The sequence below is a fragment of the Micrasema longulum genome, unplaced genomic scaffold (assembly GCF_059751315.1).
Source record: "Micrasema longulum isolate JH-2025_06_02 unplaced genomic scaffold, ASM5975131v1 h1tg000378l, whole genome shotgun sequence".
Classification (NCBI taxonomy): domain Eukaryota; kingdom Metazoa; phylum Arthropoda; class Insecta; order Trichoptera; family Brachycentridae; genus Micrasema; species Micrasema longulum.
The window spans coordinates 23,068-167,246 of NW_028277579.1; the positions used below are offsets into that span (position 1 = coordinate 23,068).

Consider the following 144,179-nt stretch of genomic DNA (forward strand, 5'->3'; position numbering starts at 1 on the left):
ATAAATTGATAAAAATTTTGTGGTCATTTTTAACTAGTCATAAATAACTGCATTAGAAATTGGGAATCAAGTTTAGGCAGACCTAGGTTTCAAGCTCAGATCTCTGATTCAGTCTGCTAACCAAACCTAACAGTGGTTAGTGCGTTTGGCCACCACGCACATGGTCTCGGGTTCGATTCCCGACAAGATCGGAATGAAACATTCATTGCAATATTTCGAAGTTTCTCTGGATAGAAGTGTAACACAAATTGTTGCAATTAACTGCGATTGGAAGACCAATGCAAAATAAGAAAATAATAATTAGTGTAAATTAGTTTTAAGTAACTTTCAGAGATGACGCCGATGCATATAGGCGACAAAGGGAAGGGGCGGATACCGAGCGGTATCGGCCCTTGTCGAATGGCGTCAGCTCTCTCTTGTTCCAGCCATAGCCCAGATAACATATGGGTTTTGCTATAAATAAGGTGTCTAAATAATGGAAAACTTTTCCCAAACATTAGGTCAAACAACAAAAGCAAAAACATTAGTTTAAAGACAGACACACATAATACAAACTTAAAGTCTATGTATGTATGTACAGAAGAAAGAAATTGATGAAAGTTTGGCAACAACGCAGTGGTCATGGTCGAAACCCTAATATTTCCTACATTCTTGTACGCTGCAGAAACGTGGACCCTGAGAGACAGATAGACGCATTTGAAATGTGGCGCTGGCGCAGAATGCTGCAGATACCATGGACAGCTCATAGGACTATTGTCTCTATAATCCGAGTACTAGGTATTAAACAGCGCCTTTCTTCCACTGTACAAATCTGTGTTCTCAGGTACTTTGGTTACATTACGAGACGAAAAGACAATATGGAAAAATTAGTTGTACAAGGACGAGTAGAGGGAACTCGATCTCACGGGAGAAGTCCTACCAGATGGACAGACTCGGTAACAGAAGCGACTGGTGTCCCTCTTCAGGAGGCCTCCAGAAGCGCTGAAGATAGTAGCGGATGGAGGGGGATCGTAACGGAATGTTCCCTCCTGCCAATGGGACCACGACTGCTCTGCCAAGAGCAAACGACTAAGAAGAAGTAGAATGTATTTACATAGACTTTATATCTTCATATTATTACTATTTAGTATTGTGGAAACTTTTCACCGTTTATTAAATTTTCAATAATTTTAGTCTCAGAGCATGGTGTGTATTGATTTCAATAAAAAATTACCTATGTATGTATTTTCTTTCTGTGTGATACGTTTTCAGGGTAAAAGCTACATATTTAATGGCAATGTCTCATATATTACAATTTATAAACATTCAACTGGAAGAATCACTATTGAGGGTCATTATCGTACAATAATTTTATTGTCTGACCACTGTAGGCAATGAGGAAATATAACATTTGAAAATTAGTGCATCTACTTCCCAGTTAGGCTGGCGCCTAAGGGGCGATCAAAATCCAAAGATACAGAAGTCATTCATTCACCATGGACAGTATAGGTGAAGATAAATTATCCCTAGCGATTACGGAGAACCCTGTATCTTCGAGTTTTGAGTGCAGAGTAAAGTTTGACAGTTAAGACAGCAGTGGTAGTTACAGCGCATGCATCAGATCATTCGACGTTCGAGATGACATAATGAGCAAGCGCCGAAAGGTGCAATGGCAACACGGAAAAAATGTTGCCTCTCTTGAGAGATAGCATCTCTTTTCCGGCCGGTGTTAAAGTCCCGCCTGTCCATTTTTTTCATCGATAGCTATTGATAAATCGGGTTGTGGTCCCGGGACTAGTGTTGCGGACTCACGAATCAGATGTCCGAGGTTCGAACCGTTTCCAATAGTGAGTTATTTACAACTTGTTGAAAATGACGCAACATTGAAATATTTGGGTGAATGAGAAAGTTAAGTGCTACAGGAAATTGGATATGATGAATGATTTCTAACATGTGGTAAAAATTCAAGCATTTTATACAGTACGGCGAAGATTCTTAAAAATGTATGAACAAATTTATAAAAAGGATTTTAATAAAAATGAACTACTTTGAACCACATCACAAGTTTATCAGATAAACCAATGATACAGTGTTGGGATAGATTTCCGGTTTCCATGAAGCTAACTCATCAATCATAATTATAATAATGAATAAAGTAATTTCCTAATTACAAAACTTAAAAACAAAAGCTGATAATAAGATACAATTAAAATAAAATAATATTTTTGATGTTTGAAGCGCTTACTTAATGTACCACTTATATTTTTATAATTTGACAACTGACTAGTTTCGGCAATACTATGCCTTCTTCAGGGTTAATTACAAACTAACATAATATGTATAAAATTTTCACAGTGAGGTGAGAACATATCCTAACAAATAGTCACTCATTCAACTTTGAAGACGGCATTGAAATTTTACATACAAACAAAAAAAGATATGCACTTGATTATTTTGAAATATTGGAGATTAGAAAGGCTGTAAATAAAAAAAATAATATTATTAATAATCAAATAATTCTTACTCTACTCCTGTAGCCACGCCCACTCTACCCTCACTGTGAAAATTTTATATATGTTATGTTAGTTTGTAATTAACCCTGAAGAAAGCATAGTGTTGCCGAAACCAGTTGGTTGTTAAATTATAAAAATATAAGTGGCACATAAAAACAAAGTGATTTTATTTCAATATATTTAGATAAAAATTAGATAGCCTATTAAAAATCTACACTATTTAAAAAAAAACCTCTTAACTTCCTCATTATAAGAACCCAAATATTTATTTAAAAAAAAAAATATATAAATATATATCTTCTTGAATATACAATGTATCAACATTTTGGTAGAGCCGGCTTCAAAACCACTGAGTCCGGATAGCGAGATGAATTTGTTATTTTTTACAACTTAGCGTAGGAACAGTCATGTTCCGAAACCAATCGGCATATGAATTTGAATTTTGTGATTTAATGCAAAATGAATCCGTAGTTAAATTATTTAACAAAATATTATTTTCACTGCGATTATTTATTTTCATTTTTTATATATGATTGTGTTCAATGGCCCTCTTGAAATTAAGTACCGAAACAAACATTAATATGATAATCCCTAACAATGTATTATATTTACACAAACATTTCCTACATAGAAATAATAATAATTACTAAGCCTTTTTATGATGCCATTGATAAATTTCTAGTACAATAAAATAATCTATTTACAATCACATGTAACAATATAAATAAGTCCTTTACAATGTACGTACGCTAGTTTTCAAGTATTATTTACAGATTTATTGTCTAATTTACGAATTTATTATCAGAAAATACAGTATCAACAACAATTAGAGATAATCCTATATTAAAAACATTTTATAATTCATCCGACAATAACGTTTATTTGGAAAATCTCATCACTCAATTTTTCTGATTAAGAGATTAAGGAACGTGTTTTTTAAGATAGTTATGTGTGGATAATTAGTGAAAAGCCCCTTTGAAAGTGAAGCCCGAATCCCACAAGTAAGTTGTGTAATTAAATAGATTTATTTCCAATGAAAAGTAGATCATTTCATCTCTGGTTGGAAACAAAAATACTATGTAATTATATTGCCACTTACATTATAACACTGCGTATTTAAACAAATATGTTTTCTTTTACTAAACTTGTATTACATGCTTGGAAGATTTGACCCAATGAATATTAATACACAAATTTGGTGAAATCTGTGTTCAAATCCAGAAACATTAGAATACGTCCTATTTTTCAATAAATATTTGAACCTAAGTTGATCGCAAATCTTGATCTAAGGTCACGATCCGTGTTATTTTAGAAACCCGATTTAAATTGCCGGTCGCAAATTAAAATATTGCAAGTTTTCAATAGTCGGGTTGTCAAAAGAGCGCGCTTTGTCAACTGTGAAACTGCCCGTTATCTGTCGTGGCCCCGAAACATCTAGTACCGTGCACGCTTACGTGTAATATTTAATCTCAGAAACTGTTCCATACGATGATTATTATACATTTTCTGACCAATGCAAAACGAGCTTTAGTTTATTTAGGTTAAAACCATGTATGCGTGATTTTAACATACAGGTAAAAATATACCCCACGGGTTTATTTCAAAACTGAAAATTTTTACTCAAGTTTTATTGTTCCTTTTGAAAACCTAAATTGAAATACGCTATGTTATAATGTACACAAGTAACAATAGTTAAAAATGATAACAATTGCTATGAGAAATAAATCTTCCCTCATTCGCATCTTTTAGTGATACAAATAGTCTACTTAATATTTGAAGTACAAATTTGTGAGTTTCCATGTTAAATAATTAACATAACATGTATAATGTTTAATCAACAAAAGAAAGACCATCGGTCAAACCTGAGGATGTAAGAGCACTCGCCCCTACCAAATAGCCCGTTACTTTAAGGACTCGGGCACGGGGGAGAAGATTCAGCAATAGTTGTGAGAGTGCTCAGCCTCCACTCGGTAGCCCGGCTCTTCGAAGGCTTAGGCTCGGGGGGCGAGAACTAATTTACGGGGGCCCGTCGCAATAGGTCTACACAGGTCGCAGTGACAGGAGCTTGTTTGGCACAGAGCCCCATTTGAAAATAAAATGATCATTTTATGATGCATAGATTTCCACAACCATTGTTCTATCCATATATCATCATAGTGCCGGCAATATCTGTTATGTAACATTGTCAACTTTTTTAAGGAGATTTATAAAACAATGTACCTTTTGATGATAGATTTTTTTTATCAATCGATATCGGATTTTTTAATCAAAATACTATTGTTATCACAAAAAGGAAAAAATACCTCATTATATCTGTACGACGGATGCAAATCCAGAATTTGATGAAATGACATTTCGATTTTCGTATCCAGTTTATGATGTGCATTGATTTTGAAGGAATGTAAGTCTTACATTAAAAGAACCAATGTATTAAGATATAGAAAATACAAATTAATGCTGTAAATCATTAGTATTAAAAATCACTTAGAGAAAGTAGAATTTTTAGGCTTTTGTCTTAGAATTTTTACAGGACCTCGACTCACATGTTATATACGTGTATGATTCATATCATTACTTGTAGTGCTTTCACACTTATAGATTACGCAGACAGGGTATAGTCTAAGCTTATAACCGAGTTACACAGTTTAAACCCGCGCTGTGCCAACGGGTACCCAACAAGACATCGGACCCTCCCACCGGACCCTCCCTTTTGTTGAACATTTCACGTTTAGATTTGCATCCTTTTACTTTACAAGAGTCAACAGATGGAAGAGTTGAGGAAATGTGTATGTTCAAACATAGGCAGAATGGTGAATGTTACACAGTGTGTGAAGTGGCTACGTAAACCAGCCTTAGACAGGTCATAAGCCCTGTAAATGTAAATGCCTAGACTTCCATGTTCCCCTCTCAAAAATGTTTTCCCTCTCTGTTGCAACAAATTTAAATATGATGAGAAATTAAAAATGCCTTTAAAAAAGAAAAATCACTTAACAGAGATATTGCCGGCAAAAGGACGACATAATATTGGATCCGGTGTGAACTCTGCTTATTGAAAAAAAAAATTATATATAATTATCATTCAGCTACCTACATAAATTGTATTCAATTTGTATTTTGTTCTCTATTTTGAATCACTGGACAGTAAAAACTGGAAAAATACTTAAGATAAAAATCAATAATTGTTTCTCCATAGTTGAATGTTGCTATTTTTTAGTTAGAAAGAAGACGAAAACTGTGTAAAGCCAATTAAAAATATAGAAATGAAATTATGGCTGATAAGCCGAATGCAGTTTTCAAAAGAATCAAATTGTAATTGCGAATGAGAGACAGATCTACAAAAATAAAAGTTATCGAAATATTAACATTATGAATTAGCGCTAACGGTGAAGGATAATATATACATACAAAGATAGGATTTCTATTTGAAAACTCCTCTTTTCTCTATTATAAAAATAGATTTCTATCTTAAAAATCTCACATTAGTTATATGTTTATAATAAATATTATTATAAAAATACCATCGTATCGTTCACTCTGAACACAGCCAGGATAATACTAAATCTAATAGGCTAGTATAATATTACATTATACATATTGTTGCGTGTAATAAATACACTTTATATAATATATTATAAGTATTATTTTAATATAACTAATCCCATTCAATGGTGAAAATACTGTTTTTTTTTTTATATAATTACAATGTATTTCTTATAACGTGATATTTTTCTTCGTTTATAAATACCAGACTTTAAAAATTAACTAATTTTAATAAATTAAAATGTCGCAATTATTAATAATGTTATTAAATATTTGTGTCCTTAGTATCACAGATAACATAAATTAATAATTTTATTAGCTGTGATATTTGCAAAGCACTCTTACAATAATTTAATAGAAAATAAATTGAGACTAGGTTGTAATCGTCGGCTTTAAATCGATAATAACAACATTTGGGTTTTGAAATGAACTGAAATGAAGTGGATATTTTAATTTTGCAGGTTTTTTAAAATGGGTTTCTAAGGAAAGTATATTAGATGCTGATTTTTATTGATTTGAATCTTTAAGAAAATAAAATTAAGTATTCTCCTTTATTCCCTCAATTGAACGCGAACAGAAGGAGGTGTCGAAAATGTTCACATTCGTCTGCTTGATAATCCATTTTGAATAAAATAAAATATTTTATGTAACTTAAAAGTAATCACAATATCTTGTACAGCAGAAATTTTTCTTTCAAATGACATTTTACTTTACCATTTTATTTTTACTTTTGGTGCTAATTTTTAAATTTGGGAAAAAACTGACACTACATATGTTAATTCTCTTTTATAAATGATAAGTGATCCAAAAAAAACGCACACACTAAAGGAATCTTTTTCATGCAAATACTTCCAAATTGGCAGTTCATAAGAAATTTTAAATAATTATGTCAAAACATGGTAGATTCAAATCTAATTAAATAGATATGAATATTTAATGTTTCTTGATAGACGTAATTGAATACAAGTTATTTTTTTACAACAAAGCATTCATTATAATGAGTAATTGATCGATGCTTATCTTTTAGATAAAAAAATTATGTTTTCACATTATTAAATTTTGAAATTAAATATTAAAACGAATATATGGTTTGACGATAGTATCTCTAAATCATTATTCAACAAATGGATTTCAAGAGGCAAGATTTCTAAATTAACACAGTTAATTAAAATTGTAAAAATAATACGATTATAAGTAATATTATCAAAAATTTTAAAGTATCCCATTTATAAAAACTCCACGGAATAAAAATATTTAGATACAATTCAAGTTTGCTGATGAAAGTTCTTGGTGAAAATTTGTTGTAATATATTATGGAAATAAAAGATGAATGATTGACTCCACAAATTCTAAATAACCAGTCACCAGTTTCAGCGCTTTCGCGTCATCTTCGAGATTCTCTAATTCTCAATGCTAACTGTTTATGTGCAAACACATTTTATTTTATAATAAAAATACCAGTCTCAAAGATGTCGCAAAATCAATGAAATCGGTCACCAGTTATACCAAATTTATGGAATTAAGTATTACTCTTTTTGAATTTTTAAAAAAAACTTTAGATACATATGTAACCCAAGAAAAATATTATATTTCTCTTGCATTATTAAATTTGGCCTATTGACACATTCGCCGACAGTATTATCAGACCGTTTAGAAGATGGAAGCGCTAATTGGTCAAATGAATAAGTGGAAGTGACAAAATCATACTTCAAAACTGATTGTAATTTGGTTGTAATCAAATTAAGTAAAAATATTATATTTGCAAAATTAAACAGCGTACTTTCTCTAAATAATGCAAAATTATGTAATCCACTTCATTTGCATATAAATATATGTAAATTCGGCTATGATGTTTGACATAAATTTATATATATTATAACTTACGATAAACTTTAGCCGCCTTGAAAAAAATGCCAGAAAGAATGATGGCTCTCATTTAATTTTCATTTATGAAAATCAACCAAGAAGAATTTTGAATCTAAAAAATCTTCTAATTAAAGATTTCAGAACAACAAATTGATTAAGTGAAATATACAAGATCTAGTCTCAAATTGTTTTCCAACTGGCATGCGCTAATATAGTAACATAACAATCGTCTAGTGCATTAGTAAGACACCTCCAAACCATAGATTCAGAGATAAAGAGAAAATAAAAATTCAAATAACCAATGGTGATTGGGTACACGGGCAAATGTTCGCTTCAATGCAGAACATAAATGTTCTCGTCATAATTAGGCCCAAAATTCTATAAAAGTTTTTCAATATGCGAGATCGAAGATGTCGTTTGGTGAGGGAGGCAACAGAGAAGACATTGGTATGCAAATATGAGGAGAATGGAGCCACCCAGACTCTCTCACATTGCATTGCATGGCCAACAAAAAGGAGAATTCTACTACGGTTTATTAGAATGTATAAAACCTTTTTGAAATATACAAGCGCCTGTCGGTTAATCATGTAACCACGCATCTTTCTTTTGTGTTAGTACAGATATTTTATTTGTAAACCTTCTGTTACCTATTAAATTTATGCGTTAGGTTAGGCCATCAAAGATTTTATTAGACTATACTCAACTCAAATGCCTATTTATCTGACCAATGAACTGGACGATCGATAAATAATACAGTAAAATTAAACTATCCGTTTTGCGACATCCGTTAAAATACATGACTATAATATCAACGTTAGTAGTACTGAGCACACGAGTATGGCGAGGGCGGGTGTCGGGGCTAGTTCTCGCTGCCGTACTCGTTGCCGAGCACGAGCAGGATGAAGAAGGAGAGGCCGAGGAACACGGAGCCGAGCAGGTCTCCCAAAGAGGTCAGGTAGGGAATGGCCGAGTTGTCAGGGTCCATTTTGCTTTTCCACATCTTGTGCACTATCACGTGGGCTATGTATAACAGCACCATAACCTGGGGGAAAAATGCATACATTAATAAGGGCCACAGCTAAGCATCTGTTAAGTCAAATAGTAAATAGGTGAAGCTTTTGGATATTCACATCTTATTTTACTGTTTACATGTTACTAAATTACAATTTTCTGGCAGACTATTAAAGGATTCAGGTCCAAGATATAAATGGAAACCTCGAGCATATGATGTTCTCATTCTAGGTACTGGATGCAGTTCCTTAATGGCTCTCCGGGTTCCTATGTTTCTAGCTATGGTTTAGGCCTTGCGTTTGTACCAATAACATATAAAAACTATTAAAAAATTTGGAGACCATCCAAAACAGCCGCTGTACGGAACACATATACCAAGCTTGTGACTATTGGCATCTATAACATTGTCTTAAGGATTCTTCATTGAGCTACTTTTAGGGGATTTAGTGTGGTTTTAAAACCAAAAATAATTCCATACTCTATTATACTTTGGTATACACCCTTTGCTCATCTTATGGCAAAATGATGCATCCCAAAAAAGCTGAAACTGAGATAATTGCTTTTAAAATGTTTTATGGCATTCAAATCAGAACATTTGGTTGCGAATTATGTGGGTATGCATTGTTAAAATATTGTCACAACTTCAACATCCTTTGTACCCACAACCGCTGTTCACTTCCCACCTTAGTATCCTTTGATCATCCGCCACAATAAGACCTCGTGTTGTGAATCGCGTGTTTATTTTGTTAAACGTGTGCCGCATCGTAGACTTTGTTTCCACTAACCACCAGTGTTCAGCTCCAGATCGGAGACCTGTCCCAGTGTTGGTGCCGCTCCTAATTGACCAGCCGGACCACCCCAATTCCATCAAGAACGAACCGGGTTAGTGGCATCCATTCCTAATCAATCTCATTCGTTGGGGTTGTGACCGATTGACACTGCATACCGCATATCGAGGATATTCACTTGTTTCATTAAAATTAAAATACAGTCTACTCCGCTCAATAATATTGTAGAAGCCCGAGGGCTTCGCCCCCCGCATTTCTCGCCCCGCATCCGCGTGGGAATTCGTTTTCTCACCAACATTTCTATATTTACATCAAGTTGCCGATTGACTAGGAAGCCTCATGAAAAATAATCTTAAATACCACACCATAGATTTCAGAGAGTAGAATATTTTGAGCCGAATTACGGTAAAATGTTGTATCTATAAATGCATCGTTTTGCCATCAGATACGAGAGTGTAGCGCAAAGTAGACTGTTTTTGTATTTGGTCTGCGGTGATATCAATGTGTTCTTTCCATCTAAGAAATGGATCAATGGTAATTCCCAGATATTTTATGGAATTTGTCCTTTCTATTACTGGACATCGGGTATCGGATTGTTCAGCAGCTTTATTTTAAGTTCTTTGGAAGTTTTATTTGGTTTACAATTAATATTTTTTTTTACATTAACAAAATTTCACATAGTAAACAAATGTGTCTAGGGTATACGATGAGATTACCTGTAATGTGGAGCAGGTGAGATAGGCCACTGCGAAGGAAAAGGTAATGGTCACCTTGGACATGAACATGTAGTCGGCTGCGAACATGAAGACCACCTGTCCCACCACTGCTAAGAAGATCAGAAGCCGGGCGGTCTTAGCTGTATATGCTGCAATATTAAAGAATCACATTAAGAGGATCATCGGTCTAACTTTCTTCATGAAATTTTACTCCCGTATTTTCTCCCCGGATTACGGCTCTAGAGTGAAGGTTTATTTTAAATTAGCTTGGAAAAAGACTTTTCATTGATAAGTAGGTATCTAGGTACGTGTTTATGATTGAATTCCAAAACTAAAAATCTTAATATTCAAATATTGAATTTAAGTAGGTACCTAGATACTTGTTTATGGTTGAGTTCCAAAACAAAAAATAATTCATTTTCAAATATAGAATTCTTTTAGCAAATGTCAAACTCGGCTCTTCTCTGGTGAGACAGGGTTGCACTTTATTCATGAATGCGGTATTTAAAAATAAATTCAATGTCAGCTAATATTATTTTAGTATTACGAAAAATCTATTGGAAAGAAACAAATGCGAAGAAATTATAAGTAATGTAAGAAAAGAATCTGTTTGGGATCCATAAAAAATCTACATCCTTCCATTTTTTTTTAAATGCATTCTCGTCAAATGCAACCCTAGTAGGTCAATGAAAAAAATATTTATGCTTCTTACTTTTTTTTTACAGATTCGATTGAAAATTTTAATAACTTCAACACGCGCAGCGCAAAGATCTACATTTCGATGAAAACCGCAGGTAAATCGGTTAAGCCATTTAAGAGGAGTTCAGTGGCTCACACGTACAGAAGAATTATATATATAAAGATGTTTTTTTTCATGCGGTAAAAATTGAATCATTTCATTGTACGGCCAAGTTTTTCGAAAATGTACGAAAAAATTATTAAAATTGAACTATGTACTTTGAACTACGTCACAAGTTCAAATGCTAACTTACTTCCATAGAAGAGCACCTTCCACGGCCACTCGAGGATTTTAGATCCCTCTGGCAACAGGCCAGGCAGAGACCCTCGGTGCAGCATTGTGGAGACTCGGGAAGCCAGTACAGATACCAGGTTACCACCGATCCCATTCACAATGGGCTGGAACACTACAAAACCTTCGAACCTGTCTACAGCCTGGTCCAGCACAAGACCTCCGAGTCTGGAAAGAAATATAACATTCATTGATAGAAAATAAAGTCAAGAATGGTCAATGTTTAAAGTCAAAATAATCACATTGAAGAAGGCCAACGGACATAACTTTGGTAATACTGTAATCATAGAATTAAGAATAGTCTAGAAGGAGCCTAGAATCATATTTACTGTGCTTATATCTTTTTTTTATCTAATGAAGGAGAAATTAAAAAAATACAAATTCTTCAAAATAAGGCGACGAGGATTATACTCAAAAGAAATATCTCTTCTAATGTAGAAAGAATGCACAAAGAAATTGTGTAGCAATTTTTATACATAAAATAATTAAGGGGATGAATAAAATAAAAACAATAATAAAATTTAACCAACAATGTCATACATATGAAACAAGGGGTAAAAAAGAGATAAGATTACCAATGAGGAGAAAAACAGAATCTCAAAACTCATTGTACAAGGGATTAAAGCTGTACAATAAGTTACCTTAAGGAATAAAGGAGATAGAAAAGATCTAAATATTTAAAATTAATTTGAAAAAGTATGTTATGGGAGAAGTTTTGATAAAAAAAATGTAATGTAATGAAAAGTATATATTAGTTCTTAAGATGTTATGAAGTAACTTAATAAAGCATAAATAAATATTTGAATACATCGGACTGTGCCCGAAAATCCCCCCACTATGCCCCACTTTCACCGCGCGCATTCGTGATGTCGCCGCGTAATGTTGCACGATGGGAAAAATATAATCATAACACAAATGTAAGGTAAAAAAAGCAATCTGTTAATTCCTCTAAAATTTTATTGTGCACGCGGAAATATTGATTAACACAACAGAGTAGATAAGTAAAGGGTCATTTAATAAGAGAAATTGAATTAATGAACTTTGAACTTAAAATATAAAACAAATTTTATTTGACATTTAACGGATATTTTAAAATTAAAAAGTAAAGACTTTATTCTTCCTAAAATGCGTCAACCGCAGGTCACAATTTAGTAAAATGTCAAAATTAGACACTTACACAAAATGGTCAATTACACTGCACCTACTTTGTATTTATTTTGAGATAACAATTTACACATTTTTTTATTAACCTTCATTTTATTCAAGATTTTAGGCAAATGCGGCGGCGCACGGCTCGGCGTCTTTTGACAGATCGAATGAGTTTCGAAAAAATTTCAACGTAAAACCGGGGTTATGGAAAACGTCAAAAACGTTAATTGGGGGAATATTTAAATGAGACGGTATGTAAAAAAATGGGACTTGAACATTTCGGCGTAAGAAGCGGGAAAACGTAAAATTGAGAAACGTAAAAACGACGTTTTACTGTATATATCACGATATTGTCAAACCCCTTCTGTAACTAAAAAAAACTGAGACTGGTTTTGTTTTTCAACTCGATAGTTTTGTCGAAGGCTGTAGGATTTCTACAATAAATAAAATTAACGCTTACTTTATTGGATTAATTTTTACAAAATAAATAATTGTTATTTACAACTGTGCCAGTTATCAGTTTTTCCTTCCGCCACATTTACATTTATTGCACTTAATGTTACATCCAAATTTGACGGTTATCATATAATAAGTTAATTTGTGAGATTAGGAAAGGAGAATTATCAAAAGATCCACCAGATACAATTATATTACTCTGTATCAAAGCACGTAAAAATCCAATTAAAGTTATCGGTAAAAATCTTCCTAGCAATATTTATATTATTTGAAACTTTAATGCTTGTGCAAAATGATACAAAAATTTGGAGGTGACCAATGAGAGTGGTTTTAAAAAAATATATCTGTAAATAGACTATTTAACTAAGCCAAAAATAGTATACTTGAATTTTTACGCATCGATTTTTTTTTGCACGCAACAGCCCTTGAGGTCCAATTACAATGGTGACTTACAGCACATTACTCCCGGGCTTGAGAAAAATCACATTTAATTTTTATGTTCTCACCGGGAATCGAACCCAGAACCTTCCGTGTGTAAGTCAAGCATTTTAACCACTACACCACGGAGGCCGCTTTATTATCAGCGGTATGATTTTTTTAAAGTTGTGTATTTTTTTAATTACTTCTAATTTTCCCCCTCTTCTCGATGAGTTTTACTGATTCGTCAGTTGACTTACCGTAAAATAGGAATCTATCACAACTCTCTTATTATTGGTTGATTTGGAAGAACTAGTGACGTTATGCAAAGTATTTAATTTTTATTTAAAAAAATATTTTTTTTTATATATTTTCAAGAAACTTTGCGGTACAATTTAAAGCTCTAATTTTTACAGCGCCTAAAAATATATTTTTGCCAAGGACGTAGCTAAAAAGTTATCCTAATATATAATTGTCTCACGCATTCTTTACGTCTCACTCTCGATAATACAGGAATATTCGGGAGCGATAGGAACAATTTCACGCGTCACGTGCAAACAGCAAAGTTTCTAGTACTTCTCCCAGACGACCCAGACGCCAGTTAGTAACTATCCGACTTTCGTCAGAGGCGGTTCTTTCGCCTGCGCCGGGCGCATAAACCAATGGTTTTTTCATGTTTTTAGCAATTGGATAAAACATATCATCACTTTTTACTTCAACAAATGTATTTGAATATTATATTTTTCCGCTTTCAAATCTCTCATTTCTTGCATGTGTAATAATTACACAGCACCGTAACGCGTGGATGTCTTTGGGACAGCAAGGTAAAGGTTCAAAATTAATTAAACATTTGGATTGTTTAAGAGCACAATATTGTAAAATATACAAATCATGTTTTACAATATTGTGTTCGATGCAATCCAGATGTTTCGTTAATTTTTTTAACACAGAATGTTTTTTGCATTTTGAGAGAGAACCCAAATTGATACAAAATATTTCTATCGTTTCTAAAAATAAAAGTGCTAAAAAAACTCGCACAGCTCTGCTTAGTGAACTTAAGAAACTAAGTCAAAACCAATAGTTTACATTAGAACATTGATGCCAAGTTTGACGTACATGTGCAAGGAATTGTTGAGGTTAAATGGTCGGATAATTCCAGCTCTGATTAATAATTTCTTATAAAATTAAAAGGCTTAAGATAAGTATGGAATGTCAAACATGGCTTTGCTAATGATAATAATAATTAAATCAATCAGGATTAAGCAGATACACTTTTGTTTAAATGCACCCAAATCAGTTTTAGCTATTTTACTGATGAATTAATTAGAAATATGTACACAAAAAACTTTGTCCAGGGGAATGAGGAATATCTGTGTGAAATAGAAATAAAACCCTGGACGGGCGTTTTCCGCTCGATGTATGCTCTCGGGTAAGGAAATCGAGTGGAGATAAATCCTCCACGTTGTGTTGTGCTTGGCGCGTTCGCCTACTATTCGTGAGGTCCTGGGTTCAATTCCCGGCCGAATGAAAGTGGAATATTGGTTTTAAAGGTGTGTCTGCATTGTAATATTTCTACATTTCTAGACTATGGTACCAGGGACCAATGTGAAGTTTACATTTATCTTCAATTTTATCAACAAATTAAAATTAAGTTTTCTGAATGGAAAATAGAATATGTAATAACTGTTTTTTTCTAAACATGTTCAACTGCAGGTTACCAACGACGATACTTTAAATTTTCAAACAAAAATATCGATTTGACTTTATTCCGTCTCAATATGTACCGATGAAGATAACGTTTGTAATCGCAGCGCTGAAGCGTAAGACTCATCACCTTACCACCCGTATAACAAAACAATCTAAATACGCTGCAATTGGAGTGCCAAGTGGTCAAGCCATAAATATGGTTTTGATTTTTTTGTCTGTTTTTATGCATCAATGCTGTCGAAATAATATTTTTAACAATATTTTTCCCAACGCTGATGCAGCAAACTTCCGTCGTCATCCTCAAAGTACTTTCGAAACGACCCAAATTTTTACCGGACACGGAGCTATGAGAAGTTACCTATATAGGTTTAAATTAAGGAATGATGACTATTGTCCATGCGATGATATTTCTTCAGAGTATCGAACATCTGTTATTTCAGTGCCCATCTTTCAGTTTACAACGCCATAATCCTGAATCAGAATGCAGGAAAGATGGAATATCCTTAACAGATATCCACACTGTAGTTAAAAGTAGTTATCACGCGCCATTGTTCTCGAACTTTGCAATAATGGTGATTGGACTCATAAAGGTAATAAACCAAAATCAGTGATCGAACATCCCCTTTCCAAGACAAACAAAAACGATTTTTTCCGAGTATCTTAGCCTTGTACACGACACGTAATACAGGGGTCCAAATATATATTTAAAAAAAAAAGCTCAGGGCACGCTTACCCGCTGATGAAGAGTGCGGAGATGACAGGAGTCCACCCGGTAGTGAGGACGGGCCGGGTGTACTTGTTGTATAACACGATGTACACCCACATGGGAAGGATGAGGAGGTAGATACCGATCACCACACACGGCAGCCAAATGCTCTCCTCTGAAAAAAAAGACCACTTTATTTACTTCACTATTTCATAAGGAATAGAGATTCTTCGTTTCAGGTCCCGACTAGCTGGGAACTTCCTGTGTTTAGGCAGAACCTATTTTGATACATGTTTTTCATTGAATGATGCTTAAATAATTCAAATCAACAATTTATTTATTTACATTCATAAGTTTATTGCATATAATTTGAGACGTTAGTCCCAACTCCGTGGGACTAAAAGTCCTGTGTTGAAACGGGACAAGCAATTAGTTGACACAGGCACATGAGTATATCACCACAAATGTAGGATCAGAAACATGATTTAATAACAATATCAAAACATGAAACACAAATACCTATTTATTATTTTATTACTCTAGAAATGATTGATTGCGTCTGTCCTGTACGGGATTATTTTGCCCACTAGCGAAATTTTTCAAAAAAATATATGTACTGCCGAAGCAAAAAGTTCGTGAGCGAGTTGATTTGAGATAGTAATGGTTCAAATATTAGTTAAAATTAGATTTCAACATTTCACAGGTCGGCCGCTAGATGGCAATAGTGGTGTAGTAAAAAACAATTCTGGCATGCAGGCAACAAAAATAGCTTTCTGAGAAAACAGAAAAAAGTGAGTAATTGGTTTGTGGTGTAGTTAAAAAAAATAATGGCAGAAAAAGTAGCTTTAATTACATTTATTTTTGTGTTCTCACCAGGAATCGAACCCGGAACCCTGCATGCGTAAGTCTAGCGTCTTAACCACTACACCACGGAGGCCACCGGGATATGTAATATATTATAGAAATGTGGTTTTGGAAGCGTTATTCTGAGTGACAGTTTCTTTTTAAACAAATATTTATTAATTTTTATATATATAATTCCTCTGTACGCGCGATGTCACCGTACTCCTCCTAAACGGCTTAACCGATTTAAGAGCGGTTTTCAGAAAAATATAGATCTTTGCGCTGTGCGTGTTTGTAGATATTAAAATCTTCAATCCAATATGTAAAAAAGAAGTTAGGAGCATAAATGTTTTATTTATCGATCTACCAGGGTTGTATTCGAGGAGAATGCATTTGCAAAAAAATGGAAAGATATTGTTTTTTCGTGAATACAAAAAGTTTTTTTTAATGTTTACAAACAGCATTTGTTTTTTGTGGATCTCAATCAGATTCTTTCCTTAAATTCCTTATAATTTCTACCCATTTATTTCGTTTTATTTGATTTTTGGTAGCGCTAAAATAATATTAAATTTAATGCATTTTTAAAAATCGTATTTCCACATAAGTACACCCCTTTGTTGGTGAGACGACCGGAGTTTGACGTTTGCAAAAAGAATGCCATATTTGAAAAAATATTTATTTTATGTTTTGGAATACATAAACAAGTACCTACTTAAATTAAATATTTTTTGAATATTGTCAATTTTTAGTTTTGGAATTTAATCACAAATAAGTATCTAGGTACCTACTTATCAATGAAAATATTTTTGTCAACGTTTGGGTAGGACGTCTGTCGGGTCCGCTAGTTTATTATAAAATCAAAACTAAGTTGTGGTACAGCGAGGTGCGAAGTTTGGACCTCTGATCCCCGGGTCCGCGACACTAGCCACGGGACCACACCCCGGTTTATTATTATATTTAGATTGCTCTAACAGCAAAAAATAAATTGTCAGGCTCAAAAGAAAAATGTCACTTTTACGATTTTATGTAGTACGTAAATTTTTCGTAATAAAAAAAATGCATATGTATAAAAATGTTGAGCAATTTGTACAAAAAAAAAAAATGATGCTGACGAAGAAGTGGTATTTTGTGAGCGTTGAATAATATTAGGACGTTACCAATGTTTCTGTAGAGATACGAAGCAGTTATGGAGAGGACGGTTATGGAGACGACATCTCCAATGGAAGCAGCGAGGGGCGTGGCGAGGTTGTCCGGGTTCATCTTGAACTTGTGGGAAATGATGATGACGGAAACCAGAACAAAATCTAAAAAAATAACAAACATTACATTTAAAAAATACAGTTTGGTGTCTTCATGGAACGATTTGTTTCATTTCATTCCTTTCAGACCTCGCTTTCTCTGGATTCTTTTTTTTTATTTTTATTTATTTACAATTTTAAAAAACCCGTTAGGGTTACATTAGAAATTTAATATTGTCTAGTCATTTTATGTCTCGTCCAGTCTATTTAGTTCAGTCATCATGTGCTTTTTCAGATTGATTTTAAATTTGTCTCCATTAAAAGTTTTCAAGTAGTAAGGTAGGTCGTTGTAGTGTTTAAGTCCATTATGTAGTATTTTTGACTGTCCTGTGTTTGTCTTTGCTTTTTCAATATGATAGTGTTTTTGTTGTCTGGTGTTATATTTATGTATGTCAGCATTTTTGACTAATATTATGTCGTCGTCTTGTATGTTTCCCAGTGTTATTTTGTGCACAATTTTTAAGGTCTCAATTTTAGTCAAGTAGTTTATGTCAAACTGGTGCTTACATCTACTCAAGCGTGCGTGCCAATGAGAAGGTTCAGTGTTTTTTTTATTTTTTTTAAAATTATAGACTATTAAACTAAGTCAATTTTTTTTTATTAAAATTTTTGTACATCGTATTATTAGCGCTACGATTTTTTTAAGTTTTGTATTTTTGAAATAACTCCGCGTGTAACGTCAGAGGTTCGTTTCCGCTTATTCTCATTCAGTTCTTCCCATTGGTCCAGAAGCGACAAGCAGACCGGAAATCTTCCATAACTCTCAGATCATAGGTTGATTCACATGAACCAGTGGCGTCATTCAAAGTAGTGCGTTTTTAACAAAATATTTTTTATTAATTTTTCCGTAAATTCTCAAGAAACTTTGCCGTAAAATTAAATGCTCTAATTTTTACCCCGCGTAAGAAAACATTTTTTGTATCCAATTTCCCGAAAGGCTGAAGTTCCTCATTATTCCGACTTTCGACATGTCCTTCTATAAAAAACACTCTCCACATATCACAAAACTATTTTAAAGACCGAGGGTTTTCCTATCTGTTTCACTCATACTAAAAAAACTTTGTATTTTTCAATAAACGTGTTACTTTTTAAAATTTAAATCATGTAAATCTGTAATATAATTCTACTGCTTCCACCCCTTTTAGTTTGGTAAATTGTATTATTTATTTATTTATGCTTTATTAATTTAGTTCATAACATCTTAAAAACGAATATAAACTTTTAATAACATTACAATTTTTTTATCGAAATTTCTCAATAACATATTTTTTCAAATTCATTTTAAATACTTCAATCTTTTCGATCTCCTTTATTTCTTCAGGTAACTCATTGTACAGCTTCAATCCCTTGTACAATGAGTTTTGAGATTCTGTTTTTCTCCTCATTGGTAATCTTATCTTTTTTTTACCCCTTGTTTCATATGTATGACATTGTTGGTTAAATTTTATTATTGTTTTTATTTTATTCATCCCCTTAATTATTTTATGCATAAAAATTGCTACATTATATTTAATTTGCTGCTTTACTGTGAGCTGTATGAAAGCCTTATGTCTGATATTGTCATTTTTGTCACAGGAACAGGCGGGTTAACACACACTCGTCCGAGAGATTGCATTTTGACATCATTCAAGCTACTTTGATCCTTGGTTTTCAATTTACAATATAAATTTTTAAAAAACACTCAGTGAACAATCAATACAAATAAGTAGTCACATTTTGCAATTATTATTTTTTGAATTAATTCTCTCGAAACTACAAAAAATTAGAAAATACACAATGTTCTCATGTTCTCGTTGCATTTGTACAGAAAATTTCTTCATGGGGTCGATTATTTGGGATAGTTGCTGAATGTACATCTTGAGTGGTTTATGCTATGTATATGTGCCACATGTAATGTATATGTTTGTGTATGTTTTATATGTGCGTTCATGTGTGTGCGTGGATGGCTCGGAGTGTACATTCGGTATTTTTATTTATTTTAATTTATTACCTCCATGGAAAACGCAAATGTCAACAATTATCGTTTTCTCACTTAAAATTCTTATTTATTTTTTATTTTTTGTCATATTTAATGTTTATATCTTTTTAATTTATGAAAACTTAATTGGTCTTTTTATGTTAAAAAATTGTTGTTCTTAGTACTTATTTTGTATGACTGTATGTTTTCTAAATAAAATAAATAAATAAAATAAATAAATAAATAAAAGGCCGTTTACTAATGACAGAAAACTACTCTCAGGTAAAAATTCTGAAAAAAAAATGTAGCGGAGACTAGTCTGCCTCGTAGTTTAGAAGATGGCGCATTCGCTAACCACGATCGAGGTTCAACTCCTGGCAGGGTCAATGTGAAACATTAGTTTGATATTATTATTTACACACTAGCAGCTATTTAGCTGTCTTGTTTTGAACATGGAAAATATAGTAAATTGATGTGTTTGTCCAGGTGTTTTTTGAACTCATTAACCGAGCGTGCACTGATCACCTTCTCGGGAAGGTTATTCCACCGCTCCACAACTCGAATAGTTAGGAAGTTCTTCCTGTAGTCGGATATGAAGGAAGCGGTGTTTAATTTTGTATATTTTTTATTTTATTTCTTAAGTTAGCTTATATTACAATTCTTATTCTAGGCGAGGGTCAGTGCTATGCAAACTCTTGACGTCACTGCCTGCGACCTGTGAAGATCTATTGTGACTTGTCCCCGTGAATAGTTCTCGCCCTCCATGCTCAGGGCCTCGATTATGATGGGAAGATAAAGACGTCATACCTTCACCTTGACGGTATAGTTGAAGATAAATTCCATCTAGCGATTATATAGATACACTACCGACCCCCCCACCTTTAAGTTTTGGGTAGGTACATCGATATGAAACAAGGGGAAGCGTACGTCATAGTTGAAGATAAAAGTCTCCCGACCGATTACAAAGGTACACTACCGATACCCCCACCATCAAAACTTGATGTAAGTACATCGGTTTATACCGACGGGTCTAGAACCCCTCGATACGTTTATCTACGCATTAAAAGTGTCAAAAATTTTGTTCCACCGAGCAATTTTTCCTTTAATTATGATTTATTAAAAAAATTATCGTTTTGAGGTTGGCATTTTTTTTTCTTAAGCCTATTAAAAATGTGAGAAAGAAATAAGTAAATTTTGAAGTCGAATTAAATTCCGGAATAACTGTCCCTCTAATAAAACGAACGCCTAGATGTGAAAATAATGTCGCTAGGTTCTGTCCTATTAGCAAATTAAATTATCTATGCGTTTGAAAGTTCCCACTCAAAAAAAATAATTTAGTTATTATATTTTTTCCATTTGTTTTACTATCTTTCCGAGTGTATGTATCGAGACGATAAAAGAGCCGGATTTGTAGTCGATCGGTAGATACGTACAGATGATCGTTAAGCGTACCGTCTAGGTAATTTCCCAAAGTCATACAAAATTCATGTTCAAGCGAGCATTTTTTGCTTACATTGGGATTTATTGGAATTTATAATCGATTTGAAGTGAGCACTCTTTATTACAGAAGCCTATTTAAACTATAAATGAGAACTATTTTCAATGTTAATGACGTAAGGAACGCGGACTAATTGTTTGCGGTCATTCCATTGGCTTGTTTCGATCATATGATGTCGATATGACAAGTAGGTAGAACATACCGAGGTAAGATACAGATAGTACAGAAGTTAAGTATACCGTCTCGATATATACAGATGAAGATAGCGGTCATAATCGAGGCACAGGTCTATAATGAGCCTGGCTGGCTACTGTGTTGAAGGCGAGAGTTTACATTTTGCTAAATCTCCCCCTCTGATTGTTCTGAGATTGATGGTGTTTTTTATAAAGAAAGGTGTGGTTAGTGTTTTATTTGATGCTATTTCTTATGCAATTCTTTGAATATATCCAAATTCTAATATGTGAGGGTGTTTTATAATGTTATGATGCAACTAAATCTGGGTAATATTTTTACTGGGGTAGTAATGGTCATTCACTGGTGATTCTGCTATTTTTTTTAGAGTAATATTAATTATTGATTGATTTGGTGTTTATTTTGTAGAACTCCATATTTAAACTTATAATTAGAAATCAAACACTGATTTGAGTCTACTGAATACTTTATTTTATTTTTACAAATATAAACATATAAAAATAAAACTTCGTGACAATTGTTTCGCCTTATTAGGGCATTTTCAAACGAATGAAATGTTATCATTCGTTTGAAAATGCCCTAATAAGGCGAAAAAATTGTCACGAAGTTTTATTTTTATATGTTTATATTTGTAAAAATAAAATAAAGTATTCAGTAGACTCAAATCAGTGTTTGATTTCTAATTATAAGTTTAAATATTAATTATGATTGTAATACTCGTATTTCAATAAAAAAGTAAAAGTACTTAGAAAAAATCATGTGTTTTTTATTGTTTTCCGCTTAAATAATGAAATTTATACTTTATATGTAGATTTCACTACAAGCGGAACCTTAAACGGTCATTCATTGGTGCTTTGACCCTATAAACATTCATCATTAGGCTTGATTTTTTATCCTATTTCCATGTATTTAGTTCACGGCAGGAGGTTCACTGCAATATTTCACTGTTCCTGTCACATGACGATTGGAAATATGCCGCTCTCGGCACAGCGGTGCAGTGCCCCATGCACCACTGAGTACAAACAGGGAAATGACGGTGATGAAGTACGATTGCGGATAATAGTCACCTAGAACGAAGCATGTTGTCGTGGCGGTGAAGACAGCCGACGCGGTGAGCAGCAGCGCATTACCAAAGTTCACTTCGTGGTCGACCACCGCGCTGACTGTGATGGCGAACAGCGCCACGACGATAGCGGCCACAATGGCTTGAACCTGGGGACAATAATAAAATATTCATAATAATAGTATTTGGCTGATTTATATAGCGCCATTTTTGTAAAAAATCACCTCAATGGCGCTTTACAATTGTATACCTAAACTTACATTCTAAATAAACTCAAGTGGTCTGTTATATTTCCAGATTTAAAATTGAGAGTATGAAGTGGGATTTTAGTTGGGATCTGAACTGACTAGGACTGTCGATGATTCGTAAATTTGAAGGCAATTGGTTCCAGGCAGAGTGGCCGGCGGCGGCAAAAGCAGTAAAAATAGGTTTGTTGGTAATCCGCATAACAGTGAGAAAGTAATCCGAATGAGTGTATAATTTTGGACACATCGTTAATGAACAGTGTGAAGAGCATTGGACCAAGCACGGAACCTTGTGGGACGCCAGATTTGAGATGAGTAAATGAAGACTTTTTGCCCGCAACTTGATCTGGTTGCGTTCGCTACAAAAGATAAGATTGGATCCGTGCCTTAGTGAGCCCAGAAATTCCAATAGTGACTTCTAATCTTTCAATAAGAAAACTATGGTCAATTGTGTCAAATGCAGCACTCATGTCCAGGAGAGCAAGTATCGTTAATTTTTCAGACTCATTGGCTAGTTATATCCGATAGAATCTTTAACAGTCCCGTTTCAATTCAGTGGAATTTTCTATAAGCTGATTGGAAGTTAGAAAGTAAGTTGTAATCATTTATATGAACTGAAATCTGTTTAGCTATGATTTTTTCTAGAATTTTGGATATTATTGGCAGGTTGGATACTGGCCGAAAATTCGCAAGATCCTCAGACTTCAACTGAGGTTTTTTTAAAAGTGGAGTAACTATCGCTTCTTTAAATAATTTAGGACCCTATCCCGTGCTGATGGATTCATTGAAAATATGAGTTAAATATAAAGAAAGAAGGGTAATACATTTTTTCAATAACCAGGTGGGGATGGGATCTAGGGAGCACTGTTTATTTGGAGAGCTTAAAATTATGTTAGTAACCTCTGTGACATTTGTTTTAGAAAATTGTTCAAGTATTTCTCCAAAATTTAAACTAAAAGAAGGAGGAGTGTTGGTACAAGTAGAGGCTCGAATACTCTCAATTTTATCCCTGAAGTAGCTCGCAAAATCTTCCGGATCATGGTCAACTCCGTTATTTTGTTGCTTTGTATCACCTAGAAGCGATTTTACAGAATTCCATAGTTGGCGTGGGTTTTTCTTCTCCGAGTCGATCAAATTTGTCCAGTATTGTGCCTTTTAATTTTGACGGTTTCTCTGTATTGTCTTTGTCTATAGATCTATAATGTCCGTGAATGGCTTGTTTTTGATTTTTTGTACGCTCTTTCGTATTTCCGCATACAGAAAGTGGCTTGGTGGGATTTTAGTAAAAATATGACAGTTGAAATTTAAAAAATTGTAAAAATGTATAATTATAATAAATTAAATAAATAAAATGTACTGTATTTTTTTTAAATGCAAATATTGAGTACTCTTACTTTCTGAATATGTCTCGTACATCGATTTCATTAAAAAAATTGTTTTAATAATTTAGGATTCCGGGAAAAGACGCATTTTTGTAATATTCGTACGTTCATAGAGACCGCTTTAAGTTGATGCAGGCGTTATCTTGATTGTGAATTATAATTTTTTGATTGATTGCTTAAGCTGTGTTTGATAAGAAACTAATGCGTAGTAATATTGCTATAAAGAATATTACGTGTACATTTATTGTTCACAAAGATAAGATTGAAATGTTTGATACTGATGTCGTGCTTCTTGTTGTCTGAGGGCATAACATTGCTCGTAGAGATAGGCGTTTTGGTTATTTAAAACGAGAAGCGGTAACAGTTACCGTTTCAAAATTAAACTGTTTTGTAAAACCGTTTAAAAAACAACAGTTTAGAGAAGCGAAGGCAAAAAAATAGCAACACCGCGGCCACTCCCCTCCCTCTAGAATAAATAATTCTTTTTTTTTCAAACAAACAAACAAAACAAACGAACTATCACACCGTTTACCCGTAGGGGTAGGCAGAGAGGATAGAACGCCATATCACTCTTATCTTTGCATACGGATACATACATCTTCTCATGCATGCACGCCGATTATTCCTACTTTTGACATGTCCATCTTCAAGTATTTAATGGACTTGATCTTGTCATGTCTTTCTCAGCCTTCCTCGTTTTCTGTATCCATCAACATTCGCATCGTAGATCCTTTTAGCCGTTCATTCGTTGTCCATTCGCTCTACATGTCCAAACCAACGGAGCGCCCCTTTCTTGATTCTGTCGATAGTGCATGTCTCAGCCTTACACAGTTCACGGATCTCGACATTTGTGCACCAATCATACATCGTTTTACCACACATTTGCCTGAGGGATCGCATTTCGACAGCATTTACCCTACTTTCATTACAATTTTTCCAATTCCATACTTCGCTCCCATACATTAGGGTCTTTAACTTTTTCAACATATTTTTTTTTCAAATTTATTTATTCATATATATGTACATTACAAAACGAAATATCTTAATTCATACGAATAGAAATAATTTAAATAATAAGGTAAATTAGGTATATATAAAAATAACACATCAGTAATAATAATATCCAGAGAATAATATGTTAAAAAAGTAAGAGAATCTTGTAACGAAAAACTCCCTCAGAGACGTGAAAAATGACAATGTCCAAAGTAATATCGTTCAACATAGAGATAGCCCTTTCAACAGGCATAACCATTGGCAGGTTGGTCCTGTATATTGGTCTGTATATGCTGACGCTGTCTAAGGTAATCCGGAACATAAAAGCACACTTTTAAATATTTTATTTCAATTAAAATAATAAAAATAGGTAAATAGTTTTATTCCACTTTTATGTATAAATTGTTACCAGTGACTGGGTTTCGTCGTAACCGACATCGTCAGACTGGTGGGAGACTAAAAAAATCTATTTTACATATTTTCATTATTATAATTAAAATGCAGTTCCACCAAGAAATGTCGGTAGAAAAACTCAATCTATTTTATTTCGCTTGAGGAGTCGTGGCTATAAGCAAACAGCCATCCTGGGGAGGGTGGTAGTGCGTAAGCCTTTGGGGGTGGGGGTGGGGGTGGTTGGACCATGGTTTTGCTAGACAGTTTCACGAAGCAGTTTAATTTGTGAATTAATAATATCCTATATTATTGTTATCAAAAACATTTTTCACTTTGTGGTATGACATTTTACACTTATTTGTTTATAAATTTGTATAAACCAGAATGTAGAAATTTTGCATGTCAATAAAAATGGTTTTCGTTTAGATAATTTAGAACGATTAGAAATTAGTAAAGCCATTAATCAAAAACGTCAAATAATAAATAATCAATTAAATTTAACTTCGAGTCCTCTTTTAAAACTATTCCCGTTATGATTTAGTTTATCTTCTTTCTCTCTCTTTCATACAATATTTTGCTGTATAAATAGCAACGCGTGTAATTATAAGTTAGTTAAATTCCTGATGATGAGGTAGTAACCTCGAGACCGGTCGAAGTGTAATAAAAAAAATTAAGTGGTTTATACAAATTTATAAACAAATACGTGTAATAATATCCTGACTAGTTTTTCGTTAACAGTTAATGTAAATGTTTCAGCTAGTATTTTTTTTCCTCTAACCTAACACCTCTACTTTACACACTGTGTTACATTCACCGTTCTACACTGCCTATGTTAATCATCCATATTTCTTCAGCTCTTCAATTTATTTTTCAAATATGAATGTTCTACTTTTTAAAAATATAATTCAATATGATTTTATGGACAAATGAAGATAACTTCCATTGTAATCACGCCGCATTTGATTTGACAATGCAGTGCCCTATGATGATAATAATGCGACAGTAGAACCTTTGCACGTTACATATTATTTTTAAAATCAAATCAGTAAAACATATTATGCTAACTCTGTTAATATTTTTTCCGTGCGACGCGACGCCGGATAAATTTTTAATAAAGGTTAAAAATATGCATATTTTTCATTACCCGAAAACGAGACGTTATGCGCCCTGTGGGACAAACGGCACGTATGACGTTTTGACGCTAAACTTGTACGCAATGTTTTTTGGAAGCGCTGTCGGCAGCATAACGCGTGACGTCAAAATGACGCGAGGTCCACTGCGGGCCGTTTTGGATGTGCTCATTTTTAAACCCGAAAATTATGCTTTTTTTTTTTACATATTTATTACAGCAATTTACAAGTAATTATTTATACAACAAATTAATTAAGTAGTAAAAGTAAACATACAGATTTTTTATTTTTGCTGTTGGTTCATCTAAACTGCCTAACTAGGGATAGCTTCCCCGTTCAAAGGCTAATAATTATGTATTTTATAATAATATTAAAAAGTAATTACAGTTTTATCATAATGTGTGCTTTTTCAGTCTTAAAAGTAAACAATGAATATCCAGAGAAAACATAAATAATACCAAAATTTCTATATCCTAAGTCTTAAGACTTAGTCATTACTAGTAAATCAAGAAACCAGCTTACGTCCTTCTACATCGGACAACAATTTCTCTGACTCCCTCCGACCAATAGGGATTAAAAATGCAGTCAACACCTTCCTCAGCCTGGCAATCTCACCACATTTCCACGAATCTCGGATAAGGTTATATACCCTCGGGCCTAAATAATATTGCTGCCTTTGAGCCAAAAAAGTATTAACTCCTCTCTGTAGAATCAGACCCTTATTGGAGTGTCTGGTATTATGAACATGACAAACCCTTGCGTATTTTTCCCTGTTGAGATGTGTGACCGCTACTGACCTCAATATATACTGTTGACGAATATCCAGCACTTGAAATTCTTTGAAGAGCGAATCACTCGGGTATCGGTATGGTATTTTTGTAACTCTTAACACTGATTTTTGAGCTATAGCTGCTGAAGCCATAGTCGTTTTAGTGCAGCTTCCCCAGCCAATCAGACCATACGTCAGTATTGAATTTACCAATCCATAATACAATTGTTTTAGTTCTTTAATCCTTAGTATATTTCTTAATGGTATGAAAAAATGAATCAAACGTTTTATTTTATTAGAAAAATAAAAACATGTTTTGAATACGTCGATAGTTATAGCATTAGACTCGTAAACATTCGCTTTTAACGTTATTCCCGACTTGCGAGAGTGCCGTATTAAGTACTCTGTAAACATTAACATTTAAAAAGAATAATGGTCGGAGTTACGATTACAGAAAGTATACGAGATAACATTCTCCGACGTCTAAAGTCTGTTCACAAATTTTATTTATTTTCCTTAATCCTTTGATGATGGCGTGCGTCAATACATGAATTAATTACATATGTCTGCCTACGAGATAAACTCGCTGGATCGTAAAATACATTTATTTTATGGTAACTTCCACGCCTAGGATAGAAACGTATAGCGAGGATTGTTTTTTAAATTATTTATCTTTTTTTTCTCTGTCGTTCCTCAGTTCTGAGGGTCGTGAATATTGGTACTCTCTCCAGCCATTCCATTGGCAAAGCGTCTCCACCCTTCACGGCTCTGCGCCCTCTCCACAGCTCCATATAGGGTCGCCCGTGACGTGGTTTTCACCTGGTCGATCCATCGAGCTGCGGCTCTGCCTCTTTGTCTTGCCACACTGCCCGTGATTGTTATTTTCTCCAGATTTTCTGGGTCGCGTCGAGCCATGTGTCCGAAGAACTGCGGAATACGTTGGCAGCAAACAGCCGATAAGCGAACTTTTACGCTGAGTTCCTCCAGTGGGGAGACATTTGTTCTTCTGGCTGTCCATGGTGTTCTCATCATTCGACGCCAACACCACATCTCGAAGACATATATTCTCTCCTGCTCTCGTGTTTTAACTGTCCACGTTTCTGCGCCATATAAGAATATTGGGAACACAAGCGTACGCTCTATGAACATTTTAGTTTCCTTCGAGATGCCTCGATCTTGCCAAATTTTGGTCAATCGATTGTATAAAATTTTAAATAGTTGCAGAGTTCAAAATTAACATGAATCGTGACGTATCAGGGGCGTGGCCGATGCAATGACCGTTCTTGCGGTAGTTAAAAATCGTATTTTTTTACGCTACTAATGAGTAGTAAAAAAAATATTTTTTTTCTCGTCTGTATTTCATAGACCCTTCTTTCTTTAACATTGTAAAAAATCGTGGTATTTCCCTATTCAACCCCAATAGCCCTGAAAAGGACTTTTTGGCCGGTCCAAGTCGTGCAAAGAGGCAAAGGCAGAACGGGGCGAAAAATGGAGAGCGGAAAGACGGAAATAAAAAACGTTCTCCTCTGTTCAGAGACTAGAGCTCAACTGATGTATTGTTTCCAAACTCCGCATTATAAAGGGTCGCGCCAAGACGCCGTGCCGAGCGAACCGGTGGAGGGGGGGTTGTACTGCCCCCACCACTCCAAGTCCCGTGTCGGCCGTAGCGTTCGTAAAAAGTGGAGCGCAACGCCCGCATGGGCCATTCGCCTATGACCGCGACGCACGTAACACATTTAAATATAATGAATATTACACCATACATTGAAATAATTTAATAAATAAGTTTTCCTATACAATCCTACTCTATATCTTCCCCGGTATCGCTAAAGCTAGACGCAAAAGCGAAACTCTGTTTTATAAAGGGCCAGCATTTAGCTTATTGATACCGGGGTCCTGGCTAGGATTTTCTACTCTCGCGTGTCCGGAACTCTGTTTTTTTTTCTGACTGAAGTTGAACGATTGATTGTAGGAACTATTTAAATATTTTTTAATAAAATTCTTTAAAAAAAAAACACATACGAGCTTACATGATGCGCTAGATAAAAAAAACATACTTTATACATGACTTGATCAGGAAGTGGTCACATGGGTTTGATTGGCTTTAATGTAGGTAGCGTAATAATGATTAATGATTTGGATGAAGGAAAATTACATATTTTGATGAATCTTGATAAGATTATTCTAATCTTAAATAAAACATTAATAATGATGTCATAAATAAAAATATTTTAATCATTTGAAAAACAGGTCAATAACGAGAAAACTCAGGGTTACAAGAAATTGGATGCAAAAATGTTTTCACGAAACAAAATTTTAAGATTTTAATTGTACTGTGAAGTTTCTCGAAAACGTATGAAAAATAAATAAAAAATAGTTTTAATCAAAATAAATTACTTTGCGACGCCGAGGGTTTATGTGACCACTTGTTTGCAAAAAGCTAATAAATTATAGCGTTATGTTGTTGTGACAATCAGAAAGTTTCACGGTTTTCAGAGTAGCCATGTTTTTTTAAAGAAGAAGAAAAATTTTGAAAGTTTGTAATCAATGAAATATTATCAGTAAAAAAAGAATAAAAAATTTTTGGGCCTATAAAATATGCATGTCTCCGTGCGAGCCTCGTTTTACAATGTGGTATTTCTAACACACTATTCCTTCTTTGACTTGATCTATTTGAATTACTTGTAGAAAAAAATTGGTTTTTTAATATATATTTTACATGTACGCACCAATAATTATTTATTTTGGAATATCAAAGCAAGGACTTATTTAAATTACTACTTTACAATGAAAACAGTATTTTGCAATTACTGAAAAAATCATAAATACTGCTATCAAATTAGCTCTGTATTTAGCTAAATTAATATTATTTGATGAGCAATGTAGGATCAGGTAATGAGTTTGGAAGGAGACAAGAAGAGGGTTCAGGAAAAAGAAGGGATAAAAAAATGAAGGGTGGTTAGGATTATATGGAAGACAAAGTAAACAATGCATACAGCTGAAAATGTTAGCATACTTCAGAGGCAGGTATGCCAATATAATAAATTTGACAGTCAGATTCTCCGAACCCGCCAAATTAAAAATTCCCGCTATTTTCTGAACACACTCGTATATCGTGTCTTAAGCGGTAAGCGGGCTGGTAAACTATGCAAAAACACGGGACCGGGACACAACGCGTGGTTATTATAATCACGTGTTTTCACAGATCCGGGATACAAAGCACCAAAAAAGGAGGGAGACCTGTATGTGGGCGAATATTGCAATGCGCAATGTGGCTCTCCATCAAGGCCAATGTTGGCAAAACTATCATGCAAAAGTGACTTATTAAATTGTTTTAAATAAATATAAGATGTTTCAATTGATTTGATCCAGTAATTTCATAATTACAACACTTTTAAGAAACCCTTCACAAAGCATGAAACTTCACAAAAATGGGCCGGGCAAAGGGTTAATTCTATGTGTGTTTGGGCGGTGCTCAAAGTGTTTATACCCTCAAATATCCTAAAATGTGCCTAAAAAAAACACGATAGTCTTAAAATTACGAAGTTTTTACCCAGCGTTGTAGCTAGGGGTTGGCCGGGTAAGCGGCTGCCAGGGGCGCGCACTTTGCAGACCCACAGCCTTCGTTTCCCTTCCTCTTCCTAGAAAATAAGTATCGGAGGGCGCAACATTCAAATCTTGCCGGGGGCGTCCGTGACCCTAGCTACGACGCTGATTTTACCGCTTGTGGTGTAAGTTAGCAAATGCGCAAAAAATACTCTGCTATACGTATTTGAGCTTTATAAGTAGAGATTTGTAATCTTACCTGCACTAATGAGATGTTTCCGATGACCATGGTCAACACCTCCTTGGAGCTGTTCATGTTGCCGAGGTTGGCCTGCGTTGACAGTCGAGACGCTAGACACATGTCCAGGTTACCTGCGAACGATTTAAAAATAAAGGATTTTAAATTTTTCAAAATAAGTATAAAATCACAAAATGGTCGGTACATACATAAATTATAATGACGTTTTTATGTCTCTAATAGAGTGAAAACTCGTGTTTCGAGAGGGAGTTCGTTTTACATATTACAACAGAGACGAAGGACATTTGCGAGAAGGTAATATAGAAGTTTAGGCATCTATAGGCCTTATGACCTGACATTGGCTGGTTTCAGTTTCAGTGCTGCAGAGCAGCGTTTATTTAATAATTAAAAAATACATAAAAGAATTTGTTACCCACTAAGTCTTAAGACTTTTCGGTGGGACACATTTTTTTATTTTTTTATTATGACAGGTTTATATTACATTTATTTTATTTATATTTTACAATTTTTTTAATAAACAGGCACTATAAAGTATCTAAAAGATATTTCTTCAGTTCTTTTTTTTTCATTTGAAGATCTTTCATGTTAATGATGGATTATTTTATTTATTTTCTTTTATTTAGGAAACATACAGTACAGTTACAAAGTTTTATATTTTACACAGTTAGACTTAAATCTAATGGACCAGCGAAGTTTTCATATTATAAAGTGGCCACTTTACACACTGTGTAACATTCACCATTTTGCCTATGTTTGAACATCCATATTTCTTCAATTCTTCCATCTGTTGATTTTAGTGAAGTTAAAGAGCTGAAACCTTTATTGTTGTGAAGAGATTCATCTGACTGAATTATTTCACATACTTGGCAACGCCAGAAAACAATTTTTGAATTTTTAAACTTCTTGTTGTTTTTTTGTTTCAGGTAAAAGTAAAGGTAAAGGTAAAAGTATAAAAACATGTCAATGCAGCAGAGAAAAAAGAAAGAATAACAGGTATAGATAATATTTAAAAAAGCAATATAAGGAGAAGATTTTAAAACAAAGGGAGATCATTGAACAACCTTGGAACAACGCAATTTAATGTTCCCTCTCCGAAGTAATTTGTAATTCGGGGAACAAACAGGGAGCCCTTAGTTTTTAATCTAGTGTTGTGAGTGTGGGAAACTCTTTTTTTATATTCCGGATCAACAAAGTGATCTACAATCAATTTGTAGTCACAACGTTATTTTACCGGCAGGACATTACAGAATTTAAAAATATAATATACACCTTCGCCCATATGTTTCGCCTCACGGATTATGCTATCCGGTACAACCCCCCTCAACAGTCTCACCTGAATATCATAAATTTTACCCAGGTGAGACTGGAAGGTGAGACCCCAGGCCCAGACACGCACTCCGTAAGATATAATGGATTCAATGAGCGAGGTATATATGTATCTTAACGTTTTGAAAGGTAGGTTTAAGTGACCACTTGACACACTGTGTAACATTCACCATTCTGCCCATATTTGAACATACATATTCCTCCAGTTCTTTCATCTGTTGATGTTTGTGAAAGATTTTTAAAAGCTCTTCATCTCTGTTGTATTATTTAAAACCAATTGTATGTTTTTTATGGAAAATGTAATGATTTTTAATCTGGAAAAATCAGTAATTACGGAATTCTTTATCAGTCTCTTTTAGAGGATGTTAGATACAATTAATTTGGATCGTCACTATAGATTAATAAAAATAATTAATACGAATTAAAACATATTTTATAAAAGTGATCTATTTATCTCTTGCTGTAAAATCAATCAAACGAATTCAATTAGAAGTGATAAATAATTAAAATAATCTTTTGTTTTTTTTTCAATAAAAATAAATATTAGCGTTCTTATAATTTATCTAGATGCTTCAATTTTGGTAGCCATTTTCAACGAGTTGTAAATAACTCAATATTAGAAAATAGAAATCAAGTTGGGGTAGAGTGGGTTTCAAACTTCGGACCTCTTATCCGTGAGTCCGCAACACTAGCCACAATGCAACATCCGTGAACACCTAATATTAAATGTCAAAATATATACGTTTTGCGACGTATAATCCTGCTGCGCAATCACATATTTGAATTTCGCCGGTTTAAATATGAAAAATATTCCAAGATTGCTATATTTATTATTTATCATGCTTTTTATTAAATTTAGCCGGCGGCGGCGGTTGGCAAGACAAATGTCAAAAAAAACAGTCCCCATAGTAATTGTAATTTAATTTTCACATATTTGTATTAAACACTCCTTACTATTTTGGAAATGCAATATATTGTATTATTTTTTATAGTAAATTCCGAGTTTTCGTCAATGAACTGTATTTATTTACGAGAAAAACAAAAAACCAACCGACACAAGCGTTGACTTAGAGATTACTCACGTGTTGACTTATGACTGCGATAACTTAAGCTTGTTCATTATGATCGCTCAAATGCTTAGCATGTTATAAGCAAGTCGATAGTTATTATTATTGTGATTGAGCTACTGGAACAGAAATTGTACTTTAAACTACCAGATATAACTAAACAAAAGACTCAAGACAACCTTTATAAAACATGTTAAAAATATTATCATTAATAATATGATATGAATTTAAAAAAAAAAAAATATGGTGTTAAATGAATGTAATCCGTAAGGGTTTATAAATAAATTTCTTTTAAAAATAAAATAATTTAATCAATGTTCCATTGGGATTGCTAAAACGGTAAACAATCGCGGTGTCATTTTTTTATCGCATCGGTTATTACCAGCAAGTGCGGCCATTGTGATTAAGCAACTGGACATCGAGAATGCTAGGCGAATGCGTCAACCACTACACGACGAGGCGAACTTATCTCCACTCGATTGCCTTATTCAGGGTTTTTACCTGAGAGCAGGCAGAGTGTTTTAGCCGTATAAACATGTACAAATAATTGTTATCTTGCATAGTTTATTATGATTAGTAAATATTTATATTATTTTGATTAGTAATGCTCTATGATAGGAAATTGATATAGATATGGAGTAAAATAAATTATAAATTAAAAATGTAAAAACGCCAGATTTCCAAAAGTTGGCTGTATCACAACAATTATTAAATATTAAGTTTGAGGACACATATGTTTTGTTTTCTTTTTAACAATATGTGTATTCGTCATAACCAATTTCCTCGAAGTGGAATAATAATGTCAGCTGTTGGCGTATGCAGCGAACTGTCAGTCAATAAATAACTTATTCTGTTCTGATATAATCTGGCACTGAATCATTATGACAACAGTCTGTATAAGTGGGTCCAAAAAAAATGTAGGGGAGCATGGGTAATAATGGATCACGGGTTACAGTGAATCGTTTGCAATAGAGGTAACAAACATAGGTCATTGCGCAACTCTGCAATCTAACTTAAATTGTTTAAATGTTTTTAAAAAAAAATAATTTATTAATTAATTGCAAAAAAATAGTATACGTACTTAATAACAGGGAATCTATTTAAAACTAATTAATGTAAAATAAAAACGGAGTGTTCTCTGTTTATGATAGTCTCCATCTAACATGGCTCAGCCTGTTCTAAGATAGAGATTTTTTATCTTTAGAACATAAGCATTCCTATACTAATAAAACAATAATACAAAAAGAAAAACTAAAACTTTTTAATTATTAATGCCTAGTTAATCAAATGTAAAAAAAATAATATTCGTTTTTATACAAATATAAAGTATATATATATGTGCCAAGAATACATGTTACTTAAACATCAATAATCTTTATATATATAATTCCTCTGTACGTGTGATGTCACCGTACTCCTTCTAAACCGCTCAACCGATTTACGTGCGGTATTCAGAGAAATATAGATCTTTGCGCTGTGCGTGTTTGTAGATATTAAAATCTTCAATCGAACAAAATAAGTTGGGAGCATAAATGTTTTATTCATCGATCTCCCAGGGTTGCATTCGAGGAGAATGCATTTGCAAAAGAATGGAATGATGTTTTTTTGGGTATAAAAAAAGTTTGTTTTTTAATGTTTACAAACAGCATTTGTTTTTTTGGATACTTTTCTTAAATTCCTTATAATTTCCACCCGTTTATTTCTCTTTATTGGATTTTTGGTAGCACTAAAATAATATTAAATTCAATACATTTAAAAAAATCGTATTCCTATATAAGTACACCCCTTTGTTGGCGAGACGACCGGAGTTTGACGTTTGCAAAAAGAATGCCATATTTGAAAAAATACTTGTTTTATGTTTTGGAATTCAACCGTAAACAAGTACCTACTTAAATTCAATAAGTTTTTTAATATTGACAATTTTTAGTTTTGGAATTTAATCACTAACAAGTACCTAGGTATCTACTTATCAATAAAAAGTCTGAAAGCAATGAAATACACAAAAATATAACTAATATGTGTACCAATTATATAAAGTATTAGGTTTTTTGATTAACATATATTTTTCAAAAAAATCTCTCACTACACTATTTATATGTGCAGTAATTTTTATTTTATTTTTTTTTTTACATTTTGGTGTGAAAGGAACTCAATTTTGACAAATGAATGCAAAGTTTTGACTTTTTGCCGAAATAAGAACCCAATTGCTTTCAAATATTAATTCTATAAATTTGGAGCGAGTGACCAAAATGACATCTATTATTTTCGATGAAAAATTAAACCATCAAACGTATACAGAACATAACAAATAAAAGCATGAACACTCTGGGATTTCTGTTACGAACGAACAGAGATTTCGACTCGGTCCATGTAATGAAAATTTTATATGTTGCTGTAGTACGTAGCCAAATTGAATGCAACTCGGTTATATCGAAAGAGTCCAACATAAATTTTAACGTTTCTTTAATTTTAAATTAGGTATTCCAGTTGAACATAGTAATTATTCATACTTAAATAAATATTTTGATGTAAAAACATTATAAAACAGAAGAAAACGAAATGATTTGTTATTTTTATTTAAAATATTAAATTCAATATTTGACTGTGCCCAACTGTTACAGCTAATTAACTTGCGAGTTCCGGGCCAGGTTACCCGATTTGATAAACTCTTCAATGTAAATGTATCTAAAACAAACTACAATGCACACTCGCCAATAGGAGAATTCATGCATTTGCAAATGAATACCCAAATGGTATAGATCCTTTCCAAATATAATCTAGCGCTGAATCATCATGACAACAGTATGTATAACTGGGTCCAAAAAAAATGTAGGGGAGTATGGGTAATAATAGATCACGGGTTACAGTGAATCGTTCGCAATAGCTTCGTGTGTTTCGCGTGCACACACACGCACTTTGGTTTAGTTGACACTTTACCATTTCGCCACACTAGTCGCCTTTGCGACATTAGAGCTGTGGTCTTATTCTGTAACTAATTCGTTTCGTAAACTCATTCGCATTCAGCTTCAATGGGGACTTAGTTCTGCAGTCTACGCTGTTAAAGATTCGACATCTTACTAATGTAGAAACAGCTAGATTGGTATACTTCAGTTACTTTCACAGCGTTATGTCTTACGGTATACTGCTGTGGGGAGGTGCTGCAGATGTTGATTCTGTTTTAGTGCTGCAGAAGAGAGCTGTTGAAGCAATTTGCAATATGAGCCTCCGAGAATCGCTTAGAGATATGTTTAAACAAATCTATGTATTGACAGTCACATGCCAATATATCTATGAAAACTTAATGTACGTACGTACATAAAAAATATTTTAGATTTTAGAAGAAACAGAGATTTCCATAGGTTCAACACTAGAAATTAGGATATACTAGTTGTGCCTACCACTAGAAAGCAAAAAATCAATAATTCTTTTGCCTCAAACTGCATATGATTCTACAATAAGGTACCTCTTGAAATTCTGGCTTGCCTGGCACAGCCTGTTTGGAAAGAGATACTAAACACAGTGAACACTGTGAACATTTTCGACGCTTATTTTACTTATTTAAATTTCAAAGTGCATGCACTTTAGCGGACTCATTACCAAAAACAATATTTTCTGGCCCATTGAAAAATAGACTGGCGAAAAAAATGTCAAAACGCATGCAAAAAACAAATCAATAAATAGATAAATAAAAGAAAAAACACACCGCCTATTTATTAATTAGATTTCGAAGAGAATAATTATTATCGATCGACTGAAAAATGTACAGGTACAATATTGATTCGCAAACCAACAAACATAAATAATAATGTCAATAGTATGTTTTCATTTGAAATATCAAGTAAATTACACATTTCAAAGAATTTATTGACCCAAAATGATTGTAAACATCTATATTATAAAATAGAAATTACGTGTCTGTTTGTTTATCGTGGACTGATCGTGTATCCAAAGAAGCGGTTTATGGCACCATAAATTAAGAAAGAGAGTTGCTGATTGTTGTATGCTGATGATGCAGTTCTGTTAGCAAGCAGCAAGCAGCAAGGATGATTTGCAACATATGGTCTCTAGAATGTATGACGTATGCCTGGAGAGCGAATTGGCGATGAACGAAAGTAAGTCAAAAGTGATGGTATTCGAAAGGGGGAGTGAGGTTACTGACTGCATAATAAATGTAAACAATGAATATCTCGAACAAGTAGAAGGATTTGTGTATTTGGGAAGCATGTTTTCAAGAGATGAAAGAGTAGAAAAATATGTTGAAAGGAGAGTGAATGCGGGCAACAGAATGAACGGAGCACTAAGCACAGTAATTGCCAATAAAAATATGTCGATCGAAGCCAAACTGGCAGTGCACAATGAAGTTTTAGTCCCATAGCTTATGTTTGGGAGTGAAACATGGAACTGGCAGAGGAAGGATGAAAGCTGAGAGAACGCGGTTTAAATGCGATCTCTTAGACGAATATGTGGGAAATCAATGTATGACAGGGTTACGAATGATGAAATAAGGCGAGAGTGTAAATCTGAGTCAAGTATAATTGAAAGGATTAAGAAAGGGTCTCTGAGACGGTTTGGTCATGTGGAGAGAATGGTGAAACAAGTAAATATGGCGAAAATAAACGGTAGCGTGAGACGAGGACGACCAAGAAAGACGTGGCATGATCAGATAAACCAAAATCTTAAGTCTGGTCATGTCAAAAGCAGACAGAACAGAAGGCATATAGGTATGACAAGATATTTGAATGTGAAAAAAGCTAGGAATGTATGCCAGGATATACGTTTGTGGCGGTCCATTCTCTCTGCTTACCCCTACGGGGAAATGGCGTGATGTCAGTAGTAGTAGTGGAGTTACTGATCACTGTCCAAAGAAGAAAAGCCTCATACTTTGGTCACATATTCCGCAATAAGAAGTCCAACTCACTGATCAAGATACGCTGCGATTGGTGTACCAATGCAGTGCCCTATGCACCATTGGGTGTGGAAAGGAGATGATGATGATGAAAATCGTTTAAACCATTTTTACATTTTTTAGAGGTGCTCTGTAAAAATGTGTGAACCCACTTTTTCGGTAAATTTTTATAATAAAATACCTTTTCTTCACCGTCTTCAATTCACCTTTTTGTTGTATTAAATACTTAATTAATTTATATTAAACTTAACAGCCAAGTTAAATAATTGATCGTCTTTTTTTTTAAATGCGCCCGATGTTAAACATGAAATGTCTCAGTTAGACGCTGGTGGGGCTTGACGCCTTTTTGCATAACATCATCCACTTATGTTTATCAATATTGTAATTGACAATATTTTGTTATCGAAGGTACTTCGGTTTGATATTTGTATAGCGGACCTTGTGCCTAAAAGACGGTATCTTCCTATCTTGAGCGGACTCGAATGAGAAATGGATGTAAACACATTGTTATTTTGAACAAATTCAACATTAATTGATTATTATTAAGAATAGTCCAGAAGGAGCGTAGAATCATATTTGAATACATCGGACTGTGTCCAATAATTCCCCCACTATGCCTCACATTCACCGCACGCGTTCGCGAAGTCGCCGCGTTATGTTGCACGATGGGAAAACATATAATCATAACACAAATGTAAGGTAAAATAAAACCAATCTGTAAATTTCTCTAAAATATTATTGTGCGCGCGGAAATATTGATTGATAAGTAAAGGGTCATTTAATAAGAGTAATTGAATTAATGAACTTTAAACTTGACATAAAACTGATATTTTTATATCATGTTAAATAATATTTGACGTTTTAAAGATAATGTCTGTCAAATGTCCACGATGGAGTTGTTTAATCCGAGATCCAATTTTCATTAGTTCTCTCATTAGAGGAGCAAAGTAGGGTACAAAAAATACTACCCTGGCAACACTAACGAAATGTTTATTTTGTTTCTTCGACAATCTGACAGATGGAAAAATAATTAAATATTTAAGTAATGCATTTGTTACATACACATTTATTTGCTAATTACACATGAAATGTGATTGCATCCTGTTTTTTTAAGATCCTAGCAGTATTTCTATACTTTAAAAGGACACAACAGTTATTAGAGACGTCCCTTCTTTATTTATATTAATTTAAATCAGTGCACACTCGCCAATAAGGAGAATTCATGCATTTGCTCAGAGACATCTCTCTTTTATCGCACCGAGACTGTTCAATATTTTGGAAAAGCGTATTGAGCTCTCAAGGACAAAAACTATTTTCAAGAGAGGAGTTAAGGACAGGATTTTCCTTAGTGGGAGGGGTTTGAGTGAGAAACTCCTTGATGATTTCCCGAATGTTTGAGTTTACTGTTTACCATATCGTAATCGAGTTGTGGTCCTGTGGCTAGTGTCTCGGACTCACGGACCAAATGTCTGTGGTTCGAATCCCACTCTACCCCAACTTGATTCCATTTTCTATTAGTGAGTTAGTTACAACTCGTTGAAAATGGCCCTCAAAATTAAATATTTGGGTAAATCACAAGTACGAAAATAAAATATATTGATGTGCCATATATTTGTTTTTTTAAAAAAATATATTGTCATTATTATTGATGTTTCTGATTCTATTAAATATTTGTGATGATATACTCATGTGTCTTTGTCAACTAATTGCTCGTTCCACAGAACACAGAACATTTAGTCCCGTGGAGTTACGACTTATGTTTCAAATTGACATACTTAGTGGACGCCTTGATAGTCCGGCTCTTTTGTCGGAGTTATCATTATATGTCCCCGGCTACCGCACCCGTCACACGTCGAGCTCTCTATTTCATGTGCCAGCAGTTCGTACGAACTATGCCCAGAACTCTCCACTTATACGTTTTGTTAGAGAATATAATTTGAACTTTCCCCTTATTGATCCATTTGATTGTAAAAAAATAACATTTAAAATGCGCGTCTTAAAACATACCTTTTTGTCTTATACTTAGTTTTAATAATAAAGTCTTATTTTATTTTATTTTATCTCTAATTCTTAATATTTTAAATATATTTATATTTTCGACACTTGACACTTGTGCAATATTTACACACATGTCCACCCTCATTCCAATATAACACCCACTCACCCACCCTCTCACTCACTTACACTCACACAAACACACTAGTATGTATTGTACATGTATTTAATGTATTTCTGTGGATATCTGTCATTGGTTTTATTCTCTGTATATTTTATTTGTTGTATTTTTGTTACATGTATTACTGTTGATATCCCCAATAAATAAATAAAAAAAAATGTGTAATAAACTGTCTTCAAATAAGTAAATAAAAATATTTATTTATCTTACGGCACAAGTGCTTTTTGTAATATAAAATACTAGCTGACCCGACAGACGTTGTCCTGCCCGAACGTCGGCTTGCCTTGGAAAAAGACTTTTCATTGATGAGTAGGTACCTAGATAATTGTTTGTGGTTAAATTCCAAAACTAAAAATTGTTGACATTCAAATATTTAATTTAAGTAGGAACCTAGGTACTTGTTTATGGTTGAATTCCAAAACATAAAATCAATATTTATTTTCAAATATGGCATTCCTTTTGCAAACGTCAAATTCCGATCTTCTCACCAACAAAGGGGTGTACTAATGTAAGAATACGATTTTAAAAAATGTATTGAATTTAATATTATTTTACTATTACAAAAATCCAGTAAAAATAAATAAATGGGTAGAAATTAAGGAATTTAAGAAAAGAATCTGATTGAGATCCACAAAAAACAAATGCTGTTTGTAAACATTAAAAAACAAACTTTTTTTACACAAAAAACAACATGTTTCAATTTTTTTGTAAATGCATTCTCCTCGAATGTAGCCCCGGTAGATCGATGAACAAAATATTCATGCTCTTTACTGCTTTTTTACATATTAGATTTAATAATCAATAATATGTTTAATTTATATTTAGAAACTCGCTGGTCTGTCTTTAAACTGTATTTTTTTATGTTAATATATCATTGTCGGCTGTTTGTTTCGTTAAAATAAATAAATTCAGTCAAATGAATCTCTTAACGAAAAATATTTATTTTATGTTTTGGAACTCAACCATAATCAAGTACCTAGGTACCTACTCAAATTCAATATTTGAATATTAACAATTTTTAGTTTTGGAATTTAATCACAAACAAGTACCTAGATACCTACTTATCAATGAAAAGCCTTTTTCCAAGCTAATAGCAGGCAAGCCAACGTTCGGGAAGGACAACGTCTGTCGGGTCGGCTTGTCTTATATAAAGTGTCAAATAAATATATGGATACCCTTGTATAATTATTAATATGAAAGTAACGGGTGTTTCTTACCTTTTAGGCCTGATAATGATGGCACAAGTACAAAAATGGACGCCACCTCTACAAACACTGCCCACGTCTGAAAAATAAATAAATAAATAATGTTAATGATTATATATATTATTGGTAAAGAGACTTATTCTGAAGCTATTCCATATTCGGTACATCTCGTCTACTTGAAATGAAGTCGGTCAAAACAACACAAAATATTTTTTTTATTTAACTTTTTGTACATAATGTTATTTGTACATTGGCGGGCTTATTGCCAAATGGCAATTTCTTCCAACCAACCAATAAAATAAAAGTTTTTTTTTTAATAATTCAAGTTACAGAACATATTCAATAGAAAAAAATATTAAAAAGCTAAAGATATATAAAAATATAAATAAACGTATTTGTTTTTAAATTACCATAAATCAAAACTCAAAACTCACTCAATGGGAAAAAGGAAAAAAGAGGAAAAAGGAAAGGAGGGGAGATTAAGGAAGAGAATAATGTAATTACTGAAGTGGGACTTACTTGAACATGACCAAGCACAAGGCCAGCCCCTATTGTTCCGATTCCGGCTACGAAGAAAGGAACAGCAACTTGCATCAGGGTGCTCCACCATTGTTCTTCTCTTCCCTGGGTATCACAAAGGACATACATTAGGATCTCAACTATTTCAAAATTCATTCAAGTCATTATCAAGACATAAATTTACATCATTGTCATTTATATATTAAAATCGAGTTGTGGTCCTGTGGCTCGTGTCTTGGAATCACGGACCAAAGGTCTGTGGTTCGAACCCCACTCAATCCCAACTTGATTCCATTTTCTAATAGTGAGTTATTTACAACTCGTTGAAAATAGCCCTCAAAATTCAATATTTGGGTAAATCATTAGTAAATATTTATTTTAATTTTTTTTAAAATATCCGCACCCATTTTTGCATAGGGCACTGCAAAAGTACCATATCAACACATACTGTAAAGAAGTAGTGTTTCCTGATAATTTATGTTTCATGAAAGGAAAGTTTCAGTCCAGGAAAAATAAAATATTGAAGTTACCAACCACATTTAAATGCAATATTTCACGTCCACCTGCTAGGAATCGAACCTAGGACCTTAAGCGTGGTGGGTGAACGCGTCAATTACTATACTGCGAGGAATACTTATCACCATTCGATTTTCTGTTTCAGGGGTGGTATTCTGAATCATCTCTATCTCCTAGAGAGTGATTAATTTGGGGATTTTCATTTATTGCATGCACCTAAATTTTGCTTAATTTATGGCCACACTGATTATGAAACGTCAAATAAATACGAACACGTGAAATCAAACATGACGATTAAGACATTATTACAACCTTAAACATTACCCAATACACTTAATGAGGTTGAATTGACCAAACTGCATTCGTTTTTTTCCGGTTTTTTAACAATTTTTTTATCATTTTACGTTTAATCACCTGTTTGGCATTATATGAAGCAAAGTGTCGTCAAATTTAAAAAAAAATCACCAAATTAACCACTCGCTAGGGGGTAGAGAAGATTCAGAATACCACGACTGGATGTTTAACTGAGAAAAAGCATCGAGTTGAAAATGCGCGTCAAGGGTTCTAGTATCCGATATTTTAGACTCACAATGAGGAAATTCAGTGCTACAGATAATTGGACGTGAAAAAATGTTTTCTAACACGCGGTAAAAATAAGAGCATTTAATTGCACGGCGAAGTTTCTCAAAAATGTATTAAAAAATAATAAGAGTGAAAAAATGATGTTGACAATTTGGCTACCACTAAAATATCCCTTAAAATATACTATTTGTGTTTATGAATTTTGAGCACAAACTGTCAAAACTTTTATCCATGGTGCAAGGATGGGGTTACATTATACCCGGAAACATTTGTTAAAGAAATTATATACAAGTAAACACAATAACAATATGAAATATAAATAAAATAAGACAATGATAAAATAGGATAGTGGATATGGGTAAAAGTGATAGGTGGAAATTTTGGAGGGTTACAGAAAACTTGATAGCTTGTACAGCAAAGATTTGAACAATGCAAATTTAGTTCAGTTTATAAAATCAACTACTGTTTTAAAAGATTAATGAATCTATATATTGTGTCAAAACACGACAATTTTACGATATAAATTATAACATTATTAAGTCAGCATTCTTCAAGGCAACACTTTTAAAGAATTCTGCTTCTTTACCTCCGTTTTTTAATGAATCAAAAATTCAATTTATGCCAATCAAACACTATAGTGTTTTTGGCTTTCTTTTTGCTTATTTTTTCTGCATAAATGAAGTTGGTCATATCATTTTTTGTCGTACTAGTCCTTCCAAAACTTTGTCATTAGTTACAATTGAAATCTTAAATTGTCTATTAAAAGAAATCAAATTGAGAAATAACCGAATGCATATTTTTTCCTTTGAAAAATATTTATTTCTTAACTGTCTACCAATAGATTGTTTATTTTAATTTTAATCAAATAGGAGCTTTTGGCAGACAAAATGCAGTCAATATCGTTGTTGTACAACTGCCTTTATATTAGTTTTCAAGAGACTACTGGGCAAACCTAAGGGTGTGAGAGCGCTCGCCTACCACTAAAGTTAATGGTTTAGTCCTTGAGAACCTCCTAGGCTTGGATACCGATTTAGCTTAATTTGTTTAAGCACTTAGTCCTCAGTCCTCAAAAACAGCCCAGATCTTTAAAGACTTGAACTAGGAGAGCAGCATTTAACCAAAGGAGTTATAATTCTTTACAAGACGCAGTGACGTGACGTCTGGAGATTGTAAAGCAATCGACCCCAACAACGGTCAAGTTTTTGTAGAGCTATAAAAACTATAAGACAATTATGATCAAACAAATCTACAATAATATTATGCTTGTTACAAACTTTTCCTCGGAGTAACGACATCATTATGATGATGAACCATTTGCAAGAATTTTCTCCGTGTCTCTCACGTCGTTCTGAATCATCGTGAAAGTCATCTTCTAGTGTACCGCCATTTAAGCTATCATTACTATTGTTTGTGGATCGATGGTGCAATGGGTCGGGTGTTCTGATCTGATTCGGCGTCTCATGCTTTTGGCCTTTGTTCTGAATCGGCATTTGCTTTTGACCTTCGTTTTGATTTTCTTCTTGGATTTGACGATGTGTCTGGTTTTGACTGAGCTGATTTTCACTGAACTGATTTATGCTGCTTGTCTGGTTTTGATTGGGTTGCTGTTGACTGTTTGTTTGGTTTTGATTATACTGGTTTTTAGTGTGTGTTTGATTCTGACCGTTCATTTGGTTTTGGCTGTGTATTTGACTCTCGCTATGTGTCTGATTTTGCTGTGTTTGTTTTTCGATTTTATTTTGGTATGATTTCTGTTTTGGCAACTGATGTTGACTCGTTGTCAGCTTTTCGTTTGTTTGTGGATGAATTGTCTGCCGGACTGAGCAAAATCGTTTACATTTTCGCACGGGATTCTGTATTTCGATTTCGTTCGAATTTTCATTTTTGACTGGATTCGGTTTGACATTTGGCTCGGCGGGCGTAGGATTGGGAATTGGTTCTTGCTGTGAAGGGATGTGGCAAGGAGAGGGGGTCTACCTTGAAAGTAAATTAAAAAATATAATTATGAAACACATTGGACAAACATAAAAGTATTAACATCATATAATATACAAACCTATAGATAGAGTAATGAATTTTCTTTACAAATATTTTATCCTACAAAGTTTAGGGAACATTGAACATTATTTGTTCATAACTATACAGGGTGTTCTTTAAATCCTGTCACATCCGAAACTATAATGATCAGTGTGGGCAAGACGACATATAAGCATATTTAAAAAAATATTTAGGACAAAGAATTTAAAAAAAAAAAAATATTAAAAAAAACAAATGGTTGCTTACTTCCGCAGGGGAGAAGTGAGGGGAGCGCGACGCAGTATAAGACTCCCCCCTTCCATACTCGTTTCTGCCCTGCAGAAGTAAGCAACCATTTGCTTTTTTTGATATTTTATTTTTTAAATTTTATGCGCGATGCGGCTCTCCATAAAGGCCAATGTTGGCAAAACTATCATTCAAAAATGACTTATTTAATTGTTTAAAATAAAAAAGAAGTTAGAATAGATTTGACCCAGTATTTTTATAATTATACACTTTTAAGAAACCCTTCACAAAGCATGAAATTTCACAAAAATGGGCCGGGCACGGGGTTATTTCTATGGGTATTCGGCCGGTGTTCAAAGTGTTTACACGGGGACAGCCTAAAAAGCCTTAATAAAGTAACTAAGATGTAAACGAGTGTAATTTTCAATGAATAAATCAAATAAAATAATTTATTTTTTTTAGTTTTTCCTAATGAAAAATACGCGTAATGTATGTTCACGTTTCTCGCAACGGCTATTATTAAATATAGTACAGTTATAAATAAATTAATTAACAAAGGTGATTGATTCGTCCTTCAGTGAGAGAATTGATGAGGAGTGTTTCTTCATAAAATTGGCTCATAAATTTGCGAGGCGTGTGGAAACACATGTTGCCATTATTTGCGGACTAATCCAACACCGGCTATGTGGAAACGGTTACGTGTATTGCGCCTACTGTACATACACGGTAATATGTGCGGAACGGCCAGATATGTTATTTATTAATGGTGGGAAGAATCGAATTGAAATAATCGAAATATTCGATTATTAAAAAGATCGAGACATTTCGAAATGCTTACAACTAATCGAGTTCACTCGTACTAATCGGAAAAATAATCGAGATATCTCGAGTGAATTCATTCGAAATGGTTTTCCGAGACAATCGAGATATGAATTCGGACTTGAGATTTCGAGACAATCGAAATATGATTTCGATCTCGACATTTCGAGAGAATCGAAATATGATTTCGGACTTGAGATTTCGAGACAATCGAGATATGAATTCTGACATGTGGGTAAACATTCACAACTTTTAACATTTTTGTGTGTCGTATCATCAGCACTATGGTTTTAATTTTGATTTTATTTTGAAATTACTCTGCGTGTGACGTATTAAGTTCACGTCTGTTAGTTTGTTTCCCGGAAATAGGATAACTATCATCGTCATCATCATTCCCTTTTCACACCTAATGGTGCATAGGGCACTGTATTGGTAAACCAATCGCAGCGTATTTTGATCATGTTGTGTTACATGAATGTCAGATGATTAGTCTTACGCTTCAGATACCAGTCCAGGGACTATGAAATATTTTAGTGTGAAAACACCCTTATAAATAAATATTTCAAATCCACCATGTCAAAGACCTCTTGCATGGTAGGCAAACGTGCTGACATATAACTATCACAACGCTATATTATTGGTTGATTTTGGCGAACTTTCTTTCGAATTTACAATTTATTGTTCTAATTTTTACCGTGCGTAATAAAACATGTTTCATATCAAATTTCTCGTAGGGCTGAACTTCTTCATAATTATTTAGAAGTACTTTGTTATTACAGATGTATTTTTATCCCCCCACCCAACAGTTACCAATGTTTTTTTGTTTTTTTTTTTTACGGTAGAAAAATCGATTGAATCGATTTTTGAATTCGATTATTTGCATGTCTCGAATGCTTGTATTTCGATTATCTAAATATCTCGATTATTCCCATCGTTATTATTTATTGTCCCAATAACACGGTCTTGGTAATGAATCATTACTGATGTACGGAGATAAAAGAACAGCCGCCGTATTTGAATCACATTATTTATTTTAGACATCCGATTTCCTTGAATACCATAATCAACACCATCGTCCCAACCCTTTCATAGGGCACATTACTGGCAAAAATGCAGCGTATTTCGACCATTTATAAGGAAGTCTGGACCCTTTTGGTGCAAATTAATGCTACGCAAACATTAGTCCAGAGCTTACTTCTTCCAATCCTTGACTATGCGGATGTATGTTATCCAGACGCTAACTCTGAATTACTTGATAAGTTAGAACGATTGCAGAATATTTGTATACATTATATATTTGATCTTCGCAAATTTGACCACATAACCGAGTATCGCACGCAACTACACTGGCTCAGTATCGGGCATGGAAGAAACATTCACATTCTATCACTTCTTCACAATATTTTATTTATTTTATTTTATTTTATTTTATTTAGAAAACATACAGTCATACAAAATCAGTATTAAAAACAACAATTTTTTAACATAAAAAGACCAATTAAGTTTTCATAAATTAAAAAGATATAAACATTAAATGTGACAAAAAATAAAAAATAAATAAGAATTTTAAGTGAAAAAAAGATAATTGTTGACATTTGCGTTTTCCGCCATATCTTAAATAATCCCACTTCGCCTGTTTATCTGAGAGAGCTCTTCCAACCTCTTTCACAACACGGACTATCTCTTCGTTCTAGTAGCGAGAGAACCCTTTTAATACCCTGTCACCGTTCTAATTTTCTTGCCTCGTATTTCACAGTAGTAGCCGCTCGATTGTGGAATAATCTACCCACTAATGTTAGAGACACCCCTTCTTTATTTACATTTAAGTCAAGATTGAAATGTCACTATCTTAATATTTGAATTGTCCCTTTATCCTTCTTCTTTCTTACCCATCCCCTCTCCTCTCTTCATAGTATAGTGTTATTTTTTTGTAGATCTTTGTTTTTAATTTTTGTATAAAATTGTAAGATTCAATATGTCCATGTACCTACTTGTAATTTTCTCAAAGGTAGGAAGAAATTGCCTTAAGGCAATATGCCCGCCCTTACATGTATAAATACTGTATATGCATATAAAGTGTTAAGTATTTATTTAAATAAAAAAAATAAGCCTTTCTAGATTTAAACAATCAAAAAAATAGACCAATGCCTCAATTATGATCGCTATCTTCATCTGTATTTATCGAGACGGTATACTTAACTTCTGTACCATCTGTATCTACCTCGATATGTTCTACCTTCTTGCCATATTGACATCAAATGATCAGAACAAACCAATGAATGACCGCAACAATTAGTCCGCGTTCCTTACGTCATTAACATTTAAAATAGTTCTCATTTATATATTTTAAATAGGCTTCAGTGATAAAAAGTGCTCACCTCAAAGCGATTATAAACTCCAATGAATCCCAATTCAAGCAAAACATGCTCGGTTGTAGATGATTTTTAAACGACTTTTGACAATTAGCAAGACGATACTTAACGATCGTCTGTATTTATCTATTGAGCGATTACAAGGCCGACTCTCGATAGAAAGATAGTAAAACAGATGGAAAAAAAATAGATTTATTTTTAACAGTGCTAATATTTTAGAGCTAGATGCTCTTGTTTGTTAATAGGGCAAGCATCTAGCCAGTCTAGCCACTTCATCTAGCCGCTCGTTTCCGAAACTAACAGTTACGCCGGAATTCAATTCTACTTCAAAATTGACTAATTATTCTAATATTTTTAATAGGCTTTTAAGAAAATAAGAGCCAACCTCAGAACGATTAAAAATTTAAATAAATAGAAATTACATGAACACGTAATTTTAACTATTTTCATGAACACGTATTTTTTTGCTATTTACGTGAATAAGTAATTTTGACTATTTACATGAACACATAATTTTAACTATTTACATGAACACGTAATTTTAACTAAATAGTTAAACACGTAGTAAATACATAAACACGTAGTTTTAACTACTTACATGAACACGTAATTTTTAGCATTAACACGAACACGCTATTTAAAGTTTTTACATGAACGCTAAATTTTAAGTACTTTTATTTTTTTTTAAATTTATTTTTATTTTTTATTTTTAAATAAATATTTGCGTTCCTATGATTTAACCAAATTTCGAGGGCCATTTTCAACGAGTTGTAATTAACTCACTGTTAGAAGGGAATCAAGTCGGGGTAGAGTGGAATTCGAACCACAGACATAGATAAATTGAGTTGTGTAGAACTGTAACTGAAGTGGCTAAAGTAAACACAAATTATCCGCTAGACTTTTCTGCTTAATAATTTAATGTACAATCTTACTGATTGGCAAAAATTGTGAGTTAATAGTGGTGTTATTTGCAAGACTTGAAATCAACTTGGGACATAATATAAAGTGATTAAAATATAGTGATTTGACTGACATTAGTATTGTTGTAACTTTGAACTGTCAATTGGTGGACATAATTCTAACGCTCATTGGTCGAATATAACCAGAGACAAAAATTTTACCATAACCAATAGCAGACTCAAAACCATAGACCTTTTTACACAATTGTGCATATTTATATCTGAAGAATCATAGACAATTTTTAAGTTGTTTCTTCATTTTTTTAAATACGAAATGAACTGTAGCAAGTGTGTTCAATCGGTAAGTCCCGTTAAAGCTCTAAAATGTGCACGATGTTATCTAACTGTACACCCCAAATGCGTGGGAACGACAACAGAAATGTTTAAAAAAATGTCTAAAATATATCGAGCCAACTGGAAATGTGATGAGTGTAAGATAGATGATCCACGATCTAGTACCAGTAAATCTCCAATAGTTTTTACAGAATCCATTAAGGAGAAAAGCGTAACATCTTCTGGAAAAAAAAATATGGATATTGATTGTAAACTAGAAAAAATTCTCAATCAGAACGATAAAATATTGGAAACTATCTCTTTCCTGTCATCAAAATATGATGACTTACTACTTAAGGTCACAAATCTAGAAGGCGAAAACAACTCCCTGAAAACCGTTAATAATGAACTAGTGACAACAGTCAAAGAGCTAAGTTTTCGTGTCTCACAGATGGAACAACAGTCAAGAGAACATAATATCGAAATGCAGTGTATTCCGGAAAATAAAAATGAAAACCTTATTGATTTGGTGACTCAACTGGGAAGGACTGTCAGAATGAAATTAAATGATTCTGACATACTTTCATGCTTTAGGGTGTCTAAATCAAACAAAAGTAGTGATAGACCTCGTTCAGTCATCGTAAAGCTATCTAGCACTAAATGTAGGGACGCCCTGCTTGGTGGTGTTATGAAGTTCAACCGGGAAAACCCAGGAGATAAAATAAATACTTCGCACGTTGGAATTGGAGGAACAAAATTTCCTATATATATTAGTGAACATCTTTCTCCTTCAAACAAAACCCTCCACGCAGCTACGAGGATTAAAGCAAAGGAGAAAAAAATCAAATATGTGTGGACACGAAACGGTCGTATTTTTGTTCGACGGAATGATACATCTCCAGCCATTTTAATTAAGAGTTTAGATTGTCTAAATAATATTAGTTAATTTATAGGTGATTTCTCTTCTTATTTCTTATGCAACAAATGTACATGAAATTGAACAAATAAAATTCTTTTCACTTCGTTAAATATATATTATCAAAATACAAGAGGCATGAAGACAAAAACCGAAAATTTTCATCAAGAGGTTTTAAATAATAACTATGACATAATCTGCTTGACGGAAACTTGGCTTAACTCAACAATATTTAGTGAAGAAATATTTGACCGGCGATATGCTGTCTTCAGAAGAGATCGCGAAACATCAAGTTCTACTTCAAGGCAAGGTGGAGGAGTTTTGATAGCAGTCTCGAAAAAACTAGTGTCCAATAGAAATAAAACATTTGAAAGTGAAAATGAAGACATTTGGGTGGAAATCAAATCGAATATTACTTCAAACTTTAGTATTTATCTTTGTGTAGCATATATTCCTCCAAATTTAAATATCTCTAACTATAATAGCTGCTTTCAAAAGCTTCAGTACAGATGTCTTCAACGTAAATCAAATTCACAATGCATCATTCTGGGCGATTTTAACATACCTGAAATTAAATGGGTATCAGATGCTTCAGGTAATAATAATTTTCTCTGTCCTACAAATTATACTAGCCCAAAATCATTAATTTTGGTTGACTTTGCATGTATCTGTAACGTTTATCAATTTAATTATCAATGCAATCATAATGGTCGAATATTGGATCTAGTTTTCTCTGATAAAAATAATTTAAAAGTTTTTCCAGTCGACGGTCTTGTAGCAATTGATCAGCATCATCCAGCAATCGAAATTTCATTTGAAATTGAGAATACTCAATTATTGAATGAAAATTGCGAAACTCTCAAATACAACTTTAAAAAATGTAATTACGAACTCTGCCGTCAAGACATATCATCTGAAGACTGGAAGATGAAGTTTGGAGAACATAATACAAATGATATGGTCTTGATTTTCTACAACATTTTATGGGAAATAATAGATAGACATGCCCCATTTAAAAATAGTAAATCAAATTGTAACTATCCACAATGGTTTAGTAAACCATTAATTAAGGTTCTAAAAGAAAAACATAAAATGCGGACGAGGGCGAAAAAATACAATAATCCACTGGATTATGAGGCATTCTCCATCCTAAGAAAAAGATCCAAAGCTTTGCAAAAGAAATGCTATAGAACTTATATTAAATCTGTTGAGGAAGGCTTAGTAGACAATTTGAAGGTATTCTGGTCATTTACTAAAACACAGCGTGCTACTAACTGTATTCCAAAAGTTATGATATATGAAAATGAACGCGCCAGTGATGGAATTGCCGTAGCTGAAATGTTCTCGAATTATTTTGCCTCTGTTTTCAGTAAATCAAACATTGTTCAGAATGTATCAAATACATCCAAAGTATCAAATGATAGATACCACCAATTTAACCTATCTGATTTAAAAATTAACGAAGATGTAATCAAAGTTTCTCTAAAAAATTTGGATATCAATAAGGGTCCAGGGCCTGACCAGATACCAAGTATGTTTTTAAAAAACTGCAGCAATGAATTAAGCAAACCATTGTACATGATATTTAATAAATCTCTTAATGAATGTATTTTTCCTGATTTGTGGAAGATTGCTAATGTGACCCCCATCCATAAATCTGGGGATAAATCGTCTGTCACGAATTACAGACCTATTTGTATTCTTTCATGTTTTGCCAAAGTTTTTGAATCGTTAATCTATAAAGTTGTTCTGGAATATGTTAAGCCATTAATTTGTCCCAAGCAACACGGTTTTCTTCCTAAAAGATCTATCAATTCTAACCTTCTGGAATATTGTGACTATATTTGTTCATCATTTAATAAAAAATGTCAGGTGGATGCTGTGTATACAGATTTCCAGAAGGCTTTTGATAAAGTTAACCACCATATATTGATACAAAAGTTGGAAGCAATCGGTATACATGGCGATCTTCTAAATTGGATGATATCTTATTTGAAAAACAGAACCCAAATTGTATGCATAAATAAATTTGAATCATCACCTTTAACTGTAACATCTGGTGTGCCGCAGGGCTCTAATCTTGGACCATTATTATTTTTAATTTTTATAAACGATCTTGGCTCCCTGTTAGAGTGTAATTATCTTTTCTATGCTGATGACTTGAAAATATTTCGTAAAATTGAATCAACAGATGATCACGCAATGCTTCAAAAAGATCTTGATTCCTTAAGTGAATGGTGTAAACTGAACGATATGCACCTTAATGTTAAAAAATGCTATCAAATAACGTTTACAAGAAAAAGAACTCAAAACTGTTTTACTTATAGCATTAATAATATTGACCTCAACTCAGTAAGCACAATCCGAGATCTTGGAATCACATTTGACTCACGTTTAACTTTTTCCAATCATTTCAATATTGTTAAAGAGAAATCTTTACAAATGCTGGGCTTCATACACAGAATATCCAAGCCATTTAGAAATGCAGCATCAATAATTTGTTTGTATAATTCTCTTGTACGTAGCAAGTTGGAATTTGGAAGTATTGTTTGGTCACCTCATTATGTGATTTATAAAAATATAATTGAAACTGTACAGAAAAAATTTCTTCGTTCTTTGTCGTTTAAGTGTAACATGGGCAGAATACTTCAATGTTATGAAGAGCGCTTGGAGTATTTTAAAATTGAAAAGTTAGAAACTAGGAGACAAATTATAGATATGATGTACTTGTATAATATAATTCACAATAATGTTGATTCAGTGTTTTGTGTTCAAAGTGTGTCATTGTACGTTCCCCGTAGGCGCCTTAGATCACCTAATACATTTTACCTTCCAATTTTTACAAACAATATGGCACATTTTAACCCTCTTGCAAGTATGTTAAGACTCTATAACAAAATAGAAAAAAAAGTTAACATTGACATTTATCATGATAGAGCAAATGGTTATAAAAAAAACATTACTATGTATCTTAGATCAAATGCCTAATCCTTATTTTGTGTTTGTAAATTAATTTTAGTCTATTTTATTATATCTTATATGTTTTTAATTTCTCTTTTCTTTTCTTTAAAAAAAAAAAAAAATCTTTCTTTATTTTTACCTTTCACTAAACTTAATCTTTACCATTACTTAAATTGAATTTACACTCTTATTTTATATAATTTATGAAAGATGTTGAAGTTCTATAATTGAGAATATATGTAAAGAACGTTAGTTATGCTCACTTAAAAAATGTATGTATTTTATGTATTCTTGTTGAACTTCCAAATAAATAAAAAAAAAAAAAAAAAAAAAAAAAGACCCTTGGTCCGTGAGTTCGAGACACTAGCCACAGGACCACAACCCGATCTTGACATATATACATTATTTTTATTATTTGTTATAGGCAGACAGCGTTTGCTGATGCGCCTATATCTCGTGTACGTCTTGTCCAAGTTCTTCTTCCTTCAAAAAAGCATCCAAACGGTTTTTGAACTGGTTGACTGAAATGGAATGGACAATTAGACTTGGCAATTTATTCCAGTCTGAAACTACCCTGCTGGAAAGGAAGTTTTTCTTGGGATTGAGGTGGAATTGGGGACGATAGATCCTCGTAATTTTTAGGATTTACACGAACACGCTATTTTGAGTATTTACATAAAAACGTAATCTTTAGCGTTTACATTAACACGCAATTTTAAGTACTTACGCGAAAACGTAATTTTATGTAAAATTGTAGATGTACTAGATCATTTTACTTTGAATAATTTCTAACGTATGCACATCTGTGCGTTGCAGTTAAAGTACCTATCGCGAATAGCGTCATTCAACAATAAATGACAAAACATTATTTGTTGACAAGTTTGTGAACTTGGAAATGAACGAAAAAACGATAAAAATATTGAAATTAGTAATTAGTTCCCAGAGACACTTCGCCGTGATAAATCGTTATTATTGTCATTCAAATTCAGCGCTCGCCGAGAAAGAATTGTACTTACATTGAATAATTACAAACACTTAGTAAAAATACGAAAATGTCATTTATATTTATTGTTTTATGTGGCTTAATATGCATTTATGATTATTTTTGGATGAACATATTATGTCCATATGACAGATGCGAACCTTGTGTAGTACAATCTGGGATTTCACTGTTAAATATTATTCAATATAATTCGAAAATCCTTTCGACAATAAAGGTGTAGGCCGATCAAAAATATCAATGCTTTTTTGAAGCACTGATTTTGCAATGATTGTGTCATTTCTAAGGACATTTACATAAATAACATTATACTGATTAAAATCACTGCTGATACATCACTCAATACAAAATTTGTCAAAAAGAAGATAATACAACAATAATGACGGGTGAAAGATAATAATAAATGATACCATAATGGCTGATGAAGAAGAAAGGAGATAAGAATAATAAAACCATACAATAAAGATAAAGGAGTGGTATGTAATGAATGATGAAGGATTAAAAAATGACAGGTACAATAATGAATGATAAAGGAGAATTAAATGATTCAGTAATAGCTGATGAAGAAGTGTACCAAAATCACATACTTGAAATCGCTAATAATGCTTTTTGATTACATACATTTAACAAAATGTTTTTGCTTTTTTAAATTCATATTCTACTAACTGTGAATGATCATATTTTTAGCATATTTTGTAAAGGTCTTTTGTTTAGTTTTTTTCTGGTAGTTTATTGTATAATTTCAGTCTCTGGTTTATTTAGTCTCGATTGTTCTTATCTCGTTTTAGAAGGTTGCATAAGATATTGTTCTAAAATTCTCGTATTGTGTCCATGTTTGCTACAAGTTTTAGTTCTTCGTCCACAATTACATCAGTGGCTAATTTATGAAAAAAATATCAGGACAGTGTTTTGAGGAATTTTAGTTCGGTTACTTTGCAGTCTCTCCGTATATTTCACATGTGGAAAGACTGGAAACTTTCGGTTTCACAACGCTGCAGGAACGGCAAGAAAGGGGCCACTTGATAGAGACATACAAGATACTCAACAGTCGCTATAGCTGCCTCAATTTGGCAGCAATATCCCATGTTCAAGCTTAAACAAGATGCTCGTCTTCGAGGCCACAGTCTCAGGCCGGAGAAGACGAGATTCAATCTAAATCCACGGAAGCATTTCCTGAGCAGTAGGGTTGTTGATGGTCGGAATAAGCTTCCACAAGAGCTGATCTCAATGTGTAGTCTCCATGGGTTCAAAAATTGACTAGATTTGTTTCGGAAAAGTTAAAGTGCACCAACAACAAACTTTCGTTTGAATAGATTTAAGCTCAACAAGATTTTGAGTTTGTCCAAATTTTTGTAGACAAGGACTGGATTCAACTCCCCGGGGAGCTATTTATATTGACATATTATGTAGGTGCAATAATTTGATTAGATGAATCTCACCCGCATAAATAAAGGTTTCAGCTCTCAGGGTAAACTGAGTGAAGATGGCTCCTGCAATGGTATCCAAACCTCGGAACAAATCCAACACACACGGTATCACCCAAAAAAGATCAGCTTTAACCTGCTCACTTAAAATTAATATAAAAATTATAAAATAATATGTCCAAATGTTTGCGGACTGGCTGGATTTCCTCCCTAGAGAGTTATTCACACTTAAATCCGTTGCAACAGAGAGGTGAAACACTTTATAGTGTGTGAAGTGGCCACTTAAACCAGCCAATGACAGGTCATAAGCCCTGTAAATGCCTAGACTTCCATGTTCCCTTCTCGAAAATGTTTTCCTTCTCCGCTGCAATGGATTTAAATTTTACGGATAATAGTTGAAAGAGTTCAGTTACATTTAATATTTTTTTACGTGACATTTAATTTTAAATACACTTTTAAATTTTAATGAAGTAAGGAACGTGGACTAAATTTTCAGGGTCATGCATCGGTTGGATTCGATCATATGACGTCGAGTGGGTAGAACATGCCGAGGCAGATGGAGATAGTACAGAAGTTAAGCGCACCGTGTCGATATGTACAGATGAAGATAGCGTTCATAATCGCGCCACTGGCCACCCATAATAGCTGCATGCTCCTCGCATGAGCCTTCATCGGCTATCGCTGCCGTATCTGCAACTACACTGGCTCAGTATCAGGCAAAGAAGAAACATTCACATTCTATCACTACTTCACAATATTTCAAATAATCCCACTTCGCAGCTCTTCCAACCTCTATCAAAACATGGACTCACTACTATCTCTTCGCTCTAGTAACGAGAGAACCCTTGTAATACCCTTTCACCGCTGTTATTTTCTTGCCTCCTCTTTCACAGTAGTAGCTGCTCGATTGTGAAATAATCTACTTATTAATGGTAGAGATTACATTTAAGTCAAGATTGAAATGTCACTATCTAAATATTTAAGTTGTTTCTTTATCCTTCTTCTTTCCTTCCCATCCCGTCTCCTCCTTCATAGTTTAGTGTTATTTTTTTATATATTTTTGTTTAATTAATCTTTGTTTTTAATTTTGAATAAAATAACAAGATTCAATTTGTCCATGTACTAGTAATTTTCTCAAACTGAACGGTTTGGGAAGGTAAGAAGAAATTCCTTTAAGGCAATATCTCTTCAATCCGTGCCTCATGTCTGAGGATGGTGATTACGCCTGACTCCAGGCATGGCTCGTCTGTGGACAGTCTCCCTCCATATGGAACGGTCTTGTGCTCTTCTATAGGAATTCGCCAGTAATGATTCTGATAACTCAGTGACTGTACCGCTCCATCTTGTCGGTTGACATCCACGCGACCTTGTCCCTTTGACACTTCCCAGGAGAATAGTTTTCTCCTAACTATCAGAATCTCCCCTGGAAATATGCCCAAAGAACTGCAGGATTCTTTTCTCGCACATGGATATCAGTCTTTCTCCTATGTCCAGTTCCTAGAGAATAGATGCATTTGTACGTCTGGCCGTCCACGGAATCCGCAGCACTCGCCGCCAACACCACATCTCGAAAGATTCGATTGTTTTCTTTTCAGATTCCCTCAGTGTCCAACACTCCACACCATACATGAACACTGAGAAAACCAAGGCCTTCACCAGTCTCTTTTTGGTGTTAATGGTTATACTGCGATTCTTCCAGATCTTCACCAGCCGACTCATAGCACTTTTGGCAATACCAACACGTCGCCGTATTTCACCTTCACACCCACCGCCATCGCTAATGAGAGAACCTAGATAAATGAAATTGTTGACTCTTTCTAAGTTGCGCAGTAAGGATAATGGCGCTACTTTATTAGCTCGATCAATGATCATAAGCTTAGTTTTGCTCATATTCATTGAGAGTCCCAGATCTGAACTAGCAGCATCTATTCGGTCAATTAGTTCTTTCATTTCAATCTCTGACGATGCAATAAGTGTGGTGTCATCAGCATATCTTAGGTTGGATAACTTCCTTCCTCCAATTGTGAACTTAATTGTCCAGCCGTTAAGTGCCTTTCAAATGATATATTCACCATATATATTAAACAAGACGGGAGACAAAATGCAACCCTGTCTAACACCTTTTCGAACTGAGAAGTTATCTGATAGTTCATTGTTAAAATTCACAATGGTTGAGCTTTTATTGTAAAGTGATTTTATCAGGCAAAAAAGTTGTGCTGAAACCCATCTCATTGAGGACAACCCATAATTTGCTCCAATTTACACAGTCAAAAGCTTTTTTATAATCAATGAAACAGAGAAACACATGTAAGGCAATTTACCCGCCATTTTATGCATATAAAGTATAAAATAATAATAATAATAAAATGTTCCTTGTGCACCAGCCAGGATTCCTCTGTGCTGATCGTAGATTTCTTCACTAACCACTGCTGTTGCATGCCACCTCATTCATCAGCGATTTTTGTCCATCAGCCATTATTACATAATTCCATTCTCCCTTGTAGTGCTGTTAGTAAACATTATTTTTACCTAATTTTAGTAAATATCATTAGTATACAACCACTTACCGACATTTTTACGTCTACCGGTTTCGAGACGTACCCGTCATTCATCCATCGGGACACTCACTACACCAACATGCAAATACTTAAATTCGCTTCCGCCTCTACCATCACCGTAGTATACATAGTATTCACGAAAAAATACATTAATTACACGCAGAGTTAAAAGGGGTGCAAACACCACCATGTCCCAACATGCACTAAAATTAGGTCAATAATTTTTAGTGATATGTCACAGAATGTGTGGGGGGGGGGGATGATCAAGAGGAGGGGCTAAGAGGTTGAACGTTACCCGATTGATTAATTTTAAATAAAAAAGTAGGCTATATTGAAAAGATTTTTGATTATTAATTTATCAACATCATCATAATCATTCCCTTTCCGCACTCAATGGTGCATAAAGCCTGCAGTGGTACACCAATCGCAGAATATCTTGATAATTTTTGTTACATGAAGGCAGGATGATCAGTCTTACGCCTCACGTACCAGTCCAGGGGCTATGAAATATTCTAGTGTAAAAACACTATTTTAAATAAATATTTTATCAACCATGTCGGGAATCGAACCCCGAGACCTCTTGCATGGTAGGCAAACGCGCTGACCACTACACCACGAGGCCGATAATGATTGTTTATCAGGAGAGTTTATATCGGGTTCGATTCCCGACATGGTTGACATGAAATATTTATTTATTTATTTTTTACTTTAGAATGTTTCATAGTCCCTTGACTGGTACTAGAAGCATTAGACTGATCATCTCGCCTTCATGTTACAAAAATGATTAAGATACGCTGCGATTGGTGTACCAATTGGTGCGGAAAGGGAATGATGATGATGGTGAATAAATAATCAAATGTCTTTTCAATATAGCCTACTTTATTGTTTAAAATTAATCAATCGGGTAACGTTCAACCTCTTAGCCCAGCAGCGATTGGTAGAATTTACAAATGGCACACAGAAATACAATAGCCGGTGAAGAAGCATCAGGAGAAATGGTTGTCTTACCGGGTTTAATTTGTGGTCTATGGGTAGTTTGTTATCTCCTACAGTGCTGTCGCCTATGCCGCTGTTGGAGGCGGAGCTTAGCGACACCATGTCGAGAGTGGAACAGCTATTACTCTTTTCATCTGGAACAGTCGAAATAACTCATTTAAAGCTAGAGATACAGACTTTCATAAATACAGAAGACGAAATATTATAAAAATTAAATAAAAAGTACATAAAACGGAGAAGACATTGTATAGCTCCAATTCTACTTTCCTCCACTCTCTTTCCGCTTCCATGAACATTTATATTTCTAAGTAAATGTTAACAACCAACAATAATTAATTAGATGCAGGTAGTAGATGTACATATGAATAAGTAAATAAGTAAAAAAATGCGTATTATATGTACTTAATTATTAATTTAATATTTATATTAAATTACCCACTTTAAATAATTATAAATATTCTACTCGTATATACAAGAAATTTCAATTCTAGGACCAACTATTACATGCACTCGCCTATCCCTAGGCTCCACAGATATGGCAATCAGTACGAGGACAAGGCTGATATATTTGGTTCTGGACTTGATAGTTATAAAACGAGTCTGATTTCTTTTTTTCTCTCGCAATATTATTCTTAAACTTTTCTTTACATTTAAAAATGGTTTTCCTCTTTTTGTTTTTTCATATTTATGTATTCATTTTGTTAATATTTTTGGTTGCTTATGTTTATTTACCTACTTGTTAATTTTGTTATAGTTATGCAATTTTATAATTTTTTGTTATGTATTTATATATGTATTTTTTAAAAATATTTATGTTCAGTATAGGTTAAGGGCAATTTATGCCGTTTATGTAAAAAATAAATTAAATAAATACAATAAATAAAATAAATACAATAAATAAAATAAATACAATAAATAAAATAAATAAAACAAATAAAACAAATAAAACGAATACAACAAATAAAACAAATAAAACGAATAAAACGAATAAAACGAATAAAACGAACGAATAAAACGAATAAATCGAATAAAACGAATAAAACGAAAAAAACGAAAAAAACGAATAAAACGAATAAAACGAATAAAACGAATAAAACAAATAAAACGAATAAAACGAATAAAACAAATAAAACAAATAAAACGAATAAAATGAAAAAAACGAATAAAACGAATAAAACTAATAAAACGAATAAAACGAATAAAACGAATAAAACGAATAAAACGAACGAAACGAATAAAACGAATAAAACGAATAAAACGAATAAAACGAAAAAAACGAATAAAACGAATAAAACGAATAAAACGAATAAAACGAATAAAACGAATAAAACGAATAAAATTAATAAAATTAATAAAATTAATAAAATTAATAAAATTAATATAATTAATAAAATTAATAAAATTAATAAAATGAATAAAAATAAAAATAAATGTATATTATGGCGCATCAGTCATATCATATTATAGCCTTTTAATATTCATTATGTAAACAGTACACCAAAGGACAACCTGATTTGTAGGGTAGCTTTTTTCTTTAAAATACTTAACTTTACTTCCACACATAACTTCCTTTAAAAGGTAGTTGGTTATCTACATAGAATTATAGGAATGCAAGAATGCATTTTCTTTTATATGTAAAACGCATGGAATGTGACATTCAGACCACGATAGTTAATTGTATGTAAATAATATAGATAACAAATATCCTACGTAACGTGTTTTTTCTAATTTTTATACATCCGACGACCTTCCCGATTTTTTGTTAGTTAAACCTGTATTTTAAACAAAGGAGAATGAAACATTGAAGTTTTAGAGTGAAAACTGTAAACCCCATTTTTTTACAATCAGTGTTTAGTTTAAATTAATCTTTTCATTGCTTTCGTGATCGATCCACCTGGTCCATGAATAAGTATAGAAATGGAAAAAACAAAAGCGTTGCCTAGTATGTAGATAAAATAATTATAAAACTCACTTAGAAGGTTGCAAAAATTCTTACCCATTAATACTAAATGCACCCTTGTACAAGCATTACAACTACCCATTCTAGATTACGCTGATGTTTCCATCACTGATTTAAGCTGTGAGCGACTCGATAAACTTTAAGACTTCAGAATACATGCATAAGGTACATTTTTGGTCTTAGGAAATATGACCACATTTCTGATTATCGTGGGCAACTGAAATGGCTCAAAATTAGACAGCGGAGAGACTATCACTCCCTCTCACTTCTGTTCAATGTACTTCGTAGTCCCAACGCTCCTATATACCTGCGTGAAAAATTTCAACGCTTATCAGTTCATGGTTTACCTCTTCGTTCTAATTCTCAAGGCACTCTCTTAATACCCATCCACAATTCCTATTTCTTCTCTAACTCATATAGTGTCCATGCGGCTTGACTGTGGAATCATCTCCCATCCACCATCAAAGATGTTACTACATTATCTCTGTTGAAATCACGTCTGAAGAAACATCTCCTTTCTTTTCCTTAATCTCTCCTCTTTTCCTTTTTCCTTTTTCCTTTTTCTCCTTTTTCCTATTGAGCAATAGTTTTATAAACAAATACGTTTATTTTTACTTTTTTATATCTTTAGCTTTTTGACATTTTTTTTCTATTGAATATGTTCTGTAACTTGAATTATAAAAATAAAGCTTTTATTCTATTGGTTGGTAGGAAGAAACTGCGATTTGGCAATAAGCCCGCCAATGTACAAATAACATTATGTACAAAAAGTTAAATAAATAAAAATATTAATCTCGACCGCATAAATAAAGGTTTCAGCTCTTTAACTTCACAAACATCAACACATGAAAGAATTATAGGAATAAAGACGTTCAAATGTAGGCAGAACGGTAGTTGTTACACAGTGTGTAAAGTGGCCACCTAAACCAGCCAACGAGAGAAATGTCCTTGTTAATTTAATTGATGGATGCATTCAGAAAATAGGAAGCTGGATGGCCAGCAATTAAAAATTTGGACAAACTCAAAATATTATTAGTTTAGATTTTACTTTAATGATTAACTATGAAGTTTTATCAAGAAATATCTAAAAAAAACATCAATATAATTATTATTATTATTAAATATTAGTACTGCAACTGTCACCAAAATTCTCTTAAAAGAGTAAAAAAAAATTCTTACGGTATATACATTTAAAATCAGTCATAAATTTTCAAATTACGATTTTTTACTAAAAATATTAAATTTGTTAAAACTTAACGATAGAAGAAAAATTATATTATACCTTTTAAATTTATTCAAAATTGTAAATTCAATATGGGATTGCCCTGAACTATTATCTCTTATCAACTTCAGGGTGCCTGAAAGAATGACTAGACAGGTGCCACCATTTTGTAGCAACAATTCACGGACAGTGTATACTTGTAATGCCGTATTAAACAGACTTCATGAGCTCGGCAATAGTTATTCCCACGTATCCAATATATTTAGTGTAGGGTATTGTTCCCATAGAACAAACCTTTTGAACTTTTTCAAAGATGGTGAATGGTAATTATATTTATTTATTTATACATTTCATAATATATACAGTTTTTTGTTCGCTTTGCCCAGCTGTATGAAACAGTACTTATGATTCACTTGTATTACTGTAGAACGTTTTATTATTTAAACTTTCTACTGAATATGCTGTATAATTTTTAGGTTAACTTAATAAATATAAATCTTGTATAATTATTAGGTTTAATTTTTTTGATGTAAATTTTGGGTATAAGGAAATTTATGTTTTAAAAAATTTAAATATATTGAGCCAAATATGTAGTATTATAAATGTTTGTAAAAGGCAGATTTACCGTTTATGTTAATAAAATAAAATAAGTAGATGTTTAAGTTTTTTTTTACAACTATCTAAATAAATTCGTACATTACATTACATTCGTGTGCTTCGGGGCACTCGATATAAAATCGTTCGGTTTTCAATCGGCTACACTCGCTCGGAATCGAACGCTGTCATTCGTCAATTCACGTAAGTCGCATACGATCCTAAAGACGAACGGGCCCAGCGTACGACCCCCTAATAAAATCGGTTGTCAAGTCACACGTGCAGCTATCTAATCAAGCCACGGCATGACACGATCACGGACCGCGTTGTTTATTGTTTTAAAAACAAAGATAAAACTAATTATACGCCAATTAACACCAGGCACGCTGATCACGGTAAATAAACCATTAAAATTTAGACCAGTGAACCGAAATATTGACGTCTTACATTACTAATTACTTGCCAAAGTATTACGTTTTATGGTCCCGTCTACCGCGTGTCTTCTTGTCTATCTATACAGGGTGTTTTTAAGACCCTGCCACATCCGAAACCACGATGATCAGTATAGGAAGAAGACATATTAGCATATTTAAAAAAATATTTAGAAAGAAGAAATTTAAAAAAATATATATATAAAAAAAAGAAACGGTTGCTTACTTCTGCAGAGAAGCAAGGGGCGGTTGATGGTGTATCAGACTCTCTCTCCCCATCCTTGTTTCTCCCCTGCAGAAGTAAGCAACCATTTGTTTTTTTTATATATTTTATTTTTAAAGATTTTAGTCGTTCTAAAAAATTATTTTAATGTGCCAATATGTCTTTTTGCTCATACTGATCATCGTGGTTTCGGATGTGACAGGGTTTAAAGAACACCCTGTATGTATAAAAATGATTCGCCGCTATTAGTCTGGCAAAAGCTCGAAAATGGCTTGACAGATTTACGTGCCGTAAATTTTTCTCATTTACGTCTTCAAAGTTTATACAAACAAAAAAACCATCACGCCGTTTCCACGTAGGGGTAAGCAGATTTGATAGAACGCTATACCACTATCTTTGCAAACAGATCTCGCTTCCACTACGTTCATACATCTTCTCATGCACGCGCACAGATTATTCCGACTCTCTCTCTCTCTTACATGTCCATCTTCAAGTATTTGATGGACTTGATCGTGCCATGTCTTTCTCGGTCTTCCTCGTTTTCTGCATCCATCAACATTTGCATCGTAGATCCTTTTAGTCGTTCTTTCGCCGTCCATTCGCTTTACATATTCAAACCAACGCAGCACCCCTTTCTTGATTCTGTCGATAGTGCATGTCTCAGTTCACAGATCTCGACATTTGTGCACCTATCATACATCGTTTTACCACACATTCGATTGCGGAATCGCATTTCGACAGCATTCAACCTACTTTCATCATCGTTTTTCCAATTCCATACTTCGCTCCCATACATTTGAGTTGGCACTAGAACTAAATTGTGAACAGCTAGTTTTGACTCCTGCGATAAACATTTGTTTGCCAAAGTAGATTTCAGTGCACCGTTCACCCTGTTTCCGGCACTCACCCTTCTTCCAACACCTTTAACAGTTCAACCAAAATAAATTAAATCGTTCTGAAAAAACAAAAACTAAATCACCAATCGCTCCTATACATTAGAGTTGGCACTAGAACTCCATTGTGAACTGCTAGTTTAGCTAGGTTTGCAAATAATAACATCTTCAATATGTTGAGTGAAAAAAAAGTTAGAAGCGTATTTGTGTTTTTCCAGGGTTGCATTCGACTAAAATACATATAACGAAAAATTCGGAGGATGTTGTTTTTTTATAAATTAAAAAAGTTTGCATTTTAACGTTTAAAAGTAACATTTATTTTTAATGGATACTTAATTGAATAATTTCCTTAAAATTTCTTAATTTCTACATATTAACTTATTTTTGATGGATTTTTCGTAATAAAACTAAACGTCGATTTTATACATTCTAACAAAAGGACTGACATGCAGTTTTCTTTTTCGCGCAGTATTGGGGAGGCATCTGCAAGACAGTGACAGGAGAAAAATGTTTGAATACATATTTATCAATACACAAAAATAATAATCTATACGTACTTATTTAATTTAGACTAAATACAAATTTTGGTATCAAACTTTCGATTTTGTCCATTTAATATATATATATTCGAATTTGTACTCAAATCTTGCAATAGCAAAGCGTTTCCGGGTTCAGCTCGTTGATAATAAAATAAATTCTTTGATTTTCAAAGCTGATAAAGGCTTGCATTAAATTAACTGTAAAATAAAAAATAAATATAAAATTGTTGCAACAGAGATGGAAAACATATTTGAGAAGGGAATATGGAAGTCTTGAAGCTTATGACCTCCCTTTTCGGATTTTTGTTTGTACTAAAACATGATATTAAAATTATTTTATGGATCACCGATGTCAAAAAAGGTATTTGCGAGAGATTAAAGCACACAAAAGGATAGAATACGGTAGTCCGCTTTTTTCCATTTTGATGTTAAAAATGCAGAAATTATCGCAATAAGCTATTTAAGACGTGAATGCTTTTTTAAGTTGGAATAAAAATCTGAAATCCATTTTGTTTTTTGGTGGTTTGCAATATAGCTAGTGAGTGTTAGGGACTAGGGGATCAGAGGTCCGAGGTTCGAACCCCACACTACCTACCCCAACTAGATTTCGATTCTCTAATGGTGAGTTCTATACAACTAGGTGAAAATGGCCACCAAAATTGAAATATTTTGGTAAATTATAAGAACGCTAATATTATTTTTTCACTGTAAAAAAATGTTTTGTAATTAAATATAATATCACGAATGTTGGAGTGTTTTAGTTAAAGCATTACAAATACGAAACACCCACCAAATGAGTAAGTTTGACTAGAAACAATCGATCCCGTAATAAAATTGAAGTTTAAATGTGACAGGAGAGATATATACATACATATTTGTACTGTCAAAAGTGTTGACAAGAATAACAATTAAGACGCTAATTGGTTTTTGATATTTTTTTTTAGTTTTTAAATGATTTCAACTAAGCCATTTAAATTTTTTAAAATTGGTATCGTATTATCATTGTTATGATTTTTTAAAGTTTATTTTTTATTTTGAAATCACTTTGCCCGCGACTTTACAAATCCCCGTCTGTGACGAAAGCGCAGAGTGTAAATGATAAACGAATTTCATGAAATTTTGTGATTGGGAAATATTTGAAGAAAGGATAGGAGCATGGAATGGATACCTACCTCTAATATGATGTTAATGTTCTTTAATTTCGGTCACCGGATGACAAAATGCATTATAAAATGTAACAATGTTTTTAACGATGCGAGACGATTTAAACCACTTTTTATGCATTTTTTTATGTGAAATCAAAAATGTTGTTTTGTTTTTGTTCTAAATCCGAATCTTCTAATTTTGAATTTCTTCTATCTTGATGTTAGGTAGATACCATATGGATGGGTAAAGGGAAGGATGGGAATGAAAGGTAATCGGCCAGGAATAGTATCGATAAATGCTGTTATTTACTTAACATAACTCACATTTTAAAGTAGAGCCCCGTAGCATCAAAATAGTCTAAACGTTAAAAAAATAAGAAAAGGCACCGTCGCCGTTTGATTCCGAACAGTTGCAAGAAAAACATACAAGAAAGATTTTTTTTCAATTGGTCTGGGTTTTGTGGTGTTTTTTCATAACTTTTTTCCGTGCCCTCTCTTTCCCAACTGCCGACGAGCCTCTAAAATAGAAGAATTTAAAAGGAATAACATATCGTTTCTTTAAAACTTGTGACGTAGTTCAATTTTATTAAAACCATTTTTTTATACATTTAAAAAAAAAACTACGCACTACAATTAAATGCTCCAATTTTTACCGCGTATAAAAAAACATTTTTTACATCCAATCATTGACTGTCAACTTAAATGGACTAATCATCTTGAAGTAATTGTTAATAAACTAAGATATTTAACCTATGTGATCAAAATACTAAGTATTTACGCCCAGCCAAATACGATTAAAATGGTATAATATGCACTTGTACAGTCATCGCTTTTCTATGGAACAATTGGATGGAGGGGAGCTTACAACAACCATATTTATATTATGAAACTGTTCAAAAATTTATATTAAAAATAATGCTTCACAAAAATTGCACTTTTCCCTCTTTCGAATTGTTTCAAGAAGCTAAACTTTTAGACCTAAGACAAATATACAGTTTTCAATGTTTAAAAAATATATTTAAGAACCAAAAATTATTTACAAGTAATTCAAATAGATCAAGTCAAAGAAGGAATCATGTGTTAGAAATGCCACGTTGTAAAACGAGGCTCGCACAGAGACATGCATGTTTTATGGGGCCCAAAAATTTAAAATTCTTTTTTTACTGATAATATTTCATTGATTCCATACTTTCAAAATTTTCTTTTTTTTAAAAAAACATGCACTTTCCTGGATTCTAACTAAAGATATAAACTCTTTTTTTCTATGATATATTTTGTTGCCCTTAAGGAATATTTTTGTGTTTTTTTTTTAAATATTTTTTATTTTCTTTTTTAATTACTATAAAAAAAAACTATATAATATTTAAGAGAATATTTTATCTTTTCTTTCTGATGTTACACAAAAATATAACTGTCCATTATTTATTATATACCCACGAACAGGCCATGCCTTTGTGGGATTTTTTTGTTTACTATTTTTACTATTAATATGTATTTCATTGCTATGAAATTATGCTGTATTTGTTGAATACTCTGTTTTATCACTTGTGTTTTTTGTAAAATTTCAAAAAAAAAAAAAATTTCAAGTAGCACTGAACTTTCTTATTATTCGACAAAGCAATCGACAAGGCCACTCGACTTTGTCGAGCGGGTGACAAAATGTCACGTCTTTGTAGCATCAGCCCCCGATCTGAACAACATTAAACATGAACAGACATGCCTATGTAAAACAACCCGCGTGCAATGTTTGTTGCACAAGGAATTAAAATTGAAAAATTAATACATACCGAAAATTTTTTTTGAATAATAATTAATGTAATTTTTGTCTATGTTAACTATTATTTTCACAACTATTTAGAAATCCCATCAGTCACAATGTCCCACCCAGTCTTATTATTAGTGGTGGGGGGGGGGGGGGTCAGCGGAACCGTAAATAAATAAATAAAATAAAACTGAAAGTTAGTCAAATTCTGGAATCAACAAGTGTCACAACAAATGAATTAATAATAATAAAAATAATAATCATAGTTATTAACAAAAATAACAATTACTTTATCTACAACATACACACTTACGTAATAGATTTCTCTGGATCATGTCTAGTCTGCCTAATTAGGTACAACCTGTTTTAAGGCAGACATTTTTATGCAAAAATAAACAATAACATTACTACATACTAGTTAATTTACTATACAGTTTTACAATATTAATTTATTATTTAGGAATGTATTTTGAGTAAATTTTCCGATTTTTCTCGACCTAAACCCAGTAACCAATTTTTTACAAATTTATTAAATTGAATTCGGGTCATGGTTTTGCAATCTTTGGGTAACATATTGAATATTTTGGGGCCCAGAAACCTGAAATTTTAATTGCCCGAATTCAGAGTTTGCGATAGACCCCATGACCCATCCTCTAGTTTGACTTCTGGTAGTGTGGGAGTGTTCCTTTTGAGATTTGATAGAATAATTTACTTTCACAAACATTATTATTCTAAAAATATACATTTGCCTTATATTTAAGATCTCAAATTCCTCAAATAACTTGACGTTGGGGTACCTGAAGGGCTTTTTTGTAAGGTTAAATGAATTAAAAGTTTCACGGAACCGTTCATTTACAGTATAAATGAAATAAAACCAAAAGTTGGGCAAATTCTGGAATCAACAAGTGTCACAACAACTGAAGTCAAAAGGTTCACCGAACTGTAAATAAATAAATGAATAAAATATTTTTTTTGCAACAGAGAGGGAAAATTTTTTTGAGAGGGAATGTTGAATTAACTACCTGGTAAAAGAAGAAGTATACAAAATTGAAAAATTGTTTTCAGGTGTTGTCTGGTAGGTGAATTGGTTCAGCCGGATGAATCTCATCCACGTGATAAAGGTTACAGCTCTTTTACTTCACACAAGTCAACAGATGGAAGAGTTGAGGAAATGTGGATGTTCAAACATAGGCAGAATGGTGAAGGTTACACAGTGTGTAAAATGGCCACTTAAACCGGGTTGTGGCTAGTGTCTCGGACTCACGGCTCAAAGTTCCGCAAATCAAATCCCACTCTACTCAAACTTGATTCCCATTTTTAATAGTGAGTTATTTACAATTCGTCGAAAATGGCCCTCAAAATGAAATATTTGCGTAAATTATAAGAACGCAAATATTTCTCAACAACTCACGGCTCAAAGGTCCGTGGTTCGAATCCCACTCTACCCCAACTTGATTCCCATTTTTAATAGTGAGTTATTTATAACTCGTTGAAAATGGCCCTCAAAATGAAATATTTGCTTAAATTATTAGAACAAAAATATTTATTTTATAAAAAAAAAAAAAACAGCTAATGACAGGTTATAAGCCCTGTAAATGCCTAGACTTTTATATTCCCTTCTCAAAATGTTTTCCCTCTCTGTTGCAACAAATTTAAATATGAACTAGGGAGAAAATCCAGCCAGTCTGCGAGCCTTTGGACATACTCGAAACATCGTTGAATGAAATAAAACTCAAAGTTGGTAAAATTTTGGAATCCAATGTCCCACCGGTCACAATGCAATGCCCCGTAACTGAAAAAAGTTTTTGATAGAAAAAATATCATAATTACACATTTTTTTGATAAGGCACACAATATATAATATATGTTTGAAGATACATAACGTAGTCTAGGGTAAACAAGAATCATGAAGACATTAAATGAAACTTCCGTTTATTTTGTATTAAACTGTATTAAGTCGACTGCGAATGAGAACAGTAATGTCACGGGGATTAGTTCTCTCGAGTCTACATTGCGCGTGAGCACGAGAACGGAGCACATCTCACTGTTGACAATACTTCAATCATTGTAGATTGAAGACCAATACAGGGCCTCGATTATGATGGGAAGATAAACAGAGAAATTTCTTGCTAAAAACCAAAAGCTTTTCTGCGCATTTGTCGATCTGCAAAAAGCGTTTGATAGAGTTGACAGAGAAAAATTATGGAAGGTGTTATCGGAGTACGGAGTGAGCGGAAATCTAACACGTGCTATTGCTTCTCTGTATAAAGACAGCACAGCGTGTGTTAGGGTTAACGGATCATACACATCGTGGTTTGACATTCATAAAGGAGTGAAGCGGGGATGTGTTATGTCACCATGGCTGTTCAACGTGTATATCGATAACTGCATGAAAGAACTGAGAGGCTTAAGAATGGGAGCAAAAATGGGTGATTTAAAAGTCAATTGTCTTTTGTATGCTGACGATGCTGTACTCCTTGCTAACAACAAAGAGGAACTGCAATTCTTGGTAACAAAGGTCTACGATGTATGCGAGAGAAGCGATTTGCTGATGAATGTCGATAAATCGAATGTGATGGTTTTTGAAAGAAATGAAAGTATGACTTAATGTGAAATCACTGTGAATGGAGTTATACTAAAACAAGTAGAGGAATTAGTGTATCTGGGAAGTATGTTCACTAGGGATGGAATGACTGAGAAAGATATTGAAAGGAGGGTGAGTGCCGGGAACAGAGTGAACGGTGCACTTAAATCGACCTTGGCAAATAAATGCTTGTCACAAGAGGCAAAATTGGCAGTTCACAACGGAGTCCTGGTCCCATCCCTGATGTATGGGAGCGAAGTATGGATTTGGAAAAACAGGGATGAAAGTAGGCTGAATGTCAAAAAGTCGGAATAATCGGCGCGCGTGCATGAGAAAATGTATGAATGTAGAGGAAGCGAGATCTGTATGCAAAGATAGAGTGTTGTGGCGTTCTATCCTCTCTGCCTACCCTTACGGGGAAACGGCGTGATGGTTTTGTTTGTTGTTTGTTGTAGATAAAGACGTCAGGCGCCTATGAATAAGGCTTACAGAAATCTGGGCTTTATTATACGCGCCACTCAACCATTCAAAACAACCGCATCCCTCAAAATCTTATATAATGCATACGTTCGCCGCCATCTTATGTTTGCATCTGTTGTTTGGAATCCTCGATATGCAATTTACATATCACAACTAGATAGAATACAGAATAGATTCCTTAAACTTCTGGATCGTAAATCTCTTACATATTTTGACTCGTACGAAGACTCTTCTTCCTTTCATAGTTTAACTTCCCTTACTAAACGTAGAAGCATTTCTGATGTCTTTCCTCTTCAAAATTCTAAACAATTTTATCGATAGTACATATCTCTTGGAGCGTATTCCAATCAATTGTCCCGTAAAGTCAACACGACAAGTTCATTTTTTTAAATAATTTGTTGCCCAAAAAAAATTATGTTCAAAACTCGTTTATTTATCGTAGCTGCTCCAAATTTAATTTACTTTGTCCCCATTTAGATATTTTCAATACGAAATTTTGTGACTTAAAAAAAAAACTTTTTGAAACACTGTAAAATAAAACATTTGTCAGTGTGTAATTATGTTTATTTTTTTATAATATCAAAATTTAGAATTGGTCAACTATATTATAAAAAACCCTCTCCCCCACCCCTCCACTCTAATTCCTCATCCCTTAACCTTCATAAGAGCTAATTTTTTCTCATGTCTCAAATAATATATTATTTTTTTCCTTACTGTGTAACATGTTCTTTCATTATATTTGTGAAAATATACGTTAATGAAAATTGGACCTCGGATTAAACAACGCCGCGGTGGACAATTGACCGACATTATCTTTAAAATATAAAATATTATTTAAAATGATATAAAAATATCAGTTTTATGTGAAATCAAATTTGTTTTATATTTTAGGTTCATAGTTCATTAATTTAATTACTCTTATTAAATGACCCTTTACTTATCTATTCTGTTGTGTCAATCAATGTTTCTGCGTGCACAATAAAATTTTGGAGAAATTGCTTTTTTTTTTTAACCTTTAATTTGTGTTGTGATTATATTTTTTCCCATCTGGCAACATTACGCGGCGACTTCACGAATGCGCGCGGTGAAAGTGGGGGGATTTTCGGACATAGTCCGATGTATTTAAATATGATTCTATGCTCCTTCTGGACTGTTCTTAATTCTATGCCCCAACTAAAATCATTACAACGATTGCATAACACCTATTCTCATTTACGGATGCGAATCGTGGCCCCTCACTGCAAAATACCAAAACAGCAAAATACTGAGTTTTGAGAATAGGTGTCTCAGAAGAATCTTGGCTGTGCGGTGGTTTGACTTTGTGCGGAATGAAGTAATAAGAGAACGGACGCAGCAAACTCCGGTGACAACTGTCATCAACCGGAGGCGATGCTGTTGGCTTGGACATGTACTGCCTATGCCTTCTAAGAGCAATAACCACGCATGCCTATTTCACAAGGCATCAGGTTCTCGACGTCCTGGACGTCCACGCGTTGCTTTGGTATCATTAGTTGTGATTTGTGGAATATTTATTTATTTATTTATAAAGGAAATCATACAGTCTTTATATAAATACAAGGTACAAAAGAACAATTAAAAAAAGTAAGACCAATTACATATTTCACACTAATCTATGAATGCAGGAGGAGAGCGGAAAAATAATTGAATTCTAAAAAAGTAAAAATTTGAATATTAAATAAAAAGTACATAAAAGGGAGAAGACATTGTATAGCTCCAACTCTACTTTCCTCCCTCTCTCTCTGCTTCCATAAATATTTATATTTCTTTGTAAAAATTCACAACCAACAATAATTAATTCGATGCATTTAGTAGATGTACATATGAATAAGTATAAATTTAGAGTTGAAATCAAAAGTAAAAATTAAAATCAAAAGTAAAAGTTAAAATTAAAAGTTAATGTTAACATTAAATTTAAAAGTTTAAATTAAAAGTTAAAATTAAGAATTAAAATTAAAAAGTTGAAATTGAAAGATAAAATTAAAAGTCAAATTAAAAGTTAAAAGTCAAGCAGGAGATAAATTTAAAATGTCTTTAACAGATCTGATAAAAATATAGTAGTTACAATGTAATATGTCGATGTCACTAAAACTGTCAGTATGGGTAATCTGTATTCTCCGAAGAGTGCTATTTTTTAAATAATTAGTCATTGAGTTAGGAATGTCGAAGAGTACAGATTGACGAGTTCTACGGACAGCGACTCGTTTTTTTCAGTCGATGTCTGTATCGGGACTCTAAGCAGTATTTAAAATATGGATTTTTGTGCAAAAAATACACAATTTAAAACTGTGTCACTTGCACCACCCCATCCGATTATATCGTACTCCAAAATTGATTGACACAATGCAACATATTATTTTATTTTTTTTTACATTAATCATATTTCGAATTGTTTTGAATATATACGCTAGTGTTTTAAGTTTATATGTAATATTTTCAATCTGCTGTATCCACTTTATATTTATATCAATAATTACTCCTAAGTATTTGACATTATTTGCCATATACACGACACATCCATGCGAGCACCATTTCTTTGATGGATTATTGTTGTCACAAAACGGTACAGTTTGACAAAGTTAAGGTCAAATCAATAAATCAGCAAAATGTTGACACATGTGACCATACAAGCAAAACAGCGTGTTTCGATGCCAACCCTTCAGTTCTCTGATAACATATAAATATTAATCATGTTTTGCGGAGCCGTCGACACGAACGAACGTCGGACCTCTGATCCTGAGTCCTAGTCAATATTGTTTTTAAGGTGATTCTAAACGAAAATACGAATCTAATTATTCATAGATGGCGCTTTTATAATTTTTCAATGAAAAATGCCATTTCAACGTTTTTTTTCAATGGAAATTTTACAAAACTCGGTTTGCGGAAACTTTACACTATATTGATTGTAACAAATATCATAACAATATAATTTAACTCTTTTTCACAAAATGGCGTATAAAACAAAAAATAAGAAAAGTTGTTTTTTGTTTATATTTGTATAAATATAGGTTTTTATACCCTTTTGGATGGTTCTAATGTATGGGAGCGAAGTTTTTTTTGCCATATGACTCGCACCACATGTGGCGCTCGACGCGGCCGTTTTTGGCATTATTAATTTCTAGAACAAATCAGCCAGTTGACATTTCAATCGTTATGAGAATACCTAATACTGACTGAATTCATTGTACTATTTTTTTAAATAAAACTAAAACGGCCAGTAGGGAGGTGAAAAAGCCAATAAAAAACTAAGAAGAAGAAGAAACTATTTTTAATAAACTTTTGTATAAGTTATGTGTTAAATTAATGGATAATATAGCTACACGATATAATATATCACAAAGTTACGTCGCTTGAATTGATTTCATAGATGAGAATTTTTGTATCACATAGAACCACAGAAAAAATAGCAGTTTATAGTAGGAATCTTACATTTTATTATGTACATACTATGTAGGTGCAAATATTTATTTTTTTAAATAACATTTTTTTATAGCTTGCCTGTAAATAAAATCACCGTTCGCCACTGATATGTATAGTATAAATAAAATAACGTAAAAAAAAGCTTGTCTTAAAAAAAATGTGTTCCACTGAAAAGTTTTTAGACTTAGTGAGTAACAAATTTTAATATGTATTTAATATATATTAAATAAACGATGTTTTGCAACACTGAAACTGAGCTGAAATAATATTAATATTTACTTATTATATGACATGGAAAATTACAAAGTTGGTGCTTCAAATATCAATTTTATTAAATTTAGCTAATATGCATACTAAGTAAATTCAATTAAGCTAATATGCATACTAACCCTTTGCAACCGCATTCATACGAGCGTGAGTTTGCATTTCACCAACACAATATCAAAAGCGCACAAGTGTGCGATTGTCAAATTATTTCTGAACGGCACGACCTTGCCGGTGTATCTTCTCCAAAATTTTAGGCTTTCGGTATTTAAAACAATGTGAATTATTGCCGTGGTGCAGTAGTCAAGACGCTTGACTCACACACGGAAGGTTCCGGGTTCGATTCCCGGTGAGAACACAAAAATTAAATGTGATCTTTCTCAAGCCTGGGTGTTCTGTGATGTAATTCACCACTGTAATTGGGCGTCCTGGCCTGTTGTTGTACAAAAAAAATAAAATAATCAAAAGCTTCAGTGACGTAATTCCGCCGGGTTCAAAGGGCTAAAAAAGTTAAGTTTAGCTTATATTCTTACTAAGTAAATTAAATTTAGCTGAAATGCATACTAAGTAAGTATAATCTAGCTAATATGCATACTAAGTAAATTAAATTTAGCTGAAATGCATACTAAGTAAGTATAATCTAGCTAATATGCATACTAAGTAAATTAAATTTAGCTGAAATGCATACTAAGTAAGTATAATCTAGCTAATATGCATACTAAGTAAATTAAATTTAGCTGAAATGCATACTAAGTAAGTATAATCTAGCTAATATGCATACTAAGTAAATTAAATTTAGCTGAAATGCATACTAAGTAAGTATAATCTAGCTAATATGCATACTAAGTAAATTAAATTTAGCTGAAATGCATACTAAGTAAGTATAATCTAGCTAATATGCATACTAAATAAATTAAATTAAGCATGCATACTAACCCTTTGCAACCGCATTCATACAAGCGTGAGTTTGCATTTCACTAACACAATATCAAAAGCGCGAAAAATGTGTATTCCTGAATGGCATAATTCTCGGGTGTACCTTCTCCGAAAATATAGACTTTTAAGATTCAAACAAATATGTGTTAGTTATTTGCTGGTGGCATCATAATCAAAAGCTTTAGTGGCGTAATTCCTAAGTAAGTTAAATTAAGCTAATATGCGAATTAAGAAAATTAAGTGAACGTTTTGATTGATTTGATGTTTGTTTTGTAGATCTCCATATTTAAACTTATAATAATATTAGCGGATAAATATGACAGACGCTGTCCTGCCCGAACGCTGGCTTGCCTGCTATTTATTACCTTTGAAAAAGACTTTTCATTGGTAAGTAGGAACCTAGGTATTGATACTTGTTTGTGATTAAATTCCAAAATGAATTTAAGTAGGTACTTGTTTATGGTTGAATTCCAAAACATGAAGTAAATATTTTTTCAAATATGGCATTCTTTTTGCAAACGTCAAACTCTGGTCTTCTCGCCAACAGAGGGGTGTAATTGTGTTGGAATACGATTTTTAAAAATGTATTGAATTTAATACTTTGCAAGTATTACCAAAAATCCAGCAAAAATAAATGAATTGGTAGAAATTATAAAAAAATTGAGGAGAGAATCTGATTGAGATCCACAAAAAACAAATGCTGTTTGTAGACATTCAAAAACAAACTTTTTTACACAAAAAAACAACATCATTCCATTTTTTTGTAAATGCATTCTCCTCGAAAGCAACCCTGGTTTATCGACGAATAAAATATTTATGCTCCTTACTTCTTCTTTACATATTGGATTGAAGATTTTAATATCTACGAACCGAGACGATAGTTGCTGTCCATGTGATGGCATCACTGAGCAGACTGTGGAACATCTTTTTATATACTGTCCAATTTTTAATAGGCCGAGGTGGAAGCTTGAATGCAAAATAAACACTCGGATTGCTGCGACTAATAACCTGGCTGAGCTCCTGAACTGTAATGATACACGAAGAGAGACTGTTCGATTCATTACAGGGACGATCAAGCAGGCTAAGTTATTCAATGGTGGTATCTAGCTCCTTTTGTTTTTTGTGTCAAACTTTTACGATTTTTTATTTTTTATTATTTGTTGATGTAATATTTCTAGAATTATTTTGTTTATTCTGATTCTGCTTTATTTTTATTATTGTAAGTCTACGGCGAAAAATGTTGAATTCAACGGAATATAATTTAAAGATAAATATATTCGATAAAACCTTGCACATGACAAAAGCAAGGTACAAATAATTTGTAAATACAAAAAAATAAAAAAATATCCACGAACACGCACAGCGCGAAGATCCATATTTATCTGAAAACCGCACGTAAATCGGTTTAGGAGGAGTTCGGTGACATCACACGTACAGAGAAATAATATTTGTAAAATTAAGAAATCAAACACCGATTTGAGTCTACCGAACACTTGAGTTTATTTTTACAAATATAAAAACAAAAATTTCGTGACAATTGTTTGTTAATTTTGTTAATTGTCTCTGTTTATTATGTTAGTCTTCTTTGTTTATTCTTAAATGTAAAAACATTTCTACTGCAACTACTACCATCACGCCATTTCCCCATAGGAGTAGGCAGAGAGAATGGACCACCACACACGTCTATCCTGGCATACATTCCTAGCTTCTTCCACATTCATACATCTTGTCATACATGCCCTTCGGTTCTGTCTGCTTTTGACATGACCAGACTTAAGATTTTAGTTTATCTGATCATGCCACGTCTTCCTTGGTCGTTCTCGTCTCACGTTGCCGTTCATTTTTGCAATATATACTTGTTTTACCATTCTTTCGTCGTCCATTCGTTCTACGTGATCAAACCATCTCAGAGATCCTTCCTTAATCTTCTCAATTATATTAGACTCAGATTTACACTCTCGCCTGATTTCATCATTCGTAACCCTGTCATACATTGATTTCCCACACATTCATCTAAGAGATCGCGTTTCAACCGCGTTCACTCGGCTTTCATCCTTCCTCTGCCAGTTCCATGTTTCACTTCCATACATAAGTGTTGGGACTAAAACTCCGTTGTGCACTGCCAGTTTAGCTTCGATTGACATATTTTCATTAGAAATTACTGTGCTTAGTGCTCCGTTCATTTTGTTACCCGCATTCACTCTTCTTTCAACATCTTTCTCTACTCTTCCATTTCTTGAAAACATGCCTCCCAGATACACAAATTTCTACTTGCTCGAAACATTCGTTGTTTACATTTATTATGCAGTCAGTAACCTCACTATCCCTTTCAAATACCATAACTTTTGACTTACTTTCGTTCATCGCCAATTCGCTCTCCAGGCATACATTATACATTCTAGAGACTATTTGCTGCAAATCATCCTTGCTGCTTGCCTTAACATTTAAAAAAAGTATATTGTTAAGTGTCCTCGGCACGGGTAACCCCAGTGAGGTCACATTATTTTTATTATTGTTTGTAGTTTGTAAGAGTAAAATGTGAATGAATAAATATGTACATGCTTCCACTATCCATCATGTTCTATCTCAACTAAACACGGGGCTTTTGGCCTCATAGTGTTAGGAATACGTTTTATTTATTTTTTGTGATATGTATCTTTGCATGAATTAATACATTAAAAATAATTAATTTTGCTAATATACATAGTAGGCTGGTTAAGTTCCGATATCATCATCTTAGATTTTGTTCGTATTTTTTATCTAGGTTTTGGTATCGAAAGGGTACAGCGTTGGTATTAGCGTTGTGCACGTGTTCGAGGTGTGAATGAATGGCTTATTTTCGCTCTGGGACATTAATCATATTGAAATCACCAGAATTAAACAGCGTAAGATAGTTAGCAGCTTCTCGGAGTATAGCGTTCCGAGTGAATACAATTAATTGTACATAAATGTTGATTCAGCTGATTTGGCGACTCTTCATACAGAAGTACAATATCACAAGATGGTAGTCTACTTTTACATCAAAATATGAACTCACGTGAAATCGTACTACTTTGCTATTCTGGAATGTGCCAAAGAGATGTAAAAAACTGCTGTGAAAGGTGTTTGTACTTATTATTTATTAACCCCAAGTGAAGTCCCAATCAGAACTAGCTCCCTCGATATATTTTAAAAATCTTAATGTAAAATCTGTAAAACAACTTTATGTAAAAGCTTTGTTACTATACGCACGTAAACATTTGTATCTACCTTCCGTTACAAAAACAAGAGTTACTAGATACTCCACCCTGATGCTGCAAAAAAAATAAAAATAAATACAACCTTCGGTCAAAGAGGATTGGCCTACTACTCGGTTAAAGTGTACAATCTACTTCCATTATCCATAAGGACAATTAGTAAGTTCTCACAATATAAAATTGCTATTAAGAAATGAATAGTGGAGGTGGGTTGCGCACGGATCGACGAGTGGATCAAGCCAAATAGGTAAAATGTGTATACCGTTTATGAAATTTGTTCTATTGGTCTGTATAAATTGGTTATGTTTTTTATGATTATTTTAGTTTTTTATTGTTTATTATGTTAATGATAATTAGGTTAATTATACATTGTAATATAATTTTACTAACGACTTTTTACCCTTTGTTTTTCAGAAATCATTATTTACAAAACCACACTCACGAAAGATGGGACACCAAAAATAAAATAAAATACTTAAACTCATTAAAATAGCATTATATCAACTCATTAGTTAACCCAAAGAAAATTTGTTGATAATGATCCTTAAGATAAAAATAATTTTATTTAATTTACTTACATATAACTTTGAATTATCCATCCTTACATCTGTTTTGTATAAATACATTTAACTCTTTAATAAAGATACCAGTCTCGAAGATGTCGCCAAAGCGATGAAACCGGTCACTGGATATTCCAAATTTGTGGATTAAAGTATCACTCGTGTTTTATTTATATGATAAATTACAATGAACTTCCATCAAGAATTTTCACTTACAAACTTAAATATAAATTATAGGCTTAAATGGGGAAAACATATAGCTAAACTAACAGATAATCTCAGATATTTTTCTTATGTTTTCCAAAGACTTTTAAATTTTAGCTAGAAAAATATTTTAGCTAGAAAAAAATTAAAAGTTGTAGATTGCGCTTTAATTCAATCTTCAATAACATATGGTATAATTGGGTGGGGAGGAGTCATGGACGTGCATAGTCGCTCAATAGAAATTGTTCAGATAAATATAATTAAGATAATGTACAAAAAAACATAGACTATTTCCTAGTAATGAATTATACGTAGAGAGTAGACTCCTTAGTTTTAGTGGGTTTCATTATTTTTCCTTTTATATTTTTTCTGTTCATCTTTACCTTCTTAAATAAAAATAAATACCAAAAAAACGCGTCACATATGTTCAGAAAAAATAAAATTAGAATTTAATCCAATAAGTGTTTTATTTTGGATACCTTACCAAATTTCAATCAAAAACTCGTGAACAAAAAAATGTGAGTCGCGGCGGTTTAGGCTCTGCCATACAGAAACTCATGAATCGTATGGAAATCGAAAAAAATCGTGCCATACCTTTTCAAAATACAGTCATATATAATAACAATGAATCTTTATTGTGCTGACCATGCTTTAATTCGGTCATTGAAATCGTCGAGTTAAAGATTTCACTCTTTTTCTGATGTTGTTTCGATGTTCGATATATTTAATTTATTCCAAAAAACATCACTACGCACGAGACAGTTTATCGTAAAGCATTCAATCATATTTTTCCAAGGTAAATTACAAAGCCGCAATGCGTTATTTTGTAATTAACCTAATATTGACATATTTTTTAATTTTTTTTATTTGTTTATTTTTCTATACATATATTTACATAGAATTTTAATAACAAAAATACATCTTAAAATTAAGCTATAACATATTGTAGAAAATTGCCCATATATACTTTAGCGTCTAAGCGTGGACCATTCATTTTTTTAATGATTTATAAGTTTATCTTTATATATATAATTCCTCTGTACGCGTGATGTGACTGAACTCCTCCTAAACGGCTTAACCGATTTACGTGCGGTTTTCAGATAAATATAGATCTTTGCGCTGTGCGTGTTCGTAGATATTAAAACCTTTAATCTAAAATGTAAAAAAGAAGTAAGAAGCATAAATTTTTTATTCGTCGATCTACCAGGGTTGAATTTTAGGAGAATGCATTTACAAAAAAATGGAAAATTGCCGTTTTTTTGTGTATAAAAAAAGGTTGTTTTTAAATGTTTATGAACAGCATTTGTTTTTTATGGATCTTAATCAGATTATTTCCTTAAATTCTTTATAATTTCTACCCATTCATTTCTTTTTATTAGATTTTTAGTAATACTAAAATAATATTAAATTCAATACATTCTTAAAAACCGTATTCCTAGATAAGTACACTGTTGGTGAGAAGAGCGGAGTTTGACGTTTGCAAAAAGAATGCCATATTTGAAAAAACATTTATTTTACGTTTTGGAATTCAACCATAAACAAGTACCCAGGTACCTACTTAAATTTAATATTTGAATATTTAAAAAAAATTGTTTTGAATTTGGTCATAAAGAAGTACTTAGGTACCTACATATCAATGAAATGTCTTTTTCATTTTTATCTTGACAGTTTTTGCAATTTTTCACGAAACAGTCATTTTTCTTTTATTATCATGTATTTATTTATTGACAGACTTATACAGTCCATTTCAATAATGGTAAACACATTTTCTTATACTAAATACAGGTACAAATCAAATAAAGTACAATAAAATAAAATTAATTAATTAGCCAGGACAAAAAAAAAGTAGAATGAAATCCAATAAACCAGCCAACGACATATTCCCTTCTCAAAAATGTTTTCCCTCTCTGTTGCAACAAATTTTAATTTGAACAACTCCCTAGGGAGAATATCCAGCAAGTCTGCAAGCATTTGGACATACTCAAAACATTGTTAAATTAACTACCTGGTAAAAGAAGAAGTATACAAAATTGGAAAATTGTTTTCAGGCGTTGCCTAGTAGGTAAATTGGTTCAGCCGGATAAATCTCACACACATGGTAAAGGTTTCAGCTCTTTTACTTCACAAAAGTCAACAGATGGAAGAGTTGAGGAAACTTGGATGTTTAAACATAGGCCGAATGGTGAATGTTACACAGTGTGTGAAGTGGCCACATAAACCAGCCAATGACAGGTCATAAGCCCTGTAAATGCCTAGACTCCCATATTCCCTTCTTGAAAGAGTTTTCCCATTCTGTTGCAACAAATTTCACATTACATTTTGTTCAATTTGATTATGGACAAGATCATAGAGGAAGTGGCAATTCTAGGACATGGGAGATAAGGTCGTAAGCATAACAAGCTACGCAGACGACGTTATCATAGTGACAGAATCGGAAGATGATTTACAACGCATGTTAGATACACAAGTTTCATCTAGCATCTCAAAAATTTTACATGAGCATCTCAGTCAGTAAAACGAAAAGCTTCTCAATAGAACTAAATCCAATCAAAGTATTTTATTTTGGATACCTTACCAAATTTAAAAAAGGATTTCTACCAACTATCTGCATACCCAAGAAATTAGATCAAATAATTTAAATTAAAAAAACATTTTTATTATTTTTTTAATACATTTTGGAGAAACTTCGCGGTGCAATGAAATGCTATTCATTTTTACCGCGCCTAAGATTACATTTTTTATATCCCGTTGGACTAAACATCCTCATTGAACAAGACAAGGAAAAGAATACGTATAATTGCCATCGATTAAGTACGATACACAACGTATAATTTAAGAAAATTGATTTGCTAGACCTTGGAGATTATGTGACAGAAGTTTAGCATGTAGGTACTATATTTTCTAGTAAATGCACACATGCATATTAATATCGTCGGTATACCGGCAAAACAGTGAACAAAACCCTATGATTCCAAATGTTTTATGGAGTGTACCGAAAAAAGAAGCACATTCAATATATTTACGGACTTATTTAGTCCATTGAACAATGGTAAATACATTTCATTATAATATACAGATACATCTTAATATATATATAATTCTTCTCTACGTGTGATGTCATTGAACTCCTTTTAAACCGCTTAACCGATTTACGTTCAGTTTACAATGAAATGTAGATCTTTGCGCTGCGCGTGTTGGTAGATATTAAAATTTTCAATCGAATTTGTAAAAAAAATAATTTAGAAGCATAAATATTTTTTTCATCAACCTACCAGGGTTGCATTTGACGAGAAGCTGTACACAAAAAATGGAAGGATATTGTATTTTTGTGTTTAAAAAAAGGTTGTTAATTAATGTTTACTAACAAAATTCGCTTTTTATGGACCCCAATCAGAGTCATTTCTTACAATTTCTTTATATTTACTTTTTTACTGGATTTTTGGTAATACGAAAGTAATATTACCTGACATCAATAAATTTAAAAAAATCGTATTCATGAATAAAATGCACCCCTGTTGGTGAGAAGAGCCGAGGTGACATTTGCAAAAAGAATTCTATATTTGAAAATGAATTATTTTTTGTTTTGAAATTCGATCATAAACAAGTACCTTGGTACCTGCATATCAATGAAAAATCTTTTTCCAAGGTAATAGCAGGCAAGTCAACGTTCTGCCAGGACAACGTCGGTCGGGTCAGCTAGTTTGATATAAAATACAATTAAAGGAAATTAAATTAAATTAAAGCTATGACAAAAAAATTATTAATAATTACTAGCTCAAGACAACATCTTGTCATTAGTGATTGCTTAAATCTGGAAAGACTTACACCAAAAATGTTTTTAGTTTACAATGTGTCACAATCGGAACATTGGTGCATACGAGATATAGTTTGTGCTGTGCTGATCGAGGAACAGCACATGAAAAATTCGCAACCGGCGGATTGGAACATTGAATGCCACTTGTTCCAGTAACGATGGTACATCAATTAAGCCATTCTGTAAATTAAACATAAATATGGAGTCAATGTTATTTCCACGTATTTGTAGACTTGAGATTTTAAACATTGACTCCATTTCTCCGCAGGTGTAGTCTCCCCTCTCGAGGCCAATCATTCACACTACTTTTCTAAACATCACGACATTAATTACTTGGCTTCATTAATAGAATATCCTCTGATTTTACTAATGTCCGTACAATCAAAACTCTTTATTGCTCAACTGTTCGCCCTCTTCTAGAATATGCCTCCTAGAATAGCGGTCTGGTCTCCATTCTATGTCAATCGCATAAATCACATTGAATCAGTCCAACATCGCTTGCTTCGAAAAATAGCGTGGATGCTCGGACTAGAGAGAGATCATTATTCTTATGCTGAAATAGAGTCAATGTTAAATATTTCTAGTCTACAAAAACGTAGAACTAATATTGACTCCATATATATGTTCGGCATACTAAATGGTATAATCGATGTTCCATCATTACTGGGACAAGTAAAATTCAATATTCCGACTCGTAGATTGAGAAACAATGAAGTACTGTTCATCGATCAACATAGAACAAACTATGGCCTAAATTCTCCAATGACCCGCCTTTGTCGTATTGTTAACTCAAGACAAGATCTGGACTTTTTTGGTTTAAGTTTACAACGATTTAGACGAGCACTAAATAAATAGTCCAGATCTTGTCTCGATGTCCCTTATGTTTGTCAATGCTTCTTTCTTTTTTTAAAAAATGTTTTAAACTATTCTTTTATTGTAATATTTAAACCTTATAAATTGTATACATGGACAATGTCCATTAATAAATAAATAAATAAATGCTTCTTTCATTTAAAAAAAATGTTTTTAACTATTCTTTTATTGTAATATTAAAACCCTATAAGTTGTATACATGGACAATGTCCGTTAATAAATAAATAAAGAAATTCATCAGTAAATCGCTTCCCTTGCATACATCTTACACTTTTGTTACCAAGAATGAAGAATGTAATATTGTTTCTAAATAAAATAAATAAAATCAGTACAACATATATTAATTGTATCTACCCAAGCGTTTTGAAATAATTGTTTTAGGAATGACAAAGACAGTAATTATAGTTATAACTTAGTGGACAATTAACTTTTTATCGTATACAACCGTAATAATTATATACGTATTATGGTCAAAGTATGCAAGTATAACGTTTTATAATGTTGATTATTTAAATAGTTTTATTAATAAGATTTTTTTTGCTTTGTGTACTTTAACCAACCAATAAAACGAATGATGACATTAATTTAATTTGAGATTCGAAACGTATGTTAAAAATGGAATATAATCGATACAAAAAAGAACGAGCCATATGCGCGTATAAATGCTACATCGCTACTTCTACCTACGCTAGCCACCCTGCCTATGTTTAAACATCCACATTTCCTCAACTCTCCCATCTGTTGACTTTTGTAAAGTAAAAAAGCTAAAACCATTATCATACGCTTGAGATTCATCCGGCTGAATCAATTCACCTACTAGGGAAATGCCTAAAAACAATTTTCCAATTTTTATGCTTCTTTTACCAGTGGATTTCCACATTTGTGGATGTTACAAAGGTTTACGAAGTGTGCATTGAGAGTGATTTGCTAATGAATGTGCAAAAGTCGAACGTCATGGTCTTTGAAAGAAATGTAACTATGACTGAATGTAAGATTGTAGTAAATGGAGGGGCTATGTATAGCGTGTGAGCTCGCCAATATATGACAGTAAAATTTTTATTGTCTTTGAATTTCCTAGAGTTTTAACCATCGAAAACAAAAGAAGATTGCAAATCAAATCAACAGACAATGGAAATTTGATGTGTATTATTTTAATAGATTGTTTATAACAGAAGAATACATAGAGAAATATGCATTTTTATTTTTTGTAATAAAAACAGTCTAGTAAATTCGAAAAATAAAAATACGCTTTATATTAACAATATTAATTAAAATGCAAAAATAACATTGAATACTTGAAAAATAAATATTATTGAGTGTTACAAACATAATTTAAAAAACGGATAGCGATTAAAAGTAAAAACTATCTTTAGTTTAATTCTTATAGCGATAAATACATAAACATTATAAAACAGGAATTATACAAATACAAAAATAATATTGTAACTAGGCGGCTACCTACACGGTTAAATTTCGAAACACCACGCAATTTCTTATCTCGGCTACGCTATGTAAAATGAAGAAAAAAAAATTAAATTAATAATTTCATCACGTCATGAAGTCGCCCCTGGGTAGCGCCTGCTAACGTCAATCAACAAAAACATCCTCGTTTAATTTACAATATTTCGGCTACGCCATGAATCGCCTTTTTTAAATAATTTCTCACGTCACAAAGTCGCCCCTGGGTAGCGCCTGCTAACGTCAATCAACAAAACATCCTCGTTTTTATAACAGTATTTCGGCTACGCCATGAATTTCTTATAAATAATGTCAAAACGTCACAAAGCCACTCTCTGAGTGTCGCTACTGACATCATTTACAAAAACATAATTATTTGTGCTTTTTTCAGGTACGCAACATTTTTTTAAAATACACCTACCTAACCGATAAAATACTATTAGTAATTAAACCAAGATGTGCTTTAAAGTTCCGTATGGCCAAATAATATTATTTATTATTAGAATATTATTGACATGTAGTTCAAGCATTGCTGCATTCACGTTGCTTTACTTCTGAGAGCTCAACTGCTATGTTTTTCTATGGTTATGTTTAATGTCATCTGTCATGTATTGGCGAGCTCACAGGCTATACTTACGCCAAATGGAGATAGTTTGAAACAGGTCGGAGAATTTGTATATCTGGGTAGTATGTTTACTAGAGATGGAAATATGGACAAGGATATTGAAAGGAGGGTTAGTGCCGGTAACAGAGTTAATGGTGCCTTAAAGTCTGTCGTAGCAAATAAGTGTCTTATCGCAAGAGGCTAAATTAGCAGTTCATAATGGAGTTCTGGTACCAACCCTAATGTATGGAAGCGAAGCATGGAGTTGGAAAAAAAGGGACGAAAGAAGACTGAATGCTGTTGAAATGCGATCCCTCAGGCGAATGTGCGGAAAAACAATGTATGATAGGTGCCCTAATGTCGAAATTAGAGCAGAATGCAAGGCTGAGTTAAGTATTATCGACAAAATTAAGAAAGGTCTTTTGCGATGGTTCGGTCATGTGGAGCGAATGAATGATGAAAGAACGGCTAAAAAGATTTATGATGCGAATGTGTCTGGTTGTAGAAGTCGAGGAAGGCCGAGAAAGACATGGCATGACCAAGTACAACAAATTCTTGAAAGTGGTCATGTGAAAAGTCGGAATAATCGACATGCGTGCATGAGAAGATGTATGAATGTGAAGGAAGCAAAGGAAGTGTGCCAGGACAGAGTGGTGTGGCGTTCTATCCTCTCTGCCTACCCCTCCGGGGAAATGGCGTGATTGTTAGTTAGTTAGTTAGTTAAAACATAGTCAAAATGGTGAATATTACACAGTGTGTAAAGTGACTACTTAAACCAGCCAATGACAGGTCATAAGCCTTGTAAATGTCTAGACTTTCGTATTCCCTTCTTGAAAGTGTTTTGCCTTTCTGTTGCAACCAATTTACATCTAAATAACTCCCTAAGAAGGAAATCCAGCCAGAATGCTGAATCAACTGCTCCACAACTGTATAGCTTATGTTAGGTTTTTGTTGTTTTCATTGTATGTTTTGTAATAAAAATAATATAAATGTACATAAATACCTTGTTTTTAAAACTGTCTGAATCTTTGTTAATTATGTTTGTTTTTAAGCTAGTTTTCTTTGTTTATTCTCAAATGTAATTTAAAAAAAACTAAATTGTTAAGTGTCCTCGGCACGGGAAACCCCAGTGAGGTCACATTATTTTTATTATTAATTATAGTTTGTAAGCGAAAAATATGAATAAATAAATGAACAAATTAAGTGCTTTATTTTTTACCGTGAGTAATAAAACATTTTTTTATATCCAATTCCCCATAGCACTGAACTTCTTCATTGAAGATAACTTCGTTAACTTTTCATAGTAATCGGGTCCTGGGAATCCCAAGATGATTCAACCATTCAGATTAATAAGAACAATAATCAATTCAAATCCCTCGTACGTCAGACCAGACGACATAATACTGTCCTCCAATAGTTTGACATGATTCAACACGCTGATCCTAAAATGTATTCAATGAATTTTATACAGTCAAACAAACTCATCTGTAGAATTGAGGAAGGCGCTCATTATTTTATACTTGTATTTGGATGTACATAATGAATAGTGGTATAACGTATAACCTCAGATAAATAACGCGCTTTAACACTTTTATTTTTATTGACACTTTATATACATATACAATAAATATACATATAAGGGCGGGCATATTGCCTTAAGGCAATTTCTTCATACCTACCCAAACCGTTCAGTTTGAGAAAATTATAAATACATGGACATATTGAATCTTACAATTTTACACAAAAATTAAAAGCAAAGATTAACAAAAATAAATATATGTATAAAAAAAAAATAACACTTTACTATGAAGAGAGGAGAGGGGATGGGAAGGAAAGAAGAAGGATAAAGGAACAATTTAAATATTTAGATAGTGACATTTCAATCTCAACTTAAATGTAAATAAAGAAGGGGCGTCTCTAACATTAGTGGGTAGATTATTCCACAATCGAGCGGCTACTACTGTGAAAGAGGAGGCAAAAAAATTAGAGCGATGACAGGGTATTAAAAGGGTTCTCTCGTTACTAGAACGAAGAGATAGTCCGTGTTGTGAAAGAGGTTGGATGAGCTCTCTCAGATAAACAGGCGAAGTGGGATTATTTAAAATATTGTGAAGAAGTGATAGAATGTGAATGTTTCTTCTATGCCTGATACTGAGCCAGTGTAGTTGCGTGCGATACTAGGTTATGTGGTCAAATTTGCGAAGATTAAAGATATAACGAATACAAATATTCTGCAATCGTTCTAACTTATCAAGCAATTCAGAGTTAGCATCTGGATAACATACATCCGCGTAGTCAAGGAGTGGAAGAAGTAAGCTCTGGACTAATGTTTGCTTAACATTAATTGGCAAGAAATTCTGTAATCTTTTAAGTGAGTGCAAACTGCTATAAAGTTTACGACTAACTTCGTTAACCTGATCGTGCTACTCTAAATGCTTATGAATGATAATACCTAAGTTTTTGACTGAAGTCATGAATGGAATTTCTGTACCATCTATTTTGAAAAGAGGAAGTGTGGAAAAATTCACTTTTGAATACATTTGTTTACTACCAACAAGTACAATTTGGGTTTTTGTTTGTATGCCGGAGCCGTGTAAACACGGGATTATATAACCATGCGTTGTGTCCCGGTCCCGTGTTTTCACGTGGTTTACCAGCTGTCTCAAAAAGTGCGTTTTATTGACATTTAGTGACTTTTATTAGTACTTTTTTGCTGCTGGTAAACCACGTGAAAACACGGGACCGGAACACAATGCAAAGTTATAATAATCACGTGTTTACACGGCTCAGGATACAAAGCACAAAAAAGGAGAGACTTCCTGTATATGGGCAAACATTGCAATGCGCAATGTGGCTCTCCATAAAAGCCAATGTTGGCATAACCATCATACAAAATGACTTATTTAATTATTTCAAATAAATATGAGAAGTTTCAATTGATTAAACATGGTATTTTCATAATTATGATACTTTTAAGAAACCCTTTACAAAGCATGAAATTTCACAAAAATGGACCAGGCACAGGGTAAATTCTATATGTATTCGGCCGGTGCTCAAAGTGTTAATATTTCATATTATATATCATTAATAACAGCTTATGGAGCCGCCCACATGCTCAAATATTGACGCAGGATTATCAATCACAAAGTTAGCTACAGTTTGCAGCAAAACAATGTCTCGTTGATACTTACGTCGAGACTTAATTAATTTCAATTTGGGTCACTCCAATTTATATTTCTTCACGAAAATCTTCCCGTCATTTATGAGCAAGGACAAGCACAGCCACAAAAGCATATTTTTTTTAACCTGAAGTTTATAACTCTTTTGTTCTATACAATAGAGCGAAATGGCATATCTATAAGCGGGTTGAGCATTTTTACTCTGAGAGTATAACTCAGTATTAAAAATTAATTAATAATTTTTCAATTAATATACCTATAAAAACCTTACACAGGCATCAACATATTCGTATCCGATAGCGGAATTATCTGTCATCAAAAAATATTATTTTCTCACTTGAGTTTCTTTTTTTTGTCACATTTAATATTTACATCTTTTGCATAATTTATAAAAACTAAATTTGTCTTTTTATGTTAAAAATCGTTGTTTTTAATACTTATTATGTATGACTGTATGTTTTCTGCATATAATGAAATTAAAAATACGTATGCTTTTAGTTCTTAATAATGTTTATATTACTTTATGAAATTATATTATTATTTAAACTTTTTTCTTTGCAAAGGAAAAATAAGAAACCTGATGACAAGCCGGTTTCGCGGTTTAATGTGTTCCATTCATGTTTACCTTTTTAAATAAAAATAAATACAAAAGAAAATAGAAAAAAAAAAAAAAACGGGTCATTAGTTGAATTTTCGTTCAACCTACAGATAATTTTGCAGTACTGTAACATAAATTATTATGGTTTCAGGATGCGTTTTTAAATTCGAGTCACGCTCGATCTTCGCGCGCGCGCGCGCCATAGACAAAACACGAAATTCCGCGGGAAGTTTGACAGCTGCATCTCTCTGGCACTGAATTGATCCGATGAATGATGGTAAAATGCTAATTTCGATTTTAAATATGCAAACGAAGCAGGATAAGAGCGATTCTTTAATTAATAAACAAGACACGCAATGGCTGGATGGATATTCTCACCGTGTTACGCACGTAGCCATCTTAGTTCATTGATTCTTTTGTGAATAATTTGCATTGGATAGTTTGTCTAGTGAATCATCGAGGAAATAAAATAATGTACCCAAGAACTTAGTGGGAAATCCGAGTTGGTTTTTGATTGTTTACAATTACATGGAACTATTGTAATATTTATCATCATCAATGCCCAGCCATCTAAATTTTGGTCTGCCTCTGTTTCGTCCGCCTTCCGGAGTGGTATAATTGGGGTACGGTTATCATTCATTCTGTGCACATGACCCAACCATTGTAATCTTCTTATTTTGATGTTTGATGATTGATTGATGATTGAATTGTGCAATGTTGGGTTCGCCATTCAGTGCGTCTAATGCATGATCAAACCGTCTCCTCCACACTCCGTTTTGGTTGACAGCACCAAATATCTTCCATAATATTTTTTTTTTCAAATATTAATACCATATTTTCATCTCTTTTGGTCATAACCCAGCACTTGGCACCATATGCAATGACTGGTCTGAGGAGAGTTTTGTCAATAATGGTCTTAGTTTTTCTAGTGAGCATTTTGGATAATTTATAGCATTCGTTATTATAAATTAAGCATATGAGCAATCTATATACACGGTTTTTCAGGTCCAGACCGCGAAACTTCAGAGGAATATTCCTTATGGTAAGCTTTTAAAAAAATCTTTATAAAATTTACTAAAAAGTCATGAAAAAAATAAAAAATATGATCTCGAAATCGAGTAAATCTTTCATTTCTCATTATTTGCACACTTGTGTATGCTGAGAATCACAAAATAAATGTCTAAATGATAAAAAAAAATAATACAAAAGTGTCACAATTTATATTTTTCTTTTACAGTTTCCCAAAAAGTAGATTTTTTGAGTTGCGTCGTTTTTGTCCTAAAGGTGCGAAATGCACTATCAGTGTTTTTGGTCAGAAGGCGCTTGTGCCTCCCATAGCTTATAATCAAGTTACATACATACATATTTAAAATATTCTTTCCAATATACTCGTACATACAAAATTATACGTCAATCCTCAAACCACTCTCATACACACGTTTGTCTAATAATAATGTAAAAAATAAATAATATTGATCGGGAATTTCATACTCAATTATAAAACGAAATAAAACAGACTAAAATGGATACAGAGTCGTTGGAACAATAGGCTTCATTCCCCCCTCCGGCAACTACACGTGGACCGGACCATCTTCTAGGAATTTAGCAAACAACATGTGTTTGACTACCTAAAATCTACGAAAGCTACCCTTCGGATATTTTTATTTGTTATGTTATCCATAGTGTTGAATTTCTTTATCTGTTTAGTTTCTTATTGTTTACTTTTTAGAATAAACACTTTACAAATTTACTATTATGCTCAATGTTTGTTTTTGTAAATTTACTGATAATTTTAAATTGCTCAAAATTTCACTCGTTCATGAATTTTGTAGCTGCAAGACGATTAGTAATCTAGCTTCAATAGGTAGATGTTATTAACTATCAAATATCCAAATTTAGTAAATGAGGTCTAGAATTCTAACCGTCTATGCGCTCAGTAGTTGCAAGACTTGTTGTAATCTAACTTCTATTTTCGTAAATTTGTTTTTTATTTCATTTTTTTAAATATCACTAAATCTCTAAACTTTATTGTCAAATAAAAAATGTAAATAGGGGCTAGATTTCTTACTGTCTATGTGCTCTGTAGCTGCAAGACGTGCTGTAATCTAGCTCCTGTATATCATAATAGGAGACGAGGAACAAGAATCCGTCCATGCGCTCTGAAGCTGCAAGACGTGGCGGGATATTTATTTATTGTACAGCGCCCTTGAGGTGATTTTCACAAAAACGGCGCTATATAAATTATCTAAATATATATATATATATATACAGGGTGTTCTTTAAACCCTGTCACATCTAAAACTACGATGATCAGTATAGGCAAGAAGACATAATAGCACATTTTAAAAAATATTTAGAACAAGGATTTTTTTTTAAAATAAAATATTTAAAAAAATAAATGGTTGCTTATTTCTGCAGGGGAGAAGTGAGGGGAGCGCGGCGCAGTGTCAGACTCCCCCCTTCCCCCTCCTCGTTTCACCCCTGCAGAAGTGAGTAATCTTTTGCTTTTTTTGATGTTTTATTTTTTTAATTTTATTCGTTCTAAAAAAAAATTTTAATGTGCCAATATGTATTCTTGCTCATACTGATCATCGTGGTTTTGGATGTGACAGGGTTTAAAGAACACCCTGTATATACATGTAAATCATGATATAATATGTTCGTTTAAGACGTACTTTGTTGAAAATGTTACCAATCGACATGTTTTAATTTTTTATATATTTGAAGTTAACACAAATGCATGCCCAAAATCCTTCAATCCGATGAACGTAAAAGAAACTTACCATTTATGATGTAGATTTCCTTATGACCCACCCTGTCGACAGGTAAAGGGGATGGTTTTTCTTCTAGTGTGAATTCTTTACACTGATTCGACTTCCCGACCATTCCTGCAAAAAAAAACAAAGTAATATTAATAAATATCAAATGCCCTGACGCACTTCTGGTCGGACAACAAGGAGAAGTCTCAGCAAAACATGTGTACGAGGTTTTCCCTGTGTATGAAGTATGTTAAACCCAAAACCCGGACAAATTTGCTCAAAGACACTAAAGAACAAAATCTGATTTTCTAAAAAAGGGTTTAAGGACTGGATCTTCCATAGAGAGAGGGATTCTCATGAGAAACTCCTCGATGGTTTTTCAAATATTTTAATTAGTTTATTACATATGTTTTTTTAAATGATACCGTGTGTGTTGGATTTGTACTGACGTTTTGGCTACCACTTCAGGAGCCATCTTCAGGGTAAACTGAGTGTTTTGTAGAAAAAAGTATGTGTTTAATTACTAGTAATTTGTACCGTGTCGCAGTCGGCAGTAGGCACATTTCTATTCATCTTTGTAGTATGTAGTACTGGGAACCATGTTGAGTTTAATTTCAGCCCGTCGTCTTTGTTTATGTTATTTGGGTGTCTGTGTATTTCAATTGCTTCTTTTATTATTAGTGCAATGTAATTACTGGGTTTGTGTAAAATTATTAGGTTCGAAGGCGAAAAAACGTCCGGTGTCTATAAAGTGTTGCGCTATTGCGGATTTGTCAGGGTACCCAAGTTAACACGCTCTTGTGTTCGTCAATTATTTTCTTTGCTTTGCGCCCTGTTTGTCCTATGTACACTTTATCACATCCTTGGCAACTTAGTTTATAAACAGTTTGCGTTTGTGCGCAAATGAGTTTGCATAAATATTTAAAGTATTGATTTATTTATTTGTCATTTTATATACATATACAATATATATACATATAAGGGCGGGCATATTGCCTTAAGGCAATTTCTTCCTACCTCCCCAAACCGTTCAGTTTGAGAAAATTATAAATACATGGACATATTGAATCTTACAATTTTATACAAAAATTAAAAACAAAGATTAACAAAATGAAAACGTATAAAAAAATAACACGAAGAGAGATGAGAGATATGAAGAGAGAAGAGGGGATGGGAAGGAAAGCGGCTACTACAGTTAAAGTGGAGGCAAGACAAAATTAGAGCTATGACAGGGTATTATTTATTTATTTATTTATTTATTAACGGACATTGTCCATGTGTACAATTTATAAGGTTTAAATATTATAATAAAAGAATAGTTAAAAACATTTTAAAAAAAGAAAGAAGCATTGACAAACATAAGGGACATCGAGACAAGATCTGGACTATTTATTTAGCGCTCGTTTAAATCGTTGTAAACATAAACTAAAAAAGTCCAGATCTTGTCTTGAGTTAACAATACGACAAAGGCGGGTCATTAGAGAATTTAGTAATTTAATAATTAATTTAATTAAATTAAATTTATTTAATTTTATTTATTTATATTAAAAGGGTTCTCTCGTTACTAGATCGAAGAGATAGTCAGTGTTGTGAAAGAGGTTGGATGAGCACTCTCAGATAAACAGACGAAGTGGAATTATTTAAAATATTGTGAAGAAGTGATAGAATATGAATGTTTCTTCTATGCCTGATACTGAACCAGTGTAGTTGCGTGCGATACTCGGTTATGTGTTCAAATTTGCGAAGATCGAAGATATAACGAATACAAATATTCCGCAATCGTTCACTTCATCTATATAAAAAAGCCGACCTAGATAAAGAGTGCTGTTTCCACCAAACGGCGAACGAACGGATTAATTACAGCTGTAATGGCCAAAAAAAATTCTAAAACGGAATTCTCGTCAGTCTCTTTCCCAAGAACAGCCTGTTCGCAAAGTAAATTTGCTAACATTTAAATAAAGTTAATACTTTATAATGTTGATATGTGTATTTATACCGCCGCCATTCAGGCACTATAAGAAGATAAATAAAGTAAAAAATATTTTAGTAAAAAATTGTAAATTCAATATGGGATTGCCCTGAACTATTATCTCTCATCAACTTCAGGGTGCCTGGAAGAATGACTATACAGGTGCCACCGTTTTGTAGCAACAATCCACGGACAGAGTATACTTGTAATGCCGTATTAAATAAACTTCATGAACTCGGCAATAGTTATTCCCACGTATCTGATATAGTTAGTGTAGGGTATTGTTCCTATAGAACAAACCCTTTGAACTTGTTCAAAGATGGTGAATGGTAATTATATTTATTTATTTATACATTTCATAATATATACAGTTTTTTGTTCGCTTTGCCCAGCTGTATGAAACAGTACTTAAGATTGTCTTGTATTACTGTAGAATGTTTTATTATTTAAATTTTCTACTGAAAATGCTGTATAATTTTTAGGTTATTTTTTAAAATATAAATCTCATATAACTTTTAGGTTTATTGTTTTTTTGTAAATCTTGGGTATAAGGAAATTTATGTATTAAAAAAATAAAATATATATTAAGCCAAATATCTTAGTATTATAAATGTTTGTAAAAGGCAGATTTGCCGTTTATGTTAATAAAATAAATAAAATTAAATTAAAATTAAATAACTTCATCAAACCTCGAGAACCAATAACTCTTAAAAAAATATTAATTGAGTTTCTAGTATTTCCCAATTTTTAAATATGATAAATTAAAAAAAAAAAATATTGTACTTTTATATTTGTAAACCTGTGTATATGTAAAAGCGCTTTGAGCAATATTAAGTAAAAAAAAATAAGTACCAAAATGGTTTATTTTTGTCGAGAATTTGATTGATTGTGTTAATTATTTTCAGATCATGGTGTGGAGGTTTATTTTACCTAAAGATTGGACTGCACAGATCGATGTTTTTTTCCGCGCGGTTAGATCTATTGTATATTTTTATTTGTTAACTCAGTGAGCTGTATAAAACTGTTCTGATTTCATAATAATGAGTAGATCCACAAAATGAAACACTGGAAAAATGTCTATCTTAAAATGCATATGCTTGATATACGGGTGACGAAAGCTTTCTTTTGTGCGTTATTTATTTTTAAGAAAAAAAAGTTACAATTTGTATTTATTTCAATTTGCTTGAGTGTTTACTTATAGCGAAGGGCGCACTGGGGTAGGCAAATATTTTTTTTCTCCGAATATTGAAATAAAAGGGGTCTGAAAAGTTGCCTTAAAAAATATTTGATACTTGATATTTGGAATTTTTTCTACTTTGTAGAAATTCCATTCACAGCCGAATGCGCCAATTCTGTAATACAGATTAAGTAAGGCAATCATCATACATAAATGGCCGGTGCGCTTACTAATCTGCTTTAACAGTTTTAATCTGTAGATACACGTGGATGGAGGACAAGTTACACGTGGATAGACGCTTTTATACTAGGGATAAAAATAGAAAAATAATACTAGGAAAAGGTACTGTATTATGCTTTCTTAGACAGTTTTTACTACCGTTCGTGTAATAAAGAAGATGAATGTTTTTTTTATTTATTTGTTAATAAACTATTAAACGAAGCCATTTTTTACATAGCATTATCTGCGCTATGATTTTTTAATATAAATAAAATAAATGTAACTGAACTCTTTCAACTTGAATCTTTAAAACATGTTCATAAATTAGTTACTGATGTAATGAGGAAGTTTAGTGGTTTTAAAAAAAATTAAATTTGTTAATAGACTGTTAAACTAAGTCAATTTTTTTATTTTCATGTATCGTATTATCGGCGCTACGATTTTTCAAAGTTTTGTATTTCTGAAATAACTCCGCGTGTAACGTCAGAGGTTCATTTCCGCTTATTCTCATTCGGTTCTTTCCATTGGTCCAGAAGCGACAAGCATACCGGAAATCTTCCATAGCTCTCAGATCATAAGTCGATTCACATGAACCAGTGACGTCATTTAAAGTAGTGCGTTTTTATCAAAATGTTTTTTATTATTTTTTCTGTACATTTTCAAGAAACTTTGCCGTAAAATTTAATGCTCTAATTTTTACCCCACGTAAGAAAACATTTTTTGTATCCAATTTTCCGTAGGGCTGAAGTTCCATTGTATCTTATTTAGAAACTTCGCTGGTCTGTCTTTAAACCGTATTTAAAAAAATGTTATTATATCATTGTCGATTGTTTGATTCTTTAAATAAATAAATAAAATAAATATAATTACAACCTATTATTTATATTTGGATAATTTATATAGCGCCGTTTTTGTGAAAATCACCTCAAGGGCGCTGTACAATAAATAAATATCCCAGCACGTCTCGCAGCTACAGAGCGCATGGACAATAAGAAATCTAGCCCCTATTTACATTTCTATTTTTTTATTTGACAATGGAGTTTAGAGTTTAAGTGATATTTTAAAAAATGAAAAAAAAAACAAATTTATCAAAATAGAAGTTAGATTACCTCTTGCAGCTACTGAGCGCATGGACGAGTGAAATTCTGGCAACTTAAAATTATCAATAAATTTACAAAAACAAACATTGAGCATAATAGTAAATTTGTAAAGTGTTCGTACTAAAAAGTAAACAATAAAAAACTTAACAGATAAAGCACTTCAACACTATGGATAGCATAACAAATAAAAATATCGGAAGGGTAGTTTATATTCTTATGTATTACATTTCATTATATTTGTTTTTTTTTAATATTTATATATAATACTATATTATTTATGTTTAAGCAACATGTATACTTAACATATGCATACTTTATATTTGTATAATAACGATTATTAATTTCTTGTATTTGATAAGCTAGGCATTTATAATTAAATAGTTTTCGTTTATTTGTTATTGTATGAGAGTAGAACTAGTTATACTTTAAAAGTTGAAAAAATCTCCATTTTAGAATAGGCTGAGCCGTGTTAGATGGAGACTATCTTAAACAGAGAACGCTCCGTTTTCATTTTCTATTCACTAGTTTTATATAGATTCCCTGTTATTAAATATGTGTACTTATGTTTTGCAATAAATTTATAAGATAAATAAATTACAGAACTTACCCATCAAAACTAGTATTCGAAGAACTTAATATACCAACAATTGAAGAAATTTTGAACAAAGCCTCTATCTTACAAACTTTTAAAGAAAAAAACAATTTAAGTGCAAAATTCAAGTAACTCTAGATTTTCTAATAATTTAATTTTGCACAGATGTAAAACAACAGCAGCGTTAAACCATTATACGTACATAGGTAAAAAAAACTTTAATAAACTTCCGGAAAACTTAAAATCTATAAAAAAATTTCAAACTTTTAAAACTAAAATTAAAAAAACATTTAAGACTCACCCCTTCCTAGACTCCATACCAAAGAATGTTTATTTTTAATTTACCTTGTTTATTTTTAATTTACTTTGTTTATAAAAAAAAAAAAAAAAAATGTGAAACGAACTCCCTCTCTAAACACAAGTATCTACTTTATTAGAGAGGTAGAAACGTTATATATAAGATGTTCTGTATATTTACCTATTTTGTATTTCAAAAATGTATTTTGTAAAAAAAAAAATATTCAATAAAAAAAAAATTAAAAAAATGACTCAGCAGTTTCCTGTTATGGTCTCCTCCTTTAGACACAACCTAATCTTATACACTTGGCTTGTTTGTAAAGATGTTTTTTTTTGTGATGGCTGTTGTTTTCTTAAAAAATAAAAAAATATATACAAATACCATTTAAAACTATGTGCAACAGATCTTTCGATTATTCGGGTATCTGCACTTATTGCTGAAAACGCGTTTGTAAAAAGAACCCCGTAAAATTCCGATGGTCATATAAGATAATTTCTGAATTGCGTCTGGTAAAACAAAAATAAACCTTTGTTAGATTTTTGTCCATTTAAAATTATCTTTAAGAAGGTTGCTATTGTGTTAGAGCCAAAGCATTAATACGCTTTAATCTCGACATTCTTCAAATTCCAGCTGTCCAAAATATCAATATGCTATTGTTTAGTAGCAAGTGACATTCGGCTGCCTTAACCTTCCCTTCCCGGTGATGTGTAGCTTGTACACATTACGTCTAATAACTATAATATCTTTATAAATATAATAAATATTGGGTTTAGATTTTCAGTATTCCTCCATTACACATTTACGTATCGACTGAAATAATTTGTTATTAAATAATAAGTACTTATTAGGCACAAAAAAGCAGTATATCGGAAATCGGGGATAAATTACAAATATCAAAAGTATACTCTCAGTCAGTCAAGTAGTCCAGTACTACATAGCTACTTAGTAGCTCTCGGAAGTCGGCGCGGGTGCGCGTCTCGCCCGAGTCGTTAGCGATACCCAATGCTTTTTTCATGTTTTCAGCAGTTAGATTTGAAATATTATCATCTTTAAAGACATAGATTACACAAACATCACTCTGTCAGATTTAAAATTTACTCTAAAAATGCATTATGTAACTTGGTAGATATTACAATAATAAATATGTACATCTCTCTTCCCCTTCCTTATCCTTTCTTCAAGCATCCTTGTCCCAATCCCACCCAATTTTCATTCATTTACTGTTCTTAAAAAAAATAAAAATTCTTTGATTATTAAAAAATATTAACGAGTACGTGAAAATAACATTTTTATATGTATAAACTTAGATGTATTTATTTAATATGTAATATGTTTTCTTTACTAACCTTGTATACTTTGTGGAAATCTGTTATTAGTTCTGAGTTTATACATTATGTAGAACTGTTGATTTCCCTAATAAAATAAAATAAATAAATAAACTATGGTTAATTAAAGCCATTCTCTAAAAATATTCAATTTTTCCCCTCTTATTTTTTTAATGTGTAGTGACTACACAGGACCGTAACGCGCAGGTGATTTTAAGACAGTATGGGAAAGGTTAAGAGTAAACACGATCAGACATTTCTTCATACAAAAGTTTTCTCGTATTTCCTCCGCGGATTTTGACACTAGAGCGATGATTTTTTTACAGCCTGTGCTACATACCATTGGCGTGTCTCCCTTGCTTTGTTTTTTTCATAAAATGTTTATCCTTTTATAAAAAATAAACTTTTGAAAGGCGCCGTGGCGCAGTTGGCTAGACGGCCAGCTGTGAAATATAATGCGAGATTTATGAGTAAGAATTTTTACTATACCATCCTTATTCTATCATTGCCTAGGTGTAATTTTATACCAGGTTTATAAGTGATGATGAAATCAGGTAAAAGTGTAAATCAAAGTCAGGTTTAATTCTTAACATTAAGAATGGGTCTCTGAGATGGTTTTGGGGACAGATATATTCTAGTCAGTGGTTTTGAGCATGTAGAACATTGTTACTAGCAGATGTTACTACATTATCTCTATTTAAATCACGTCTGAAGAAACATCTCCTTTCTCTTCCTTAATCTCTCCTCCTTTCCTTTTTCCTCTTTCCGCTTTTTTCCTTTTCCCCATTGAGTAATAGTTTTGATTTAAGGTAATTTATAAACAAATACGTTTATTTCTATTTTTATATATTTTTAACTTTTTAATCTTTTTTTTTTCTATTGAATATGTTCTGTAACTTGAATTATAAAAATAAAACTTTTATTTTATTAGTTGGTTAGAAGAAATTGCCATTTGGCAATAAGCCCGCCAATGTACAAATAACATTATGTACAAAAAGTTAAATAAATAAAACAAATGGATACATATTTATACATAGAAAATTATTATTAAAAAAAGTAGAAAGACTCGATGGGATATAGTAGACTTTGTGGGAGTGGAAGCGGGAGAGAGGTGTTTATAATTGAATTTGATTCAGTGGTCGTTTAAAAGAAGACAACTTGTTATCAAAGAAATCAAGACTGGTGTGTTTGTTGGCAGACCTAAGAATTCTGGGCAGAAGGAAATGAAAACCAAAGTTAGTTCTATGGTTATCGGTATGAAAGAGTAAGTTTTGTCTGAGGTTTGTAGTTGGAACATTTAATTTTATTGAGCTCAGTTGTTCAGGCGCATCAAAGAGTGAGTTGAAAATAGGACTAGAAGGTCGGATTTATTTCGACGGTCTTGAAGAGAAGATATATTTAAGGTAGTTTCTAACTCATTATACGTATATTGGTCTCTGGATAAGCCCGACCTCCAGCCTATCTTTCTCAAAAATCGATGTTGAACTGATTCAATATTCTTGATGTGAACATTATAATATGGAGACCAGATAACTCTAGGTGCGGGCAAACTAGGGAACAGAAGAGCGTTTTAAGGGTATTGATATTTTTTAAGTCAGTTGTGCTTCTGTTAATAAATCCAAGGAGTTCTAAGGATTTATTGATAAAATGTTCAATATGAATTGTAAAAGAAAGTTTAGTGTCAAGTATAATACCCAAATCTCGTATACTAGACACAGATGATAATATTTCATCGTTCAGTGAGTAGTCGAATATGATTGGATTTTCCAGGCGAAACAATCTCATAACCTTGCACTTACTTAAGTTAAGATTTAGATTACTGGATAGTTATAATAATAATAATATTTTTCTGCTTTATATACCGTTATTTTTGTAAAAAATCACCTCAAGGGCGCTTTACAATTGTATACCTAAACTTACATTCTAACTAAACTAAAGTGATATATTATATTTCCAGATTTAAAATTGAGGGTATGATAGTCTAAAGAAGTGGGATTTAGGTTGGGATCTGAACTGACTAGGACTGTCGATGATTCGTTAGTTTGAAGGCAATTGGTTCCAGGCAGAGGGGCCGGCGGCGGCAAAAGCACGATCTCCAAATCTAGTGTTTGGCGAGCGCCGGATTTCGACAAGTTTTCCTCTTCCCGAATCAAATGCTGACCTAAGAGTAGATTTTCTTCGACATGTATTTTCCCTAATACAAAGGTCCGATAGGTATTTTGGATCCATTTCATGCAGGGATTTAAATACTCTCCAGCAAAGCTTGTATTTTATTCTCTCTGGGCTTTTTAACCAGTTCAAATCTCGAAGATGTTGTGAGATGTGAGAATATGTTTTTACTCCCGTTATAAGCCTTGCTGCTGCATTGAAAACAGACACCAGAAGCTAAACGACAGTAAATCAGATTGTAATAGTGAACAATCGGGAGGGCTGTCAATCTGTTTGAGAATATATGTTTGAGAATAATATGTTTGAGATAATATTATATATATATTTAATGTATGTCAGGATAGCCGTGTGTGGCGGTCCATTCTCTCTGCCTACCCCTACGGAGATATTGCGTGATGGCGGCAGTACTAGTATCAGTAAGGGCCTCAGTCCTATCGAACTTTGAATGTCAGGATTGCGACCTAGAAATGTGACTATCGAACGTTTCCCCGAGACAGACGCAGACGACCCAAACAGTTGGCGATACGCTAATAATGTGGACATAAGGGTCCGGATGTGGCGCGTGTATTGTACCGTACAGATGTGCACAATGGCCACAATGTACAGTTTGTACAGAATACGGAACACACGACGAGAGCGCAAGTATGCGGGTAACAGCTGAGGCATTACCGCTTAATTCCAACAGCAGTTAGCGGCTATGAAGGAAGTATCATAATTTACGTTATCAAGTGCAAGGCTAGGAAGAATAAACTGTAATATTATCTACGTAGGCGCTACCCACATACATATTCTCTCTCTTCTGTATAATATTCTTCACAGCCCTTGCGCTCCAAAGTACCTGGCTGAGAATAGATGTTTTTAAATTGACTTAAATTTATTTTCTTATTTAAAGATTCTTTAAAGATTCGTCTCATCGTTTCTTTGAATCCCTTAAAATATGTATCTGTATATTTATGTTTTTCCATTTTAAAAAATGTTATTATTTTTTTATTTTATTTTTACATCTGAGCATGTTTTTCATTCTTTATTTCAATTCTTAACTTTTAATTACTTTTACAAATTTTCTTTTTTTTTTTACTTTAATTGTAATTTTTAAACAACTTCTATTTATGTTTTTTTCCTTCTCTTTTTTGTACTTTAATTAATAACCTTACATATAATTACTTTATAATATGGACCCTTCGCTGGTCCATTAGATTTAAGTCTAACTGTGTAAAATATAAAACTTTGTAACTGTACTGTATGTTTCCTAAATAAAAGAAAATAAAAATAAAATAAATCACATGCTACGAATACCGATAAAAATACACGAAATGAATTGAGAAAAATTAATTGTATTTTCAAAATCAATATGGATATCGTGAAGAAATGTTTTCATACATAAATGTAAAAAAGAAATTTAATAATACGTTGCTAGAAAACGTAACGTGTTTGGCCTTGGTTTTTGTGACGTCAAGATTCGTAATAACGTTCTAAACAAATTTTTAAATCGGTGCCTCAGTTCCACAGCGAAACAACTAGAAATTGGTGCAACAGAGATATAGCCTGTCAAAGTTTTGGCCTATTTTGTCATTCCAATATTAATTTATAAAAAATCGATTTTGTACATTTTTTTCATTTAAATACCCTTTAAATTTGTCCTAAAATTGTATTTACTCAAATTTATTTATAAAAAAATACATTTCTTAGTTTTTTTGACATGTTTCTGTGTGGAAATTAGAATGTTGAGTGATAAATGTATCTTTGTTCTATTCCATAGAGCAACAAGTCTGAAATAATAATATTCACTTATTTTATTTCAATGTTTTTAATAAATTTTATAATTATTTTGAATGATGTAATAACTTAAATTTACATATATTTATTTATTTAGTAATATACACGGCACGCAGTGCCTTTTATTTGGAAAAGATCCAAATTAAAAATAATTTGAACATTTCAACATTATGAGAAAAACTTAAAAATTAAATTTAAAAGTATTATGTTACATAAATACTATATATATCACAGCAGTATTGCATAAAGAACGTAGATTTTCAAAAATAATTAGACAATGAAAAGAATTTATATATTTTTTTCTTTAAGAGGTACAAAATATAAGTATATTAAATACAATAAAATTCTTTTGTCTCAAAAAAAAAATTAAAGAATGGCAATAATAATAACAATTAAAATAATGAGTATACACGTGAAAATATGGTACACAATAGTACCCATACAAAAGTAAACATAGAAAGCACTATCATCTAAAAATGTAAATTACCGTTCCCCATCTTTAAAATGAATTAATAGAGTTGATGTATATAAACTATACTTTATGTGAAAAATATCAGCAACGTCGGAATAGTTATTGCCGAGTATATGGAGTCGATTCAGAAAACCATTATATGAATATACTGTTCGCGAAGTATGATATAAGTTATGAATTAAAAAATACTTGGTACACTTCCACTTATTTATTTGACCAATTAGCGCACTCACCCTCTAATGGGCATCTTCAGACTGGTGAATATTATACAGTGAGAGGATAATTTATGTAAAGTTAAATATTATCTTAAGTGTAGGTACATTTAAAAATAAGTTGAAAAATATTCAATACGCAATATTTCAATGGAACAGAGTGAGACAAATTATTGAAACATGTGATGCATAGTGTCACATTTAAATAAATTTTAAACGTAATTGTGACACATTAAAAAAATTAAAATTTTACATGTAGGACATAAAGGTCAAAAGTTACAAAGATTACAATTCGTGGATTGTACACCACAATAAAACGCCGTCTCATACAGCGGTGATTGTTTCGGAATTTTTGGCCAAAAATTCGACTAATCTCATCAGCCAAGAACCGCATTCTCCAAACCAGGCCCCGTCTGATTTTTTTCTTTTCCCAAGACTAACATTGCTATTAAGAGGAACGCGCTTTGAGACGATTGATGTCATAAAAGAGAATTCGCTGCGAGAGGTAAAGACCATACCTTCGCAGGCCTATGAAAAGTGCATGGACAATTGAGTACCGTTTTCACAAAGTGACATTTCTACAAAAAAAACCAAATGCGTTTTTTTTATAAAAATAGGTTCTTCCATGTGAGCTTTATCGATTGGTGAAATAAAACTTTAACAAAACGATATGTATGAGAAGTTGTAGCGGTTCAAATATCGTGAATTTTTACAAAACGAAATAACTGCACTACATAGAGTTTTTACAGTTTTTAAATTAATTTGTGCTATTATGTATCTAAAAAATATATAGCAGGTAAATACTTAAATATGTGTATTTACATAGGTAGTTAGATATGTCAGTAGACATACAATTGTACAAAAAATCAGTTTAACATGATTCCATGCAAAAGTAAACTTATTTAATTCCCAACATAAATCAATTTTCCGTACATTCCCACAAGAATGATTCTACATTGTTGATTTTTAGTACATGTGTAAGGATTTTATATGTCTATAAAACGTAATTTTTATTTAATTTAAAATCGTCCAAGTTTTATTTTTAACATGAACAAAACTTTTGAAAAATTTACGTTTTGTAGATATTTCGCTTTGTTAAAACCGTCCTCAATTGGATTAAGCGTTGGCATCAATGTATTGTCGCAAATGTTGAGTATTTTAAAGGAAATAATAATAAAAAATACTGAAAATTAAAATTTTACGTTTTTTTGCCAAATTCCCGCTTGATAACTGTTTTATACATTTTTTTTCTGTTTTAGATCGGCGTAAATAAACCCTAGTTAGACAGTCAAAGCAACTTTGTATAAACGTATAATTGTATGTATATAATATGATATTAAATAAATAAGAGAAAGATTTTTTAAAATTGTTAGCAGGTTTTAATTTTTTGAATACGATCATCTCGCCTTGAGTAAATAGCTTAATCTCCATACATATTACGAGCGAATTTACCGTGAAAAAACACAATGCATCATACTTCATAACTATGTAACTCTCAATATTTACATATTATATAGTATGGAGCAGTGGTCCTTAGCCCCCGGGCCGTGGACCAAATGGTACTGGGCCGCGCAAGGGCCTGCTTAAAAATCAAAATTACTTTTGAAAAATGAAACATACCTATAAAATTGATCATAGCGCTGTAATGACTGGAAATTGATATTCTTAGGTCATTCCTTGCACTAGGAAAACAAAACAAAGTGATTTTCCAAAAATCATTTTATTCATTCGTAAGTATAAATATTTATTTACTTTTCACCCCAGTTCTCCATTCCTAAATCTCTATTGCCATTGCCGATACCCTATTTATATGAAGCGGGGTTTTCTGCAGTGCTGACTGACAGCAACCATAACAAAACAAATAAATAAACTGGCCATAAGCAAGCCCCTTCGAGAGTCACAATCTTCTATTATTTATTTATTCAACTTTTTGTACATAATGTTATTTGTGCATTGGCGATCTTATTGCCAAATGGAAGTTTCTTCCAACCAATCGATAAAATTATAGTTTTATTTTTATAATTCAAGTAACAAAACAAATTCAATAGAAAATAAAGATTAAAAAGCTAAAGATAAAAATAGAAATAAACGTATTTGTTTATAAATTACCTTAAATCAATACTATTACTCAATGGGAAAAAATAAAAAAAGAGGAAAAGAAGAGAGATTAAGGAAGAGAAAAGATATGTTTTTTCAGACGTGATTTAAACAGAGATACTGTAGTAACATCTTTGACGGTGGATGGGAGATGATTCCACAGTCGAGCCGCATGGACACTATATGAGTTAGAGAAGAAAGAGAAATTGTGGATGGGTATTAAGAGAGTGCCTCGAGAATTAGAACGAAGAGGTAAACCATGAACTGATAAGGAGCGTTAGGACTATGAAGTACATTGAACAGGAGTAAGAGGGAGTGATAGTCTCTCCGCTGTCTAATTTTGAGCCATTTCAGTTGCCTACGACAATCAGAGATGTGGTCATATTTCCTAAGACCAAAAATATACCTTATGCATGTATTCTGAAGTCGTTCAAGTTTATCGAGTTGCTCACAGCTTAAATCAGTCATGGAAACATCAGCGTAATCTAGAATGGGTAGTAGTAATGCTTGTACTAGAGTGCATTTAGTATTAAAGGGTAGGAATTTTTGCAAACTTCTAAGTAAGTGAGTATTACCCCCGGATGGAACCATCTTGTTTCAATGAAGCAAGCTCAGGGTTCTCATTTATTCAATCTGGTTTTATTCATTTTTAAGGGGTAACTGTATTTTATTTGGAAGGCATGTTTAAATACGATTCAATTAAAATATTCAATCAAAACACATAAAACTTCAACATCAGAACTTTTAAAGAAAATAGATAAATAACTTTCGAGTTAATATCTCTGCAAGATATCAGTATTACATTAAAATCCCGATATTAAACCCTAAGCATTCTCAAAATTCTTTTCTATATCTTGGAAAAAAATACTTTCAACCTTCCGTTGAACCTTAAATATATTCAAAATACCTATGAACCCAAAAGAATAAGATCTTTTTTCTTTCTTATAATTTACTAAAATATTTAATTTTTAAGGGCCATTTTCAACGACTTGTAATTAACTCACTATTAGAAAATGGGAATCAAGTTGGGGTAGAGTGGGATTCGAACCACGGACCTTTGAGCCGTGAGTCTGAGCACTAGTCACGGGACCATAGCCCGATTCAAAATTCAAAAATCCTTCATTGTTATTCTATATTTTTTCTTTATTTTTCCCACAAACCTTGTGTTTTCTCTACTATTATTTGTCACTCTAACTTATGTACCATAGAGCAGTAGGAAGAGTTGGGGAAATGTGGATGTTCAAACATGGGCAGAATGGTGAATTTTACACGATGTGTAAAGTCGCCACTTAAATCAGCCAATGTCTAGTCATAAGCCCTATAAATGCCTAGACTTCCATATTCTCTTCTCAAAAATGTATTCCCTCTCTGTTGCAATAAGTTTGATTATGTACCACAGTTGTAAACTTTATTATTATATATTGTACAAATATATTGTTATTATTATTTTTTTAAATTCATTCAATGTGTCCCCCCACAGTGGGCCGCGGTAAAATTATGAAACGTTGACTAGTCCGCCGCGACAAAAAGGTTGGGGACCACTGGTATAGAGTATGAAATTTCATACTTATGTGTAGTAATTAAGGATAGAGCGTGTTAAGGCCACAGTCAATATTCTCAAACATACATTTTTCAATTTTAATTCCTGGAAATTATTTGCAACGAACACGTGCCTCCTCTTTTATTAGTCTTATTGATGTATTTTACAGAAACAAACGGTCAACAATGATATAATAACATAAACAATATATTGCTGCTATTACTATAATGTGTCATTAATTTTGAAGATGTTTTTAAATTGACCTAAATTTATTGTCTTATATTTCACTTAAAGATTCTTCTCATCGTTTCTTTGAATCCCTTAAAATAAATATGTGTTTATGTTTTTCCTTTTTAAAAAAAAATGTTATTACTATTTTATTTTATTTTTACATCTGAGAATGTTTTTCATTCTCTATTTCCATTCTTAATTTTTAATTACTCTTACAAATTTTCTTCATTTTTAATATTATTTCCATTTGTAAATACTCACTACAAACTACAAACCTTAAAATATCTTTTTTTCACTTAAATTTTAAATTTTAAACAACTTTCATTTATGTTTTCTTTTTCCTTCTCTTTTTTATGCTTTCATAATTAACCTTACATATAATTGCTTTTTAATATGGAAACTTCACTGGTCCATTAGAATTAAGTCTAATTGTGTAAAATATTAAACTTTGTAACTGTACTGTATGTTTCCTGAATAAAAAGAAAATAAAAAAATAAATAAATAAAATAAAAAAAAACAATACACGGTTTAAAGACAGACCAGCGAAGTTTCTAAATAAAAATTACACACATTAAATTGTGGATTTGTAAGTGTTCAGGGCCTCGATTATGATGGGAAGATAAGGACGTCATAACTTCACCTTGACGGTATAGTTCAAGATAAATTCCCTCTAGCGATTATAAAGATGTACTACCAACCCCCACCTTCAAGTTTTGGGTAGGTACATCGATATGAAACAAGGGAAGCGTACATTACGCTACACATCTCTACGCTCTTAAATGACATAGCTTCAGTATGACGTCAAAGTTGAAGAAAAAATACGCCTAGATACTCTTATTTGTTAATAGGAGAGAACCTAGCGACATTATTTTCACACCTAAGCGTTCATTTTATTAAAGTGACAGTTATGTCGGAATGTAATTCGACTTCAAAATCTACTTATTTCTCTCTCATATTTTTAATAGGATTTTGGGAAAAAAATGCCAACCTCAAAACGATTAAAAATTTTAATAAATCATAATTAAAGGAAAAATTGCTCAGTGGAACAAAAATTTTGACACTTTTAATATGTAGATAAACGTATTGAGGGGTTCTAGACCCGTCGGTATAAAATGATGTACTTACATTTAAACTTGATGGTGGGGATATCGGTACTTTACTTTTGTAGTCGGTCGGGAGACTTTTATCTTCAACTATGACGTCTAACTGAAGATATGTCATTTTAGAGCGTAGATATGTGTACCGTGACGTACGCTTCCCCTTGATTCATATCGATGTACCTACCCAAAACTTAAAGGGGGGGGGGGGGTCGGTAGTATATCTTTACAATAGCTAGAGGGAATTTATCTTTAAGTATACCGCAAAGATGAAGGTATGACGTCTTTATCTTCCCATCATAATCGAGGCTCAGGTGCTTATAGTTATGTTCTAACAGAATACATAAGTTTATCTCTTAAATTCTATAAACATTCAAAAACTCTTATAACTATGGAAAAAAAGGAAAATATGAACATCAATAATAAAAACAAAAAAGAAAAACACAAAACAAATTCAGTATAAAAAACCACGTTCTAAAAGCCAGATTCTCTGCAGACGTTTTTATCTTGAGCCAGATAAGTTTTTTTGATTTTTTTTTATTTAATGGGAGCATATTATACATTTTTGGTATATTGTACTTTAGTGTTCTTTTCCCGTATTTATTATTGAATAGTATCTAGTAGTAGTATCTAGTCGTAGCATCTAGTAGAAGTAGTAGTAGTGTGAAAAAAACATAAAATTGGTTCGTCTTTGAACCTCCACGCTTTTCTAACGCTATCTTGTATTATTTTTCTCAAGCATAAAAGTTTTTAATAAAATGAAGAAATCTGGAAGATTTTGCCGATAACTTTAATTGGATTTTTACGTGCAGGGTAATATAATTATATCTGGTGGATCTTTTGATCTTAATCTCAGAAATTGACTTATTATATGATAACCGTCAAATTTGGATATAAATGTAACCGACAACTAGTTGGTTGCCGAGCATAGCTATAAATAATAGTGTTTAATTTTAAAATAATTAAACCAATTAATTAATATTTATTTTATTTATTGTAAAAATCCTACAATCTTAGACAAAAAATACAAGTTTAAAAAAACATTAAAAAATATATCAGGGCTGCGATTATGAACGGCTATCTTCATCGGTATATAATTGAATTATTTCACCTACATACTAGGCAACGCCTGAAAATATTATTTTTTATATAATAATTCAATTAGATGAATCTCACCCGCATAAATAAAGGTTTCAGCTCTTTAACTTCACAAACATCAACATATGAAAGAATTGAACGAATATAGATGTTCAAATATAGGCATAATGGTGAATGTTACACAGTGTGTAAAGTGGCCACTTAAACCAGCTATTGACAGGTCATAAGCCCTATAGATGTCTAGACTTCTATATTACCTTTTGTTAAATGTTCTTCATCTCTGTTGTAAAATGTTAATATAAACAGCTCCCCAGGGAGTTGAATCCAGTCCTTGTCTACAAAAATTTGGACAAACTCAAAATATTGTTGAACATGTTTAGAAAGAAAATTGTAAACATATTCTATTTTTCATACAGAAAACTTAATTTTACTTTGTAGATAGAATGGAAAATACATTTGAATTAACCATCAGAACACGTACCTATTGCTAAAAAAGTTTAGCTTATATATGGTTACGCCACATTTACTATATGTGTACACTGTACACACATGGCACATCTACTAGGATGAGGCGTTCAAATTTATTTGATATCTACTGGGCCCTGGTTAAGATGTTGCAATGCCTTCCGTGGGTATCGATATAGTCCCGGCTCCATAATAACAACCGAACTGATCGTGGGTGCATGTGCTTTTGGAATTCTCACCGCAATCACGAATAGGTTATTTTTGTGATCAATAACTCATTAAATCCACTGTGTCGTGTTATCGTCAAGTGCCCCTCTTTCATGACCGCAAGATCTGATCCGATACCTACCTAATATTTTATTTTTTTGTACACTTTAATATTTTAATTATTTTTTCTTGTGTGAAAGAAGAAAGGAGAGAGGGCTGACCTGGGGTTACTCCGTATGGATCCCCTGGCGAAAGGATTTTTTAGTCCGAGTAAACAAAAAACATTTTCTTATATTTTTTTATTATTTCAAGACTACTGTCATATTTTATTTACGTGTAGAATAATGCGGAGTGGCTTTTTAAAGGTACATTTTTTTCTTATATTTTTGACGTCGTATTTAGTAATGTATAGAAAACTATAATTGGCCCATAATTTTGGTTTATTTGTAAATATTTTTTTTTGTTATAATGGCTGTTGTTTTCTTTTAATAAATAAATAAAATAAAACAAAATGCAATAATAAAACGTCATCGTTGATCATTGCGAAAAAAAGAAAATTCATTCGCGCGTTGATTAAGAAACTGTTGAATTCACCAACGATTACGTTTGTCGTTTCGCCACAGTTTCATAAATTAAAGGCCAAAGAAAAGATTAGTCGCTCCGGTGATTTCCTACATGCTAACAATCCGTATCGAATAAAAATAATAAAACATTGTACGAACTTAATTGATTTGACGATCAATAATATCTAAGTCAAAAGGTCTAAGCCTATGTCAAAAGTAAATTGAGTTACATGATCGCCTTCTGGGGAACTGGTAACAAGACAGACATAACAAGAATACAGAGACAACAAAATAAAATTCTTAAACTAACATACAACCTACCCTACCTGACCTCTACGACTGAACTGTACAAAAAAACACACCAGTTTGACATAACTACTTGACTAAAATTGAGACCTTAAAAATTGTGCACAAAATAACACTGGGAAACATACAAACGACGACATAATATTAGTCAAAAATGCTGACATACACAAATATAACACCAGACAACAACAACACTATCATATTGAAAAAGCAAAGACAAACACAGGACAGTCAAAAATACTACATAATGGACTTAAACACTACAACGACCTACCTTACTACTTGAAAACTTTTAATGGGGACAAATTTAAAATCAATCTGAAAAAGCACATGATGACTGAACTAACTAGACTAGACGAGACATAAAATGACTAGACAATATTAAATTTCTAATGTAACCCTAACGGGTTTTTTAAAATTGTAAATAAATAAAAAAAAATAAAAAAAGTATGTTTGTTTACTAGGGACGGAAAGGCCGATAAAGATATTGAAAGGAGGGTGAGTGCCGGGAACAGGGTGAACGGTGCACTAAAATCTACTTTGGCAAACAAATGTTTATCGCAGGAGGCTAAACCAGCAGTTCACAACGGAGTTCTAGTTCCAACTCTAATGTATGGGAGCGAAGTATGGAATTGGAAAAATAATGATGAAAGTAGGTTGAATGCTGTCGAAATGCGATCCCTCAGGCAAATGTGTGGTAAAACGATGTATGATAGGTGCACAAATGTCGAGATCCGTGAAGTGTGTAAGGCTGAGACATGCATTATCGACAGAATCAAGAAAGGGGTGCTGCGTTGGTTTGGACATGTAGAGCGAATGGACGGCGAAAGAACGACTAAAAGGATCTACGATGCAAATGTTGATGGATGCAGAAAACGAGGAAGACCGAGAAAGACATGGCACGATCAAGTCCATCAAATACTCGAAGATGGACATGTCAAAAGTAGGAATTATCGGCGTGCGTGCATAAGAAGATGTATGAATGTAGAGGAAGCGAGGTCTGTATGCCAAGATAGAGTGTTATGGCGTTCTATCCTCTCTGCCTACCCCTACGGGGAAACGGCGTGATGGTTTGTTTGTTTGTTTGTTTGTATAATATCTAAAACGTCACTTGATAATGAGGAATTCCACTGTTTTCTAATTTATTGTTTTTCTATTAGCGTACTATTTAACGAAGCAAAAATGTATATATATATATATATATATATATATTTGTGCGTTATTTCCAAAGATATGATTTTTTAAAGTTACATTTATCAAATACCGCGCCAAACGACTGTAATCAGTGTGTCACTTTTCAGTAGTGACGTCATGAAACGGTTGGCGTTCTTACTTTCACTGACCGCGGTAAGTTGTATTTCTCCAGCCAATAACAAAACTGGCAAGAATCTATGGAATATTGCTTTGATTAATTCGTTTAGTTGATCATAATTTGCTCATTTCTATGTTATGGTTGTTTTTACGAACGTTTCGATTTAGAAAAACCTAGAAAGTTGACATAATCTCTGGTTTAAAAAAGAGTATAATGAAAATAAAACTCTTTTTTTTTCTATGGTCAAAACGTTCATATATTTCGAGATATTTCATCCTACTCCAAAATTTTTAAGTATTTGCGTGTACACGAAAACATTTTTAAAATTTAATTCCGGGTTGGGCTGGAATTCCTCATTATTGCGCTCTTATAAAACTGTATGTAATGGGTTAACCCTTTAAAGCGTTTGTATGTTTTAAGTAACAACTACAAAATCTTCGATAATTATCAACACCATTGACATATTAATACATGCTGTTACATTAATCTTTTAAAATTTTCTAATTTTTAACTTTTTGGAAGCCACCAGATCTGTATATCCAACAGGACCTATAACAGGGCCACGGATAATAGCGAGAAGCTCCATTTAGTTATCATAAAGAAGGGGAAAGGGACAAGACCACAGGATGTGTTCAGAAGATTGGTTAGGATATCCTTAAAATTGATATACAATAAAGTTTTAGAGAAATTAACTAATTTCTTTTTTGTTTTAAATATAATAATCTTACATTCGTGTTATGATTATATTTTTCGCAATCTGGCAAAATTACGCGGCGACTTCATGCATGCGCGCCGTGAAAGTGGGGGGCTTTTTGGACACAGTCAGATGTATTCAAATATGATTCTACGCTCCTTCTGGACTATTCTTAATTCCATGGGTTACGGGTTCGATTCCTAACTTGCACTCTAGTCTTGAATCTAGATGCATGTAATTTTCGGTGTACGTACAAATTTTTTTTTCATGGAAATAAGATTTTTGACATGTTCATAATACTGTAATTTAGAAATATTAATATGAACATATATATATATATATATATATATATTTTAATTTTAAATCTTAAAGTAGGGCACACATATCATACATATTGTTATGTGTGTTCTAATAATAACATTGCAAATATATTCAATTTATAAATTGTTTATCACATATGTCATGACTATTATTTTAAATTTTGATATGTTTTTTTCTCCACAAATATTTTTTTCCATTTCGTAATACTTTTTAATTGCTTTAAATAAAATTGAATTTTGTGACTTTGCCTTTTTCCTAAATGGAAGTCTAATTTTGTTCTTTTCTCTAGTATTGTGATCGTGTTCATGCTGGTTCCGATCAATTTTTTTCCAAAATTCTGTTTTTTTATTAGAGTTTATAATTTTATGAACAAATATCATTGTATTGTAAAATATTATTTGTTTATATGTTAATAATTTCATTTCATTTACCATCGACTTTACCCTCGTGTATCTGTTTTTTTTTCAAAATGATTCTAAGGGCTATATTTTGTAATACAGTTAGTTTATCTATGTTTTCTTTGTTTGATAAAAATAAAATGCTACTACATGCTATAAGGTCTTAATTATAAAATACTGAAATCTATGACTGTAGTTCGTCAGTAGGACTTGATCAAATGTATTGTTTTTATTTTGCAAATGAATAAATAAATAAAAAGAGATTGGTTTCATTTGTTGATTTGATAGATCCGAAACGTAAAATCGGCCTTAAATTACTGACCTTAGGAAACATGGCATTGACCTTAACATTGAATCAACGACCAAGGTAAGTAACACCGACAATGTTATGTTTATTGCAATGCCCTATGCACCACTACACCTGAATGGAAAAATTAGCTTGAATCTTTGTGATGCAATGATGTCAGACGCACCCCCCTCCGTTTAGAGTGCCATAAGTCTAAATACATCAAACTGAGAAAAACTACTTTCAATATTGACATATTACAACAGATATGAAGAAGTAATAGCTGCTTGATTATAGAATAATCCACCCACTATTGTCAGAGACGCCCCTTCTTTATTTACATTCAAATCACGTATGAACTGTCACTTCCTGAATATTTAAGTTTTTCTTTTACCCCCTTTTTTACTTCTTTACCCTCTCCTTTCTTCATAGTATAGTGTAGATATTAAGTCAATTTTTACATCTTAAAAAAAAAAATTTTTTCAAATTTTTTGTTCTATAAATAAATTATCAATAAACCAAAAACATATTCATATACCTCTGATTTTTTCAAATTTAACGGTTTGGGTAGGTAGGAAGAAATTGCCTTAAGGCAATATGCCCGCCTTAAGGCAATATGCCCGCTCTTATGCATATGTATGCAAACTGTATATGTAAATAAAGTGTTTGAATGAATAAATAAATAAACATTTTACACAAGAGAATATAGAAATCTAGGCATTTACGGAGCGTATGACCTGTCATCGGCTGGTTTAATTGGCCATTTTACGCACTGTGTAACATTCACCATTCTGCCTATTTTTGAACATCTATATTCCACCTGTTGATGTTTGTGAAGTAAAAGAGCTGAAACCTTCATTGATGCGGGTGATACTCCTTACTATTTTGCAAATGCAATATATTGTATTATTTTTTATAGTGAACGCCGATTTTTCGCCAGTGAACTGTATTTATTTACGAGGAAAACAAAAAAAACAAACCAACGAGAGCGTTGACTTAGAGATTACACACGCGTTGACTTATGACTGCGATAACTTAAGCATTTTCATTATTGTTCATTGTGATCGCTCAAATGCTAGGCATGTTTTTAAGCAAGTTGAAAGTTATTTGTTATTGAGCTACAGGGCTGGTATTTCAAACGCTCTCGTGGCCGTATTATCTCGCGTATTTACATACAAAATACACGAGAAAAACGGTTTTCTCGTGCCGCGAGAATGGTTCAGAATAGCGCCCCAGGTAGCACAAAAAAACGCAAATTTAACCCATTACAGATGAAGTAAATTGCGATTATAAAGGCTTTCTTCATCGGTACATACCGAGATGGTATACTTAACTTCTGTACTATCTCTATCTACCTAGGTATGTTCTACCGACTTGTCATTTGATCGAATCCAATCAATGAATGACCTCGAAAATTTTGTCCACGTTCCTTACTTCATTAAACTTTAAAATAATTCTCATTTATATTTTAAACAAGCTTCTCTATGCATTGCAGTGAAAAATCATAATTAGCTTCCCAAAAAAAATAAGGAAATAAATTGTATTCAAAAAATTGCAGGAGTATTAAAAATATTTTTAGTAAATAAATGTTTCCGTACAATATATAAATATTTGGAAATTGCAATTAAATTAATTCAAATTCAATCAATGTAATTAATGTGAGCAATAGACACCATGATTTTATTTATTTATTATATATACGGCCTAAGCCAATTACAACAATTACATGAAGAAACATAAATGCAAGAAACTGAACAAAAAGAACATAAAACTATTTGGCAAAGACAAACAAGGGCAAAACAATAATTGTATACAATATATTAAAAAAAACAAAAGACCTAAAACTTTGAGCTAAACCATGCCAAACCAACTTCATCCCACACTGTTTAGTCGTGAAGAGATCTACGAAGAGCCGCAAGATCTATCCCAAAGAATTCCAAGTCGTGTGATGAATTGACTAATCTACACATTCTGGACATTGGGGCATAAAAGCCAAAGTTGCTCTTAGAAGATTTTATAAATAGCAGATTTTGACTTCTGGTGACACAGTTGGGAACAAGAAAAGAAATTGATTGCAACAGAGATGGGACATCACTTAAAGCGTTAAGTATTTTGAAAATGCATATAATGTCCATCTCAGTTCTACGTCTCTCCAATGAAGACAGATTAAGAGATTGCTTTATTTCAAAATAGGAATAATTACCCCTTTGTAATCCGAGCAACCATGCCACTTTTCTTAGAAAACGGTGTTGGACAGACTCGATATGGTCAATATGAGTCCTGTAGAATGGAGACCAATAATATACTGTTTTAACAGTTTGTGTTTTCCTTATAAAGTTATTTTTATTATTATTGTATTTTTTATTTGTTTTTGGTCAGGCTGTAAGAAACTGCTATTGGCAATAAGTCCGCCATTTAACCATGTATACCGTTGTTTTATTTTGTATTTATCAGATTGTATATTATGATTTTTTTTTAAATTAAAATTATTTATTTTTTTTGTTGTTTTTTTTTACAATATACATAAGAGGTAAAACAGAGTATTAAAAAAACAAAGCATAAAGTGGCCACTTAAACCAGCCATTGACAGGTCATAAGACCTGTAGATGCCTAGACTTCTATATTACCTTCTCTTAAATGGTCTTCATCTCTGTTGTTATATGTTAATAAAATTTCTTTTCAATAGAGTCCACTTTATTATTTAAAAATGAATTAATAGTGTAACGTTCAACCTCTTAGCCCCTCTGCTTCCTAATTCCCCCCCACACATTCTGCAACATATCGCTTATTATTTTTGACCCTTATTTTAATGCATGTTTGAACGTTTTGAACATTTTTACTTTTTATGTTTATTCATTTACATATGTTTTTTTTTTCTTTTTAAAACTAGTATTTTAACCGTATCTTATTTTAAAAAAAAATTATAAATGGTATATTCTGTAATTTATTTTTGTTCTTCAATTTTTATTATTATCGGTATGTTTTCCAATTTATATTTTTGTTTAATTTCTTAATTACTCATTTTATATATTATAATGTGTATTTGTGGTTCAATTTTTATTATTATCGGTATGTTTTATAATTTATAATAATTGTGTCTCATTTATTTACTATTAATGGCATATTTTCTAATCTATTTTTATGATTCAATTTTTATTATTATTACTTGCATGTTTTCTAATTTAAATTTATATTGATTTTTTATATTGTTATTATTATTCTTTGAATTTATTAAGCATCATTTAATGAAATTAAAAATAAAAAAAACACATGAATAAAATAAGGTCCTTCCTAAACACAGGAATTTCCTAGCTAGTCGGGACCTGAAACAAATAAACTCTGTACATTTTAAAACTGTGAAATACTAAATAAATAAATAAATAAATAAATAAACGTGGTGGTGTTCGCATCCCCTTTAACTAACTACGGTGATGGTAAAGGTGAAAGTGTATTTTAGTATTTGCATTTTGCTGTAGTGCGTGTCCTGACGAAGAGACGGTTACGTTTCGCAATCGGTAAACATAAAAAGCAAGTTAGTGGTTTAATACTAATATTTACTAACATTAACGTACGACAAAATTCGATATTTAATATAAATATTTATTTCCGTTTTTTATTATTTTCGATTGGTATTTATTCTATTCGATCGTACAGCATTCGTTTCTTGCACTTAACTGTCAATATTTACAGATCTTCATGAACGTGCAAACGTCTAAAATATCTTCTTAAATTGCTTGTAAAATAATTTTAAATATCAAAAGAGTTAGACTTAAAATTGTAAATACAAAAGATTGACCACTTTGACGGTTGTTTGACTTAACTGCGGCGGGCCGAACTGTTCTCGTGATGGAAAATAACTCTTAGTTTTAAATTTGCTTTTGAAAGATTGTAGTATCATCCCTTTGAAATTTTTGCTATCGTGGGTTTGTTCAACAGTTTATTTGTGGAATTAGGTTTTACAACAGTTTTACAACGGCCTTCAGGCAACGCCCAGGGCCAAGGTTACATGCAGACTCACGTTTTGTTGCTTAGTTAGGAGATTTCCGTTAAGTTACCAAAAAAATATTTGTTTACCGACAGTTTAATGCACAAAACATCAGGAAAAAATGTTCATTCAAAAGAATCAAAAGAATAATGTAAATGAGAAGGATACATTACAATGGTCCGACCACTTACAAAAAGCTTGCTCAAAGGAGCTTTATCTTCCTGGCTCCTAAATTCTTTAATCGTATTACGATACCCATAAACAACTCCACCAAGTTCAAAGTGTAACCTTCGGCAAGCAAGGCTTTTTTAAACAACTTTGTGTACATAAGGATTGGATTGAACTCCCTAGGGATCCGTTAATATAATAATGCATCAGGGCCTCGATTATGAACGCTATCTTAACCTGTACATATCGATACGGTATATTTAACTTCTGTACTATCTGTACCAGAGAAGGCAACGTGAAACCACTCTGGTTATCTTTTCCCAGGAATAACTATGACTAATACATCCAATAAGTAGTTTTCCTGGCTGCGGAGTAGCGCAGGATCAAGATGCTTTCGCTGTAGTGATCGCCAACGTCGGGGGGACTTGACAAGGCACCTCAAGAAGAAGAAGACTATCTGTATCTTTCTTGGTATGTTCTACCGACTTGTCATCTCGACGTCATATGATTGAATAAAACCAATGAATGACTGCGAAAATTTAGTAAGCGTTCCTTATTTCATTAACATTTCAAATAGTTATCATTAAATGGACTTCTATGATAAGAGTGTCCACTTCTGAGCGATTATAAACGCCAATAAATCTCAAATCAAGCAAAAAAATGCTCGCTTGAACCCGATTTTTATATGACTTTTCACAATTATCAAGACGGTATGCTTAACGATCGTCTGTATTTATCTACTGAGCGATTACAAGGCGGGCCCCTTTAACGTCTCGATGCGTACACAAAAGGATCTACGATGCGAATGTTGATGGATGCAGAAAACGAGAAAGACATGGCACGATCAAGTCCATCAAATACTTGAAGATGGACATGTCAAAAGTAGGAATAATCGGCGTGCGTGCATAAGAAGATGTATGGATGTAGAGGAAGCGAGGTCTGTGTGCCAAGATAGAGTGTTATGGCGTTCTATCCTCTCTGCCTACCCCTACGGGGAAACGGCGTGATGGTTTGTTTGTTTGTTTGTTATTTTACATTCGATCGTCGATTCGTCGATGCGCTTTGTAGCTGCAAGAATTTTTGTGATGTCAGCTATCATATTATATAAGTATCTTAATTTAGTAAATGAGGTCTAGAATTTCAACCGTCTGTGCGCTCAGTAGCTGCAAGACTTGTTGTAATCTAACTTCTATTTTTATAAATTTGTTTTTTATTTAATTTTTTAAAATACCACTTAAACTCTTAACTTTACTGTCAAATATTAAAAAAAAAAATGTAAATAGGGGCTAGATTTCTTACTGTCCATGCGCTCTGTAGCTGCAAGATGTAATGTAATCTAGCTCCTCTATATCATAATTGTTATATATCATAATTGGAGACGAGGAATTTAAATCCCAACCGTCCATGCGCTCTGTGGCTGCAAGACGTTCTGGGATACTTATTTATTGTACAGCGCCCTTGAGGTGATTTTCACAAAAATGGCGCTATGTCAATTATCTAAACATTTAACATATATATACATCGATTAAGACATTCATTCAGTTGGGAGTAGACGGACGCCACCAATAATAGTTGAACGCTTTCATTGTTCTTTTTGCGGATCGCCCTGGACCTCCAGATCCAAAGGGCATGTGGTGATTTACAGCACAGAACACTTATATAATTGAGAAAAACCACATTGGATTTTTGTGTTCTTACAGGGAACAGAACTCTGTATATTCCGTGTGCCTTCCATTACACCACGGAGGTCGCCAAACTCACGCATTATCACGTAATTTTATTGGCAATTAAATTAATTCAAAGCGTGCCGAAGTAAAATATGAATCAATTTTTAAAGCAGCAGTATTGGTTTATTGTTTGAAAGTAAAACGACTATGGAAAGTGGTTAGAACTTAAAACAGCTTGTCAAATTGAAAATACAATCTATTTAAATCGAGATATAAAACTTTTTGAGAGGGGCATATGTGTGTCTAGGCATTTAAAGGCTTTATGGCACTGACCATGTATATTTATTTAAGTTTTGTACATAATGTTATTTGTGGATTGGCGGGCTTATTGCCAAATGGCAATTTATTCCGACCAACCAATAAAATAAAAGTTTTATTTTTATAATTCAAGTTACAGAACATATTCAATAAAAAAAAAAAGATTAAAAAGCTAAAAGTATATTAAAATAGAAATAAACGTATTTGTTTATAAATTACCTTAAATCAAAACTATTACTCAATGGGAAAAAAGAGGAAAGAGGAAAATGGAAACGAGGAGAGATTAAGGAAGAGAAAGGAGATCTTTTTTCAGACGTGATTTAAACAGAGATAATGTAGTAACATTTTTGATGGTGGGTGGGAGATGATTCCACAGTCGAGCCGCATGGACACTATATGAGTTAGAGAAGAAAGAGGAATTGTGGATGGGTAATAAGAGAGCGCCTTGAGAATTAGAACGAAGAGGTAAACCATGAACTGATAAGCGTTGAAATTTTTCACGCAGGTATATAGGAGCGTTAGGACTATGTATAGTATATGTATAGTATTTTATTTATTTATTTATATTTTTACACTGTTTGTATTCTTTTTTTATACATAATAATGTTCCCCCACTAGGGTGTCCCGTGCCGAGGGAAACATTTTACAAAATGTGAAACATGCCTAAGAATAGCTATTTAACAAAGTTAACATAATAATAACAATAAAAAATTAATCTCATTTACCAACAATATTTTGAGTTTGTCCAAGTTTTTGCAGACAAGGACTGGATTCAACTCCCAGGGGAGCTGTTTATATTAACATATTACAACAGAGATGAAGTACATTTAAGAAAAGGTAATATAGAAGTCTAGGCATCTACAGGGCTTATGACCTGTCAATGGCTGGTTTAAGTGGCCACTTTACACATTGTGTGACATTCACCATTCTGCCCATATTTGAACATCTATATTCCGTCAATTCTTTCATCTGTTGATGTTTGTCGGGTTAAATTACAAGACAAAATAAATATTTTTTCAAATATGGCATTCTTTTTGCAAACGTTAAACTCCAGTCTTCTCACCAACAGGGGGGTGTACTTATGTAAGAATACGATTTTTGAAAATGTATTTAATTTATTTTACCAAAAGTGAATTAGTATTACCAAAAAGCTAGTAAAAAGAAATAAATGGGTAGAAATTGTTAGGAATTTAAGGAAAAAATCTGATTGAGATTAACAAAAAACAAATGCTGTTTGTAAACATTCTAAACCAAATTTTTTTATACGCAAAAAACAACATATGTCAATTTTTTCGTAAAAACATTCTCCTCGAATGTAGATCGATGAATAAAACATTTATGCTCCTTACTTCATTTTCACATATTAGATTGAAGATTTTAATATCTACGAACACGCACAGCGCAAAGATCTATATTTCTCTGAAAACCGCACGTAAATTGGTCAAGTCGTTTAGCAGGAGTTCAGTGACATCACACGTACAGAGGAATTATAAATATAAAGATGGGAGTATATGATACATTTTTGGTATATTGTACTCTAGCGTCCTATTCCCGTATTTATTATTGAATTTAGAGAGAGCTAGTCCATCTACACTAGTGAACCGAGTATTATATACATGCTCCAATTTGTTTCTATATTCAGATAGAGACGAATGCTGAGAAACCAGCTTGGCCCCTTATGAAGCTCTAACGGATAAAATATTTATAGATTGACACAATGAGGATATTGGAATATCGTGTCGCTGACATAAAACACGCTGGAAGATTCTAGAATAAATGAAAAAATGGACCTTTCGCTTTATTCGTGAAAAGTGACAACACCAGGCCTCTGATTGAAAAAACAATTGAATAAATGTCACACGACAGCGTGAAAGGTATTTCTAATAAAAAATACAAGTATTTTTAGACCTTACGCTATTTATGAGTAATTTAGATGCTTTTCAATGACAGTATTCTAATTTAGATGTATTTTTAAACTCTCGTGACGTAGGTAATCCGGCGGAAGTCGATTGAAAATTAGCCTTACATATTATTAACATTTATGTACATACATAAGTTATGTCTCTTTGTGCCAATCTCGGTCTTGTTTGCTAATTTTAAATACTGCTTTAGTTATCCGACTAAATAAATCTTTCGCTGGTTACAACGTGCAAATCCATAATATTTTTTTATACAAGTGCATAAATTAGATACTCCAGTAACGATATATTTGAGGAATTCGAAGATTTATACTGCATATAGTTTTAATATTTTCGACACAAACTCATATTTGACTATCCCTTCTTTCAATTCAATTGAAATTGAAATTTTAAGCTTACTGTGATAGAAATTCGCCCGAATATTATTCGTGTGAAACAGATACGCCGGAGTGACTCGAAAATTATTGATATAATTGTGTCATTTTTTTTTGTTTTTTTTTTTTAATTTTTAAAATATTTTTTTTTTTTTAAAACAGAAATACTTGAATTTTTATTATTTACTTCAATATTTAAAGTTTTGGACCATTTCTCAAAAGTCGTAGATAACTTGTGCTTGTTGTGAAAAATTTTTGCATAAAAATTTCTGCCTTAAAACAGGTTGTTCCTAGTTCGGCAGACTAGACATAATCCAGAGAAATCTATTACAAAAGTATGTATGTAGTAGATAAAGAATGTGTATTTTTGTTCATAAACCATTAATATTATTATTATTACTACAAAAAAAATTCAAGGCATACATAACAAGAAAAAAATTATACTAACATTAAAATATACAAAGATGGTAAAATAAAAATACCCAGCAATTAAAGAAAAATGTATCCTCTCTGAACTTTTTTGACTAATATGATATATGTCGATATCCGAAGAGATACGGTTAAGTATAGACATTGCTCTTCCCAATGGCATTACCATCAGCAGGTTGGTTCTGCAAGCAGGAAGATAAGACAGATTAAGCTGCCTATTTCTTAGATAGTCATTAGGAACATAAAGAAAAATGCTCTCCATTACACTTGTGTTGATTGTAATACCACGAATTAATCGGAAAAAAATACATAAGCAAGTATGTATGCATTTCTTATTTTCTCCAAACTATTGTAGCCAAGCGTTTCCAGTATGAAGTCAGACGGGTACAACCACGGATAGTATTCGCACTCCCTTGAGTAAAGATACCTCAAAAATTTATTCCGAACCATCTTCAGCATAACAGAGTACTTCAAATTGTGGGGCGCCCAGATCAGAGATCCACACTCAAGTCTGCTTCGCACCAATGAGTTATAAAGAAGCCTAAGAACACGAGTGTTCAAGAACCCCTTAGCTGTTCGGAAAACAAATCCCAACATTTTGCGCGCACTGTCACAAACAGAGCCAAATGTTGGCAGACTGGCTGGATTTCCTTCCCCTGGCTTGATTCAGGCAGAGCCGATTACCTTCAAACTTACGAATCATCGACAGTCCCAGTCAGTTCAGATCCCAACTAAAATCTCACTTCTTTAGTTTATCATACCCTCAATTTTAAATCAGAAAACATAATCTCTCAGTTCGAATATAAGTTTAAGTATACAATTGTAAAGCGCCCTTGAGTTGATTTTTCACAAATATGGCGTCATACAAATCAGCCAAATATAATAATTATTATTAATATCTTGGGAGTTATTAAGATCCAAACACCTAGACTTCCATATTTCCTTCTCAAAAATGTTTTCCCTTTCTGTAGCAACAAGTTTAAATCTGAATAACTCCCTAGAAAGGAAATCCAGCCAATCTGCAAACATTTAACGTAAACGTTTTTTTTTATCCTTCACCAGCAGCCTCCGCATTTGCCTAAAATGCATAAACAACAACATTAAAACGACGTTTTTTTTTGGCATAAAAAAAGGTTTTGATTGATTGAATTAATTTTAAATATTTAAAAAACAATTATTTTTTTATGGATCCTAATCCGATTATTTTCTTAAATTCCTTATAATTTCAAGCCATTTATATCTTTCTACTGGATTTTTGGTAATACTAAAATAATATTAACTAACATTCAATATATTTTTGAAAATCGCATTCCTGAATAAAGTGTACATCTGTTGATGAAAAGAGCAGAGTTTGACATTTGCTAAAGGAATACTATATTTCAAAATGAATTATTTTATGTTTTGGAATTCAAACATAAACAAGTACTTAAGTACCTTCTTATTTATTTATTTGTGACAAAATATAAGGTTTTTAAACTTTACATATTACATTTCATTACATAATTTATTAGTACGAAATATTCCCAATCAGCAAAAGTGCTGGTATGAGGGGATATTATATATAATAACACAATAGTTTAAATAAAAATTCAATAAAATAACATCACATATCACTCGTCACACGGGCTGTAAGATCTGTTTTATTTAGGTGTTTTTTAAGTACGTACTTGTTTTGTATATTTTTTAGATCATTAGAAAGTGAATTGTAAAAATTTATTGCTGTGTACGAAAAACTGTTATATTTTGTTCTGTTCTGTTTTTTTTGTTTGCTTAAATTCAATATTTGAATATTAATTAATTTTAGATTTGGAATCAAATCATAAACAAGCCCCAAGGTTGCCAATAATTGATAAAAAGTTACACCATCTTTTTTCATGACAACGAAACGTCGATTTTGTCTATTTTGGTTAGGCATAAAAGGTCCGAAATGCAGTTGTCTTTTTTGCACAGCATCGGGGAGGCATCTTCAAGACAGAGACAGGAAAACAAGGTTCAAATACATATTTATCAAAATCCCCTGTCACCGCATATCCTCACAATTTATGCAATCCGAAACACAAAAATAATAATGTTTATGTACATATCTAATTTTAAATAATACAATATTTTTTAAATTTAAAATTTCATTAATAAACCCTTACGGACTACATACATTTAACAAAATATTTTTACTTTTAAAATTCACATTCTACTGTTAATAATAATATTTTTAACATTTTTTGTAAAGGTTGTCTGAGTCTTTTGTTTAGTTTTGTCTGGTAGTTTATTGTATAATTTCAGTCCATGGTTTATTAGTCTCGACCGTCTTTTTTTCGTTTTGGAAGGTTGTATGTGATATTTTTCTAATGTTCTCGTATTATGTACTTGTTTACTACAGTTTTTTTTCAAGTTTTAATTCTTCGTCTACAATTACATCAGTGGCTAATTTATAAATAAATTTTAAGGATTTTAAGCTTTCAAATGTGTTCATTTAATATGTATAAACGAGTATGTACTCAAATCTAGCAAAAGCAAAGCATTGCCGGGTTCAGCTCGTATTTGATACAAATAAAAAAAATATTTTGTAAAATATATAGTCAATTGAAAAATTAGTTACAAAATAATTATTATCATAGCGATCTTGGTAATTTTGACATAACGTCCGACGTTTCTCAGAAGATTACAACGCTCGTGTCAATCAAAATTAGTTCTACTGCATATAATATCAAATACCATAGCTATAATGATTATGAACGCCTGTGATACAGAAAAAATCATTTTGTAATGTAAGAGATCTATTTAAATACTTGTCAAAATGACTCACACGTAAATCACGACAGAAACAGAAAAATTCAACACTGAGAATAGGGTATTTTTACAAATAGATAATAAATCCTAACAGTACGCTGTCATAAACAATACATTTATTTATTGGGTGCTACCGTTTGTGTTGGATTTGTTCCGACGTTTTGGCTACCATTGCAGGAGCCATCTTCAGGGTAAACTGTGTGTTTTGAAGAAAAAAGTGTGTGTTTAATTACTAGTAATTTGTGCCGGGTCGCAGTCGGCAGTAGGAACATTTCTATTCATATTTAAATTTATTGCAACAGAGAGTATATGGAAGTCATGGCATTTACAGGGCTTAAGACCTGTCAACGGCTGGTTTAAGTGGCCACTCTACACACTGTGTAACATTCACCATTCTGCTCATGTTTAAACATCCACATTTCCTTAACTCTTCCATCTGTTGACTTTTGTGAAGTAAAGTAGCTGAAACCTTTAACTTGTGGATGAGATTCATCCAGATGTCTCATGTCTTTTCAGATTGGATTGATCTTACCGCCGGTGTGCCACAAGGGGAGTTACTTTCTCCACTATTATTTTCCCTTTTTATCGATCCGATAACAAAAAACCTCCCCCGTTCGTACTATTTATATGACGATGATTTGCAATTGTATATTCGTTTTGAACCCGTTGACATTGTTGAAACACATAAAATAATGTCACTTGCACTCGAGCAAATCTCTTCACGGACAAAAAAACATGGAATTCTCATAAATGCAACAAAAACCCTAATTGCACTTGTTGGTAGTAAAAAATGTATTCAAAAGTGAATTTTTCCCCACTTCTTCTTTTCAAAATAGATGGTACGGAAATTCCATTCATGACATCAGTCAAGAACTTAGGTATTATCATCACAAGCATTTAGGGTGGCACAATCAGGTTAACGTTGTTAGTCGTAAACTTTATAGCAGATTGCGCAAATTTAAAAGATTACAGAATTTCTTGCTAATTAATGTTGAGCAAAGATCAGTCCAGAGCTTACTTCTTCCACTCCTTGACTAGGCGGATGTATGTTACCCAGATGCTTACTCTGAATTACTTGATAAGTTGGAACGATTGCAGAATATTTGTGTACGTTATATCTTTGATCTTCGCAAATTCGACCACATAACCGAATATCGCACGCAACTACACTGGCTAAATATCAGGCATAGAAGAAACATTCACATTCTATCACTTCTTCACAATATTTTAAACAATTCCACTTCGCCTGTTTATCTGAGAGAGCTCTTCCAACTTCTATCACAACACGGACTTTCTTTGTTCTAGTATCGAGAGAACCCTTTAAATACCCTTTCATCGGTCTAATTTTCTTGCCTCCTCATTCACAGTAGTAGTTGTTCGATTGTGGAATAATCTATCCACTAAAGTAAGAGACGCCCCCTTCTTTATTTACATTTAAGTCGAGATTGAAATGTCACTATCTAAATATTTAAATTGTTACTTTATCCTACTTCTTTCCTTTCCACCACCTCTCCACTCTTCATAGTATAGAGATACTTTTTTTGATTTTTTAGATAATCTTTGTTTTTAATTTTGCATAAAATCATAAGATTCAATATGTCCATGTACTTGTAATTTTCCCAAACTGAACGGTTTGGGTAGGTAGGAAAAAATTGCAAATGAGCAATATGCCCGCCCTTATATATGTACACATATTATATTGTATATATAAAGTATCAAATTTGTGGATTAAAGTATCACCCGTCTTTTATTTATATAATAAATTACTTTAATGAACTTCCATCAAGAATTTTCACTTACAAACTTAAATGTTTTGTATATATAAAGTGTTAAATAAATATGTTACATCGTTAATTTACAGGCTAAATAAATAAATATTTTGGTTTACTCACTCGAAAATATATTGGTCTTCATTTTGGGAACGACAAATATGAACATGAAATTATAAATAATAATTGTAATATAAGATCACTCCAAAAACATCACTTATAAAAAAAAAATAACACGAACTAAGGCGGCGGTAAAAAAAAGTTTACACTTATTTTAATGTATAATAAATTAAAATCATAAAAAAATACCACAATGATTACATTCCTGTCAAAATTGGCAACAATCATTAATTTATCTATGGCGTCTTTTTTTTCACAAAAAACTTTTTCACATCGAGTTATTTGTTGCGTTTGGTGTTGTTTCGGAACGCGCGGAGAAAGTTCCAAGTTCCAATTTCGATTTCAAAATTTGACAGTTGCGACAAGATGGCGGACGCGGGTCGTGGCCGTCCCTGGGTAGCGCTGGTGGCGAACTGATTGGAAAACTCGCAAAGTGGAAAATTATATAGTTTGTGATAAGGTATCGAAATGTTCGACGGGCCTCCCCGCGCTCCGAGGCGCCTGAGCCCGTATTACACGCTAAACGAAAAGCGCAGATAATTGACAAAAAAACTGTTTGCAACGTATCGATAAGAATTTTATTGCTAAACTGAATCAATAGATTTTATTCATTTTATTTTTAAATTATTGTAGTAAGCACCTTGTATTATCCATATATATAAAAGACAATGTTCGAATGGTTCTCCTCGATGGACTGAATAACGACCGGACCGATTTGCGTGCGGTTTTCAGATAAATGTACATCTTTACCACGAGAAGGTTTAAATCTCATAAAATCTTCAATTTATTAATTGCAAAAAAAGTTAGGAGCGTAAATGTTTTTTTTATTCATCACCAGGGTTGCATTCGCCGAGAATGCGCACACAAAAAAATGGATGGATGTTTTTTTTTCCGTATAAAAAAAGTTTATTTATGAATGTTTACAAACAACATTCGTTCTTTTATGGATCCCAGTCAGATTATTTTATTAAATTCCTTATAATTTTTACCCATTTATTTATTTTTACCGAATTTTTAGTTATACTAAAATAATATCATCTGACATTTTACACATTTTGAAAATCGCATTCCTGACTTAAGTGCATCCCTGAGCAGAGTTTTACATTTGCGAAAATAATTCTTTATTTGAAAATAATTGATTATTTTATGTTTTGGAATTCAAACATAAACAAGTACTTAAGTACCTACTTAAATTCAATATGTGAATATCTTTTATTTTTAGATTTGGAATTGAATCATAAACAAGTACCTACTTACCAATGGAAAGTTTAAACGGTTTTTACTAAAGATTTTTTAGTAAAATTTTGTAAGTAAACTTAATTATGTTTAATCTGAAGAGGAACCGCGGTCCGACTTTCCTTCATACAAACGTATTCACGTATTTTCTCTCTGAATTATGGCATTAGAGAACTGTTTTTTTTATTTTTAATAACAACAACAACAAACTATCACGCCGTTTCCCCGTAAGGATATAGAAATATGATAGAACGCCATATCACTCTATCTTTGCATTCAGATCTCGCTTCCTCTACATTCATAGATCTTCTCATGCACGCGCGCCGATTAATCCGACTTTTGCCGTTTCCATCTTCAAGTATTTGTTAAATTTGGTCATGCCATGTCTTTCTCGGTCTTCTTCTTTTTCTGTATTCATGAACATTCTTCTTGTAAATATTTTAAGCTGTTATTTCGTTAAAAATACTAAATAATAAAAAAATACAAATACAAAAAATACAATACAAAAATACAAAATTTATGAAAAAAAAAAAATACAAGAAAATGTAATATTAATTTACTAAAATACTTAGTTTCATTATTTTATATTTTTCAAATCATTTTTCAAAATGTTGCATTTTACTCATTATAATCCTTCCAAGAACAAGGGGTAATTTAAATTTGAAAAAATGTATTTTTTTATATTCAATTACTCTAGAACTAGAATGCAAAGTGTTGTAGATTGTTTTACGTATATAAATAAATCGGCCTCGTGGTGTAATGGTCAGTGTATTTGTCTACCATGCAAGAGGTTTCGGGTTCGATTCCCGACATGGTTGATACGAAATATTATTTGAATTAGTGTTTTTACACTTGAATATTTTATAGTCCCTGGACTGGCACCCGAAGCGTAAGACTGATCATCTTACCTTCATGCAACAACAATGATCAAGATACTCTGCGATTGGTGTACCAATGCAGCGCCCTATGCACCATTAGGTGCGGAAAGGGAATGATGATGATATAAATAACCAGATTTATTGTTTTTTAATAAGTGTGTAAATATATTTTTTCCGATATAATTTGTACTGTGCATTTTAATTATTATTATGATGAACACAAAATATTAAATAAAATAAATTCTTGATTAAAAAAAGTAAATATACGATATTTTCTTAAGTAATTGTTTTTTTCACTCTTATCCAAAATAGATTTTTAAAAACATTTAATATAACAAAATAAAACTTCAAGATTTTTAAAATCAGTATTCCGTACATTAAAAATGTTTTTGTGAAAACGCCATCACTACATAATCGATCTATTCATGATTTCATTAAATGAAAATACCTACATATTTATAAACCAGTGTTTTTAATCCATAACTTAATACTAGTAAATATCATTATATTTTTACTATTAAGAATCGCAGCGAAATTCAGACGAACGCAGAAGCATCCTGTGTATATTATATTACCATATCATTAGCAACTTTGTTCTAAATGGAGTTATAAACAATTTTGTTCCCAAGCGTCTCACAAATAATAATTGCCGATATCCTCCATGGTACACTCGACCGCTAATTAAGTTAATTTCAGAAAAAAAAAAATTTCACAAAAAATGGAAAAAGTACTCTCAAGCGTCTGATTATCATACTTTTTCTTTGCTGAGGGAAAGACAAAAACGCACGAATAAGGAATGTTACCTACATTTTATCACAACTGCTGAATATAACATTAACCGAGAACCTAAACTTTTCTGGTCTTTTGTCAAGTCCAAGCGAGCTGGGTGTGATGTGCCTCTTCAAATGTCCTACAAAGATAATTTGGTAATTGGCGGTCAGAATATTTGTAATGCTTTTGCGGAATATTTCCATTCTGAATTTTTAAAAACTAATGCATCTAGTTGTAGTGTTCCTGCCGAAGAAAATAGTTTAATTGATCTTAATGCTATAGAAATAAATGAGTCAATAGTAACAAAATATCTCAAAAAACTTAAAGTCAGCAAAGGTGCTGGCTTTGATGGCATACACCCTTTTTTTATTTCTAAATGTATTAAACAGCTTGCGCGTCCTCTTACTTATCTTTTTCAATTATCAATAAAGGAAGGCACGTTTCCTGAAATATAGAAAAAGGCAAATATTACACCTGTGCATAAAAAAGGAAATAAGAGTCTTGTAGTAAATTATCGACCCATTTCTCTTCTTCCCATTTTTAGTAAAATCCTTGAAAATATAGTAACCGATCAGCTCTTCGATATTATAAAACCACATATTAATCCCAATCAACATGGATTCTATAAGAAACGGTCAGTTGAATCAAATCTTTGTGAATTTACCGATATTGTTTTGAATGCAATGGATGCAGGTTTTCAGGTAGACGTTTTATATACGGATTATTCAAAGGCTTTCGATAAAATAAGTCATTCGGTCTTACTTCGCAAGCTTTGGAACATTGGTATACGGGGGAATCTGTATCGTTGGATATGTTCCTACATTAGTAACCGCAGTCAATCGGTCTCACTCAAGGGATTTAATTCATCATTTAAACCAATCCCATCAGGTGTCCCTCAAGGTTCGCATCTTGGACCCTTATTTTTTATTATTTATATCAATGATATAAGTTTATGCATTAAAAACTCAAATTTTTTGCTATACGCTGATGACAATAAAGTATTTAAAATTGTGTCTTCAATAAATGATTGCGAAGTTCTTCAAGCTGACTTAGATAGAATCTGTTTCTATTGCAAGGACAATCAGTTATTATTGAATTCTGATAAATGTCTTGTCATGTCATTTACTCGAAAGAAAAAAAGTATACTATTTGACTACAAACTATCTGGGAAAATTGTCAATCGTTCAATGAAAGCAAGAGATTTGGGTGTACTGATGGATGATAAGCTTTTATTTAGAGATCACATAAATACAATAGTAGATAAGGCGTACAGACTTCTAGGGTTTATCTTACGAATCTCCAAGCCATTCTCATCACCAAATACATTAAAACTTCTTTACTATACTTATGTGCGAAGTCAACTCGAATTCGCTTCATTAGTATGGTCCCCTAAATATAATGTATATATTAATCAAATTGAAAACATTCAAAAGAAATTTATAAGGAGCCTGGAATATCGTTTTGGTAACATTGAAAATGATTACGGCGCATCTTTGATCAATTTTAATATAGAATCACTACAAAAAAGGCGCCTTAGATATGATTTAATTTTTCTTTTCAAAATTCTCAATAACATAGTTGATTCGCCGTATCTTTTACAAAATATTGGTTTCCGTTGTCCTCTTCGCTATACTAGATTAAATTCCCTTTTTTATGTACCAACTTGTAAAAACAATTATACCTCGAATTCATTCATTAGACGTACCTGTAGAAATTATAACGGACTCAGTATTGATGTAGACATTTTTAACTGCACGTTGCATTTGTACAGAAAATTTCTTCATGGGGTCGATTATTTGGGATAGTTGCTGAATGTACATCTTGAGCGGTTTATGCTATGTATGTGTGCCGCATGTAATGTATATGTTTGTGTATGTTTTATATGTGCGTTCATGTGTGTGCGTGGATGGCTCGAAGTGTACATTCGGTATTTTTATTTATTTTAATTTATTACCTCCATGGAAAACGCAAATGTCACAATTATCCTTTTTTCACTTAAAATTCTTATTTATTTTTTATTTTTTGTCACATTTAATGTTTATACCTTTTTAATTTATGAAAACTTAATTGGTCTTTTTATGTTAAAAAATTGTTGTTTTTAGTACTTATTTTGTATGACTGTATGTTTTCTAAATAAAATAAAAAAAAAAATAAAAAAAAACTAATAAAGCAATAGTTTTCTATGTCACGCTCGTAAGCGCGTCTGAGCGCGAGAAAGACAGAGCTTATTTTCATAACGCGTATGCCGTGCGATGTCATACCATGGGCTTATTCACGGATACAACACAATGCGCATGTATAGCGCACACGCCAGCTTATAAAAATCCACCAGTACTCTAGTTGATTTTTAATAACTCTACTTATTTTGTTACAATATTTGAGTTTGTCCAAATGTTCGTAGACAAAAAACTGGATTTCACCCCCTCGGGAGTCATTAAGATTAACAAATTACAACAGGGATGGAGAATACCTAAACCAAGGTAATATGGAAGTCTAGGCATGTACAAGGCTTATGACCTGTCATTGGCTGGTTTAAGGGGCCACTTTACACACTGTGCAACGTTCACCATTTTGCCCATGTTTGAACATCCATATTTCTTCAATTCTTCCATTTGTTGATTTTAGTGAAGTTACTGAGCTGAAATTATTAAGAAATTAAAAAAAAACTAAGCTAATTATTTTGGCTTGTATAGAAATCCACAATCATGAAACAGCAATTATTTTTAGTATATAAGGAAACTTTGTAAATATTTAAATTAGTTTGTTTGAAAATGTTCTAACAAGACGAAACGTGTCACAATATACCCTTTTTATATTTTAAAAAATAAAGTAGAATTATAATCCAATAAACTTGTTTTATTTTGGATACATTACCAAATGAAATAACTGTTGTCATTGTAACATTGTAATACCGTCTTTACCTGCCGATCCATCTTTATGTGAATCGTTTGCACGCGATACAAGATTATCTAAGTACAGATGTACCTTCGTGCTAATTGTACACAAACTAGATATTGTAATTCGCGTTATTAAGAAATTAATACGCTTCCAATCAGCTGTATTTCATTCCGCGAACTTGAGAGGATGTGAGCATTTTTTGCTTGAATTTGGATTTATTGGAGTTTATAATCGCTTTGAAGTGAGCACTTTCTATTACAGAAGCCTATTTAAAATATAAATGAGAACTATTTTAAATTTTAATGGCGTAATCATCTTCACCTTCTTCTTCCCTAAATGTTATGTTTCATAATAAATATTGTAATCTTGACATATGTAATATCTGCGAAAATATGAATTCTGAAAGGTGCATAAAATACCTGGGAATAATCATTGACTGTCAACTTAATGGATTAATCATCTTGAAGTAATTGTTAATAAACTAAGATATTTAACCTATGTGTTCAAACGACTAAGTATTTACGCCCAGCTAAATACGATTAAAATGGTATTAAAATTATGCGCTTGTACAGTCATTGCTTTCCTATGGAATAATTGGATGGGGGAACTTGCAACAATCACATTAAACCATTAGAAACCGTTCAAAAATTTATATTAAAAATAATGCTTCTCAAAAATTGCGCTTTTCCCCCTTTCCAATTGTTCCAAGAAGCTAAAATTTTAGACCTAAGACCAATATACTGTTTTCAATGTTTAAAATATATATTTCAGAACCAAAATTTATTTACAAGTAATTCAAATAGATCAAGTCAAAGAAGGAATCGTGTGTTAGAAATACCACATTGTAAAACGAGGCTCGCACAGAGACATGTATATTTTATAGGCCCAAATTTTTAAATATTTTTTTTACTGATAATATTTCATTGATTCCAAACTTTCAAAATTTTCCTTTTTTTAAAAAACACGCACTATCCTGGATTCAAACTAAAGATATGAACTCTTTTTTTTCTATGATATATTTTGTTGCACTTTAATAATAAGGAATATTTTTATGTATTTTTTTTTCTTTTTTAATTACTATTAAAAAAATACCATATAATCTTTTACAGAATATTTTATTCTCTCTTTCTATGTTACATAAAAATATTATAACTGTCCATTATTTATTATAGGAGCAAAAATTCATTAACATTTTCTTGTATACCCACGAAGAGGCCATGCCTTTGTGGGATTTTTCGTTTACTATTTTTACTATTAATATTAATAATAATAATAACTTCTCGTTTAAAGTGTACAATCTACTTCCATTATCCATAAGGACAATTAGTAAGTTCTCAAAATATAAAATTGCTATTAAGAAATGGATAGTGGAGGTGGGTTGCGCATGTATTGATGAGTGGATCAAGCCAAATACGTAAAATGTATGCACTGTTTATGATTTTTTTTTAATTAGTCTATATAAATTGGTTATGTGTTTTATGAATATTTTTGTTTTTTATTGTTTATTATGTGAATTATAATTAGGTTAATTGGTTTAATTACGTTTTTTTTATTTTTATTATTTTGTTAACTAGCATGTTTCACATTTTGTAAAATGTTTCCCTCGGCACGGGACACCCCCAGTGAGGGAAAATTATTCTGTATAAAAAAATAATACAAACAATGTTAAAGTATAAATAAATAAAAATGTATTTCAATGCTATGTAATTGTGCTTTATTTTTACTAATAGTTTGCGATCATTCCATTGCCTTGTTTCGATCATATGATGTCGATAAGTCTCGATATATACAGATGAAGATAGCGTTCATAATCGAGGCACAGGGCTCTCAAAGGCCTGTTGACTGGCCCTAAAAATATAAGAAAAGTCACACCACGCATCTTAAGAAATATATTTGGCCAATTAGTTGTATTTCATTCCGCGAACACAAATCTCACAATAACGCGGCGGGTAACGTGCATGATTTTACCATTTGGGCAAACATTAAGCGGAAATACAAGGAAAATCGTAACAATAGGGTAGCGAAAACAGGTCGGCGGTTCCGCTTGTTCTAACTTCAAGGAAAACCGTCGAACAGCGTATTTTTAGAACTAACAAAAGATCGTTTTGATTTTCTGTGTTTTCGTTTTTCGTCGTTTGAAGTTTGAATAAATATTTCTCTGAATAAAATATTTCGCAAAACAAAGAACCACTTTATTATATTATATTTCTACGAAGCGATTTCCTACGTATCATAACCTAAAAATAACCAATGAGTAAGCTTGAATGTTTTCATTAATTAATTAATTTATTAATAGACCATGCAACTATGCAAAAAAAAATGTATCGTACATAATCATTGCTAAGATTTTTTTGAGTTATGTTTTTTTTTTTTTTAAATATTTCGCGCGTGACGTCACTAGTTCTCTTCTGTGAGTTGTACTGATCGGTGGGATGGAAACCGGAAACCGGAAGTCTATCACAACACTCTGTAATGAAGAAGTTCAGTCTTTTTTAAAAAAAAAATTGTTAATAGACTATTAGACTAAGCCAAATAAAATATTATTTTTTTATATATTTTGGAAAAAAATTGATCGGAACCAGCATGAACACAATCACAATACTAGAGAAAAGAACAAAATTAGACTTCCATTTAGGAAAAAGGCAAAGTCACAAAATTCAATTTTATTTAAAGCAATTAAAAAGTATTACGAAATGGAAAAAAATATTTATGAAGAAAAAAACATATCAAAATTTAAAATAATGGTCAAGACATATGTGATAAACAATTTATAAATTAAATATATTTGCAATGTTATTATTAGAACACACATAACAATATGTATGATATGTGTGCCCTATTTTAAGATTTAAATAAATAAATAAATATATCGTATTATCAGCGCTATGATTTTTTAAAGTATTGTATTTCTGAAATAATTCTGCGTGTGACGTCAGAGGTTCTTCTCTGTCAAGCAAACCAGATATCCTTCACAGCTCTCATATCGTTGGTAGGTTCATATGCACCAGTATCGCCGTTCAAAGTAGTGCGTTTTTAATACAGTATTTTTTTCATACATTTTCAAGAAATTTTGCCATACAATTTAATGCTCTAATTTTTACCGCGCGCAAAAAAAACATATTTTTTATCAAATTTCCTGTTGGGCTGAAATTCCTTAATGAGTTCCAAACGTATTAAGCATACTATGTTTATTTTATGACCATATCGTTAGCAACTAACAAAACAATAGTAGTCTATGTCACGCTCATAAACGCGTCTGTAGCTCAATCATAAATAACTATCGACGTGCTTAAAAACATGCTAAGCATTTGAGTGATCACAATGAACAATAATGAACATGCTTAAGTTATCGCAGTCATAAGTCGACGCATGTGTAATCTCTAAGTCAACGCTGGTGTCGGTTCGTTTTTTGTTTTCCTCGTAAATAAATACAGTTCATTGGCAAAAAATCGGCATTTACTATGAAAAATAATCCAATATACTGCATTTGCAAAATAGTAAGGAGTATCTAATACAAAAAAGTGAATATTAAATTACAATTACTATGGCGACGGCTTTTCTTGATATTTGGCTTGCCAACCGTCGGCTAAATCCAATAAATATTTTCCATACTTACACCGGTGAAATTCAAATATGTGATTGCGCAGCAGGATTATACGACGCGAAATGTAAATATTTTGACATTTAATATTAGGTGTTCGCGGATGTTGCATTGTGATCGCGAATACGATAAACAACCACGGTGAGAAATTGTTATCACGTCCCTTATTAGCACGTCGATAGTTATTTCATACCATACGCTCATTCACAGATACTACACAATGCGTTTGTGTGAGTTTTGCGAACACGCCAGCTTTAAATAATCGATAGTGCTTTGAGTACAGGATAGTGCTACGTAATAGGCCTTCTCACACATGCCTCGCCAATCCAGCCGGCCTTGTCATTTTACTGGGTTCTTCTTTGCAGTCTCAATCCTGGGGATTGGTTTGCAGCAAGGTCCTGCAACTCGTCCTCCATTGGTCTCTATTTTCTGCAGCCCTCTTCAGCTCGACATAAGAGGCGCAGTTAAAATCTTCGCACACTTGCTCTAAATATTCTCTTGGGGGGCGCCCTCTATAATTTGTCCCCTCAGCCATTCCCTCTATGATGTCGTGCAAGAGACCCGACCATTTTACCGGGTGCACCCAAAGGTGACATATTATGCCATATGTGCCAGCCAGGATTTGTAGACGGTACTACCTGTTTCATGTACCAATAAGTAAAACACCGTATGTTAAAAATGCTTTTTTTCGTAGGACTTTTTCAATGTACAATACAAAATTTAAAAATATAGATTATACAAACATTACTCTGTCAGATTTAAAATTTACACTAAAAATGTATTATGTAACTTAGTAGACATTATAATAATAAATATGTACATCTCCCCCCCCCCCTCCTTATCCTCTCTTCAAGCATTTTTGTCCTTATCCCGCCCAATTTACAGTAACTTAATGTTCTTAAAATTAATATTTAAAAAATCTTTGATTATTGAGTACATGAAAATAACATTTTTAAATGTATAAATTGTATGTGTTTATTTGATATGTAATATATATTTTCTTTACTAACTTTGTATACTATGTGGAAATCTGTTATTAGTTCTGAGTTTATACACTATATCTGTTTGTTTACTAAAATATGTATGTAGAACTGTTGATTTCCCTAATAAAATAAAATACAATTTTTGTGTACGCGTTTGTGGGGTGTACCCGGTAAAGTTACAAGTTTAAATTGAGGTGGCATGTGTGAAAAGGGCCATAGAGAAAGATGCTGCAAATCAAGACTTCAAGGCAGGTTATCCATTGCTATAGTCATAATATGTAAATATGTATGGTATTATAAGTTTTTCAATCATAAATTTTATTCTGGTATACTGATTAGTTATTTATGTCTATAATTTTTAATTTTTTATCTGTCAAGTCAAACAATAATTTAATTAAAGTCTCTTAAAGGCAAATTCATTCGTTTATTTAGCACTTGAAAGTAACAACTCGGCAGTATCAAATCATTTCATATAACCTACACAATGTATTTTTATAATTTAATACAATTTTCATATTTTTCACGGTCAAATGACTAGAAATTGATAATATATTTTTTTATTGATATCTGTAAACATTATTATTCTACTGTGTATTAATTTTATACTCTGATTTTTCTTTATCTTGATCGTATTTGTCTAATTTTTATATATACAATTCCTCTCGGTACTCCTCCTAAACGGCTTAACCGATTTACGTGCGGTTTTCAGATAAATATAGATCTTTACGCTGTGCGTGTTCGTAGATATTTAAATCTCCAATCTAATGCATGAAAAATAAGTTAAGAGCATAAATATTTTATTCATCAATCTACCAGGATTGCATTCGCGAAAAAATGGAAAGATATTGTTTTTTTGTGTGTAAAAAAGTTTATTTTTGAATGTTTACAAACAGCATTTGTTTTTTGGATCTAAATCTCGAATTCCTTATAATTACTTTCATTTATTTACTTTTATTGGATTTTTGATAACGCTAAAATAATATTAAATTCAATACATTTTTAAAAATCGTATTCCTACATAAGTACACCCCTTTGTTGGTGAGACGACCGGAGTTTGACGTTTGCAAAAAGAATGCCATATTTGAAAAAATATTTTTTTTTATGTTTTGGAATTCAACCATAAACAAGTACCTACTTAAATTCAATATTTTTTTAATATTGACAATTTTTAGTTTTGGAATTTAATCACAAACAAGTACCTAGGTACCTACTTATCAATAAAAAGTCCTTTTCCAAGCTAATAGCAGTCAAGCCGACGTTTGGACAGGACAACGTCTATCGGGTCCGCTAGTGGTGTATAAATGTATGAATTGGTTTATTTATTTTTTTGTAATTTACATGTTATAGTAAAAATATTAATAATTAAAAATTAATTAAACAAATAACTGTAAGACGTCATTCCCCATTATGTACACAAGAATTGTTTTTTTCTTTTACGTAATGGGAAACAATTTTTTTTAATGATATATTTGTTTTTCTTGTTATTTTTTTCTTCTTTTGATTGAACGGATACAGTCTTAATTCTGCTCCTTATTTTTACTGTAATTGTTTTTGTAAAAAATATTTATTTTTAACCCTACAATGCCTAATGCCAAAAATGTCGATAAATCGAATGTGATGGTTTTTGAAAGAAATGAAAGTATGACTAAATGTGAAATCACTGTAAATGGAGTTATACTAAAACAAGTAGAGGAATTTGTGTATCTGGGAAGTATGTTCACTAGGGATGGAATGACTAAGAAAGATATTGAAAGGAGGGTTAGTGCCGGGAACAGAGTAAACGGTGCACTTAAATCGACCTAGGCAAATAAATGTTTGTCACAAAAGGCAAAATTGGCAGTTCACAACGGGGCCCTGGCCCCGACCCTGATGTATGGGAGCAAAGTATGGACTTGGAAAAACAGGGATGAAAGAAGGCTATATGTTGTCGAAATGCGATCTCTCAGGCGAATGAGTAGAAAAATTATGTACGATAGATGTACAAATGTTGAAGTCCGTACATTATGTAAGGCTGAGACAAGCATGCACAAGACAAAATCAAGAAAGGAGCTCTGCGCTGGTTTGGACATGTAGAACGAATGGACAGCGAAAGAACGGCTAAGAATATTAACAATGCGGATGTTGATGGGTGCAGAAATAGAAGAAGACCGAGAAAGACATGGCATGACCAAATCCAACAAATACTTGAAGATGGACATGTCAAAAGTCGGAATAATCGATGCGCGTGCATGATAAGATGTTTGATTGTCGAGAAAGCGAGATCTGTATGCAAAGATAGAGTGTTGTGACGTTCTATCCTCTCTGCCTACCCTTACGGTTTGTTGTTTATTTGTTTGAATATATTTTATTAGTGTTTTTTATGCAAATATTAGGAAAAATTATGAAAAAAAATGGGTGAATTGGTTCAGCCGGATGAATCTCACCTACATGATAAAGGTTTCAGCTCTTTTACTTCATAAAAGTCAACTGATGGAAGATTTAAGAAAATGTGGATGTTCAAACATAAACAGAATGGTTAATGTTACATAGTGTGTGAAGTGGACACTTAAACCAGCCAATGACAGGTCATAAGCCCTGTAAATGCCTAGACTTCCATATTCCTTTCTCAAAAATGTTTTCCTTCTCTGTTGCAATAAACTTAAATATGAATAACTCCCTAGGGAGGAAATCCAGCTAGTTTGCAAGCATTTGGACGTGCTCAAAACATTGTGGAATTAGTAATAGTATTGATTTAAGGAAATTTATGCTCAAATACAGTTATTTCTTAACATATTACAACAGAGATGAAGAACATTTAAAAAAAGATAATATAGAAGTCTAGGCATCTACAGGGCTTATGACCTGTCAATGGCTGGTTTAAGTGGCCACTTTACACACTGTGTGACATTCATCATTCTGCCTATATTTGAAGCCTAGCCCTTTAACTTCACAAACATCAACAGATGAAAGAATTGAAGGAATATAGATGTTCAAATATAGGCAGAATGGTGAATGTTACACAGTGTGTAAAGTGGCCACTAAAACCAGCCATTGACAGGTCATAAGCCCTGTAGATGTCTAGACTTCCATATTATCTTTTCTTAAATGTTCTTCATCTCTGTTGTAATATGTTAATATAAACAGCTCCCCAGGGAGTTGAATCCAGTCCTTGTCTACAAAAATTTGGACAAACTCAAAATATTGTTCAGTTATTTCTGTTTATGGTTTATCTTCAGCTTTTTATTTTATTTTTAATGAATTAATAGTTATAGAATTAATTGTTTTTTAAATTTATCAGCTAGAAATCACAAAAAACACACGCCAGGCACCTTTTGATGGTAATTAATCAAATATAATCTCAATGTACGTGATTATTAATAAAAGTAATATCGAGATAATCTTTCATTATCAAATAAATAGGATGTTATATGATTTTATAATATTAATTATTAATTTGATCCATACTAATATTATAAATGCGAAAGTGTGTTTGTCTGTCTGTTTGTGTTTTTTTCGTGCCGTAATGGAGTGATCGATTCAATTTTTTTGTTCATTTTCATCCTAAAAAAACATCTCACCCCCTCGGAAAGATTTTTAATGCCGGCCATCATACCGGCCCTTACCGGTACCTGTTTAAAGGTACCTTTGGTACCGTTATGAAAGTAACCTAAATATGATTTTTATTTATTTTTTGTATTTAAATTGAACACATATTATACATAATTTTATGGCGTAAGTATAGCCTGTGAGCTCGCCAATACATGACAGATGACAGTAAACATAACCATAGAATAACATTGCAGTTGAGCTCTCAGAAGTAAAGCAACGTGAATGCAGCAATGCTTGAACTACATGTCAATAATATTCTAATAATAAATCATATTATTTGGACATACGGAACTTTAAAGCATACCTTGGTTTCATTACTAATAGTATTTTATCGGTTAGGTAGGTGTATTTAAAAAAAATGTTGCGTACCTGAAAAAAGCACAAATAATTATGTTTTTGTAAATGATGTCAGTAGCGACACTCAGAGAGTGGCTTTGTGACGTTTTGACATTTTTTATAAGAAATTCATGGCGTAGCCGAAATACTGTTTTAAAAACGAGGATGTTTTTGTTGATTGACGTTAGCAGGCGCTACCCAGGGGCGACTTTGTGACGTGAGAAATTATTTAAAAAAAGAGATTCATGGCGTAGCCGAAATATTGTAATTAAAACGAGGATGTTTTTGTTGATTGACGTTAGCAGGCGCTACCCAGGGGCGACTTCATGACGTGATGAAATTATTAATTTAAATATTTTTTTACATAGCGTAGCCGAGATAAGAAATTT

The 144,179-nt window shown here is 32.5% G+C and overlaps 1 protein-coding gene across 1 annotated transcript; it reads right to left on the reverse strand.

The window, feature by feature from the left end:
• Positions 1-8,285: 8,285 nt before the first annotated feature.
• LOC148282075 (solute carrier family 41 member 1) lies at positions 8,286-60,406 on the reverse strand. The gene is made up of 10 exons (XM_088225657.1): positions 60,296-60,406; positions 42,646-42,750; positions 42,139-42,205; positions 31,447-31,559; positions 22,734-22,878; positions 17,879-18,025; positions 15,906-16,053; positions 11,406-11,611; positions 10,414-10,562; positions 8,286-8,940 (listed from the first exon to the last, which is right to left on the reverse strand). The coding sequence occupies exons 1-10, from the start codon at positions 60,383-60,385 to the stop codon at positions 8,758-8,760; spliced, it is 1,353 nt and encodes a 450-aa protein (XP_088081783.1). The 5' UTR covers positions 60,386-60,406; the 3' UTR covers positions 8,286-8,757.
• Positions 60,407-144,179: the final 83,773 nt, after the last annotated feature.

Bases quoted from the DNA above. Each gene is read 5' to 3' on its own strand.
- LOC148282075 (XM_088225657.1), bottom strand. From the start codon at position 60,385: ATGGTGTCGCTAAGCTCCGCCTCCAACAGCGGCATAGGCGACAGCACT. The intron at 42,751-60,295 runs GTAAGACAACCA...TGTGATACCCAG, and splicing joins TAGACCACAAATTAAACCCG to GGAAGAGAAGAACAATGGTG. The intron at 22,879-31,446 runs GTAAGATTACAA...TATTGTCCCCAG, and splicing joins GAAACATCTCATTAGTGCAG to GTTCAAGCCATTGTGGCCGC.